General features: G+C 37.0%; 14 protein-coding genes, 2 non-coding genes and 2 pseudogenes across 22 annotated transcripts in view; 10 read left to right on the top strand and 8 right to left on the bottom strand.

The window, feature by feature from the left end:
• Positions 1–17,709: 17,709 nt before the first annotated feature.
• Positions 17,710–17,816, bottom strand: LOC116108697. Its single transcript, XR_004124671.1, has one exon. It is a non-coding gene; the product is annotated as a small nucleolar RNA R71 (small nucleolar RNA).
• Positions 17,817–45,294: 27,478 nt separating this feature from the next.
• Positions 45,295–46,492, top strand: LOC116108607 (organ-specific protein S2-like). 2 transcript variants are annotated; one of them, XM_031394848.1, is made up of 3 exons: positions 45,295–45,399; positions 45,583–46,131; positions 46,162–46,492. In XM_031394848.1, exons 1-3 carry the CDS (start codon positions 45,343–45,345, stop codon positions 46,228–46,230), a joined length of 675 nt encoding a protein of 224 aa, XP_031250708.1. In that variant the 5' UTR covers positions 45,295–45,342; the 3' UTR covers positions 46,231–46,492. The 2 variants fall into 2 exon arrangements, with proteins under 2 accessions (XP_031250708.1, XP_031250707.1); XM_031394847.1 differs by having other exon boundaries at positions 45,583–46,492.
• Positions 46,493–52,061: 5,569 nt separating this feature from the next.
• LOC116108665 lies at positions 52,062–52,933 on the bottom strand (annotated as a pseudogene).
• Positions 52,934–56,602: 3,669 nt separating this feature from the next.
• On the top strand, positions 56,603–57,681 carry LOC116108608 (organ-specific protein P4-like). The gene is made up of 2 exons (XM_031394849.1): positions 56,603–56,690; positions 56,874–57,681. Exons 1-2 carry the CDS (start codon positions 56,637–56,639, stop codon positions 57,420–57,422), a joined length of 603 nt encoding a protein of 200 aa, XP_031250709.1. The 5' UTR covers positions 56,603–56,636; the 3' UTR covers positions 57,423–57,681.
• A 2,239-nt stretch (positions 57,682–59,920) lies between these two features.
• Positions 59,921–62,085, top strand: LOC116108683 (SWI/SNF complex subunit SWI3D-like). The gene is made up of 2 exons (XM_031394924.1): positions 59,921–60,409; positions 61,450–62,085. The coding sequence occupies exons 1-2, from the start codon at positions 59,953–59,955 to the stop codon at positions 62,049–62,051; spliced, it is 1,059 nt and encodes a 352-aa protein (XP_031250784.1). The 5' UTR covers positions 59,921–59,952; the 3' UTR covers positions 62,052–62,085.
• A 2,496-nt stretch (positions 62,086–64,581) lies between these two features.
• On the top strand, positions 64,582–70,925 carry LOC116108619 (SWI/SNF complex subunit SWI3D-like). Of its 2 annotated transcripts, XM_031394861.1 has the most exons (9): positions 64,582–65,070; positions 66,111–66,682; positions 67,052–67,711; positions 67,923–68,089; positions 68,165–68,880; positions 69,332–69,522; positions 69,607–70,030; positions 70,307–70,487; positions 70,806–70,925. In XM_031394861.1, exons 1-7 carry the CDS (start codon positions 64,614–64,616, stop codon positions 69,967–69,969), a joined length of 3,126 nt encoding a protein of 1,041 aa, XP_031250721.1. In that variant the 5' UTR covers positions 64,582–64,613; the 3' UTR covers positions 69,970–70,030; positions 70,307–70,487; positions 70,806–70,925. The 2 variants fall into 2 exon arrangements, with proteins under 2 accessions (XP_031250721.1, XP_031250720.1); XM_031394860.1 differs by lacking the exon at positions 70,806–70,925 and having other exon boundaries at positions 70,307–70,680.
• Positions 70,845–75,799, top strand: LOC116108664 (annotated as a pseudogene).
• Positions 75,800–76,104: 305 nt separating this feature from the next.
• On the top strand, positions 76,105–83,139 carry LOC116108610 (SWI/SNF complex subunit SWI3D-like). Of its 2 annotated transcripts, XM_031394852.1 has the most exons (9): positions 76,105–76,686; positions 77,727–78,298; positions 78,668–79,327; positions 79,539–79,705; positions 79,781–80,496; positions 80,948–81,138; positions 81,223–81,646; positions 81,923–82,103; positions 82,423–83,139. In XM_031394852.1, the coding sequence occupies exons 1-7, from the start codon at positions 76,230–76,232 to the stop codon at positions 81,583–81,585; spliced, it is 3,126 nt and encodes a 1,041-aa protein (XP_031250712.1). In that variant the 5' UTR covers positions 76,105–76,229; the 3' UTR covers positions 81,586–81,646; positions 81,923–82,103; positions 82,423–83,139. The 2 variants fall into 2 exon arrangements, with proteins under 2 accessions (XP_031250712.1, XP_031250711.1); XM_031394851.1 differs by lacking the exon at positions 82,423–83,139 and having other exon boundaries at positions 81,923–82,296.
• A 443-nt stretch (positions 83,140–83,582) lies between these two features.
• Positions 83,583–86,613, bottom strand: LOC116108611 (ras-related protein Rab7). The gene is made up of 7 exons (XM_031394853.1): positions 86,349–86,613; positions 85,988–86,014; positions 85,735–85,834; positions 84,835–84,981; positions 84,640–84,720; positions 84,363–84,508; positions 83,583–83,934 (listed from the first exon to the last, which is right to left on the bottom strand). The coding sequence occupies exons 1-7, from the start codon at positions 86,399–86,401 to the stop codon at positions 83,868–83,870; spliced, it is 621 nt and encodes a 206-aa protein (XP_031250713.1). The 5' UTR covers positions 86,402–86,613; the 3' UTR covers positions 83,583–83,867.
• A 263-nt stretch (positions 86,614–86,876) lies between these two features.
• Positions 86,877–87,745, top strand: LOC116108663 (classical arabinogalactan protein 9-like). The gene is made up of 4 exons (XM_031394907.1): positions 86,877–86,928; positions 87,138–87,169; positions 87,259–87,607; positions 87,693–87,745. The coding sequence occupies exons 1-4, from the start codon at positions 86,877–86,879 to the stop codon at positions 87,743–87,745; spliced, it is 486 nt and encodes a 161-aa protein (XP_031250767.1).
• A 13-nt stretch (positions 87,746–87,758) lies between these two features.
• On the top strand, positions 87,759–90,837 carry LOC116108662 (proline-rich receptor-like protein kinase PERK5). The gene is made up of 9 exons (XM_031394906.1): positions 87,759–88,587; positions 88,686–88,763; positions 88,864–89,394; positions 89,470–89,556; positions 89,652–89,722; positions 89,826–89,902; positions 90,006–90,150; positions 90,270–90,431; positions 90,521–90,837. Exons 1-9 carry the CDS (start codon positions 87,759–87,761, stop codon positions 90,830–90,832), a joined length of 2,292 nt encoding a protein of 763 aa, XP_031250766.1. The 3' UTR covers positions 90,833–90,837.
• Positions 90,838–96,168: 5,331 nt separating this feature from the next.
• On the top strand, positions 96,169–102,736 carry LOC116108612 (coatomer subunit gamma). Its single transcript, XM_031394854.1, is given in 18 exon segments — positions 96,169–96,247; positions 96,645–96,742; positions 96,847–96,897; positions 97,115–97,228; positions 97,341–97,541; positions 97,642–97,743; positions 98,377–98,484; positions 98,596–98,829; positions 99,149–99,403; positions 99,550–99,720; positions 99,806–99,961; positions 100,051–100,101; positions 100,333–100,473; positions 100,552–100,749; positions 100,859–100,990; positions 101,071–101,244; positions 101,648–101,887; positions 102,186–102,736. Coding segments are annotated over 18 exon segments (2,667 nt in total). The 5' UTR covers positions 96,169–96,201; the 3' UTR covers positions 102,381–102,736.
• Positions 102,737–104,066: 1,330 nt separating this feature from the next.
• LOC116108621 (guanine nucleotide-binding protein subunit beta) lies at positions 104,067–109,140 on the bottom strand. Of its 4 annotated transcripts, none has more exons than XM_031394865.1 (7): positions 108,923–109,140; positions 107,990–108,179; positions 107,812–107,906; positions 106,780–107,204; positions 105,809–106,166; positions 105,183–105,296; positions 104,067–104,338 (listed from the first exon to the last, which is right to left on the bottom strand). In XM_031394865.1, exons 2-7 carry the CDS (start codon positions 108,093–108,095, stop codon positions 104,300–104,302), a joined length of 1,137 nt encoding a protein of 378 aa, XP_031250725.1. In that variant the 5' UTR covers positions 108,096–108,179; positions 108,923–109,140; the 3' UTR covers positions 104,067–104,299. The 4 variants fall into 4 exon arrangements, with proteins under 4 accessions (XP_031250725.1, XP_031250728.1, XP_031250726.1 ...); XM_031394868.1 differs by having other exon boundaries at positions 107,990–108,152; XM_031394866.1 differs by lacking the exon at positions 108,923–109,140 and adding an exon at positions 108,525–108,870.
• Positions 109,141–110,347: 1,207 nt separating this feature from the next.
• Positions 110,348–110,419, bottom strand: TRNAE-UUC. Its single transcript has one exon. It is a non-coding gene; the product is annotated as a tRNA-Glu (tRNA).
• A 936-nt stretch (positions 110,420–111,355) lies between these two features.
• LOC116108623 (glucan endo-1,3-beta-glucosidase 7) lies at positions 111,356–115,477 on the bottom strand. Its single transcript, XM_031394869.1, has 7 exons — positions 115,362–115,477; positions 115,000–115,067; positions 114,622–114,917; positions 113,910–114,278; positions 113,070–113,393; positions 112,171–112,474; positions 111,356–111,719 (listed from the first exon to the last, which is right to left on the bottom strand). The coding sequence occupies exons 2-7, from the start codon at positions 115,058–115,060 to the stop codon at positions 111,682–111,684; spliced, it is 1,392 nt and encodes a 463-aa protein (XP_031250729.1). The 5' UTR covers positions 115,061–115,067; positions 115,362–115,477; the 3' UTR covers positions 111,356–111,681.
• A 2,927-nt stretch (positions 115,478–118,404) lies between these two features.
• On the bottom strand, positions 118,405–121,904 carry LOC116108639 (cyclase-associated protein 1). Its single transcript, XM_031394884.1, has 9 exons — positions 121,466–121,904; positions 120,615–120,783; positions 120,462–120,526; positions 119,712–120,030; positions 119,454–119,601; positions 119,262–119,371; positions 119,045–119,100; positions 118,878–118,934; positions 118,405–118,593 (listed from the first exon to the last, which is right to left on the bottom strand). The coding sequence occupies exons 1-9, from the start codon at positions 121,745–121,747 to the stop codon at positions 118,420–118,422; spliced, it is 1,380 nt and encodes a 459-aa protein (XP_031250744.1). The 5' UTR covers positions 121,748–121,904; the 3' UTR covers positions 118,405–118,419.
• A 3,313-nt stretch (positions 121,905–125,217) lies between these two features.
• LOC116108679 (probable receptor-like serine/threonine-protein kinase At4g34500) lies at positions 125,218–128,691 on the bottom strand. The gene is made up of 7 exons (XM_031394921.1): positions 127,974–128,691; positions 127,256–127,360; positions 127,031–127,153; positions 126,513–126,683; positions 126,267–126,396; positions 125,971–126,180; positions 125,218–125,876 (listed from the first exon to the last, which is right to left on the bottom strand). Exons 1-7 carry the CDS (start codon positions 128,519–128,521, stop codon positions 125,757–125,759), a joined length of 1,407 nt encoding a protein of 468 aa, XP_031250781.1. The 5' UTR covers positions 128,522–128,691; the 3' UTR covers positions 125,218–125,756.
• A 9,271-nt stretch (positions 128,692–137,962) lies between these two features.
• The window catches only part of LOC116108674 (BTB/POZ domain-containing protein At1g63850-like), a 3,218-nt gene continuing 61 nt past the window's right edge, over positions 137,963–141,119 (top strand). The window contains exons 1-2 of the mRNA XM_031394913.1: positions 137,963–139,258; positions 140,737–141,119. The exon at positions 140,737–141,119 is cut by the window's right edge and continues 61 nt beyond it. Of these exons, the coding sequence (XP_031250773.1) occupies positions 138,128–139,258; positions 140,737–141,015 (1,410 nt within the window). The 5' untranslated portion in view covers positions 137,963–138,127 and the 3' untranslated portion in view covers positions 141,016–141,119. The remainder of the gene's footprint in view (positions 139,259–140,736) is intronic.

Below are 141,119 nucleotides of genomic sequence, written 5' to 3'. Positions count from 1 at the left end.
TCATGATTGGGGTATTGAAAAACAAGTGTCCTGTATTGCAATTGATAAGCATGCCAATGATGTGGCAATCGTTTACTTAGGGAGAGATTAGCAGATAGGAGTGCACTAATTTTGAATGGCAAATGTTTTCATATGAGATGTACAGCTCATATTATGAATCTGATTGTGAACACGGTCTAAGTGAGTCAGGGATTGCTTAGTCAATTGTAATTCGGTAAGTATGTGAGAAGTTCTCCCGCTGGAGCTGAAGCATTTCAAAGATGTGTCAAAGAAGAACGATAACTTATAAAGGTGGTCTATGTCTTAATGTTGTTACTAGATGGAACTCCACCTTCTCATGTTGGCCGATGCACAGGAAAGCTTTTTAAAGGTTCCAAGATCGACCTTAACTACAATATTGATTTGTTAAATGATATTCCTTTATCTAAGGATTGGGAAAAGCAATGTGTTTGCTAAATTCCAAAAAATTTTTATGAAGCTACGAAAGGATGTTGGGTCCAAATATGTGACTTCTAACACTTATTTTTAGGAGATAGCTGGCATTGTCCTTTCTTTGAATGACTAGGAGAAAGACTCTAATGCGTCCTTAACATCATGTCTAAGAATGAGAGTTAAGTTTGAAAAGTATTATAGGAGCATTGACAAGTCAACCTGATGGTACTAGTTGTAGCAATATTAGATCCTCAGTATAAGTTGCAATAGGTGAAGTGGGGCTACAAAAAATTTATGTCGATGGCATGCAAAAAGCTGAGATGATTATTGATATCTTGAGAGAGTGTTACAAGAACTGGTAAATTATTATGAGCATCTTTCGTCACAATTAGTTGATAGTCAGCTTTCAGTTCCTTTTAACCAATGGGTATTGATCAGTCTACAGCTGATTGTTTTTGTGATGATAGATGAATACACAGACATATTCCTGGTTCCTATACTTCACAGATGCTTAGAGTAAAAAGCCCTAATTTACCTAAGACTTAAACAGAAACCCTAACTTGCAACTGTTTTTAAAAAGAACCCAAATCTAAGCCTAGATGTTCCAGATTCGCAAAAGATCTCTTAACCTAGAGAAACCCTAGGTGCTAGAATGATAACCTAGCTTTGATACCACTTGTTACAACTCAAGAGACCAAATCAAAGAACCAAATGGAAGCAAAATAAACAAGATTCAACAACAGATAACAACAACATATAACCAACAGATATAATCCACAAAATATGAAGCAAATAAAGGATGAAAATAAAAGAGACAGAGATTTATAGTGGTTCGGTAATCTTATAGATTACCTACATCCACTCTCCAGGGCAATAAGTAAGTTTTTATTATGAGAATAAGAGATTCTTACAGAGACACGCTCACCCTTTACACAGTGTACACACCCCTCTGTAAACCCAGATCTCAAACACCTCTCATACACCACACCAATAACCAAGCATTAGATTCGATTTATACAGAAGAACAAAAAATAGAAAACACACCAGCTAAGACCTACCACAACCGTTGATTCCATCAACGCTCTTCGAAAACTCCAGCGCATCCTCATCTTGTAACAAACTTTCTCTCTCTGTTAACCAAGAGAGAAAGTTCGAGAGAAAACACGAAAATGAGCAAAAACCTAATTTGCAATTAGGTTTATTGAAGACTGGAATTTACTGAACTGCCCCTTAGCTTTTAGCAAAAAATGCTTTGACTGCCCATTTCAAACTTTGACTTCCACATGGCATAAATCAATTGCCACCTCACAACAACAACTTATGGATCAATTAAACCTCCCCTCAATAGTCTTTAACATCTTAAAAGAAGTGTAAAACTTCATTCCCATGATCATCCATCATTGCTATAACATTGTAAGTTAATGCAAACAATACATCAACACTTCTAATAACAATCATTCAACACCATTTGGCCTCCAATACTACAAGTGTTACCACAATCAACATCAATACTTTATTTTCTTCAATTAAACATAACAACTCATAAAACATAAATGACAATAACTTCATGTATAATGAATTCAAGGCAATAAATAACATTAATGAGTTCAACTACACTTTCCATCAACTAATTCTATGTCTTAAAGCCTTAATTTAAGGTTTCATTAAAATCTACAAACCCTAGCTAGCATAATCCCTAAAGTCATGGGAGGTTTTTATTTACCTTTTTGAAGAAATTTCCCCACAATTCTTGCTCCCTTGAAGAAAATTAGGCAAATCTTCTTTGATCTCTAGAGAGAGAAAACTTGGATTAGAGAGGTTATGGTGGAATTTGAGAGAAAATGGTGAAAGGTTGAAAAAAAAAAAAAAATGGTTCCTTCTCCTCCCTTGAACGAAATTGATGGATAAAAAATATATTGAATTTTCATTTTCATCTCCCTTCTAATGTGTAATTACATTATTAGCCCAATTATTTTAATTATCTAACTCATAAGTCCTTAATTTCTCATATAAGGGCAATTTAGTCATTTAGCACTAGAGATAATTATTACTTAATTAATGCTATTAAATATAATTAAGCCTACTCATCCTTGACTTTTTGCAATGTTTATCCATAGGTAAAATAACAATTTTGCCCCTAATACCTTTTTATGGATAATTGATTCATACCATTCCAAATAAATTGACTATTTTATCCTTAGTTAGATTTTATGCTTTTTAATATAAAATTAACATCTAAAGGACTATTTTGAGTTGGGAACATGCCTTTGACATCTTGGTTATTACACGTGGTGGCTAATTAGGTGTTGGGAGACTTCAACACAATGGCTAGTCAGGGGCTAGAAAGGTGGAACGCGGTGGCTGGGTCAGTGTACAAGGATGCGATGCAATGACTATTGTGGGGGATTGGGGTGCGCACAATGCGAGTGGAGGTGGTGGGAAATGGTGGCTAGCTTGGGTAGAGAGCAGAGAGATACAATAGAGTTAAATGAGGCTTAAAGTACACATTTTCACAATTTGGGGTTTATTTCTTATTTTAATTAAATTTCATTTACTCTTTTACCCCCTTTCTTTAAAAACTAATGTAAAAGTGGTAACATGCATATGACAAGCGTTGACAACAATATCCAGAACCATAGAGGCTTAATTGATTTAAGGTATACCCCAAGAGGTTTAAAGTAATTATGTCTTGTTTTCCCCCACTTTTAAACTTAATTAGGTTTTTTTTTTTTTTTTTAACCCAATTTTTCCCCAAACTCAAACTTAATAGGTTTTTAGTTTGCACCTTTTACCCAATTTTCTAATTTCAATTTTGAAAGCTTTTTTTCTTCAGATTCAGATTTATCACGTCATGTGATTACTTTTTCCATGGTTTTTAGTTTTATATATTCATCAAACAAACAAATATTTGAATTAAAATTGGGTTTTAATGATTATGAAAATTTATGGCTAGGGTTTTGAAAATTTATGGCCAAGGTTATGAAATTTAGGGTTAGGGTTTATGAAAGATTAAAGGTTAAAAATTAAAACAAAAATATTAAAAATAGTATGAGTGTATTTAGAAATTATAATTTCATTTCTAGTAATTTTATTTAAGGCTAAACTTGTCAAAACAAAAAATATATTTAAAAGTAGGGGATTTTGATCAATTAGGTGGGGGTTCAAAATCACTTTCCTACTGTTTCAAAACTCATAAGAGAATATTTTTGATAATAAGTCTATTTTCTTTCAGTGAATAGGATAAAAAGAAATGTAAATTAATATAATCAAGTAATCAACAAATGATAATTTAAATAATTAAACAATACTAATGGTTTTCACATGGATGAAGACCCAATTGTTGCTTTTACTTGTCCAGTTTAAATTAATTTAGAGCTATATCTTCTCATCTAATCTTTAAATTACGAAATTTATTTAGTTATATAAATTATTCAAAATATTGCAACAAAATCATTTCACAAATAATCATGAAAACTATATTGCAATGACCTGTATTCCAAAATTTTATGTTATTTTTCTAATTTAATTTTGCTTGCCAGTATAAGTAATATCAGTATATTTCCCGTCTGAGGATATCTGTGTGCCATCTTCTTGGAGAAAATTTAGGTGCTAAAGTACTCGAGTCGTTAAGTTGATGATGCCACAACAGAAACCACTGGGTTTATTGAAATTTATTAAGTTTATTTAAAATGAAAAAACTAAAATAAAAGAAAATTTAAATAAAGATATTTTGTGGCTACATTTTGTCATCAACAGAGGTAGTAACACCAAAATAATTCGATATCTTTTTTTGTTTTCTTTTCTGATTGTGGGTATCCGATCCAGTTTACGTACACCTCAACTAATCTTTCGGGACCCTGAAACTATCGGTCGAATAAGAGCTCTAATGATCACTTCTATTAGCAACCATGGGGGTTTAAACTCGGGAGACCATGTTAGATCTCTCTCTTTAGAAACCATTTTAGATTTTTCTCTTACTCTTTTATTATCAAGGAGACTCGAACTTGGGAGATCATATTAGATCATTCTTTGCTCTTTTACCATCAGCCCACCCAATGACTAGTGATGGTTAGTAATTCAATATCTTGACTAAGCTATTCTATTGAAAAATTTTAAATAATTGATTTAATTTTTTTTATTTGAAATAATCTTAACAAATATCAAATTATTAAAATAGTCTAGATTTTCTATATAACATAACATGTGAAATCAACTTATAATTTTTTCTCAGTGTTAAATAACAATAAATCTTTTAATGTTCATCCAACCAGAAAGTGTAAAATTAAACAGCTATGCCAAGTAAAAGTTCAAAATAATGGTAAATCATTGACAACCTTAACAAAATCAGTGAGCTTTATATAGTCGCAAAGAAGATGAGAAAACACGATTTCACGAGATGACTAAAATAATCTACAAAGACTCTATCGACTACAAACTAGTGAAAAACGAAGGTGCATGTATATTCTCAGCATCTCACTATTAAGGGCAGGAAACTGAACATCATCCAGCTTAAAGCTGAGAGTAGTCTGAGTCTGAGTCCCAGCCTCAGCCTTGACGATGCCTCTATTAGCAACAAGTGGGTGTTTCTTGCTTTCTATTCTTCTCAGTGGTTTTTAGAAACCATTCATGTCTATTACCACCTTATGCTTATCATTGTCTTGGCTCATCTCTTTCTTCTTAGGCTTAGCAAGAATATGATCATCCTCAACTTTCTTTTGATGGACAAACTTCAATGATTCGAAATGCTCATCAAGATTGATTTTCCTTCCAACATCAGGTTTCCAAACTGCATTCAAAGCCTGTTTCTTTTCAAGAAGCTCCTTCTCATACTCTTTCAGCGTCAATTTTGTTTCAACAACTCGTTCTTCTTTCTGTTGATTATCTTGCCTGGCTACTTCTAATTTCAGTTCCTGCTTCGGCCTTCGATGATTAATCACCGGCTCTTTCATAGTTCCATGATCTTAAGCAACAGCAAGCTTTGTAGGCTGCTGCATTGTCACTTTCTTCTTTTCAGCTTGTTGCTTCTTGGCACCTGTAGACAATGGAGTTGGAGCCTTTTTGGAAGAACGTTGTCGCCATCTTCATTACTCAATAAGTCGAAACAATTCTGAACTACGAAAGCCATGAGAGTCCTTTAATTGATGTTAAGCAACAAGAAGACTACACAAAAAACTAGCTAAGAACTACTCGGTAGAATTGGACGAAAAAAAGTTTTCGTTTATGAGAAAAGTAAAGAAATCATGTTGGAAGTAGTGTTTATATAGGCTTTGAAAAAGGATCATGAATTGGAGTTCCGTTGTATTGGAATAAGTATAAGAAGCAGGGTTATTTCTTGGTAAAAAGAATACCATGCTGCAATATTCCCTTGACATATCTGAGGATTCGTTTACATGCTGTCCAGTGAGCTTCAGTGGGCTGCTGCAAAAATTGACTGAGCTTATTGACAACAAAAGCTAAGTCTGGCCGAGATAGTGTCAAATATTGAAGTCTACCAATGACACTTCTATACAGTGTAGGTTGTTCAAACACCTTACTATCCTCCTTGCCAAGTCGAAGACCAGTAGCCATGGGAGTGGAACAAGGCTTCGAATCTGCCATTCCTGCCTTAAGAAGAAGATCATGTGCATATTTGGTCTGGGACAGCAGTAAACCAGAATCATTTCTCTTTACCTCAAACCCAGGAAGTAATGCACTGTACCAAGAGTTTTTAGAGCAAATTTGCTATTCAAGTCAGCAACTAAGCTTGATATGAGCTCAGAATCATTCCCTGTTATAAGGATATCATCTACATATACTAACAAATACATTAATTTGAAATCCTTTTTGTAGAAAAACAAACTCACATCTGAAACAGAATTTTCAAAACCCCAACTGATCAAGGCAGATTTGAGTTTATCAAACCAAGCTCTAGGAGCTTGTTTTAGACCATACAAGGCTTTACAAAGTCTGCAAACCTGCTCAAGATGACCCTTGACTGCTGAAGTACCAGAATATCCTTAAAGAGGAAGCATAAAGACAGTTTCAGTTAGTTCCCCATTCAGGAACGCATTATTAACATCCAACTGCTGGATTTCCCAATTTTGGTGCACTGCATAGGATAACATGACTCTGATTGTGGCTGCTTTAACAACCGGAGAAAATGTATCGAACTAGTCTAGACCAGGTGCTTTCAACACACATCCCAACTTGGTGTGCATTAAACTTGCACTTGCATCATACTGTTTCCTTAGCTAAAAAAGATTTTATTTGTTTTTCAGATTAGGAAGTATACTTAAATTGATTTAGAGTATAATCTTCCCATCTAATCTTTAAATAACGATATTTATTTAATTATATTATTTACTAAAAACATTACAACATTTAAATCATTTCACAAATAATCATGATAATTTGTTGCAGTGACCTTTATTCCAAATTTGATGTTAAATTTCTAATTTATTTTTTTTTGTGTGACCGGGGGTGTCCAGAGTAGTTTATGCGTATTCTAAGTAATCCCTTAGGACCTTGAAGTTATCGACTTGCTAGTATAAGTTATATCTGTTTGTTTGTTGAGTTAGGATATCTGTCTACTATCTTCTTTGAAAAATTTAGACTATCACCGTGATGCTATCTCAGATTGTTAAGTTGGTATTGAAAACCACTCTTGTTGACATTTATTAAGTTTATTTTAAGTTAAAAACTAAAATAAAAGAAAATTTAGACAAAGCATAAAAAATTGACCAAAATGAGATACAATACTGGACTAAGATGAAAGGACCAAAAAGTAGCAGACATAGTTTACAGCGGGAAGCATAGACGAGGAACAATTAATTCTTTGATTTTTTTTTTCCAGTGACAAAACGATTGCAATGACAGTAAGAAACTATAGATTGACGAACGAAAAGTTCAAAAGTATTGGCGATGTTGACTCATCACTTGCTGAATTTTGCGGTGATGAAAAGTACAATGGCAAAGAAAACTCTAATGATGTGTTGAGGAGATTCTGGCAATATTTTGTCATCGACAGAGGTAGTAACCCGAAAATAATTCAATATCTTGACTTAGCTATTTTATTGAAAAATTTAATGTTAGTGCTCCGTGGGAACCAGTCTAGATTTTCTTTATAACATAACATGTAAAATCAACTTACAAACTTAGTATTTTGTTCTCAGTGTTACACAGCAATAAATCTCTTTGAGTTCATCCAATTAAAAGTGCAAAATTGAACAGCTATATATGACAAATAAAAGTTCAAAATAATGGTAAACCATATTATTGACAACCCTAACAAAATCAGTGATAGCTTTATATAGTTGCAAAGAAGATGAGAAAACACAAAGTCTCTCTACGTTATAAATTCAACATTATGCATAAAATAATATCTTGAAACAAAAAGGATCTAAAGAAAAACCTCAAATAATCTAGAAAGACTATATCGACTACAAACTAGTGATAAATGAAGTTTCTGCGCATTCTCTGCATCTCGCTTGAGGGCAGGAAACTTAACAGCATCCTGAAAGCTGAAGGTAGTCTCAATCTCAGTCTCATTCTCAGCTTTGACGATGCCTTCATTAGCAGCAAGGTGTTTCTTGGTTTCCGTAAGTATTTTTGTCATATTATGAACTCTGTGTGATGACACATCACTCTATTTATGCACAATCATTTTATGGTTTTCGACACTTGCCCAGAGATTTTCTTTACATATGTTGTGTCTCTATTTGACGTTAGGATCTTACCCATATCTGAGACATGTTAAGTAGTCCATGTACACATGTAATTAGCTCATTTGGTGTATTAGAAAATTCGTTTAGTTTTATAGTGGTCTCAAGAAAATTTGGTGAAAACTTTCCCAAAATGGCTAAACATGAAAAATGCTTGTTGGCTGGTTGTCCCCTTGCATTAGTGCATAAGTTTTTTTATATTCGTCTTCAATAATGCATTTTAGTTTAAGCTTGAAGATACCCTTGGAAGTACTTTGCATATTCTTTGAGGTTTCCCTTGTTTTTGATAGGTTTCATATGCTTTGGTAAGCTTACAAATACCCATGTTAAACCTTGTTTGTTCATGGTTGGAACGTGGTTCCATTGGTGATGCTTGATGAGATTTCAAGCTATTGGAGCTGAAGTGCGTCTTTGATGTTGATCATTGAGAGGAGCTCAAGGTTGTCCAGGAGGTATCTTGGCGTGAAGCTTGCTATGGTAGTTCAAAGTTCAACCAAAGGGTAAAGTTTGAAGTGTTGTGCCAACGGGGAGTGTTCTTGCAACTGACACTTAACTTTGGCTTTATAATTGAACTATAAATGCTTATCATAGTAGATTAGCTTCATTTGAACTTGGTCTCATAGATGTAGACAGGTTGCTGAATCATGCAAAATTGCTTTGTCTGCTTTACATTTTTCCTTGGATGTTTAGTTTATGTTGATGATGAATAAGCCAACCCAAATGCACAAATCAACATGTTTAACCCATTTCGCTTAAGTTTAATCAACTTGGTAAAGTGATAGAACTTTCAGTTTCTCTTCTTCTCAATGGTTTTAAGAAGCCATTGATGTCTATTGCCAACTTATGCTTATCGCTTTAGCTTCATTTTGTTGGCTCATCTCTTTCTTGTTAGGCTTAGCAAGAGCATGATCATCATCAACTTTCTTTTTATACACAAACGTCATTGATTCAAAATCCTTTTCAAGATTGACTTTCCTTTCAACATTAGGTTTCCAAGTTGCATTCAAAGCTTGTTTCTTTTCAAGAAGCTTCTTCTATTGGGAATTTAGAGCAGAATATTTGATTAAAAAGTTGTAACAAAGAAAATAATAGAAAGAAATGCAGAAAATTGAAGCTCACAAATTATTTACTGAACTGAAAGTGTCTATATATATAAGCTTACAACAAAAAACAAATTAGCAAAAAATTACTGAACCACTGCAGCCACTAACGAGATTTTAGCCACAATAACATAGCCTTTATTTGACTAACAGAACTAGAAAAATATAGACCACTACTAACAAACCAAAAGACCAAGTCAAACTTTGAATCATTCTTCAACACTCCCTCGTGATCCAAAGTTGCAAACACCAATATGAAATCTGAAGTAAAAAAACTTCTCTTTTGGCAGAGGCTTGTAAGTATATCTACAAATTGATCATTTGTGTTACAATACTTCAATGTTATCTCCTCATTCGCAACCAAGTCTTAGATGAAATGGAAATGAATATCAATATATGCTTTGTTCTACCATGAAAAGCTGGATTTTTTGTCATGGAGATTGTTGCTTTGTTGTCACATAATATTTTCGTTGCTCCTTCTTGCTTTTGATGAAGTTCTGCTGATATTCTCCTTAATCAAACAGTTTGACAAGCTGTTGAGGTTACTGCAATGTATTCTACTTCTGAAGAAGACAATGATGTTGTGGCTTGCTTCTTTGAGCTCCAAGTAATCACTCATGATCCAAAACTGAAAACATTGGCTGAAATACTCTGCCTATCATCTAACGAACTTGCCCAATTGCTGTCAGTGAACCCACATAATCTGAAATTGGGAACTTTTGAATACCAAATTCCATAATCCATAGTTCTTGCAATGTAACACAAGACTCGCTTTGCTGCTCCAAAATGATGCTTTGAAGGATGTTGTGTAAACCTAGAAATCACACCAACAGAAAATGCAATATCGGGCCAAGTGTGGATTAGATAAATTAAGCCTCCAACTAAACTTTTGAAACTTTTAGCATTAGCCACTTCCACCCCATCTTGAAGCTGTAATTTCTCATTAATGTTCATAGGTGTAGTTGCAGATTTACAATTGAGCACACCAAATTTATTGAGAAGATCCTTGGCATATTTTCTCTGTGAAATAAAATTCAATCTTCCGTTGTTGTACTTTAAGGCCAAGAAAATAATGTAGTAAACTCATATCTGACATTTCAAACTCATTCATCATGTGTGATTTAAACTTAGCCACAAGGGAGTTAAAAGAGCTTGTGTAAATGATATCAGTAACATAAAGACACATGATGATGAAATCATTTTTACCTTTCTTTTTAAAGTAAAGAGTGGGCTCATTCTCACTCCTTGTGAACCCACTTTGCTGAAAATATCTATCAATTTTGCTATACCATGCCCACGAAGCCTGCTTCAATCCATATAATGCCTTTCTCAACTTGTATACCTTTGCCTCTTTGCCTTTAGCTATGAAACCTTCAAGTTCAGCTACATAAACTTTTTCTTGTAAATTTCCATTCAAAAACTTAGCGATTTGAGGTCAAACTGATAAACATGCCAATGTAATTGTGCAGCCAAGGCTAAGACAATTCTCACAGTTTCAAAATGAGCTACTAGAGAAAAAGTCTCTTCAAAATCAATACCATATTGTTGCGCATATCCTTTCGCCACAAGTCGAGCCTTTTGCTTTTGTATACTTCTACTTGCATGATATTTTGTTCTGAATACCACTTCAAGCCAATTGCATTTTTGCCTTCAAGTATGTCCACTATCTCCCATGTTTCATTCTTGTGGATTTCTATCAGCTCTTCCTTCATTGTTCATTGCCATTCTTCCTTTGTTACTGCTTCTTCATAAGTTATAAGATCTTAAACAACAAGAGCAAATTGACAAGATTCATAAATGTCGTTCAAGGATCTAAACTTTCTTGGTGGTGTCTCATCCGAAACTCTTTGGAGGTGAATGTAGAGTTTCGGCTCAAGGTTGTGGATGATGAACTTGGTGACACTGAGGATGATGAACTTGGTGACACAGTAGGTGTTGACTCTTGTCTTTCATATGGAGAGGTCTCACTGGGTATTGGAATTTGTTTTTGCATCTTCTCATCACTTCCACGCCAATCCCAGCTTGCATCTTCATCAAATACTATATCTGTGCTTATTATTATCTTGCCACTGAGAGGGTTATATAACCGCGATATGCTTTGGATTGTGTATAATAACCAACAAAAATACACTTTTCAGATTTTTCATCAAGTTTATGATGAATTTTAGAATTTACTAAAGAATAGGCAATACAACCAAAGACTTTTAAGTGACTTACAGACAACTTTGTACCATGCCAAGCTTCATATAGAGTTTGATTCAAGACAACTCTTATGGGTGAGAGATTCAATAGATAGGCTGCTGTTGCCATAGCTTTAGCCCAAAATCGATTTGAAGCCCCTTTGCTTGTAACAAGCTTTTTTCCACCTCCACAACTATACGATTCTTTTGCTCGGTGACATCGTTTTGCTCTAAAGTGTAAGGAGCTATTAACTCTCCACGAAAACCATTTCCTTTACAAATTGGTTAAATTCTTTGGACAAGAACTCACCACCTCTATCTTTTCCACTTAGAAATTTCAGGCCCTTGATGTTTAGATGTCCGTATTGCATATGCCATAACTTCAAGTCATCTTTTCCACCAACAGCAAGAAGAAAATTCCCACGTTTGAGACTTCTAGTGGGAACATTTTGTTTTGAGTCATGTTAACATTGATAAGTGTTTGCCCTGATTGCTTTATGCTTATCTTTAATAACACATGCACCATCATCAAATGAGATTGAATATCCACCAACCATTAGTTGCCCAACACTTGATAAATTGTATCCCAAACCAAGTACAAACTAAATATTGTGCAATAGTTTTACTTTACCATGGCTAGTTTCAATTGCCATTGTATCTTTCCCTTCAACCTGAATTTCTTTACCATTTCTAAGCTTGACCTGCATCTTCTGTGTCTCATCAAGCTCTTTGAACATAGATTTCATTGTTGTCATGTGATTTGAACAACCGCTATCTACAAACCACACATCACTTGACTCATAGTTAGTATCAAAATAAGCCATAAAAAGCTTACTTTCCTCACCATTCTCTACTACATAATTCACTTGTTGATCTTTGTACCAACAGTCTGCTCTCATATGACCAAATTGATGACATTGAATACCATTCCTGTAGCTTCTTTACTTACCAAAGCTTTTTTGTTCACCAAATGACCTTTGCTGCCAATCAAATTGACTTCTACCTCTTCCGCTTCCATGACCATGACCACGACCACGACCACGACCATGACGATGGAATCCTTTTCCACGACCCCTACTGGTTGAGCTTTCAATTTCTCTAGTTTTGGTGGCTGCCTATTTTACTTGAAATACCTTTTATTCATTCTTTTTAAGTGATCTATTGATTCTTGACTCACGAGCTTGCAAAGATCTCATTAGTTCATCAAATGAAAAAAATTTGACAAATCCCTTGACTCTTCTATTGTGGCAACTGCATGATCAAATTTTGGAGTCAAACTTCTTAATACCTTTGCAACAATTGTTTGATCAGAAATTGTCTCTCCGTAGGATCGCATTTGACTAAATATTGCCGTTGCTCTAAACAAAAAATCTTGCACTGATTCTCCACTTTTCATATACAGGGTTTCAAAGTCACGTAGAAGAGATTATAGTCTCACCATGATTATTTTGAATCACCATGGAACTCCTTCTGCAGATTTGACCAAGCTTGCTTCGATGTAGTTACTACTGCAAGTCTTGAGAAAACACTATCATGGACAGCCTGCTGGATGATTGCTAATGCCTTGGAATTCTTCTTTTTATTGTCCTTCAATCTGATTTCTTATCAAGATCAGCATACCTATTTTCTACCAAGTCCCAAAGATCTTGAGATGTAAGTAGAGTCTTCATTTTGATATTCCAATATTCATAGCCTTTTCCCATAAAGATGGGAATGAGTGGTTTTGCAGTACTGACTGCATTTCCATTGTCAGCCATTATGTTTCTCTTAGGTGTTTTACTCTCACGTGTTTATCTCTCTCCACTCACTTAATGCTCACGACTCTAATACCAAAAATGTTGGGAATTTAGAGTAGAGTATTTAATTAGGAAGTTGCAACAAAGAGATAATAGAAAGAAATGCAGAAAATTGAAGCTCACATATTATTTACTGAATTGAAAGTGCCTATATATATATATATATAGGCTTACAACCAAAAACAAATTGGCAGAAATTTACTCAACCACTACAACCACTAACGGGATTTTAGCCACAATAACATACCCCTTATTTGACTAACAAAACTAGAATAATATGGACCATTAATAACAAACCAAAAGACCAAGTCAAGCTTTGAATAATTCTTTAACACCTTCTCGTACTATTTCAGAGTCAATTTGTTTTCAACAACTTGTTCTTTTGGTTCGCTATTTTGCGTGGCAACTTCAAAGTGTAGATTCCGCTTGGGCCTTCGATGATTGATCACCCATTCTTTCATAGTTCCATGATCTTGAGCAAATGACATGCTCTACGGGCTTATGCATCATCACTTTCTTCTTTGCAGATGGTTGATGTTTCTTTATGTTCTTCTTCATGGCACCTGTAGACAACAGAGTTGGAAACTTTTTGGAAGAGACACCCGTTACGAGTTGTGAAGCAAAATTGTTGCCGCCTTCATTACTTAATAGATCCAAGGAATTTTGAATTATGAAAGCCATGATGATTGCTAATTGTATTATTATATTTGGGTTTAAAGCCATGTTAATTATATTATTATATTTGGGCTTAAGCCCAGTATATACTCTAGGGTATCCTAGTAATTTTTCTGTCCCACATCACCATGTTAGTGGGCTCATCATTCCTATTAAACACTATATATGTGTATTATTTCAGAGATAATAAAATAGACTTTTTTTCACCAAAAATAACTTTAGTATCAGAGCCTCCTCTTGTGCGGTCAGATTGCCAATTTCGATCACCTTCCACTATCGATCTCCTCATATCCGTCTTTGATTTTCTTAAATCAATTCAGATTGCAGGGGCTTGTTTGTAGGGCCGTTTTAAAATTTGTGTCACTTGTTGGTGTTGTTATTTGCTGTTTGGTTATTGTATGGCTAGTTCACATGTGTTCATGGGTTCTATGTGTCTCCCTCTAAGGTTGCCAGACCTATTGATGTTGTCTTTGATTGAATCAATTATGTCAAATGGTATCAAGCCATGAGAAGTTTCTTGAAAGGCTCAAAATGTGGCGTTATATTACTAGTTCGAAGAACCCGAACAAAGAGAGCACGAAATTAATGAAAATTTTTAGGATTGCCTTTAGGACAGGGACAACAAAAACCATCGGATGATTCCCTAGTTCCGTAATACCTCTATACCAAATCTCTATCAGGAATTTGGTAATTATGATCTAACTAAAGATGTTTGGGACTTGTTAGATAGTCGTTATGTTGCTAATGGACTCGTTCACCAGCATTAGGTTAGGAGTGCATTTGTTAGTATCAAACAAGAATCTAGATAGCTAGTTCATGACTATAGTGTTAAAATGTTTTGCTATTGGGATTAGTTGGCTTTGTCTAAACCTATACTTCAGAATCAGGATGATACTCGTCTTGTACTTACACACAGGAACAAATGCGTCTAATTCAGTTTCTCATGGGTCTCCATCCAGACCATGAGAATACTCGTCCTTATTTACTACATCTGCCTCCGCCACCTACCCTTGATACAACTCTTGCTCGTTTGATTTCATAGGAAGCCAGGTTCAGCACCCTAAAAAGACCTCAGACTGATATTGTCATGGCTGTCTCATCTGTCTAATTTCCTATTGTTAATTTCAATAATCCAGGACCTAAACAATTGACCTGTCATTATTTTAAGAAATTTGGTCAATTCCTTTGTGATTGTTCTACTCAACCTAAGGGGTTGACTTGTAATTACTACAAGAAAATCGATTATTTTGTCAATGATTGTCCTACTTGACCACCAAGATCTTCAGGAAACAACTATTAGTGGGGAAATTAGCCCAAATCTCATTAGTCTTAAAATGATGCTTCTCGCTCTACTACTACTACTATTGTAGATTTAAAATCAAACCCTGAACCTTCCATCAACTTTTGTGATCTTAAAAAATTATTGAGTCAGGTTGTTTCTGGTCCATTTGCATCTAGCTCTCCTGCTGCCATGTCTGCCACTCCAGGTAAATTTGCTTGGTTTTTTATACTACTTTATGTTCTTCTTCATGGAACCTGCAGACAATGAAGTTGGAACCTTTTTGGAAGAGACATCCGTAATGAGTTGTCAATCAAAGTTGTTGCCATCTTCATTACTTAATAAATTGAAGGAATTCTGCATTACAAAAGCCATGATGATGAAAGTTGACAAGAGCTTGAATGTTTATATTTTGTTAGTGATTTAAGTGGTTTATTTATGGAAAAATGTGCTTAAAGTGTGGAGTTTGAATTTATTATTTCATAAACACCATTTATGGGATCACAGGTGCATTTTGAGTGTTTTTAGGCTCAAACGGATTTTTCAAGGGAAAAGAATGATGTCAATGGAATTCATGACGAGCAGGAACAAACGGTGCAAGAATCGGAGTTGAAACGACAAAGTTGTGACGCGTCAAAAATACAACGTAAAATCTCGAAATTCTTCAAGATGAGCATGCTCCACTGTTTGGATCATAACTTGAGCTGTGGAAATCAGAATTTGACGATTCTTATGGCGTTGGAAAGCTTATTCAGATAGATATAAATTTTGTGTTGATGACTTTACCAAATTCTGAAGATCACGAATTCCTTGGATAGGAAGAACCATCACCGCGACGACAGTTCTCACCGCCGCAGCAGTGGATCACGGGCTTATATTGTTAATGCATTATCCTAATCCGAATCTGGATGGGCTAAGACATCTACTCTTTTCCTAATTAAGATCAGAACCCTAGGACTATAAAAGGAGGATTTTTGAGAAGTTTTAAAGGTCTTTTAGAGGGAGAAAGAGAAGGACAGCTACGAGTTGGAGATCGGGATTCTTGAAGCTCTCGTTCAACGATTAGAGAAGTGTTTATATTTTTCTTTCTGAACTGAGTTATTGAATAGAATGATGGATTTTGTTATTATATTTATGAACTAACTCTCTTTTCTAGGGCTAAGATGTAGCCCAATTTATGAATATGTATTGACTTAAATTATTGTTAATTCTTATTGAGCTTGTAATTCTCAGTTTTATTATTGTGCATAATGCTTTCAATTCTTAAGGGCCTGAGAATTGAATGATTTTATAGGTTGGGTTGAGATCGAGAGATGAAACCTGATTAGTTTAAGGTAATAAAACCATAGATTGAGCGAACGCTAGAGATAGGTTACCGCGATCTGTGAGGTTCTGGTAAATTCCATAGAACTTAATGATCTCTTAGCTTCTAAATTCAACTTAGAGATATTTTGGGTTGTTGCTTAAGGGTTAATTCGCTAATTGTTCGAGAGAAAGTTAGTGGAATATTAGGGAGTTTGGTCTTTAGAATAAGCTTAATAAGGTTAGCAATAATTGTCAATGCGTAGGATTAAATTGGTGTCAAATCTGTGCCCTAGGTTTAGTTATATTGATCTTTACTTCAAAGTGTTTACAAATTCTGCATTTGTTTAGTTTTTAGTTTATTACTTTTTCATTAAACTCATTCTTAAAATTTTGTTTTATCAAATAGCAATAGAAGAGACTAGTTTGGTACTTAGTAGGTAGTTCCCTTGGGATTCGACACTCGTTTACTCGAGCTTTTTTACTTGCACGATTTCGTATACTTGCAAAAAGCTTGTCAAGTTTTTGGCACTGTTGCCGAGGAACTATTTTGTTTTACCAATATCAATATGAAATATTTAGTTGCTAATTTGATTTGTTTTATTTCTGTTTACTAATTAATTTTTATTTTTGTTTGTTTTGTTTGTAGTTTTCAGCTAGAATCTGGATAGTTTACGTTCAAGAGGTCGAGGTAATTTTAATCCACTAGATTTTGACATCGAGAGAACCGCGAAATAGTTGAGGAAAGAAAAGAGGCAAGCTAACTCTGAAAGATCAATGGCTAACACAGGAATTGTGAATCCCAATATGGGAAATCAAGAGAATGAGACTGAGGATACTTTGGGGGGAAATGCAAATGGTGGAGCAGTAGTGGTTTAGAGAGCATTGAAGGACTACTCTAGTCCTACTATTGATGGGTGCTATTCTAGCATCAGGAGACCACTTGTTCAAGCGAATAATTTTGAGATTAAGCCAGCAGTTATTGGAATGATTTAGCAATCGATCCAATTCGCTAGGTTACCTAATAATGATCCCAACCTGCATATCGCAAATTTTCTGGAGTTATGCGACACATTTAGGCATAATGGAGTATCCGATGGTGCAATTAGGCTAAGGCTTTTTCCATTCTCTCTTCGGGATAAAGCTAAGGCTTGGTTGATTTCGCTGCCATCTGGGAGCATCACGACATGGAATGAGTTGGCTCAAACGTTCCTCACTAAATATTTTCCACCTACCAAGTCTACAAAATTGAGGAGTGAGATCACCAACTTTTACAAACAAGATTCAGAGTCATTGTATGAAGCATGGGAAAGGTATAAGGATCTCTTACGGAGGTGCCCTCACCATGGTATACCAATCTGATTACAAGTGCAAACGTTCTACCAAGGGTTACTACCAACTATTCAAGCTATGATTGACACTGCAAGTGGAGGAGCCTTGAACAATAAAACGCTAGAGGAAGCATACAATCTGATTGAGGTGATTTCGAACAATAATTATATGAGGGCTCTAGAGAGAACTTTAACAAGGAAATCAGCGGGAGTGCATGAAGTTGACAGTTACGCTGCAATAGCTGCTCAACTTTTGAACATCCAGAAGCAATTAGGTAATGTGTTGAAAATAAATGCAATTGAATCTTCTTCTCTAACATGTGACCTTTGTGCAGGAAATCATTCATCGAAGGACTGCCAAGAAGGAAACCCATTTGCTCAACCTGAACAAGCCAATTACGTCAATAATTTCCAAAAGGGGCAAGGGAGTCCATATTCCAATACATACAATCCGGCATGGAGGAAACACCCGAACTTTTCATGGAGCAACAATAATGAGCAAAAGCAAGCTCCTATTTTTCAACCTTAAGAGCAAAAATCTAATTTAGAGAATGTGTTGACCAAGCTCATTAAAGAGACAAGCAAGGGTTTGAGAAGAGTGACGTCTTGGCTCAAAATCAATTGGCCTCTATTGGGAACCTTGAGACTCAAATTTGGCAAATTCACAACATTTTAGCGGGAAGAGCTCAAGGAGTTTTGCTGAGCGATACAGAGAAGAATCCCAAGGAACAAGCGCATGCGATCACCTTGAGGAGTGGTCAAAGTTTGGAAAATTCAAAGGGTGAAAAACAGAGGAAAGAACAAACCCTGCAGAATGAACAGAGGGACGATCGCCACAACGATGAGTATGATGGCCACAGCGAGAGTGAAAATGCAGAAAATTTCGTCAGAAGGAAGGATGATCGCCACGACGAGGACATTGGTCACCGCGGCGACCGTGAAAAGTCCCTTGATTTGTATGTTTTGCAACGAGGAAACAACACAAAAATCTATGTTATGAGCTTATGCTTCAAACTACTCTAGAGGATTTGTTTTTGGTTGTAAGAAGAGTGAAGAGATCATGAACAAGTAGTGTTTATATATAGGGCATGGGCTCTTTCTCAAAAGATGAATAAGATCTCTTTTATTCCCCGACATAGGATTTGCACTTTTATTACTCTTTCCCTTGCATGTCGTTTCCTTAGCTAAAAACGATTTTATTTGTCTTATATATTGTTGATGCTTGATTTTGACAGTAACGACTCACACGTGCAAAGTGCTAAGCAGGCTTAGAAATTACAAGTGGTATGAAAATATGTAGCGAGAGAATAAATAAAAAACTGTTTTTAAAGTGGTTTGGATGCTCAAAAGCGAATCCTACATCTACTGTAGTTGTATTAATAAATGGTTACAATTAGGTCGCGTGCAGCGAGTTGAGTTACAATCTAGAGAGAATATAGAGAGAGAAAGAGAGAATATATGTTGTTTAAGACTAAAGATAAGCCAACCTCGTAAATGAGAGAGGAACCCTCTATTTATAGTTGGAGGATTCAAGGTAATAATCATAAGTCTGGAGTTCGACAGGTGTGGTACAATTCCTAACCCGCTTCCCATTGGTTGTCCGCATGAGAGATATCCTTAAATCGTGTAAGGCTTAGGCAGGTGGATGATTCCTAGCCACTCGCAAGCCCAGCATTCACCTGCTGCACTGATGAAAGCTATACCTCTTCCGTCATTGTGTGACGTGGCAGCGTCTAGGCAGCACAAAGCCCCCCTGAATTCTGATTGGACTTTGCTGACAAGAGTCCACATCAGCCCTGACTTTTTAGGCATAACAGAAGCCCCTCAATTCTTAAGGTTTAAGGATTGAACCTTGAGAGCTTCATGATTATGCCACAACTTGACGTGTCCCGAATGACTCTTGATCGAGCTAATAGACCCGCAAGGAGGTCGCAACATAGGTCTCTAAGAATAACACAAGCGACCTGAGGCGGCCTTCTCCCACAGGTTCAGTGACCTGGGTCAGACCCTACCCAGTGCTATACCAACATGCTTTGAATCTCATCTGTAGCTCACGACCTGAGAATACTTAACACATTTTTATCGAAAGCAAGGAATCACATCGTCTCTAAACCGATACACGGTGAAGAGTGTTTTACTCGAACGACTTCTTCAGATGTTATCTGTTGTGCTTGACAACTAGTTTGGTTAATAAAATAATCTTTATTTTGATAGACGTGTCTGTTGCAAAATAAGTGCCGGCCATGCACATTATATGCAAGTCATGCTGAAACGACATTCTCTTTGAAAGCATTAAATGCGGATGAGGGCTCATTTAATGTGGAGGATGTAACCTTGCCGACGTTTGGTTGCTCCAATGGAGGGAAGTGTTGATTGGCATTCACAAAGTGTGGAGGTTACTTTTTCTTGTGGATTAATGATACATGGTCGCAATCAATGGCAAAAAACGTATCCCGCCTAAGCATCGCTTGCTTAGGGAAACCAATCGTCGTTTTTTCCCTTATAAAACCCCGGGTTCACCTCAAGTTTTGTCATAGAACTCATATTTTCAGAGAGAAAACAAAACTCTCGCGAAATCAGTCCACCCTTCTTCCAGTTGATGCACACTCTCCGTTACGATAGAAAGTTCATTCCCAACAGCCAAGAGGTAAGGAGGATATCTCCTTCGTTTTCTTCTATTATTTTGTTAATTGCTTGACTTTTGCGGCAATGGTGGGTATGAATTGTCTGCAAGCTCGTATGGTGCGTATTTCCGGATAGTGGTGAGAAGAGAGCTTTTTTCTTTATAAAGAGTGAGAACTTAGGACACGAATCCTTGGGGATTCAGCCCCAAGGGTTTTTAAGGTTTTTCTAGAGGTTAAGAAAAGTACATTAGGGTTTCTTTTGCTCTTTCATGTCATCGTACGGATCACTATATGGAGACTGAGTTATCTTTGCATGTCGCCCATTTTTCAGACTTTAGGAGCAATGGATACCTCAACAACCAGAGTAGTCGAGGGGACGAGCTCACAGGCGCCGGCAGCCCCAGTAGGTCTCGTGCAAGATACCTTATCAGTGGCCACTCGGGATGAGATATTGAAAGTGGTTTACCAGTACGTGCTTAGCATGGATGTCCACCAGCATAGGACATATACAGCTCGAAATCCCTTAGAGGGAATGGCTGCAATCTTTAAATGTGGGGCGTTGATACCTTTTCATCCCTTCATTAGATTGATTCTTGACCACTTCGAGTTTGCGCCATTACAATTGATGCCTAATGCATATATGATTGCTATTGCTATGTATATCGTATGTGGCGAAAATGGCCTTGGCGAGCTGACAGCGTCAGAGCTCACATTCGCTTATTATCTGAAGAAGAGCAAGGATGAAGACTCTTTTTACCTCTCGAAGTGATCTACGATCGAGGGAGGAATATTTGGTTACCCCAGTAATGTCGGGGCTTATGAGACCAAATTTTTCTTTCTTGAGTATGATAGTATTTGCCAATTTAGGGAGCCAAGTAGGTTTTCCTTTCCTTCAATTTGCAAATTGTTCCTTTTTCTTCAACTTTTGTTTTAAACGAACTTTTTTATCTCTTTGCAGGAAATAAGACGACTAGATTGACGGCTTTGACAGATTTTAACCAAATTGTGACATTCGGTTATCTACCCAAGCAGACTCATAACCCAAGACTACTTGTGACTACCGCCAACCTAAGAAAGTATGATTTTTTTAATTCGGAAGCATCTCTGGAACCCTTAGTCCATAAGTATCCTCACACTTAGAACCTCTTTCTTCTGTTTGTGGTGACTTTTTCGCTAACATGCTTTCATGGCGCATAGCAACCATGCCTCTCAGGGTTTCAAGGTCGACGACGAGGACTAGGGGGGTTCGTATTTCCCTAGGTCATCTCGACTAAGCCAATTAAGGAGATCCTTGGCGATATCCCCACAGAAGGGATACAGATTGACGCACGAATGCTAACAAAGAGACATGAGAAAGCTTCACGGCCTGCGGCTACTTATGCCGCTAAGTAGAAAACCAAGAAAAGAAAGCAGTTGCTAGTTGAGGAGGAATTGGACTTCGAGCTGGAGGGTTTAGGGGTGCAGCCAGGGGGATCGTGGCCTTACCAGGCTTTTCGCTTAGGGGTGCCCCCGAGGAGTGTTCCAATAACCTCTGTGGCTCCCGAGAACTTGCGTAGAGGAGTGGGGGAGGTCTTGGTTGCCTAAAGGAGAGCGGGCAAACAACGGGTCAATGAGATGCCAGTTCCTCTAGGGTCAGACACGTTTGTGCTGGATTCTATGGGGTAACTCCTGGAGCATCTGTAGCTGGTGGTGTATACCTTGCTAGAGTGCCAATTGACTACGGTATTTGAGGAGTTCATGGCTTCCTAACCTGTGGATCTGGTGCCACTGCACTCCAATTGTAAAGCTGGGTAAAACAGCTTGCTCTTACCAAGGATTTTTTAACTTTTATGATTCTCGGGAAAATGGAAGTTAACTCTTGTTTCTTTTCTTATGCAGTCCCTGCTCGCCTTGCATATGGCCCAACAAAAGATCGATCTGGACTCCGTTGGAGGGTTCCATGAGCTAAGGGAAGAGAATACCAAGATCAAGCAGGACTTCGCGGCTTTAGACGTAAAGGCGAAGGCGATCCATATTCAGGCGAACCAGTATTTGGTAGAGATAAATTCTACCATTCGCACGGTGGACTTCCAGAAGGCTGAGCTTGAGAAGAGAGACGAGGAGAACAAAGAGCTCCAAAGGATAATGGTCAAACTCACCAAAGAGTGTGGCGAGAAAGAGAAGGAGCTATAGGTAAACTTTGAGCGTGCCATGAAGGCGGAGGAAGACAAAGCTTAACTGTGGGAAAATTCTGAGAAGCAGAAGAGAGCTTTGGAAATGGACCTCGAGCTGTCCCAAGGGCAGGTTGCTTCATTAATTGATCAGATGAAGCGAAAAAATCTTGAACTCGAGAGGAAGACCATTGACTGGGCAATACAGGCCATCTACAGCTTGCAACCAAGGAATCCGGGGATGGACCTCTCCAACCTTCTGATTGAATATCAGGACATCTTTACTTCCATGGTCCAGGCTGATGATGCCAAGGAGGAAGTGGGACAAGAGCCTCCTTTAGAGGATGACCAGCCGGAGGCATATGTCCCCAAGGACCTAGCAACTGATTGGATGATCAGCGACCATCCAGGGGATACAGAGGTCACGCCGGCAGAACCTAAAGGCGGGCACCAGTGATCACTCTTTCTGCTTTTGTACAACTTTTCTTTTGACTCTTCCGCTTTCTCTTTTTTTTTTCTTTTTTATTTTTTGCTGCTCACTGTACTTATTTGGATCACATATTTATGAAAGGAGTATTTTCGGCCATTTGTGATAACACTTCTATAATTCGAGCACTTCACAAGACTAATGTTACATATCTGATCAGGAAACTTGTAAAATATCGTAATGAAAATGATCATACATGACACAAATATTTGTTCAAGATAAAGTAGAACGATCTTATTCATAAAGGTTATAAGAAAACTTTCCTAGTAAAAGAAATGGAAAATTAAGAGCAAGTTCAGAATTACTGGTAGTAAGGGCGAAGATGCTCAGCATTCCAAGCTCGCGGTACTTCAGAACCATTAAGCCTCTTGAGGTGGTACGTTCCAGGTCGTATTACCTTATCGATACGGTATAGACCTTCCCAGTTAAGTCCTAGTACCTCCGCACTCGGTTCCCTTGTATCAAGAATAACTTCTTTCAGAACAAGGTCGCCGACCTGAAAGTCTCTTCTCTTGACCTTAGAGTCGAATAACCTTTTTTCATGCTGCTGGTAGGATGCTATCCTTAATCGAGCCTTGTCGCGGTGTTTTTCAACTAGGTCGAGACTTGCATGTAGAAGTGCTTCATTGTCTATTTCATTGAATAGGTCTCTCTGGAGTGAACCAGTCTCTACTTCCACTAGGATCATAGCCTCGCAACTATATGCTAGCGAGAAGGGCGTTTCTGAAGTAGAGGTTCTCGGAGTTGTTCTATATGCCCATAGAACTTCTGGGAGGTCATCGACCCAATTACCATTGGCAGCGCCAAGCTTGGCCTTCAGTGTGTGCTTGATGGTTTTGTTGACAGCTTCATGCTGACCATTGGCTTGCGGTCTTGCAACTAAGGAGAACTTTTTATGGATCCCTAGCTCATTGCAAAACTGTTTGAATTCCTCATTGTCGAACTGCTTCCCGTTATCAAAGATGAGTGTATGAGGAATCCTGTAGTGGCACACTATATTCTTGAAGACAAAGTCTTTGAGCTTCTTGGTAGTGATCATTTCCAAGGGCTTAGCCTCAGCCCATTTGGTGAAGTAATCTACCACAACCACAGTATACTTGACGCCCCCCTTTCTGGTTGGCATAGGCCTAATAAGGTCAATTCCTAACGTGGAGAATGGCCAAGGCTGGTCATTGTCGTCAGCTAGTAGGAAGGAGCTCACGAGATGTTTGCAAACCATTGGTACTTGTCACACTTTTTCACAGAATTGAAGGTGTCTTCCTGAAGTAGAGGCCAATAGTACCCTTGGCGAACAAAATTAAGCAGAATTTTTGCCTCAGTCTTGTCACTGGGCAGAGTCCCATCTCGGAGATACTAAATGATTGGAGTCATCCAAGAGATTAATTCTGTTGTAGCTACGGTTTGCTCAGGTGAGCTAATACTAGGGATCTCTATGTACTGAACTGGAATACTTTTCGATACATCTGAGTCTAGCGATGAGGCTATTCTTGCCAAGGCGTTTGCGATAGAGTTACTGTCTCTCGGAATTTGCTTGATCGTGAAGTGCTTGAAAGGCTCGAGTACGACCTTAGCTTTCTTCGGCTTGCTAATCATGTACTCTTCCTCGGCTTGATATTCTCTCAAGGTCTAATTAACAACTAGCTGGGAATTACTGTGAATACTGATCACGTTTAATCCTATTTCTCTCGCTAATCGTAGACTAGCAAGCAACGCTTCATATTTGGCCTCATTGTTCATAACTTGGAACCCAAATCGAAGAATTCCATGGATGCGAGTCCCCTCGGAACTGAGGAGGAGAAGACCTGCCCTGATTCTTTTCCTGTTCAAGGAACCATCGACATAGAGGCTCCAAGTCAATAAATTCTGAACAGTTTTCTGGATGACTTTGCTGGCTTGCTGCTCGGATTCCCGATTTGGCTGGTACAAGAATTCTAAAATGAAATCAGCAACAGCTTACTCTTTGATGGTTGCTTTTGGTCTATAATGCAGATCGAACTGACTTGATTCCATTGCCCATTTGAGTAACTTACTCGAAGTTTTTGGCTTTTGAAGAACTTGCTTGAGCAAGTAGTTAGTCAGGACATGGATTGTGTGGGCACGGAAATAGGGTTGCAACTTCCTAGACGCGATCAGTAGGGCATAAGCTAATGACTCAATTTCTGGATACCACATCTCAGCGTCCAACAATCGTTTGCTCACGTAACACACTGGCCATTGAACTCTGCCCTTTTCCTGAATAAGAATTGCGCTGACCGTATGCTAAGAGACGGACGGGTACAGGAGTAGAATTTCCTTGGGCAGAGGCTTGGATAGAAGAGGTGACTTTCCGAGGTGTTCTTTTATGCTCTGGAAAACATGTTCACACTCTGGAGTCCACTCGGACTTCTTGTTGGCCTTGAGTATATTAAAAAATGGCAAGCAACAATCTATTGCTCTAGATATGAAGCGACTGAGAGCCGATATTCCCCCATTTAGGCTCTAAACCTGTTTTTGGTTAGTCGAGCTTTTCATATCAAGGAGAGCCTGGATCTTCTCGGGGTTGATTTCGATTCTCCTTTGGTTAACCATACACCCCCAGAAACTTTCTCGAGGATACTCCGAATGAGCATTTAAGAGGATTGAGCTTCATCCTATACCTTAGGAGTACGTCGAACATCTCAGCGAGATGTGTTATGAAGCGACATACGACTTGACCAGTATGTCATCAATATAAACTTCCATCGACTTTCTGATCTACTCGAAAAACAAACGGTTAACTAGCTGCTAGTAAGTTACCCCAATGTTTTTTAGGCCGAAGGGCATGACCTTGTAACAATATAGTCCCCGATCTGTAACGAACGAGGTATGCTCTTTGTCCAACACGTACATTAGGATTTGATTATATCCTGAGTAGGTATCTATAAAACTCAGCAGCTCGTGCTTGGAGGCCTCAACGAGCTGGTAGATCCTTGGCAAGGGAAAACTTTCCTTCGGATAAGCTTTGTTGAGGTCGGTGAAGTCGACATAGGTTCGCCACTTGCCATTGAGCTTCTTTACTAAGACTAGATTGGTAACCTAGCTTAGGTAAAGCGCTTCTCGAATGAACCCATTCAAAAGGAGATTATCTACCTTAGTTTTCAAGGAAACATAGTGTTCAGGGTCCATGACTCTTCTCTGCTGGCGAATCAACTTGACTACACTGTCAATGTTGAGTGCATGACATATGACATTCGGGCTGATCCCGGTCGTGATGTAAAGCTCTTGAGAATGGGAACTATGGGGTTAGAAGGTGTAATGTTTCGTCCCCTATGAGAGGGTTGGCCTTTGTTTAAATAGCAGTTGTAGGATCTTTGAGTCCTAGTAGGACTGGGAGTCCTTTGAAGGTTGAGGATTAGTGAATACGAAGGCTTTTGATTCCCTTACCTTAGTAGGAGAAAGAGTTCGAGTTGATCTAAGATATGGATCTTAGACAAGTTAGGATAGTAATGGATCTCTTCGGTAGAATCCGAATAGTACCGAAATAAGAAGTAGGCAACCTTGGTATCTAAGTAAACCCTAGGTCCAATAAGTGATCTTAGATCAAAGGGCCTAGGCCTAGACAAGTTGATGGTGAGGCCTAAACGAATCGGGGCCTTTGTTGATTGGGCTCAAGCAGTGAGCAGTAGGGTAGGTGTGCTAAGCAGACCTAATATGCAAACTCTGTTGCGAGCCCAATCGGAATTGGGCCATGGCTTCGAGCTTTGTTGAAGGTGTCTTCGTCTTTGGGCCTATTTGGGCCAAGGACATTTTTTGGCCCTAACACACCCATTTATCCTTCCAATGAAACATATTATTCACCAATTTATTCGAACCAACCAAAACACATTTCCTTAACATTTCCAGTAATTAATCTTTAAGGTGATCTATCTTTCAGTTAATATAACATCCCCCTATAATTAAACATTATATGATCTAAACACCCCCTCTAAGGTTTATAAAATAACACAAAAATTTTTGCTGTTAATGAACTATCAGTGAGTTGTTAAAATTTAGGTCGTTATGAGTTATAAAATATTATCAAATTGCCCTCCTACCATTTATTTTAACACCTAAAGTTTTAGGTCAAGGGGATTTCTATTATTTCCAAAACTTTAGGACGATTTTGGTTATTTTATCATACCTCAAGGGGATTAATATCATTAACCCAATCTAAAAGTTAACATTAAGATATTATAAGTTAGAAAATTAACATTGAAACGATAAGTTGGGATCTAGATATTAGAAATAAAGAGGCAAATTAATATTAAAACGACATGTTAGATATAAATATTACTAATTTTTTTTTTAAATCTTGTTGATGCGTGATTTTGACACCAACGAAACGCACGTGTGAAATGTTGAGTTGGCCCCAAAAGATACACGTGAATGGTTTGGAAAAATGAAAGTAAATGCAGTGAGAAAGGAGTTTTAAAGTGGTTCGGATGCTAAGGAAGCAAATCCTACGTCCACTGATGTATGTTTTTATTAATGATAAGGGTCAGGTCGCTTTAGACAACTGACTTTACACTGATGATACAAGGTATCAAAGACTGTCTATTCTAGAGAGAGAGAGAGAGTTTTGTCAAGAGTAAAATGTGCGAATCCCCTTAATGAGAGAGGAGCTCTCATTTTATAGTGGGATGTCTTAAGGTAATGATCACTAAATCTGCAAGTTGGTGGGATGATCCGTGCAAATCCTTCTTTTAGAGCAATTCACGTGATTTGCTGCAGGGATTGGACACGTTGGATCATCACAACTCCTTGCTGGCCTGACGTGCATCCATTACTCTGACGAAGGCAAGCTATGGGTGTCACCATGATCACATGAAGCAGCTGCATCAGAATGGCAATAGGCTCTTCCCAAGGTCTGGCCATTCGCACTTAACTGGGCGCCACGTCAGCCCTATATTCCCAGGCATAACAGAAGTCCCCTAGTTTTTAAGGTTTGAGAATCGAACCTTGGAAACTACAAGTCATGCCACAATTAGATGATTCCTGGAAATTCTGGAAATTCTAGAAATTTTGGAAATTCTGACCTGTCTGAAAGTAGGTCGGGACGACACTTTTTTCGAGAACGACCTCGCATGCTCATTGTTTGCAGGGGACGAACGACCTGATTTCGTCAGACACCACCTGTTGTTCTTTTAATATGGGTCCATTTAATGAAGCAGTGCCTACGCTGACAGGTGTGCCTTGTGCGTGATAAGTGCCAGCCAAATGCATTAAATGCGTTATACACTGACACAGTACGCCTTATCAGGACATTAAATGCGCAGTATGTTGGAACAACACCTCTTACCGAAGCATTAAATGTGGATTTGAAACGTAATTAATGCTCTGAGAAAGAGAGAATGACCGTCGTTTGGGCTTTTCAATGGAAGAGATGAAGGTCTGACTTTATCTAGTCGTGACGCTCACTCTTCCCTGCTGGTGCACGACACGTGGCCGTGATCAACGATGAGAAACCTTTGCCGCCCAAACGTCGTTTCGATTCCGAGAAACCCAAGCGCCGATTCATACGCTATAAAAACCTCGAGTCGTTCTCAGGCAATGTCACCAGAGCCTTTTTTCTTAGAGAGTAAAAGATTTTCGCAAACTTGGAATCTCTGCCTTTCAAACCAGCGTTTTTTCGGCATTCGAAGCGGAAACCATTCTCACACTCCATAAGGTAGGAGCTCCTCCCTGTTTTTGTTTCATTATATTTCTGTGGTTGAATGGCGTCTGTCTTCTGGTAGCCTATCAGAGACGAGATGCTTAGGTCTGGTTTGAGCCATGAATGGCGGCTCGAATCATGCCGTTAGGGTTTCTTTTGGGATTCTGGGAGTTTGTTTCCTCCCACATCATTGTACGAAATAGCATACGGTGGCTAAATGACCCTTCTGCTTGTTGCCTTTGCAGACCGGCAAAATAGACCCCTCAACAACCAGATCTGAGCAGGGAACCGGTTCGTCCCTATAGGGTGCTCCAAATATCCCTATCGAGGTCTTCTCGGTGCTTACCGGGGAAGAGCTTGAGAGGGTAATAAAGCAATACGCTATCGAGGTGGATGCTTTCCTCGACGTGGTGTACTCATCACGGTACCTGCCAAGTGGTCTGGCTGCGGTCTCCGAGGAGATCATCAAGGGTGGGGGACTGATCCCCTTCCACCCTTTTATCAGGTCGCTTTTGGACCACTTCGGGGTTGCGCCGATGTAGTTGACCCCAAACGCGTACGTCATTGTTGTTGCAATGTACATCGCGTGCCAAGAGAACAGACTGGGTGAGCTGTCTGCGATGGAGGTCAGCTGCTCGTATTATTTGAAGAAGAGTAAGGACAAGGACTCTTACTACTTGTCCAGGCGACCTACGATCGCCGATGCGATACACAGCTATCCGAGTAACGCGGGGGCCTATAAAACGAAGTTTTTCTTCTTTCGTTATGATGGCCATTACCGCTTCCAAGATCCGAGTAGGCCTCTTTCTATTTTATTTTATTTTACACTTGAAATGTGCTTTGCTAACGACCTGGTTCCTTTTTGGCAGTTAACAAAATGACCGACCTAGGGCTGCTCTTCAATAGACATAGGATCATGTATTTCGGCTCTTTAATGAGAGAGGAGCTCTCATTTTATAGTGGGATGTCTTGAGGTAATGATCACTGAATCTGCAAGTTAGTGGGATGATCCGTGCAAATCCTTCTTTTAGAGCAATTCACGTGATTTGCTGCAGGGATTGGACACGTGGGATCATCACAACTCCTTGCTGGCCTGACGTGCATCCATTACTCTGATGAAGGCAAGCTATGGGTGTCACCGTGATCACACGAAGCAGCTGCGTCAGAATGGCAGTAGGCTCTTCCCGAGGTCTGGCCTTTCGCACTTAACTGGGCGCCACGTCAGCCCTATGTTCCCAGGCATAACAAATCTAAAAGGGTTAAAAATAATCCCCTTATATAATTAAATAACAAAAATCCCCATATGGTTATAGAAATAACAAAAAATTCTCTGCTATTAAAATAAACAACAAAGGAGTAATTTGATAAATATTTCTTAACCTATGCTATAAATTCTTATGGTACAGTGGTACACTAACGGCTTACTAGCAGTAGGAGGTGTTTTATTATCTTTGAATACGAGGGAGACTTTTGTTATTTAATTAAACCTCAGGGGGGTCAAGAAAACCCATATCTATAATCATCTAATAAACTAGTACTTGGATATCATTTCATATGTATGGATGACTTGGAAAAACTATGTACTTTGAATTCATTAGTGTGCACTTTGCAGATCAACATCAAAAGAGGTAATATTAAGACGATGAAGTGAAAAATTAGCATTTAAAAAATAATTTTGGATATCCTTATACATTGGAAATAAAAAAATAAGTTACTATTCTTGTTAGGTTGGGATTTCCTGATAAATTTCATTAAAAGAGAGAGAGAGAGAGAGAGAGAGAGAATTATGATATATTAGAAATAAAAATACAAACTACTATTGAAACCATAAAGTTGAGATTGAAAAGAAAAAGACTTTTGTTGGAAATAAGGATACAAATTAATATTGAATCCCTAAGTTGGATTTCATATTGCTAATAGATCGGAGATATAAAACGATAAACAATAAAAACATTGAAGCAATAAGTAGAGATTCAGATATTCAAATCAGCGATATCAAATAAAAGAAACTTATCTAACAAAATTTGCATACAAGTTATGCATAAAGAGCAAATCATCACTAAACTGAGTTATTTATGATCTCTAAATTATCAATATTAACTTTTAACGTCAAATAACTTACTGAAATGTTCATCTCTATTAGTCAAATATCCAAAATAAACCTCAAAACAAAAAAAATGTCGTAATTGCATTGTGGTCAAGCATCCTTGTTAGCGACATTGCACTTGTTCTCATACTAAATTTCATTGCAGTTGAGTGAGATTTTCATTTGTCATATCAATTTTACCCCATCAGCAAAACCAAATTGTCACTTTCTTTATAGGGTTCATGACAATTTATTCCTCAAGACTTGGAAAAAGTTTTAAAACACCCAAGGGTTTTGAAAAGCAACAAATGCACCCAAAACTTGATTACTTTACCATATAAAACTAAAATACCCGTTTTTTAGTTATACATTTTTTTTTTTTTTAATATTTCTTCAATTTTTATTATAACCATATAAAATTGATAAAATTAAAATCTGAGACTTTGTTTAGTAAAGACTTATAGTATTCTTTTATCTTATTAACCCTTTTTTCATTTAGGCTAATTTAACTTGGGCTCATTACTCAAGAGTGCTAACTATTTTTTTCTTTGCAATAGCTGCCTTCGTGAAGAAAAACTTTTATTGTGGAGGTGCTTAGCAAAATTAAAAAATGTAGGGGGTTGAAAAAATCATTTTAAATAATAATATTAAAATAAAAAGGCAATTCAGTAATCGGTATAACATACCCACCAATTTATTCTCTCAACCAAACATATTAATATAACACACTCACCAATTTATTTCAACCTAACCAAACAGATTTCCCTAAACATTCCTAGTAATCTTCAAGGTAATATATCTTCCTATTAATATAACATTCCTAGTAATACAACATTCCTTGAACCAAATGCACTCAAAGTGTTAACTATTTTTCCTTCACAATAGGTGCCTTCGTGAAGAAAAACTAAAGTTAAATACATTTTGGTCTTTGAGGTTTGGCCAAAGTTTAAGATCTCGTAAAATTTGATAGAACACTTAGGGTGCATTTTTTTCGTGGAATTCTTTATCATTGAAAATATAAGATTACCACTGAGATAGATTATCTTGAAGATTAATGGGAGAATGTTATACTAATATGTTTAGTTAGATTGGTGAGTATAAATAATTAATATCTTTGGGTGGGAGGAATAAAATATTATCGAGGTATTTTTAATGAATTTCTCTTCCTTGTTAATATTATTATTATTTAAAATATTATTTTGACCCCTTACATTTGAGGATTTAGCTAAAACACCCTAACAACAAAAGTTTAAAATTTAACAAAATACACCTAACCACCCAAGATGACTGCCGCCAACCGCCACTACCGGCCGCCACCGATAGTCATTAGAATAGCACACGACCGACCGGATATAGCTGGTCGTGCACCGATCTCGCCGCTTCCGGACATGGATCTGGCGGGAAAGTCAAATCCGTTCTAGACATTAACGACTTGTGGCCATTACTAGTTGAAAATGGTTAGATCTGTGGCCCTTTACAGCCATGGATCTAGTTGCAAACGGCCAGAATGGATCTGGTCGTTTTCAGCTAGATCCACGACCATCTATCCATTTTTAGCCTTTGATCTAGATCAGCGCATGTTAACCAAAATATCAAGCTTCACTTAAGTAAAAGTTTCAAACTATAGAAAACGTAGTTCACACTTCTTATCATCTACCAACGGCATGCAAGTGGGAAATACAAGTTGCACTACAAGTTGCAAAATAGAGTAAAAGCTGGCCTTATCTTTAACTAACAGCATGCAAGTAGGAATACAAGTTGCAACAACAGAATATAAGTCGGCCTATCACTAAGTAACAACATGCAAGTGGGAATGCAAGTAGCAAAACAGAGTACAAGTTGGCCTGCAAGTGGAGACGCAAGTTGCAGATCAAACACATGGCATTTAGTTAGTTGTTAATGATCAAACGGTGGAGAAGAAAGTTTGCATGTATAAATATTGTAGTAGCTATAGTTCACGTAGAAAAAGAGATGTATTAAGAAATATGAAAAGAGTCTAGCGCACTGTTCTTCTTCTCACAGTTTAATTTTTCAGTCATCTTTTCCTTTCTCTCTCTCTACTGTGTAAAGTTTTTTTTTCATTTGGTATCAGAGCTTCACTTAACACACGTCAATGGCAGATCCAAGTACTCCTCCACCTTCCGGTGTTGTTTCAATTGAGAAGATGACAAACTCCTTCTCATCCACAACTCTGAACAACACTTTGCCCACTATCATCGTAAAGCTAGGAGAAAGGAACTACACATATTGGAAGTCCCAAGTCTTCCCAGTATTAAAAGCTTATGAGTTGGAAAGCTTTGTCACAAGTGAGAAACTGTGTCCCTCTGCTTTTATTCAGTCCTTAACTGATGAATCTAAGAAAGTAATCAATTCTGATCATATCATGTGGAAGAAAATAGATCAATTTCTATTTAGCTGGATAATCTCATCCATATCCAAAACTATGTTTAGGCATGTAGCAAATTGTGAGACAGCATATGATATATGGCACACCTTAGAGATGCATTTCTTAACTGATTCTAAGGCTAGAGTGTTGCACTTAAGAAACCAGTTGCAAACCACTAAGAAAGAAAACTCTAGCATAAACGAATATGTACTGAAGATGAAAGAGATTGCTGGTTTTCTTACTGCTAGTGGAGTAACCATAAATGATGAAGAATTGTTATTGTACATCCTTGATGGCCTTGGCTCTGAATATGATGCCATGGTAGCAACCTTAATGTCAAGGAGTAGTGAAGTATCTCTACAGGAAGCACAATTTTTGTTGCACAAACACGAGATGAGATTGGAAAAAGAACATACAGCCTATATAGGTTTTCATGAAGCTGCTGCTTTTCTGGCAACTAAACAGTCCTTTTCTTCAACTCAAAGCATGCAACTGCAAAATAGTTCAGAACAACCAACACAACATCTCACTCAATCTCTACCTCCAAACCAAAATGAACATAGAAATTCGTATCAAATTGGTCAAAATTTTCAGCATTATAATCCAATTTTCGACAGAGGTAGAGGCAGAGGCAGGAACTTCTATAAGCCAAGATTATTTTGTCAGTTGTATGTGAAAGGTGGTCACATGGCCCTTCAATGTTATCATCGGTTTGACACCAATTTTCAACATAACCAAAATCATAAATCTCACCTTGACTATAGTCAACAATCTGCACAAATGACACCTCCTGCACAAGCCTATTTTGTAAGCACACAGCAGCCAAACTTCAGCTATGGTCCAAATCAGTTTCCTTCTATCTCTTCACCTATACGTCACAATCCAGTGCAGCCTTAAAATTTAGCACAAGCAAATCACTCTCAGTACACCTATTCAACCCTTCATACAGATCAAACATAGTCACCTTATGAATTTCCAGGAGAAACGCAGATGAAAAACCACTCAACTGGAAAATTGACATCTTCAACAGCTACTCCACTCACCGTAGCAGATCCAACTTGGTATATTGATTCAAGAGCGACGCACCATATCACTCCAAACTTACAGAATCTCTCTTTCAAAAATCAGTACAATGGCTCAGAGTCTCTTCAAGTAGGCAATGGTCAATGTCTTGGCATTTCTCACACAGGTTTGACTCTTATTCCTTCTAGCATGAACAAGTCCTTGCAACTTAAAAATATTCTCTGTGTGCCTCAAGTAACAAAAAATCTTCTAAGTATTTCAAAGATTACACATGACAATAATGTGGTTGTTGAATTTCTGCAGATGAATGTGTTGTTAAGGACAAGACATCACAGGTGATTCTACTTAAAGGCCATGTACATAATGGACTCTATCAGCTTGACATTCCAACTGGCGTTCACAAGCAACAGGCTGAGTCCTCTACAGGAACATCTTCTCAACTCTAGATTCCTCAAGTATTTCTTAATACGGCAAACTCCTCCATAAATTCCTCCATCAGTTCAAAGCTTGCTGCATCTGTCACTGCAAATTTGAATAACTCATCTAGCCCTGGTTCTTCATGTCCAAATATTACTACAACAAATAATGAATCTTTACTTTCAACTATTGATAAAGTGGGGACGTTATGGCATAGAAGACTTGGCCATCCTCATTCCTTTGTACTTAATACTCTTGTTACAAATTTAAAAATAAAAGATCATAGCAGAATTAGTTTTTGTGAAGCATGTCAGTATGGGAAACTTCATCAAAATCATTTTCCTTCTTCTGATTCACAAACATATATGCCTTTTGAGCTCGTTTTTGCAGATGTTTGGGGACCTACCCTTGTTACCTCAGCTACTGGTTATAGATATTACTTACTCTTGGTTGATGACTACACACGGTACTCTTGAATTTATCCAATGCAGCTCAAATCTAAAGTTAACAATATAATAAAACAGTTTGTACAACTAGTTACTCAGTAGTTTGACAAGAAAATAAAGACCTTTCAATCGGATTAGGGTAGAGAGTTTCGCCCTTTAGCTGTATACTTTGCACAACAAGGAATACATTTCAGGCATCCATGCCCCCACACACATCAACAAAATGGAAAAATAGAACGCAAACATCGGGATGTGACAGAGATAAGATTAACATTATTGGCCCAAGCCTCCATGCCACTTGAATATTGGTGGTTTGCATTCCACACGGTTGTGTACCTAATTAACAAGTTACCTACGATGGTTCTACATAATCAAACTCCTTTCAAAAACTCCTCCACAAGTCCCCGGACTACCATGCTATTCGGATCTTTGGGTGCCAATGTTTTCCCTTCATTAGACCTTACCAAAAACATAAGTTTTCTTTCCATTCCGAGCAATGTGTTCTCTTGGGGTATAGCTCACATTATAAGGGATAATTGTGTCTTAATACTCATGGCAAGGTCTATACTATTCAAAGTGTAAAGTTTAATGAGGAAGTTTTCCCTTTTGCTCACAATTTTACCCTGAAACCTGCTCCCACCACAACCACAAACTATACGCAGCCTTGGAGACTACCAGTTGTTTTTTCTTCTCGGCAACAACATGTACCAGATTCCTCTCACTTGTCACCATCCTCCACTACATCTACTTACTCAAATTCTGTTACCTCCACAGCACCTATCATTCACACCTCCCCACATCCTCCCTCCGTTCAACTAGAGGTTGACCTTCGGGGTTATCAAACTACAACGCTGTCACCTTCTTTTCCATCATCTCATCAGCCCACTCAAAATGTCCATCCCATGATAACCAAACATAAAGAAAAAGTTCTTCTTAGTTCCATCCTTTCAGAAAATCATACAGAACCTTCCTCTGTTGCAACTGCACTTTAGCACCCTCTTTGGCTCCAAGCCATGAAAGCCGAGTTTGATGCACTCCAAGCGAATCATACGTGGACCTTAGTCCCATATACAGATGAGATGACCTTAGTTGGGAATAAATGGGTTTTTAAAGTCAAGTTAAATGCTGATGGAAGTCTTCAACGGTATAAAGCATGGCTTGTCGCAAAAGGATTTCATCAGGTTCCTGGAGTTGATTACTTTGAGACGTTTTCTCCCGTTGTTAAAGCTTCCACTATTCGAGTTATACTCTCCCTTGCTGTCTATAATGGATGGGAAGTGCAACAAGTTGCATTAACAACGCCTTCCTCAATGGCGACCTCACCGAGTCTGTGTATATGTCTTAACTGGAAGGTTTTGTTGATTCTTCCCAACCATCCTATGTCTGCAAACTTCACAAAGCACTGTATGGGCTAAAGCAAGTACCCCAGTCGTGGTTTGACAAGCTTAAGTCAACCTTGGTTAGTCACGGTTTCACCAATTCTACATCAGACTCCAGCTTATTTTATTATCATCAAGATACTACAGTTGTCTACATACTTGTTTATGTAGATGACATCCTGTTAACTGGTAGTAATGCCTCTTTTATTCAACAAGTTGTCACCTCTTTGGATGAAACTTTTGGTCTTAAAATCCTTGGTCGTGTTCACTACTTTCTTGGCATTTCTGTAGTTCACTCACCTTGTGGTCTTCAACTAAATCAGAAAAAGTATGTTGAAAAAGTTCTCCAACGTTTTGGTATGCAACATTGCAACCGGTGTTCTACTCCCATGGTGCTTGGTTCCAAATTGCAGTTTGATGATGGACCTCATTTTTATCAGCCCTCCTTGTATCGCAGCCTTATTGGTGCTCTCCAATATCTTACAATGACTAGACCAGACATATCCTTTGCTGTTAATAAGCTGAGCCAATTCCTCAGAGCTCCAACAACTACTCATTGGCAAGCCTGTAAGCATGTTCTTCGCTATATTCAAGGCACACTGAATCATGGCCTGACATTTCAAAAAAGTTCTACCTTGCATCTTGAAGGCTATACGGATGCCGACTGGGCAAGTAATTTGTCTGATCGAGAATCTACCAGCGGCTATTGTCTCTTTCTTGGGTCCAATTTAATCCAATGGAGTTCCAAAAAATAGCAGGTAGTAGCTCTTTCTTCCACTGAAGCTGAGTACCGTGCTTTGGCTCAAGCCTCAACTGAAGTAGCTTGGCTTCAAAACCTTTTTCGTGAGCTTCATATTACCATTCCCGGTATTCCTGTTCTCTGGTGTGATAACACCAATGCAGGTGCTCTTGCCGCAAATCTTGTGTTCCACGCACGCACCAAACACATTGAAATCGACGTTCACTTTGTCCGTGAAATGGTTCAGTCTAAACGTTTGATGGTTCAATATGTTGCTTCTCAGTTTCAGGTTGCTGACATCTTGACCAAGCCATTGTCAGGTTCTCGGTTTAAAACTCTTCGTGATGGTTTGCGCCTTGGTGCCGCCTCCTTCCCATTTGAGCTTGAGGGACGATCCTTCACATGTCAAGCCTCAAATTCTGAAGATTCAGCAGCAGAAATAAACAAATCCTAAGAAAGAAAAATCAGTCCAGTTCAGTTTTTCCAGATTGGTTTCTCCCTCAATTTTTTTTTTTGTTCTTAAGTTCAGCTTGAGGGACGATGTTAACCAAAATATCAAGCTTCACTTAAGCAAAAGTTTCAAATTGTAGAAAACGCAGTTCACACTTCTTATCATCTACAAACGACATGCAAGTGGGAAATACAAGTTGCACTACAAGTTGCAAAACGGAGTACAAGGTGGCCTTATCTTTAACTAACAGCATGCAAGTGGGAATACAAGTTGCAACAGTAGAATATAAACCGGCCTATCACTAACTAACAACATGCAAGTGGGAATGCAAGTAGCAAAACAGAGTACAAGTTGGCCTGCAAGTGGAGACGCAAGTTGCAGATCAAACGCATGGCATTTAGTTAGTTGTTAATGATCAAACGGTGAAGAAGAAAGTTTGCATGTATAAATATTATAGTAGCTACTGTTCACATAGAAAAAGAGATGTATTAAGAAATATGAAAAGAGTCTAGCGCACTGTTCTTCTTCTCACAATTTATTTTTTTCAGTCATCTTTTTCTTTCTCTCTCTACTGTGTAAAGTTTTTTTTTACTACGCACAAGCAACCAGATCCGACCGGTTGTGCACCATTCCAACGACTGCCAACGGTGGCCGGCAATTGTCTTGGGTGGCTAAGGTATTTTGGGTATTATCCATGTAAATAGTGAGGGTATTTCTATCTAAAAAAATATTATGAGGTTAAAGAAGTCATTTCGCACATTTGGGCTAATTGTTATTTAGTAGACATATGAGAGCATTTGTGTCCAAAATGTTTATTAATTACGGGTAAAATTGGTATGAACAGTTGATTACCCCTGTAATGGAAAAATAACACCCTCCTAGACGGTAATCTAATTACCCCTATTTTTACCTACAGTAGCCACTATTAGCATTGAAAGTTTACCATAATCTTTCATTACTTGACACTCAAACTTAGTAATTTCTGGAAAATAAGATAGATTACCGGTGTTATCATTTATGCCCCCGAAACAAACGCACCCTTAAGTCTTTATAAGGTAGCAGCTTTTAATTTTTTTCATAAAAGTCTAAAATACCCTTAATCTTTTCTTATGTAAATGAAAATACAAATTAATAGAATCATAAAATAATAATAATAATAAACGGTTTCCCAGTTCTAACTAAAAATTATGGTAAGAACTTAGAACAATTCCATTAATTATAAGAAAATGAAAATTAACAAATTAAGGGTATTTTAGACATTTAGAAAAAAGAATTCAAAAAGCTGAAACTTGATAAGGACCTAAATGTTACTATTTGGATCTTATTAACTTAGGTCATACCTCAGGGACCAAAATGGATTTAACTCATAAAAACTAAGATAGTCACTGGGAAAAGAAATTTATCAAGAATAGCAAAAAGATGATTTTGCAAAACAAGCATATTGATATATAAAGGGACAAAATGAACAAATTAATAGTAGAAGGCAATAATGTTATAAAGTTGTCTACATTTTGCCAAAGCATGTGGTATGGTGATTGTGTGTAGGATCATATTATGATAGAACAATGGAGGATGGGGAAGCCACAAATTGGAGGATGGAGAAGCCACAACCGATGGGTTTCACTTCTCTTCATGATTGAAAATTGCTATCATTTTTCAAGTGGGGCTATAAGAATACAAGACACAGGTCAACTTGTGTTTTTGGCCATTTTGTGGAATAATTAGATTTTTGACAAGCCACAAAGTGCTCTGGCAGGCAAATGTAACTTCAAATATATTGATGTGCTAGCTCATGGCCATTATCTTTTTTTTTTTTTTTTTAATGACCGACAATGTCTAAGTCAGCTTACGCGTATCTCAACTAATCTTTTAGGACCTTAAAACTACCGATTAGGTAGAGCTCCAATGACTACCTCTATTAGCAATCGAGAAGAAATTCAAGTCTATGGCCTATTGAGTAATAAACCTAAGAGTCCCTATCAAACTCCTTGGTCATTTAGATATAGTTACCCATTATCATTATAATTAATTTTCTTCCTTTTCTTTTTCTTCTCAAGGTGAATTTTTTCATGCCTTTAACCATTTAAATAGAAAAATTGTGGTCGAAATTTGTGATCTTTCTATTCATTTGCCTTAATTTTATATCACCGACAGTAGCTTTTGTTCAATGAAATCACTAACCACTATTACTATTCTTGTGGAGATGATTAAATGATAAAAGGCAAATTAGGGCCCTGTTTGTTTATAAACTTATTTCCTCTTTCTTTTAATTTTTTTTTTTTTTTTTTTTTCAAGCTGTGATGATTGTTTGTAATGAATTTTCTGTTTTTAATTTTCCAAAACAGAGAATTTACAAGGAAGGAGAGATAACAATTAAAAACAATTAATTTTTGTNAAGTAAATCAGAAAGAGAAGAGATTGTATATATATAGAACAAAGAACTGGAGTGTTTCATGGAATTAAGAAAAAAGTTACCTTCACGCTAATATCCATATATATTAGGTTGGTGTCGGCATTAATTTCACTATTATTAACCAAAGACAAATTAGAAAAGAAACATGTGCGAATGGATAATTAATGTAGAGACAAAGAAGAAGGTGTGAATGAGTTTAATATACGCTAGAATATATCATTTTCCAAAATCTTTAAAATTATTTATATATTAGATAATGATAGCTACATGGTTTGGTGTTCTTTATGATCTTTAATTTGCATTATTGATGTCTGCCACTCTCAGTTTTTTTCAGCCTCAATAATGAAGAGATCACCAATTAAACTCGTTTTTATCATGCATGTTTCAATTAATGTTTACATGTTCTTTTTATTGTAGTCTAATTTTAACCAGATAGTATTTGAATCCATTTGCTATTTGAGCTGAGAAAACTTTCATGCAAATTCTGAAGGTAAAATCTCTATGTTCAACCATCAATAGATGATTTGATGGTAAAAGAGTAAAAGAGGATCTAACATAATCTCCCAAATTCGAGTTCCCTTGATAGTAAAAGAGTAAGAGGAGGATGTAGTATGGTCTCCCAAGTTCAAGTTCTTGGGATGGTAAAAGAACAAGGGGAGGATCTAATATATGGTCTTCCGAGTTCGATTCCCCACGACCCCTAATAGGGGTGGCATTGGAGCTCTTACTCGATCGATAGTTCTAGGGTCTTGGAGGATTAGTTGTGGTGCACGCAAGCTGGTTCTGACACCCCCGGTCATAGAACAAAAAATCTATATTCTTTAATTCATTCATGGCTAGCTAGATGAGAGACAGGGAGAGACAGAGAGACCATTAAGTTCATCAGACAGTATGATCCAAAGTTGATTATCCAAAGTTCTTAACTGTGGCAATTTCTTTATTTATTATTGATTTGGGGGCTTAAAAAGAGTTTGGATGGGGCTTAAATAACACCACTCATAATTAGAACAACAAGTTTTGATGATTATCACAACCTTCCCATTAGGGTTTGATAACCTTAGGATTCGTAGGTTTTTTTTTTTTTTTTTTTTTTTTTTTGGGTAACCAGGGTGTCCGGGTCAGCTTGCATACACCTCAACTAATCCTCCCGGCCCATTAAACACTCTACAAGCCCAAAAGACTAAGTAAGTCACAATATGATAGGTGGCACCAAAGTTTGAACCTAAAAACTTAAGGAAATGAGCAAACCTCCTTGACCACCAAGCCAATCCCTTGGGTTTAGGATCTGTAATTCTATGTGCCTAATTGTTATCCCTACGTGAGAGAGCTTAAGACATCTTAATTTGTTTACCATCCTGTAACTAAACATGAGGATATTTCATCAATACCACATAATGTATTTTACATCGGCATCATCATGAGGTGGATAAACACTCGTTTAAAATGAAACTTCGTCTAAGGATCTTAAAAATCCTCGTAAAATATTTATTTACTTAAAGTCGAAATGGTAGAAGAATTCTTTTTGTTTTAATATGAATTTAGTCTCGTATGCTTGCTTTCAACATGCCCCTTGACTTCCGTGACCTTGAGAAATAGGCAGGCTCTAATGTGGGTCTGGATATCTCAAATACCTTAAAAAAGAAAAAAAAATGTGCCCCTTGACAATGAACCAAGAATTAAAGATGTAAAAATTAATAAAAGATCGACCAAGATTATAAAGTAAAGACCCGTAATTAATGAATCGATATTTCATTAAGGACATGGTAAGAATGAAATTAATATGCTAGAAAACAGAAGAATTAATTAACTATATTTTCATCACTCAAAAGATACCCCATTAAACATAAAACAAAGTTCATAAATATAATATTTGAATAACAAATGTATAATAATATCGAGAAAAAATAAGTGGAAGCATGAGTTTCATATGCCTTCACAGCCCCGACCCTATTGCAGTCAGATATTCAGGGAAAAATAGAAATAAACAAATAATTAACTCTTCATATGGGGTAAGTCGTCTCAGTCGATGATCTTCTTTACAAGATCATATATTGTCCATGGAGTTAAAATTATTGGATTTCAAATTGAATTAATTAACATGCTTTCATATCATCTTTAACACATGCTTAATTATTTTTACCGCTCTAATCACCTGCATGAAACAGAACTGGAGTGTTTCATGCAGTCAAGAAAAATTAAGTTACCTTCACGCTAATATCCATATATATTAGGTTGGTGTCGGCATTAATTTCACTATTATTAAACCAAAGACAAATTAAAAAAGAAACATGTGCGAATGGATAATTAATGTAGAGACAAAGAAGAAGGGGTGAATGAGTTTAATATACGCTAGAATATTTTATTTTTCCAAATCTTTAAAATAATTTATATATTAGATAGTGGTAGCTAGCATGGTTTGGTGTTCTTTATGATCTTTAATTTGCACTATTGATGTCTGCCACTAACAGTTTTTTTCAGCCTCAATAATGAAGAGATCACCAATTAAACTCGTTTTTATCATGAATGTTTCAATTAATGTTTACATGTTCTTTTATTGACCATATAGTATTTGAATCCATTTGGTATTTGAGCTGAGAAAACTTTCATGCAAATTCTGAAGGTAAAATCTCTACGTTCTTTAATTCATTCATGGTTAGCTAGATCAGAGAGAGAGAGAGAGAGACCATTAAGTTCATCACACAGTATGATCCAAAGTTCTTTAAGTGTAGCAATTTATTTATTTATTATTGATTTTGGGTTTTAGAAAGTTTGAATGGGGTTTAAATAACACCACTCATAATTAAAACAAGTTTTGATGATTATCACAACCTTCCAATTAGGGTTTGACAATACTAGGATCTGTATTTTTTTTTTTTTTTTTTTTTTAGTAATTAGAGAATCCGAATCAGTTTGCGTGCACCTCAACTAATCATTACGGTCCATTAAATACCCTACAAATACAAAGGATCAGGTAAGTCACAATGTGGTGACACCAAGGTTTTAACTTTAAATCTAGAAACTCAAGGAATTGAGCAAACCTCTTTAACCGCCAGACCACTCCCTTGGGGTTAGGATTCGTAGTTCTATGTGCCCAATTGTTATCCCTACGTGAGAAAGCGTACGACATCTTAATTTGTTCTGCATATTTAAGTTTGTGGAAGGCCAAAATGTTTACTGTAATGAGCTACATGAGATACAAAGAGTGCTATCCTATAACTAAACATGAAGATATTTCATCAACACCACATATTATATTTTACATCGACATCATCACAAGGTGGATGAACACTCATTTAAAATGAAACTTCGTCTAAGGATCTTAAGAATCTTCATAAAATATTTATTTACTTAAAGTCCCACACCGACTAGGCATGCTCAAGTCTACTGTTTTATAAGAGGAGGTAATCCTCCCATTCAACAAGGCCTTATTGGGTGAGAAGTCAAGCCCACCTCAAATTCTATCATGGTATCAGAGCCATAGACAAACGTCTTTGGTTCAATTTTCTCGGATTTTTCTTCTTTTTCTTTAAGAATTTGTAGCTCAATTTCTGCAATTGGTAAACATGGAAGCTGGATCCAGTAGCTTGACCGCTTCAAGAACTCCACCTACTCTACCTACAATCTTTGTAAAACTTCTTGATAGGAACTACTCATTTTGGCGTTCACAAATTCTTCCAGCCTTAATTTCACATGGTCTTGATGGATATTTCACTGGGGAAAAAGAATGTCCTCCGATGTTCATAATAGAGTCCGACGAGGAATCTGGCAAATTGGTCAAGAAAGGAAACCCTAGCTACTACAATTGGAAGAAAATTGATCAATTCTTGGTAAGTTGGTTCTTATCTTCACTTTCAGAGTCCATGTTCCGTCATGTAGCTAAGTGTGGCACTTCATATGAAATATGGAACACTCTTGAACTTCATTTCAATCACTATCTAGAGCTAGAACTTTACACTTGTGAAACTTATTACAAACCACTAAGAAGAACGCACTTAGTATTAGTGAATATGTCTTGACCATGAAAGGTTTGGGTGATGAATTGATTGCCAGTGGAGTGTCAATTAGTGATGAAGAGTTATTGTTGTACATTTTAGATGGGTTAGGTCCTGAAGATGACGCTATAGTGGCTTCATTGACTACCAATAGTAATAACATGACCTTGCAAGAAGCACAATTCTTCTTACATAAACATGAAATGCGACTTGAAAGACAAAATAGTGTTCTGAATATGTTTCCTGATCAACTAGCCTCTGCTTTGGTAGCCTCTAAACAGAACTCTAGTAATGGCAGCTCTGATTCTAATTCTGGACTGAGTTATCATAATTCTGGTTTAAGCTCTGATACCATGAAGAGAAAAGAATTACAGCAAAAGAATCTTGAGAAAAGAGGAGAAAGAAACGGTTAAGAGAGAAAACAAATTCAGATCTGGAAATTTTTTTTTTTTTTTTTGCTTAAAGACGAAAGCTACAGTACAAAGACACATATATACTGCTTTCTTTAGGAAAACGCAGCGTATTGGAAAAGTTCTTTCTAACCCTATTCTACTCACATATGACACTCTGGTCCTTAGACCTTTATACACAATAAAATGGGAGAAGAATTCTATTTGTTTTAATATGAATTTAGTCTAGCATGCTTGCTTTCAACATGCCCCTTGATTTCTATGACCTTGAAGAATAGATAGGATCCAATGTGGATTTGGATATCTCATATACCTAAAAAAAAATATGCCCCTTGACAATGAACCAAGAATTAAAGATGTAAAAGTTAATACAAGATCGACCAATAAGATTATAAAACAAAGACCCATAATTAATTAATCGATCTTTCATTATGGACATGGTAAGAATGAAATTAATATGCTAGAAAACGGAAGATACCCCATTAAACATAAAAGAAAGTTCATAAATATAATATTTGAATGACAAAATATATAATGATATCAAGATAAAATAAGTGGCATCATGAGTTTCATATGCTTTCACAGCCCCGACCCTGATAGAGTAAAAGATCCAGGGAAAAGCAGAAATGAACAAATAATTAACTCTTGATGTAGGGTAGGTTGTCTCAGACGATAATCTTCTTTACAAGATCATGGTCCATGGAGTTTGAAATTATTGGATTGCAAATTGTATTAATTAATTACATGCTTTCATATCATCTTTAACACGTGCTTAATTATTTTACGGCTCTAATCACCTGCATGAGATTCGAGAATTTATTTTTCTATAAATAGCGAGAAAAATAAGGCTTCCATGCAAAATCATACAAAGTTTTATCTAATACACTTGGTTTAATGGGAAACATGAAAGCTTCATCACATGCTCTCTGCATACTCTCCTTACTTCTCTTGGTAAGCATTTCTTTCTACAAAGAGAAAGATTAACACAGGGTTCAATATCGATCCTTTTTTCATATATGTTTTTGAAGCTTTTCATATAGCTTACGTAGAACATTTTTATTTTGGAAATAAATTAAGAATTTTCAATCAATAATCTTCAGTTTTTTATGGGAATAATTTTCTTTTCTTGTGCAGTTTGCTAGCTCTATTTATGGAAGGAAAGATATGGGAGAATACTGGAGAGATGTCGTGAAAGATCAATCTGTGGAAATCAGTCTGATCAGTGCAGATCCTGCCAGGTCTCTCTCTAATGAGAAACCTGAAAGCCATGCATTCGACATTGAGCTGAGTCCTGATGTTTCAATTTACCACGACGATATCAAGCCAACCAAAGAAAAAATCTTTGTTAAGAATTTTGAACCGAGACCTGATGTTTCAATTTACCACAACGATATGAAACTAACCAAAGAAAATTCTTTTGTAAAAGATTTTGAGCCAAGACCTGATGTTTCAATTTACCACAATAATATCAAACCTGAACAAAAATCTTTCATTAATGATTTTGAATCAAAACCTGATGTTTCTATTTATCATAATGATATTAAACCAACAACCAAAGAGAAACTCTTTATTAAGTATTTCGAACCAAGGCCGGACGTTTCAATCTATGACAACGGTGTTAAAGCAACTGGAAAAAAATTCTCTCTTAGAGATATCGAGTCGAGTCCTGATGCTACAATTTATGTTGATTCAAGTCCTGATGCTACAATTTATGTTGATTCAAGTCCTGATGCTACAATTTATGTCGATTCAAGTCCTGATGCTACAATCTACCACGAGTGAATGAACCATGCAGATGCTAGGTAGAGCCCCGTATTAGTATAATGCTCATAACTAGAAGATTGATCAGTTTGGTTTTCTAGGGCATGCAATAATTGAGCATGTAATGTGTTGTTTATGGAAGTTAAAATGGGCTCAGCGTGTATAATTAAGCTATGTAATGTGTTGGTTTTCTATATGAAGTGCAGGAAGAAGTTCAGCCTGTGAGCATTGTAAGATATGATCATTAAATAAAGTCCTGCCAAGTTAATTCTTCTTTAAATAATTCAAATGAAGTTTATTAAATTCTACCAAGTTTTCTATATTCTGCATTTAATTAAGAAACTAGAATTCAGAAATAAAATGGTGGCAATAAGAAGCTGATGACAGCATAAACAGCTTTCCTATGCATTCCAGAAATTGGAGACCCCCACTTTCATCATGTAACCAGAGCTGCAACAAACTCAATATCCTGCAACCGGTATTCATCTTTCCCACCATCCTACTCTGCCTCACCACTGCTTTGATCAACCTGGTAACGCGATCAAATGAATCTCAGCATGATAGAAAATTTTCCAACAGCCGGGGAACTCCCTCTGGCTTCTCAAATGCCCACAAAAGTCTGTCTAGAATCAAGTTCATGGTCAGCATAAAATGAATATCATTTTTCCCACCAAAAGAAAATAATGAATTTCCTTTTATATGTATGTCTATACAAGAATTTCAAATATTTCTATAAAATTTTGAGAACTAGGAAGGAATAAAAAGATTTTCTTCTCACCTGATTATAAGAAAACGTTTTGGATGCTGACTTATTTATATATATTTCTCGCCACCGCCCGAAACCCCTGTTAAATTACTTGAACTTTACCTAAGGAAATAGGAAAATGGATTGAACCAATCTTTAGTATTTCAAACCTTAATAAATTCAATTAAATATATAGTTCCGACTTAAATAAGGGGAATCATTCAACCTTGTTCAAAGTGTCAAAAGCAGCCAAGCTTGGAAGTCTTTTGTAAATAAAAGACTAAATGGAGTATATCTTGGAAATCTTTAACACCAAATAGCCATGTTGCCTGGCTTCTGTTATCTTTTGGTTGCTCCACTTCCAGCCATCTTTACTGAGAAATGTATTTATGTAATACCCCCAATTTCTTTTTTTTCTTTTTTTTTTCTTTTTTTTTTTTTTTTTTTTTGTATGGAGTTTTATTAAATTTTATTTTGTGATTCTGGGGGGAAGTGTAAGAATTTGAAAGCTTCAAAGGAGTATAGTGTAATAGCAGAAAACAAGTGGGGACTAACTTGATATTTTACAGACACTTTGATGAACAGTGACCATTCAAAGAAAGAAAAACAGAGAAGAAGAAGGAAAACAGAGGAAAAAGAGAGAAGAAAAGAGAGAAAGCAGAAGAAAAGAAAGAAGGGAGAGAAAGATGAAATCGAGAATAGAGAGAGAGAGGAGAGAAGAGGGCGGCGAAGGTGGCTGGAAAAGTGGTCGTTGGCAAGCAAAACTCTGGCGATCAGAGAGTGGATCAAGCATATGGGAGGTGAGTAAAGCTTAAAATTTCTCTCTTTGATGAGTTTTAGTTAATTGGATTTGTGTTGGTTATAATTGAGTGTAATGACATGAGATCACACTAAAATGGAAAGATTGAGTTCAATAATGTTATGTGGATAGAACACATGTTTCCTAAACAAAATTTGGTTAAAGATGTAATTTTGATATAAGGGTTCACTATACAAAAATTTGACCATCTAGAATTCCGAAAATTGTTTGTATGTTTTGGGGTTTTTTTTTTAAGTTGAATATCAGATATGTTGTTTTATACTTCTTGAGGAGTGTTTGAAAATTCATTTCACTCAAAAACTTGAAGAATTGAATTTTATATGGATTTTTTAAGTTGTCCTGTGAATTCTGGAATTTTTATTTTCTGCCAAACATTTATTTTTGGAAAATGATTTGATGTATCTATTCTTAACCAAATTGAGTGATTTTAAATTTTGGTGAATCCTATATGTGTCTAGTTTAATTCTAGAGAGTTTCGTGAAGTTTTGATTAAAGGCTAAATTGTTATGAATTTTACAAGTCAGTAACCTTAATTCTGGAAACAGTTGGCAAATTTGAATGAGTTGAAAGAAAATTGTGTTTTAAACAGTTAGGCTCCGTTTGGTTCACTTTTTTACACTTTTTAGAAAAAAAATTTGAAAAAAGTTAAAAAAAGTTGAATTGGGCAGGTATTACGATGTAGGATTTGAAAAATCAATAAAAATACCCCCTATGTTTATTTATTTACTAAACACCCCTATAATAAAACATTAAAAGTTAACAAAAATACCCCCAACCCACCTATTAAATACGGACAGCCGACCACCACCGCTGGAGGGTGCCCGGAGTCACCGTATCGATGCATGACCGGCTGGATCTTGCCGGTAGTGCACCGATATGGCATTTTTCGGCCAGAGCCACGGTGGATCTAGCAAGCAAAGGCCAGATCTACGGCTAGATATGGCCATTGACGGCTAGATCTGACCGCATTTGCTCGTCAACGATGGCCAAAGATACGGCAGTCGTTGATGGTCAACGACGACCATATGTTGGCAGTCGTTGACGACTGGCTACGGCCAAAGATCTAATCGTCAACAGCTAGATCTTTGGCCTTAGATCTGGCCTTTTCCGGCCAGATCCACCATGGATCTAGCCGAAAAAGGCTAGATCGGTGCACTTCCGGCCAGATTCAGCCGATAGTGCGCCATTATACCAGATTCCTGCCATCTTCCGGCAGTGGTGGCTAGAATCTGGTAAATGTGGGTTGCTGGGGTGTTTTTGCAATTTCTAAAAAAATATATTTAGGGGTATTTAATTAAATTAACAAATTTAGGGGGTTTAAAAAAAGTTGAATAATATTGTGAGTTTTTACAATTTTACTGTTTAACTTTATTGGGAATACTAATAATAGTATTCCCAAGAGTGAGCCAAACGAAGCCTTATTTATTCTAAAATGACTTGAGAAAATTTGGGAACTTATGTGTCTCTAGAATGCCCTATTAAAATAATGGCTTAAAATGATTAATAGAATTTTTATGAAAAATCCGAGAGTGACCTATGTTCAGTTATGAGACAATTTTGTTAAAGAAGAAGTTAGGTTGATCCTTTGGTGTGTGAAGTGTCCAATGATTTTAATATTGAGATGTTACCTGTGGGGGACTTACGTATGTAGGATTTATTGGATTTTGTATATAGGGAGGCAAGCAGGGAAATTGTTAGAGGATTTCAATCTTTTTCAGCTCAAGGGTCAAGCTCCAAAATGGTGAGTGGAAAAAAATCTAAAACCCTAACTTTCATTTCAATAAAAGTTATCTCTAAATGCTTATTTTACTTGTTTATTGTTTAGATTGCCTAAGGTGTTTGATTTCCTTATAGAAATTAGCTTTATTGTAATGTTATTGTTGGAAATTGTTGATTGACATGAGAAATATGGAATTTTGATACTTTTGGGCAATAGTTTGAAAAAAAAAAACGAAAATGGGTTGAAATTGTTAGATTTGAAAACATTTGAGAACTTGCATTTACATTTATACATTACATGAGATGTTTTGAAATTATTATATGCTTATGAGAAAAATGTTTTAAGAATAAATATGAGATGTTAGTGGTTTTCAAACCACTCTACGTAGTACCCATCCCTCTCATGATATTGATTTGATTCTACGCATGTGTATGATTTGATATTGCCAACCCAAATGGGTCGAAGGCTTGAGCAAGGCAGATATCGCTACACATGATTTGATATTGCCGGCCTAAGTGGGTCAAAGGCCCAAGCGAGGCAGATATCGTTACCCAGGATTCAATATTGCCGGCCCAAGTGGGTCGAAGGCCCGAGCGAGACAGATATCGCTACACAGGATATGATTGTGCCGACTCGAGTGATGTTTGGTTTCACTGGGTCGAAGGCTTGAGCGGTGACCGATTCTGCCTAGTGGGATGGATTTAGTGGTTCAACCCGCATGATGTTAGATCATGCCGGGTTGGACGGATTTACCCCTAGTACTAGTTGGGTGAGAGTTTTCAAATGTGATTGAGAGAGATGGTTTGGATATATATATGTATATCATTTATTTAAAATCGAAATTTATAAATGAAAATGTTATCTGTATATGAAATGTTTTTAGAAATGATATTTTTAGAGAAACATGAATATTGATTTGTTTACCATAATAGTTTTCAGAAAGAAATTTTGCAATGAGAGACTTCAACTTTTGTTATGACTTATATTATAAAATGTGTTTATGGAAATGAAATTTTATAAGCATGAATGTTTTATTGTATATTAAAATGTTTTATTGCATACTAACCCATTCCCCACTCACTAAGCATTTCTAGCTCACCCTTCGTTTTCAAATGTTTGTTCTTCCCCCTTACCAGGTCAAGAAGGAGATCGTGTAGAGGAGTGAATCTCACTCAAGGTTGGGCTACACAACTTTATTTCATCATATATTTCATAGCTGTGTTTTATTTTCCGTTACAAAGTTTATGTTTCTTCATCATGTATTTATTTCATGTTCTGGATTGTTAAAGATATGGAAAAATCTGATACCATACATTTCATTTTGTAAAAAATTAAATTTTATTTGTTTATTAGCAAATGATCTTATATTTACTTGTGAGAAAAAAAAAAAAATGTTTATAAATGTTTTAGCTAGAAGAATTTTATGATATTTTAATTCATAAACAGGTTCCATAGTTTTCCTACATTGCACGTATCAGTCATCCAAGTCTCATGGGTGCTCTCGGAGCCTATGGGATAGAGAGGGTCGGGATGGGTCATGTCAATTTACTTGAAGACAACGATAAAATATGATCATGTAGAGGAATTAAACGCAAAAATTTTGTTCCTTTTCTTCTTTTGAACTCTTTTGTGTTATTTGAAGCTTTCTAAACCATTTTTAAAATGCAGAGACCTTTCTGTCATGATGTTGGTGAGTGTTATGCTTAAAAAAGTAGGGTTGACGTCGAGCCTTGTCAACATAGGCGATCAGAGCTTAGGTACGTAGGTTTTACAACCATTCAGAAGAAGTCACGTTGCATGCTGACGTAAGCAGCATGCTCCTTCCAGTGCAATGGGTATGCGCCAGATTAGCGAAAGGCTAGGAATGGTCCACATGTCCAATCCCTATAGAAGTCTAGGAAATCACTCGAGCAGGCGAGCAACGGGACACAAAGAAGGATTTGCACGGCAATCTAACCCACTCACAGATTCAGTAATCATTACCTTAATTCATCCCACTATAAATAGAGAGCTCCTCTCTCGTTTGTCAGATTACCTAATTTTTCTCTGAAATAGCTTACTCTCTCTCTCTCTCTCTCTCTCTCTCTCTCTCTCTCTCTTGTATTCACTTGTATTCTCCAAGCTATAAATCAGCTCGCTGAACGCGACTTGATTTTATATATTAATACAATATCAGTAAACGTAGGATTCGCTTATTTAAACATCCGAACCACTTTAAACATTGTTCTTCATCTCTTACCCAATTGAATACCCCCATATACACGTGTGACTTCTGAGTCCGCTCAACATTTCTCACATGCAATTAGTTGGTGTCAAAATCAAGCATCAACTGTGGGAATCAAACCTGATTATTGTTCTCTGTTGTTAAAAGAGTTCACAGTTAGAGGACGTGGCTCCAATTTCAGTCCAGAATATAAAACTTATGCAATAGTATTTTGATGATTGCTGAGCATTGATATTGTGATAAGATGGTGTTAGTGCTAAAAAGATTAATTATTGTAAAATTAAAGAAATTAAAATAGAAAAGCATACATAATTCTGCCACTTCGTTATGAAATTGAAAAGGGTTCTTAACAGTAAGTACTATTTATTAGATAGCAAGGTCGACCCATATACAGCGACATTATTCCATTCCACACTGGAGATGCACAACAGTACTAAACAGCATTTATTTGCAGAAACTTAGATAGGCACGTACAACACACGCAAGCAAGCAGCATAACATTAATTTAGATATTACTAATGGAGGAAGAAACTGGAACAAATATGAGATTATCTGGTTGGAAGAAATGGCAAACATGGGAGCTCCCTGGCTCGATCCCAAGCACACGAAACGACGCGTGATCGCGGCTCCACTTAGAGGTATCCATGTGGCAAACTGCAATAGCTTCCACTCTATCTCCATTGTCACCAACCAGTGAAACTCTGAATACCTTGTTCTCAGTCTCTTGGCTAGGCAGTAAAAACTGCATAAGGGTAAGGCTGGTGTGACATGCTACCATCTTGGGAGCAAATATCTGTCGGGGACTTCCAGGATAGTGTAATTCTGGAATTCAGTTGTCGATTTTGTGAGGCGTCTAGTTGTTTACAAATTTAAATTCAGTCCCCAAACGGAAAGCACTTCGGGCGAAATCGACATGGATTCTAAGGATGTTGGACAGAGTTTTATTTCTCTTCAATAGGATGGTTTTTCGCATTGCTTAGTGTATGTTCCATGGCTCTGGCTTGAGTTGAGTCTTTTGGAAAGGAGAAGTGTTTTAGAAGGATGGAAGCTGTTCCAGTGAAAATGGAATTGAATCAGCTTTTTCTCATGCAACAAACGAGGAAAACATCTGAAAGTTCTTCCCGGAAATAGATGGGCATAGTGTTCCCTTTTTTAAGATCTTCATGGTGAAGAACACCATAGATGAAGGATCCATGTGGGATGACTGATGAGCATGAACTGATGATGGGCATCATGGTTATGGCCTATTAATTCTTCCGACTGCGAGAGTATATCAGTCATCTCCTTGGCACAACTTCTGTAAGCACTCTGTGAAACAGTTTACCCATTCTAGCATAAACTTGGATGAATGATCAGCAATACATTTCTAATATTTAAAAAAAAAAAAAAAAAAATCAAGATTTTGAGTTTCATACTTATAACACGCCAATTCCTACAGATTGAAGATTAATTACCATAAAAAGAAGACACAGGAAGACGTTCCAACTGCAATCCTGAACATCTTCATCCTATTCCTTGCTTTAGTTAACAAGTAAATCAGAAAGAGAAGAGATTGCATATATATGGAACAAAGGACTGAAGTGTTTTATTCAGTCAAGAAAAAGTTACCTTCACGCTAATCTTATTCTTTGCTTGTTATCAAATCAAAGGCCAGCTTTAATTACTTAATTTGCATGTGGAACATAAGAAAACTAGTGAAAAAATGTCAGGGTGGAAATCTGATTTTAAATTGATTTATTCCCTAGAGATTACAGGATCTATACATATATATTAGTTGCTGTCGGCATTAATTTCAATATTATTAACCAGAGATATTGAAAAAAGAAACATGTAAGGTATTTAATGGACTCATGGATTAATTGAGATATAATAAATTGTGCACTATGAAAAAGGAAAATTGAGATACATGTAAATTGTTCGCTCCGAAAAAGGAAAAATAAAGTACGAACGGATAATTAATGCAGAGACAAAGAAGGGGTCCATGAGTTTAATATACGCTAGAATATGTCATTTTCCAAAATCTTTGAAATTATTGATATATTAGATTGTGGTAGCTTGCATGGTTTGGTGTTCTTTATGATCTTTAATTTGCATTATTGAATATTGATGTCGGTTACTCACAGATTTTTTCAGCCTCAATAATGAAGAGACCACCAATTCAATTAATGTTTACATTTTCTTTTTATTGTAGTCTAATTTTAACCATATAGTATTTGAATCCATTTGGTATTTGAGCTGAGAAAACTTTCATGCTAATTCTAACGTAAAATCTCTATACTCTTTAATTCATTCATGGCTAGCTAGATCAATCAAAGTTCTTAACTGTAGTAATTTATTTATTTATTATTGATTTTGAGGCTTAGAAAAAGTTTGGATGGAGCTTAAATAACACCGTTAAGTATTTTTGCCAAACACATACATTTTTTACCACACTATTTTGTTTAAGCACAATCATTTTCTTAGTTCACATGTTATGACATTCAAAATTGATGTGTACCTTTCCCTTATACTGTTTTCATCGCATAATGTGTGGCAACATTAGATTCTGATGTGCGAACAGTAGTCTAGTCAGGTTTTTTATACACATTTCATGTTTTCATTCATTGCTAGGATACTTTTCCAGGCCCGAGATATCTTTAATTTGCATTATTGATATCTGCCACTCACTTTTCCAGGCCTGAGATATCTTCAACTTGCATTATTGATGTCGGCTACTCACAGATTTTTTTCAGCCTGAATAATGAAGAGATCACCAATTAAACTCGGTTTTATCATGCATGTTTCAATTAATGTTTACATGTTCTTTTATTGTAGTCTAATTTTAACCATATAGTATTTTAATCCATTTGGTATTTGAGCTGAGAAAACTTTCATGCAAATTCTAAGGTAAAATCTCTATGTTATATAATTCATTCATGGCTAGCTAGATGAGAGAGAGAGAGAGAGAGAGAGACCATTAAGTTCATCACACAGTATGATCCAAAGTTGATTATCCAAAGTTCTTAATTGTAGCCATTTATTTATTTATTATCGATTTTGGGGCCTAAATAACACCACTCATAATTAAAAAACAGGTTTGGACGATTATCACAACCTTCCAATTAGGGTTTGATAACCCTAGGATCTATATTTATTTATTTTGTAACCAAAGTATTCGTGTCAACTTACACGCATCTCAATTAATCTCTGAAGTCCATTGAACGCCATTATCAAATAAACCACAATGTCGTAGCTAGGTAGTACTAAGGTTTAAACCTATAAACTCAAAGAAGAGAACAAACTTCCTTAGTCGCCAGGCCAACCCCTTAGGGTTAGGATCCGCAGTTCTATGTACCCAATTGCCATCCCTACTTGAGAGAGCGTAAGACATCTTAATTTGTTCTGCATATTCTAAATGAAATAGAGACAGTAGCGAGAACAAAACAATAATAAAGTGAATCACAGATAATAAACATAGAGAAAATAACACGCGCGATTTACCATAGTTCATCCAATATGGACTACGTCTAGCCAAGTCAATATTATTGCAATATTTCCTTACCTCTCTCTCGTTTACAATGAATGAATTATTCTATGATTTGCTATGACACTCATAACAAGAGAAAAATATATTTATAAAATAGGTTTAAGTGACAAAACCTAGATTTACAAGGATTCCTATTCCTAAGCTCAATCTAATAAGGAATTAATAACTTAAAGAAATCTTACAGCGATTATACATGGAAAAGGCCCAAACCCCTGCCCGCTCACTGGGGAATGGGGCCTCCACCCACTGACCAGACAGCGGGACCCCCGAATGTATCTGCATAACCCATTAATGCTGAAGTAGTCCACAACTCTAACATATATAAATTTGAGGGAGGCCAAAATGTTTACTATAATGAGCTACATGAGATACAAAGAGACGCCATTTAGTTCATCACACCACAGAACGATCCAATGTTTACTACCCTATAATTAAATACCACATAATATAGTTTACATCGCCAGCATCACCAGGTGGATGAGCACTCGTTTAAAATGAGATTTCTTCCAATGATCTCAAGAATATTCTTCATTAATATTTATTTATTTATTTAAAGTCGAAATGGTAGAAGAATTATTTTTGTTTTACTATTAATTTAGTCTAGTACACTTGCTTTCAACATGCCCCTTAACAATGAACCAAGAATCAAAGATGTAAAAGTTAATACAAGAGAGACCAATAAGATTATGAAATAAGGACCCATAATTAATGAATGGATCTTTCATTAAGGACATGGGAAGAATGAAATTCATATGCTAGAAAACAGAAGAATTAATTAACTATATGTTCATCACCATTTTCAACAACCTTTTACATAGTTCGTAAAATAATATTTGAATATCAAATATATAATAATATCCAGAAAAAATAAGTGGCATCATGAGTTTCATATCCCTTCACAGCCCCGACCCCATTGCACTAAAATATCAAGGGAAAAGTAAAAATGAACAAATAATTTAAGTCTTCATATAGTGTAACTTGTCTCAGTCGATGATGACTGGGTCCATGGAGTTGAAATTATTGGATTTCAAATTGTATTATTGAACAGGCTTTCATATCATCTTTAACACGTAGGCCCTTAATTATTTTATGTTCTAATCACCGACATGAAACAATATCAATAATGATTTACCCACAATTCAATCTTACAAACTTTTTTTCACAAACTCGTGTAGCATCTCGCAATTAGTCAGTTTTTAATTATGACACGACCAATTGCAAACTATTACATCAGAGTTATGAGAGAAAATTTGTGAGATTAAATTGTAAATGTAATATTGTCGAAACAACATGCATGCATGAGATTCGAGATTTTTTATCTATAAATAGCGAGAAAAATAAGGCTTCCATGCAAAATCATACAAGTTTTATCTAAGACACTTGGTTTAATTAATGGGAAACATGAAAGCTTCATATGCTCTCTGCATACTCTCCTTGCTTCTCTTGGTAAGCATTTCTTTCTACGAAGAGAAAGATTAACACAGGGTTCAATATCGATCCTTTTTTCATATATGTTTTTGAAGCTTTTCATATAGCTTACGTAGAACATTTTTATTTTGGAAATAAATTAAGAATTTTCAATCAATAATCTTCAGTTTTTTATGGGAATAATTTTCTTTTCTTGTGCAGTTTGCTAGCTCTATTGATGGAAGGAAAGATATGGGAGAATACTGGAGAGATGTCGTGAAAGATCAATCTGTATCAGAATCTGTGGAAATCAGTCTGGTCACTGCAGATCCTACCAGGTCTCTCTCTAATGAGAAACCTGACCGTCATGCCTTCGACATTAAGCTGAGTCCCGATACTACAATTTACCACAATGAAATCAAACCAACCAAAGAAAATTTTTTTGTCAAAGATTTTGAGCCAAGACCTGATACTACTATTTACCACAATAATATCAAACCTGAACAAAAATATTTCATTAAGGATTTTGAATCAAAACCTGATATTTTGATTTATCATAATGATATTAAACCAACCAAAGAGAAACTCTTTATTAAGCATTTCGAACCAAGGCCGGATGTTTCAATCTATGACAACGGTGTTAAAGCAACTGGAAAAAAATTCTCTCTTAGAGCTATCGAGTCGAGTCCTGATACAATTTATGTTGATTCAAGTCCTGATACTACAATTTATGTCGATTCAAGTCCTGATAGTACAATCTACCACAAGTGAATGAACTATGCAGATGCTAGGTAGAGCCCCGTATTAGTATAATGCTCATAACTAGAAGACTGATCAGTTTGGTTTTCTAGGGTTTGCAATAATTGAGCATGTAATGTGTTGTTTATGGAAGTTGAAATGGGCTCAGCGTGTATAAATAAGCTATGTAATGTGTTGGTTTATTCTATGAATTGCAGGAAGAAGTTCAGCCTGTGAGCATTGTAAAATATGATCATTAAATGAAGTCCTGCCAAGTTAATTGTTCTTTAAATTCAAATCAAGTTCGTTAATTTCTACCAAGTTTTCTATATTCTACATTTAAGAAACTAGAATTCAGAAATAAAATGGTGACAATAAGAAGCTGATGACAGCACAAACAGCTTTTCCATGCATTCCTGAAATTGGAGACCCCCACTTTCATCATGTAACCAGAGCTGCAACAAACTCAAGCTCCTCCAACTGGTAATATTCATCTTCCACATGCACCATCCTCCTCTGCCTCACCAGTGCTTTGATCAACCTGGTAACATGATCAAATGAATCTCAGCATGATAGAAAATTTTCCAACAGCTGGGGAACTCCCTCTGGCTTCTCAAATGCCCACAAAAGTCTGTCTAGAATCATAAGTTCATGGTTGATCAGCATAAAATGAATATCATTTGTCCATGAGTGTGTTGAGTGAGTTGGCTGCCTTTTACTTTTTTGCAGAAATGTTTTTTTACTTATGCAGGCTGTTTGTTCTTGGCAACATAGCCAAGACGAATTGCAGGTCATTATGGAGGGTTTTGTATGTATTGGGGAATTATGAGTAGCTGGGGTTTTTTTACTGCTGATAAAGGAAAAGTCTACAGGTTCTCTGTGTTTTTAGTGGTGTATAGAAATCTTAATAGGGTGTTTTTGCTGCCTATGTATAGGGCCTAGTTGTGCTGTTCCCAGGGACCTTTCTTTTTGGTTCCTTGAGGCTGTGCTGGTTGATGGTTATGGGGTGTATATGTTTTGTTTTCTTTTGCTTGCTGCAGTTCTTGGGCATGTCCAAGGCCCGGCTTAAGAGGGATTTCCCTTTTGTAGATTATATTATTCATTCTTTATAATATTACCATTTACCCAAAAAAAAAAAAAAAAAAAAATTTCCTTTCATATGTATGTCTATACAAGAATTTCAAATATTTCTATAAAAATTTTGAGAACTAGAAAGAAAAAAAAAAAAGATTTTCTTCTCAAGCTTGGAAATCTTTTGTAAATAAAATACTAAATGAAGTATCTGGGAAATCTTAACACCAAATAGGCCATGTTGCCTGGCTTCTGTTATCTTTTGGTGGCTCCACTTCCAGCCATCTTTACTGAGGAACTGTATTTACCTGGAGAAAACGATAAAAGATGATCATGAGAACAACCAAGAAGATGAGTTCCTGTTTATTAAGCTAATTTAATTGTTGTTTTTATTACAATAATATTATATGCACTAACCATTTTGTACTAATTCAAGTAATAACATTGAAAATTTGAAATTTTTTTTTGGGAGGAATTTCAAATTTTCAATATTAGTACTTGGATTAGTACAAATAGTTAGTGCACATAGTATTGCCCTTTTTATTAAGTCGTTGCTCTTCTGATAATCTTGAAATCTAATGATATGTTGGAACGTTAGATAAGAAGTTTTAAAGCTCACCAAGTTTTTGACCTTGGTTTCAAAACTTGGATAGATCAGCCTAGCCGACCAGGAATCGGTCCATAATCTGATCTACTAAATGACTAAAACCCGTTTTAGCATTGACCGTATTGATCTGGGGTTAAGTTGGCAGGAACAATATCGAACCGTGGTTCAACCTCTAGGTCAGGGAATTGATGGCTAAACCAGGTTACTAAATTGTAATTTCAAATTTTCAATTTCAAATAACATCACATTGACATTAGCACTTTATTAATTATTAAAATTTAAAAAAAAAAAAATTATATCATGTTGAGGTCAGCATGATATCACTAGTCTGACCCGAGGATCGGCTCCTTGATCAAGTTAAGACCCGGTTCGAATATAAAAACAAATGTTTTGACTTTAATGAATGCCTTCTAAATTCAACTCAACTTTTTGGCCCATCAACCCATATAATTTTGGAAACAACCTTAAATTGAGTTGAGTAACTTTATATACTCTAAATCTCTAATTTAATTCTTTGCACCTGATAATTGTTGCCTCAATCCAATAACTAAATCCACTTCAACTGGAAATCAGTAAATGCAAATCATCAAAAAAAAAAAAAATAACCGTCCAATTTAATTTCGACGGTGTAGATTTACTCTCCAATGAAACCCATCTACATAAATTGTAGACCGCCGATACACGGAAACATAAAGAGAAAATTTATATTTCCAGATTCAATTTATATCTTCCAGGTGTCTGACATTCCGTATATCCAATAAAACGCTTTCCTTTTTCGTGGAAGAAACGGTTTTTGTGCGTGCCAATAACAATCAAATAAATGTGCTAGAGCAGAGAGACAATTCCACTCTGAACCAAAAACCTTGAAACGAACCAAATCGTATAATGGAAGAGAAGCGCCGGGAAGCCGGGAGTCTGCCGGCGGCTACGAGCTCAGCCGGTGTCGGGGTCGAGTCACCGGCGTCAGAACCAGCTTCGTCGCGGCGCCGAGCGGGAGGGCAGAAAAGGAAAGCCACGGCGCTCTCAGCAGGCAACACTTCATCAACGCCGTCGAAACGAATCACTCGCGACAAGAACTCAAATTCTCATACCCCGATCTACAACCACAACGGACCATTGACGAGAGCTCGCCAGGGCCCTAGCAGTCTCAGTGCATCGGCCGGAGGAACGGCTTTGGCTGGCGGAAAGCTCGAAGGGGCACGTGATGACTTGAAGCTGGAGGTGGTTGAGGAACTGAACAAAGAGAGTCAACAGTGGGAGGCTTTGGAGGCGAAAATCGAGGCGGATTTTGAGGCGATTAGATCTCGTGATAGTAATGTTCATGTGGTGCCTACACATTGTGGTGAGTTTTTCTGTTTTTGTTTTTAATTTTTACTTTGATTGTAAAACCTAAACTTTTGTGTGTTCTGAGAGCTAAGTTGAGCTAAATTTGATATTTTGTTTTTGTTACTGAAAAAAAAAATTGTGTAAATTAATAGTTCTAAGCTTGCAAAACTTTACATTCTGTTTGGTATCTAAGCTGAGCTAGATTTTGTTGGGTTCTGTTTGTATGAATGTTAGATTTTGCATTTTCTCAGGAATTTAGTATATTTCTATTTGGTTGCCAAGGAAATAAATTGTGGATGGTTGGCATTTTTTGTTTTTTTGGCCACTCAGTAGATTTTTTCTTTCATTTTATTGGTTTCAAAATGGGGAATGAGTTCCAAAGTTGAGGTTTTTATAGTTGTCTTTGGTTTCTTTTGGTTTACATGATCATTCTAGATTGGATATTTTGACGGGAAACTTCCTTTCTTTTTTCCTTTGCTGTCTGAGAAATAAGTTGAGACAGAGGTCACAGTCTTGAAAATTTTTGCTGCCTTAATACATGTACCTCTACTGAGCTGAATTGCTAAACTGTATTTTGGTTTGGGTTAAACGTCTCAGGTAGGAGATTTTTAGTTTTATACTTTCAATATTGTTTCTTTCATGGAACCAAAATTTTGATTGTATTCAGTCCAATGTTGATTACTGGCATTTATGGCTGTGAAAATATGGAATGAGAATGAGATTTTGAATTTTGTAATGTATTGGATTTATAAAATGTATAAATAGCCAAATACCTCTATGTGTGGCAGATAAGCAAGTTTGTTTTTTCTGGTTCAAAACAATCTTATCTTCCCCACCCTATGGTTCATGGCCATAGGTTGGGGAACATTGATGTCCACTTTTATCATTGGATGCAAACTTGGTTTGGGATGAACTACCCTGATTGAAGCTCGTTCCTCTTAATTACCTCGAATAATTAAGTAAAAGAAAATGAAGATTTTGATTTTTCTTTTGTGTGTGACAATGAAAGCTTTGTTTTCAATTTTGACTCTTATCACCAGCACATGCTGCCTGCAGGTTGGTTTTCATGGACAAGAATTCATCCTCTCGAGGAGCAAGGATTGCCTTCTTTTTTCAATGGGAAGTCCCAGAACCGAACTCCTGATATGTATATGGAGATTCGGAATTGGATTATGAAGAAGTTCCATGCAAATCCAAACATTCAAATTGAATTGAAAGATTTGTCAGAACTGGAAGTTGGATGTGTGGATGATAAGCAGGAGGTGCTGGAGTTCTTGGACTACTGGGGCTTAGTCAATTTCCATCCATTCCCACCCGAATCCACTGCCACAAATGCTGATGGTGATAGGGTGGCAAATGCTGATGTTGACATGGCGGCTAATATTGACGATGGTGGAGCAGCAAAAAAGGATTCCTTGCTTGAAAATTTATATCACTTTGATGAAATTCAATTATGTCCTCGTGTTGCTCCAAAGCCTAAGGTAATATCTCCCGCTGCCCCATCTGGGTTGTTTCTAGAGTCTGCAATTGCTGAAGAGTTGGTGAAGCCTGAGGGGCCAGGTGTTGAGTACCATTGCAACTCTTGTTCGGCTGATTGCTCTCGTAAGCGCTATCATTGCCAAAAGCAGGTTGTTTTTTTCCCCCCTTATGGCTTATGAGCTCTGAAATTTATTACTTTGCTATTTATGCCTGTAGTTTTTATTATTATTATTATTATCCTNTCATCATGGATCTTATTACCAAGTTGAAGAAGAGTTTTGCCATGAAGGATTTAGGTTCCCTAAATTACTTCCTCGGCATTCAAGTTGTTAGAAATCAGCCTGGACTCTACCTCTCTCAGTCAAAATACATTACAGATGTGCTCCATCGAGCAAACATGGCAGGAGCTAAACCCTGTTCCACACCCTTAGCTGCAGGTACAAAACTGTCCCGAAATGATGGTGATCCAATTCAAGACATTACCGCTTACAGACAAGTGGTTGGTGCTCTTCAATATTGCACTCTCACCAGACCTGAACTTGCCTGTGTGGTCAACCAACTTTGTCAATTTATGCATGCACCTACCTCCCTACATTGGTCTGCAGCTAAGTGTGTACTGAGATATCTCAAAGGGACACTTCATCACAGCCTCTACTTCACCAAAGGTCCATTACAACTTCAAGCATTTAGTGACTCCGACTAGGCAGGTGATGTCATGGATCGTCGATCTATAACTGGCTATGCCGTGTTTCTTGGTCCCTGCTTGATTTCATGGAGTGCCAAAAAGCAACCAGTTGTCTCCAAGTCCAGTACAGAAACAGAATACAGAGCCATGGCCTTTGCCACTGCAGAGTTATCTTGGCTTCGAATGGTCCTTTCTGATTTACACGTTTCACTCTCTGCTCCCCCTATTCTTTGGTGTGATAACATTGGAGCTTTGTCACTTGCTACTAATCCAGTGTTTCACGCCAGAACTAAGCATATTGAAGTTGATTATCACTTCATATGTGAGAAGGTTGCTCAAAAAGATTTAATTCTTCGATATATGTCCACCTATGTTCAGTTGGCTGACATATTCACCAAGGGCCTCACCTCTTCCCGCTTCATTTATCTTCGAGACAAGCTTTCAGTTCGTCCACTCCCTATCAGCTTGAAGGGGGATGTTAAGGATAAATATGGCATTCAAATTCAAACGTGTGACAGAGAGGATGAGTCAGATTAATAGGATCAATCTGTTACAATAGATTCTAGTTTGTTCACCTTGTTATTATCTGTATTTGAATTGTAGAGATAAGACTTTGTACGCATTTCTTATCTCATGTAACCGTAGTTTGTTATCATGTAACTCTATATATATGAATCAATACAACAGCAGTAGCATAAAAGCTGCATTCTCATATTTACGTCTCTTTCTTAAATCTTATATGTCCAAGGGCCGGCTTAAGAGGGATTTCCCTTTTGTAGATTATATTATTCATTCTTTATAATATTACCATTTACCCAAAAAAAAAAAAAAATTTCCTTCATATGTCATGCTATACAAGAATTTCAAATATTTCTATAAAAATTTGAGAACTAGAAAAAAAAAAATAAGATTTTCTTCTCAAGCTTGGAAATCTTTTGTAATAAAAATACTAAGAGTATCTGGTAATCTTAACACCAAATAGGCCATGTTGCACTGGCTTCTTTATCTTTGGTGGCTCCACTTCCAGCCATCTTTACTGAGGCAACTGTATTTACCGGAAAACGATAAAAGATGGTCATGAGAACAACCAAGAATGAGTTCCTGTTTATTAAGCTAATTTAAAACTTGTTTTTTTTAATTAAGTTTGTTTTGCTCTTTCTGATAATTCTTTGAAATCTGAAATGATATGTTTGGAAACGTTATATAGAAGTTTTAAAGCTCACCAGTTTTGACTTGGTTTCAAAAACTTGGATAGATCAGCCTAGGCCGACCAGGAAATCGATTCTACTGATTACTTAAATGACTAAAACCCGATTTAGCATTAACCTATGATCTGGGTTAAGTCCGACAGGAACAATATCAAACGTGTTCAACCTCTAGCTAGGTTATGAATAATGGCTATAAACGTTCTAAATTGCAACTTTCCAAATAACATTACATGACAGTTAGCATTTATATTAATTATTCAAAATTTAAAATTTAGTACATGTTGAGGTCAGCATGATATCCTAGTCTGACTCGAGGATGGCGGTCGCTTGATCAAGTTAAGACCGGTCCGAATATAAAAACAAAGTTTTGACATTTAATGAATGCTTCTAAATTCAACTCAACTTTGCCATCAACCCATATAATTTTGGAAACAACCTTAAATTGAGTTGAGTAACTTTATTACTCTAATCTCTAATTTAATTCTTGCACTGATAATTGTTGCCTAATCCAATAACTAAATCCACTTACTGGAATCAGTAAATGCACATAACATCAAAAAAAAAAAAAATAACCGTCCAATTATTTCGACGGTGATATTTACTTCCAGTGAAACCCCGTCTACATAAATTGTAGACCGCCGATACACGGAAACATAAAGAGAAATTTAGATTTCCAGATTCAATTATAATCTTCAGCTGTCCTGACATTCCGTATATCCAATAAAACGCTTTCCTTTTTCGTGGAAGAAACGGTTTTTGTGCGTGCCAATAACAATCAAATAAATGTGCTAGAGCAGAGAGACAATTCCACTCTGAACCAAAAACCTTGAAACGAACCAAATCGTATAATGGAAGAGAAGCGCCGGGAAGCCGGGAGTCTGCCGGCGGCTACGAGCTCAGCCGGTGTCGGGGTCGAGTCACCGGCGTCAGAACCAGCTTCGTCGCGGCGCCGAGCGGGAGGGCAGAAAAGGAAAGCCACGGCGCTCTCAGCAGGCAACACTTCATCAACGCCGTCGAAACGAATCACTCGCGACAAGAACTCAAATTCTCATACCCCGATCTACAACCACAACGGACCATTGACGAGAGCTCGCCAGGGCCCTAGCAGTCTCAGTGCATCGGCCGGAGGAACGGCTTTGGCTGGCGGAAAGCTCGAAGGGGCACGTGATGACTTGAAGCTGGAGGTGGTTGAGGAACTGAACAAAGAGAGTCAACAGTGGGAGGCTTTGGAGGCGAAAATCGAGGCGGATTTTGAGGCGATTAGATCTCGTGATAGTAATGTTCATGTGGTGCCTACACATTGTGGTGAGTTTTTCTGTTTTTGTTTTTAATTTTTACTTTGATTGTAAAACCTAAACTTTTGTGTGTTCTGAGAGCTAAGTTGAGCTAAATTTGATATTTTGTTTTTGTTACTGAAAAAAAAAATTGTGTAAATTAATAGTTCTAAGCTTGCAAAACTTTACATTCTGTTTGGTATCTAAGCTGAGCTAGATTTTGTTGGGTTCTGTTTGTATGAATGTTAGATTTTGCATTTTCTCAGGAATTTAGTATATTTCTATTTGGTTGCCAAGGAAATAAATTGTGGATGGTTGGCATTTTTTGTTTTTTTGGCCACTCAGTAGATTTTTTCTTTCATTTTATTGGTTTCAAAATGGGGAATGAGTTCCAAAGTTGAGGTTTTTATAGTTGTCTTTGGTTTCTTTTGGTTTACATGATCATTCTAGATTGGATATTTTGACGGGAAACTTCCTTTCTTTTTTCCTTTGCTGTCTGAGAAATAAGTTGAGACAGAGGTCACAGTCTTGAAAATTTTTGCTGCCTTAATACATGTACCTCTACTGAGCTGAATTGCTAAACTGTATTTTGGTTTGGGTTAAACGTCTCAGGTAGGAGATTTTTAGTTTTATACTTTCAATATTGTTTCTTTCATGGAACCAAAATTTTGATTGTATTCAGTCCAATGTTGATTACTGGCATTTATGGCTGTGAAAATATGGAATGAGAATGAGATTTTGAATTTTGTAATGTATTGGATTTATAAAATGTATAAATAGCCAAATACCTCTATGTGTGGCAGATAAGCAAGTTTGTTTTTTCTGGTTCAAAACAATCTTATCTTCCCCACCCTATGGTTCATGGCCATAGGTTGGGGAACATTGATGTCCACTTTTATCATTGGATGCAAACTTGGTTTGGGATGAACTACCCTGATTGAAGCTCGTTCCTCTTAATTACCTCGAATAATTAAGTAAAAGAAAATGAAGATTTTGATTTTTCTTTTGTGTGTGACAATGAAAGCTTTGTTTTCAATTTTGACTCTTATCACCAGCACATGCTGCCTGCAGGTTGGTTTTCATGGACAAGAATTCATCCTCTCGAGGAGCAAGGATTGCCTTCTTTTTTCAATGGGAAGTCCCAGAACCGAACTCCTGATATGTATATGGAGATTCGGAATTGGATTATGAAGAAGTTCCATGCAAATCCAAACATTCAAATTGAATTGAAAGATTTGTCAGAACTGGAAGTTGGATGTGTGGATGATAAGCAGGAGGTGCTGGAGTTCTTGGACTACTGGGGCTTAGTCAATTTCCATCCATTCCCACCCGAATCCACTGCCACAAATGCTGATGGTGATAGGGTGGCAAATGCTGATGTTGACATGGCGGCTAATATTGACGATGGTGGAGCAGCAAAAAAGGATTCCTTGCTTGAAAATTTATATCACTTTGATGAAATTCAATTATGTCCTCGTGTTGCTCCAAAGCCTAAGGTAATATCTCCCGCTGCCCCATCTGGGTTGTTTCTAGAGTCTGCAATTGCTGAAGAGTTGGTGAAGCCTGAGGGGCCAGGTGTTGAGTACCATTGCAACTCTTGTTCGGCTGATTGCTCTCGTAAGCGCTATCATTGCCAAAAGCAGGTTGTTTTTTTCCCCCCTTATGGCTTATGAGCTCTGAAATTTATTACTTTGCTATTTATGCCTGTAGTTTTTATTATTATTATTATTATTATCCTTAATTATCAATTATTTGATATCTGGTCTTCAGTCTGGGTGGTCATGCTTCATCATCTCGATTCAATATTTACGTGGTGTAATGCCTTGAATCCAGTAGTTAAATGAAATAATGCGGTCACTCATGAGTACTTCATAAAATTGATTGTCATGTCATGTCATGGTCATTAAACCATGTTTTCAGTAATATTTGATTAATATTTGGTTTTTTCTTTTCCTTTTTCTGATTTCTCTATAATGCTTCTTCTATCCCCTGATTATGTTCATAATTCACAGGCAGATTTTGATCTATGCACTGATTGCTTCAATAATGGGAAGTTTGGCTCTGGCATGTCATCATCGGATTTTATTCTTATGGTGCCTGCTGAAGCTGCTGGTTTGAGTGGTGGGAAGTGGACAGATCAGGAGACCCTTCTCCTCCTCGAAGCATTGGAACTTTATAGAGAAAACTGGAATGAGATTGCAGAACATGTTGCCACTAAAACAAAAGCTCAATGTATATTGCACTTTGTTCAAATGCCGATTGAGGATGTATTTTTTGATCATGATGATAGTGTAGATGCCAAATCTAAAGAAACTTCAGATCCTACTGCAACCAATGACGATACATCTACCCCTAAAGATGTTCCTGAAACATCAGAAAGTAAGACAGGTGCAAATGAGGGTCAGACCCAAACTTCACCTATGGAAACTTCAAAATCAGAAGATGCAAATGCTACGAATATATGTCAGGAAACTTCAAAACCTGAAGATGAAAATAAAGTTAAAGTTGGTGAGGAAATGTTAAAATCTGAAGACACCAATGAAGTGAAAGTTCCGGAGACTGGTGAAAACATTGCATTGAAGGCTCTTAGGGAAGCATTTGAAGCTGTTGGTTATCATCCGCCTGAAAGCCCACATTCCTTTGCTGAAGTTGGAAACCCTGTCATGGCATTGGTAAATATACAATTTTCTTGTAATTTTATCAGTGATGGAAATTTAATAACTTTCCTTGTTCTTGTGTATGACTAAATGGGTATGACGTAAAAAAAATTTGTTGTTAATGTTTGCAAAAGATATGCCTGAAGCTTTATCTTGTGAGGAGAAAATAGTTTACTTGCTTATTTGCATTAATAAGTTACATTCTGTATTTTGCTCTCTTCCACAGGTGGCATTCTTGTCACTGTTGGTGGGGCCTGACGATGCTACTGCATCAACTCGTGGTTCTTTGAAATCCATATCTGGCAATTCTCCTGCCATTCAGTTGGCTGCAAGGCACTGCTTTGTTTTGGAAGATCCCCCAGGTGACAAGAAGGAACCAACTCAGTCTGAGAGGTATGTAAATTTATAAGGAGCAATAGTTATGTGGCAGTTTTCGAGTTTTTTCTGATGTCAATAAGAGATTTGCAGTGTTGCTAAAATTGCCGATCTGGACACTCAAAAAGATGATTACCTGGAAGACAGAAAGAACAAAGAGGATAACACTACCACAATGCTGGATGAAAGAGATTTGCCAAATGATCATGACAGCAAGATAACTGAAGAGTCTGTTCCAGAAGAAAAGAGAACATCACCCTCTTCCAATGATAAACCGACAGAGGAATTAAATGCTGTAAAAGAAACAGGCAACAAAGTTATTCCTGAAAGAGTTGAACCTAGTGATTTGAATCAATTAAGCAATCAAGAATTGCCCAAAGAAAATCAACCAAGCATTGAGGAGGAATCCAATGATTTATCATCCAAGGTTGCTCCAAGCTCTGTGAAAGAGTCTGGTGAGGGTAATTCAGTTGGAGAGCCTTCTTCGTCGGTAGAGGTAGCCAAGGATGTTGAATTGTCTTCTGATGCTCATCCATCGGAAAGGAGTGAGGCTGGTCAGCCAGCTATATCAAATTCAGATGTAGTTCCATCTCAACCTTCAAAGGCAACAAAGGATATTGATACGGTTTCTAATTCTCTTCCACGGGAGATTATTGAACCCGAGCAACCAGTTGCATCAAGTTCCAAAGCAGAGGCCTCTCAAACTTTGGAAGCACCGAAGGATGTGGATATGGTGTCTAATTCACTGCCTTTGGAATCGAATGAGCCTCAACAGACAGATTCAATTATTGAAAATGGAACAACTGCAGGTCTTTTTATGCCTCTTTTTGTCTCTCCTCTCTAAAACCATCGTATTTGATTGGGAAACTGAAGTCCCAAGAAGCTAGCGATTGTTAACAATATCAAGCATGAGCTTGGGGAACTCTTAGAAAAAAAAAAGGGTCAAATATTATAATAAATGCAAAAATCAGGGAGGAAATCAATGCATATGTTGAATGATTATAAGCATATAATATCTTTCAGAAATATTCACAGAATGCATTATGAATGTGAAAATAATTTGAGTGATCTGATAAACCATGTGTGATAAATTTAACAAGTAAATGATGTCTCAATTAGTGTATCAGGATAGTTTGTCATTATGTTTTGTGCTCCAGCTATGCTAAGGTGAATAGGAGTCTTGTTCAATTGGAAGTTGTGGACTTCTGGATGCATTCTGATTTCTGATTGTTATCTCTTTAAATTTTCCATTTTTTGCAGGTGAGGATCAAACAAAAGATGTTAAAGAAGAGAAGCATGACCATAGAGAGGCAAAAGATGAACATAATATTGATAAAATAAAGCATGCAGCAGTTACTGCACTCTCTGCTGCAGCAGTGAAGGCAAAACTTCTTGCTAATCAGGAAGAGGATCATATTCGACAACTTGCTACATCATTGATAGAAAAGCAGGTAATCTTATAGCCAAGTGGGCTCTCTATGTTGTCTATCTGCTGACTTGAGTTTTGACTTCTTGGAAGCTTACATTTGTTGCAGTTACAAAAGTTAGAAGCCAAGTTAGCTTTCTTTAATGAGATGGATAATGTGACTGTGAGGGTTAGAGAGCAATTGGAGAGATCAAGACAGAGGCTTTACCAGGAACGAGCTCAAATAATTGCAGCTCGACTTGGCTCTTCCAGACCAATTCCAACATCGATGCCTGCCAACAGAATGCCACCGAACTTTGCTAACTCTGTTGCAAGACCTCCTATGAGCATGACTTCCACACGGCCACCAATGTCAAGACCCATGGGGACTATAGGTCCTACCCCTTCTAACTCATTTGTCTCAACAACAGCAACTGGAAGTTCAGTTCGGCCTTCAAATCAGGACAAATTTTCTTCTCTTGGAATGAAATAGTCTCATGTCGTATAAATCGTGAATACAGTTTTATCCAGCAATCCCCCTGCTAGTTTTCCAAGTGAGTAACTATTACTTTCTTTGTCAATCATATTATAAAACTTGGCAAATCAAATTTTGGAGTGTTTCATTGATAATTAGGAAGCTTTTAGCCTGTTGAGTTAAACCTCATTATATATATCCAAGATTGTGACTGTTTATATGACCTTATAAATCAGAATATTTTCCACTTGAAGTTTCTGATTAAAAAATATTGCATTTATCAAGTTCTTATCACTATCCAGAATTCAGTTGTGATTATTTAGCTTAATGTATTTTTCATCTTTAATCCAACCAGTTCTTGGAAAGTCTTCAAGTTTGCACATTACAACTCAGGTGGTGGAATCAAATTTTTTCTAGTGATATGAAGAGCCAAAGTTTGGATATGGAAATTCACTTCCCATCTCACTCTTGGCATCATATTGGGAGGGAGAAGCTGGTTTTTTGGCATCTTCCCATGTTGAGCGACAATTGTTGGGGTAATACCCGCGTTAAAACTTAGAAACTTGCATATTAGGTTTTTGTTGATGTTTGTATCTTTGGAAGGCCAAAGTCTAACTTATGATATATTTAACTAGTGTAAGTTTGAGCAAGGTTTGTACCTTTAGTAGCTTTACCCTAATAATTATGATCTATGGTTCTCAGGTGTAAATATGTAGATGTTAGATTTAACATAGGTGCTTTGATGTTAGATAATGCTCATTCTGCTGTTTAAGTGGTTTCAACGTAATTTGTTGTGAGTGCTTTTTAACTTTTTTGATTTGGGATTAACATTTGACATTTTCTTTATGAAGCAGTGCATAAAAATGTTTGCAGTCCTTAGGAAGTGATGAACCATGGTGTCTGTCTCTGCATTCACTACTACTGTGAATGAAGATTCTACATTCGAAGTCAGGTCCAATCACCATTGATATGCTGTTTCCTTTTCTAATCTTGGAAATTGACTTTCCGAATCTAGCACATCTGGAAAGTGGAAACTCGGCCTGCATATGTTCTGGATCAGATTTCTTGATAAACCAAAGACTAGGATGACTCCCATGTCTAGAATCGAGTTATAAGGATGATTCCCATTTCCCATACGTCTATAACTGAGTTATACGTTCTGGATTCGATTTGGATGATTCCCATGTCTAGAATTGAGTTGCCAACTTGATTGTAGTTGGCATGAGAAACTTTTATGTATGTTATTATGTACCACCAGTGCTTTAAGACCTGGCTTGGCCTGGCCAGTTGAATTAGCTCAATCGAGACTTCGAGTGGCGAAGCCTTCATCGGATTGGGTTACAAATTTTCCTATTCATTAAAAACTTTAGAAATTAGGATATCAATCCATGAACAATTAAAGGCTTTTGAAAAGGAATGGTCAGTGAGTACAATGGTGGCAACGGCATCAATTTTTGGTAAGTGAGTACAATGGTGGCAACAACATCAATTTTTGGTAAGAGATTCGATCGGAACTCGTAAAACAATGTCGTTTGAAAAAGCTTTTTGTTGCCAACGATTGGGGAGGTGAACGGGAGAGGGGTGAGATGGGTTGGGGATTGTTGTCATCGAAACAAACCCCTATTTATTGATGCCAACGGTGGTGTTTGAGGTGTTTTTGTAGATTTTAAACCTATAGAGATTTACATGTATTTTTGTTATATTTCAAACTTTTGAACACCAATTTAACATGTCAAACTGCTTAAACCAGTCAACTCGAAACTCGACCACTTTGTCCGATTTCACCTACATACACGTTCTAATCGTCCGTCCAGATCTTTAACACTTAATTGTAATGAGCCTGCCTTTTCAAAAGAGATAGAAATCCATACTTCATGTCTCTTACCTCCCTGATCATCCTTTTCAACATCTAAACTATTTCACCTACTCTAGAAAATACGTGTTGTGTTCAACGTATTGTGGCAGTAAAGAATAATTCTCAAATTAACTTTCATTCAGGCATAATAATTCAACATCTTGATACTGAAACAAATAACTAAAATCATTCAGATAAAATCATGAATAATAAACAAAGGTCATAACGTCCAGCCCAACGAGAACAAGAATATAACACTTTGAAAGCAGTACCTCCAAGAAGGCATTAAACAACTAAATCCGACAAACACGAATGGACCAATTCGTTTCACACAAAAGACTAATGTACAGTGTAGACTTAAACAGACAGACCCATAAGTAGGTTAAACAAGAGGAAATGATTTGTAATACTGCTAAAATATATTATTATTGCTGCTTTGGCAAAAAATGGGGCAATACTTCTAGCAATCGCATCCGGTAGACCTCTGCTGGCTGGTGCTTCCAACGTCAATGGTGTCCGGCAAGTATCTTCAAACAAAAAGGTATTTGACAAGCACAGGAGCCAAAAACAGGGACATTAGTATCATTTTGCAAAAGAATGGAAACACAAGTTAAAACAAATTTAGGCTGCAAGTCATCAATATGGCATTATAATTATATTATCCTCAAAACTAGTGCAATCAACATTCTCACTTGATAAATGAAATAGATCAAAATATACAAGAAAATAAAATCAAACATGGAGAATTGAAAATAGATCTGAAATATTATACTTGCTATTTAGCCTGTAGTTTTATTATTATTATTATTTTATCCTTAATTATCAATTATTGATATCTGGTCTTCAGTCTGGGTGGTCATGCTTCATCATCTCGATTCAATATTTACATGGTGTAATGCCTTGAATCCAGTAGTTAAATGAAATAATGCGGTCACTCATGAGTACTTCATAAAATTGAGTCATGTCATGTCATGGTCATTAAACCATGTTTTCAGTAATATTTGATAATATTTGGTTTTTTCTTTCCTTTTCTGATTTCTCTATAATGCTTCTTCTATCCCTGATTATGTTCATAATTCACAGGCAGATTTTGATCTATGCACTGATTGCTTCAATAATGGGAAGTTTGGCTCCGGCATGTCTCATCGATTTATTTCTTATGGTGCCTGCTGAAGCTGCTGGGTGAGTGGTGGGAAGTGGACAGATAGGAGACCCTTCTCCTCCTCGAAGCATTGGAACTTTATAGAGAAAACTGGAATGAGATTGCAGAACATGTTGCCACTAAAACAAAAGCTCAATGTATATTGCACTTTGTTCAAATGCCGATTGAGGATGTATTTTTGATCATGATGAGATGTGTAGATGCCAAATCTAAAGAAACTCAGATCCTACTGCAACCAATGAGATACATCTACCCCTAAAGATGTTCCTGAAACATCAGAAAGTAAGACAGGTGCAAATGAGGGTCAGACCCAAACTTCACCTATGGAAACTTCAAAATCAGAAGATGCAAATGCTACGAATATATGTCAGGAAACTTCAAAACCTGAAGATGAAAATAAAGTTAAAGTTGGTGAGGAAATGTTAAAATCTGAAGACACCAATGAAGTGAAAGTTCCGGAGACTGGTGAAAACATTGCATTGAAGGCTCTTAGGGAAGCATTTGAAGCTGTTGGTTATCATCAGCCTGAAAGCCCACATTCCTTTGCTGAAGTTGGAAACCCTGTCCTGGCATGGTAAATATACAATTTTCTTGTAATTTATCCGTGATGGAAATTAATAACTTTCCTTGTCTTGTGTATGACTAAATGGGTATGACGTAAAAAAATATTGTTGTTAATGTTTGCAAAGATATGCCTGAAGCTTTATCTTGTGAGGAGAAAAAGTTTATTGCTTATTTGCATTAATAAGTTACATTCTGTATTGCTCTCTTCCACAGGTGGCATTCTTGTCACTGTTGGTGGGGCCTGACGATGCTACTGCATCAAATCGTGGTTCTTTGAAATCCATATCTGGCAATTCTCCTGCCATCAGTTGGCTGCAAGGCACTGCTTTGTTTTGGAAGATCCCAGGTGACAAGAAGGAACCAACTCAGTCTGAGAGGTATGTAAATTTATATGGAGCTTAGTTATGTGGCATTTTCGAGTTTTTTCTGATGTCAATAAGAGATTTGCAGTGTTGCTAAAAATGCCGATCAGGACACTCAAAAAGATGATAGTGGAAGACAGAAAGAACAAAGAGGATAACACTACCACAATGCTGGATGAAAGAGATTTGCCAATGATCATGACAGCAAGATAACTGAAGAGTCTGTTCCAGAAGAAAAGAGAACATCACCCTCTTCCAATGATAAACCGACAGAGAATTAAATGCTGTAAAAGAAACAGGCAACAAAGTTATTCCTGAAAGAGTTGAACCTAGTGATTTGAATCAATTAAGCAATCAAGAATTGCCCAAAGAAAATCAACCAGCATTGAGGAGGAATCCAATGATTATCATCCAAGGTGTGCTCAAGCTCTGTGAAAGAGTCTGGTGAGGGTAATTCAGTTGGAGAGCTTCTTCATCGGTAGAGGTAGCCAAGGATGTTGAATTGTCTTCTGATGCTCATCCATCGGAAAGGAGTGAGGCTGGTCAGCCAGCATATCAAATTCAGATGTAGTTCCATCTCAACCTTCAAAGGCAACAAAGGATATTGATACGGTTTCTAATTCTCTTCCACGGGAGATTATGAACCCGAGCAACCAGTTGCATCAAGTTCCAAAGCAGAGGCTCTCAAACTTTGGAAGCCACGAAGGATGTGGATATGGTGGTCTAATTCACTGCCTTTGAATCGAATGAGCCTCAACAGACAGATTCAATTACTGAAAATGGAACAACTGCAGGTCTTTTTATGCCTCTTTTTCTCTCCTCTCTAAAACCATCGTATTGATTGGGAAACTGAAGTCCCAAGAAGCATCGATTGTTAACAATATCAAGCATGAGCTTGGGAACTCTTAGAAAAAAAAAGGGTCAAATATTATAATAAATGCAAAAATAGGGAGGAAATCAATGCATATGTTGAATGATTATAAGCATATAATATCTTTCAGAAATATCACAGAATGCATTATGAATGTGAAAAAATTTGAGTGATCTGATAAACCATGTGTGATAAATTTAACAAGTAAATGATGTCTCAATTAGTGTATCAGGATAGTTTGTCATTATGTTTTGTGCTCCAGCTATGCTAAGGTGAATAGGAGCTTGTTCAATTGGGAGTTGTGGACTTCTGGATGCATTCTGATTTCTGATTGTTCTCTTAAATTTTCCATTTTTTGCAGGTGAGGATCAAACAAAAGATGTTAAAGAAGAGAGCATGACCATAGAGAGGCAAAAGATGAACATAATATTGATAAATAAAGCATGCAGCAGTTACTGCACTCTCTGCTGCAGCAGTGAAGGCAAAACTTCTTGCTAATCAGAGAGGATCATATTCGACAACTTGCTACATCATTGATAGAAAAGCAGGTAATTTATAGCCAAGTGGGCTCTCTATGTTGTCTATCTGCTGACTTGAGTTTTGACTTCTTGGAAGCTTACATTTGTTGCAGTGTACAAAAGTTAGAAGCCAAGGTAGCTTTCTTTAATGAGATGGATAATGTGACTGTGAGGGTTAGAGAGCAATTGGAGAGATCAAGACAGAGGCTTTACCAGGAACGAGCTCAAATAATTGCAGCTCGACTTGGCTCTTCCAGACCAATTCCAACATCGATGCCTGCCAACAGAATGCCACCGAACTTTGCTAACTCTGTTGCAAGACCTCCTATGAGCATGACTTCCACACGGCCACCAATGTCAAGACCCATGGGGACTGTAGGTCCTACCCCTTCTAAACATTTGTCTCAACAACAGCAACTGGAAGTTCAGTTCGGCCTTCAAATCAGGACAAATTTTCTTCTCTTGGAATGAAATAGTCTCATGTCGTATAAATCGTGAATACAGTTTTATCCAGCAATCCCCTGATAGTTTTCCAAGTGAGTAACTATTGCTTTCTTTGTCAATCATATTATAAAAACTTGCTGATAATTGTTGCCTCAATCCAATAACTAAATCCACTTCAACTGGAAATCAGTAAATGCAAATAATCAAAAAAAAAAAAAATAACCGTCCAATTTAATTTCGACGGTGTAGATTTACTCTCCAGTGAAACCCGTCTACATAAATTGTAGACCGCCGATACACGGAAACATAAAGAGAAAATTTATATTTCCAGATTCAATTTATATCTTCCAGGTGTCTGACATTCCGTATATCCAATAAAACGCTTTCCTTTTTCGTGGAAGAAACGGTTTTTGTGCGTGCCAATAACAATCAAATAAATGTGCTAGAGCAGAGAGGCAATTCCACTCTGAACCAAAAACCTTGAAACGAACCAAATCGTATAATGGAAGAGAAGCGCCGGGAAGCCGGGAGTCTGCCGGCGGCTACGAGCTCAGCCGGTGTCGGGGTCGAGTCACCGGCGTCAGAACCAGCTTCGTCGCGGCGCCGAGCGGGAGGGCAGAAAAGGAAAGCCACGGCGCTCTCAGCAGGCAACACTTCATCAACGCCGTCGAAACGAATCACTCGCGACAAGAACTCAAATTCTCATACCCCGATCTACAACCACAACGGACCATTGACGAGAGCTCGCCAGGGCCCTAGCAGTCTCAGTGCATCGGCCGGAGGAACGGCTTTGGCTGGCGGAAAGCTCGAAGGGGCACGTGATGACTTGAAGCTGGAGGTGGTTGAGGAACTGAACAAAGAGAGTCAACAGTGGGAGGCTTTGGAGGCGAAAATCGAGGCGGATTTTGAGGCGATTAGATCTCGTGATAGTAATGTTCATGTGGTGCCTACACATTGTGGTGAGTTTTTCTGTTTTTGTTTTTAATTTTTACTTTGATTGTAAAACCTAAACTTTTGTGTGTTCTGAGAGCTAAGTTGAGCTAAATTTGATATTTTGTTTTTGTTACTGAAAAAAAAAATTGTGTAAATTAATAGTTCTAAGCTTGCAAAACTTTACATTCTGTTTGGTATCTAAGCTGAGCTAGATTTTGTTGGGTTCTGTTTGTATGAATGTTAGATTTTGCATTTTCTCAGGAATTTAGTATATTTCTATTTGGTTGCCAAGGAAATAAATTGTGGATGGTTGGCATTTTTTGTTTTTTTGGCCACTCAGTAGATTTTTTCTTTCATTTTATTGGTTTCAAAATGGGGAATGAGTTCCAAAGTTGAGGTTTTTATAGTTGTCTTTGGTTTCTTTTGGTTTACATGATCATTCTAGATTGGATATTTTGACGGGAAACTTCCTTTCTTTTTTCCTTTGCTGTCTGAGAAATAAGTTGAGACAGAGGTCACAGTCTTGAAAATTTTTGCTGCCTTAATACATGTACCTCTACTGAGCTGAATTGCTAAACTGTATTTTGGTTTGGGTTAAACGTCTCAGGTAGGAGATTTTTAGTTTTATACTTTCAATATTGTTTCTTTCATGGAACCAAAATTTTGATTGTATTCAGTCCAATGTTGATTACTGGCATTTATGGCTGTGAAAATATGGAATGAGAATGAGATTTTGAATTTTGTAATGTATTGGATTTATAAAATGTATAAATAGCCAAATACCTCTATGTGTGGCAGATAAGCAAGTTTGTTTTTTCTGGTTCAAAACAATCTTATCTTCCCCACCCTATGGTTCATGGCCATAGGTTGGGGAACATTGATGTCCACTTTTATCATTGGATGCAAACTTGGTTTGGGATGAACTACCCTGATTGAAGCTCGTTCCTCTTAATTACCTCGAATAATTAAGTAAAAGAAAATGAAGATTTTGATTTTTCTTTTGTGTGTGACAATGAAAGCTTTGTTTTCAATTTTGACTCTTATCACCAGCACATGCTGCCTGCAGGTTGGTTTTCATGGACAAGAATTCATCCTCTCGAGGAGCAAGGATTGCCTTCTTTTTTCAATGGGAAGTCCCAGAACCGAACTCCTGATATGTATATGGAGATTCGGAATTGGATTATGAAGAAGTTCCATGCAAATCCAAACATTCAAATTGAATTGAAAGATTTGTCAGAACTGGAAGTTGGATGTGTGGATGATAAGCAGGAGGTGCTGGAGTTCTTGGACTACTGGGGCTTAGTCAATTTCCATCCATTCCCACCCGAATCCACTGCCACAAATGCTGATGGTGATAGGGTGGCAAATGCTGATGTTGACATGGCGGCTAATATTGACGATGGTGGAGCAGCAAAAAAGGATTCCTTGCTTGAAAATTTATATCACTTTGATGAAATTCAATTATGTCCTCGTGTTGCTCCAAAGCCTAAGGTAATATCTCCCGCTGCCCCATCTGGGTTGTTTCTAGAGTCTGCAATTGCTGAAGAGTTGGTGAAGCCTGAGGGGCCAGGTGTTGAGTACCATTGCAACTCTTGTTCGGCTGATTGCTCTCGTAAGCGCTATCATTGCCAAAAGCAGGTTGTTTTTTTCCCCCCTTATGGCTTATGAGCTCTGAAATTTATTACTTTGCTATTTATGCCTGTAGTTTTTATTATTATTATTATTATTATCCTTAATTATCAATTATTTGATATCTGGTCTTCAGTCTGGGTGGTCATGCTTCATCATCTCGATTCAATATTTACGTGGTGTAATGCCTTGAATCCAGTAGTTAAATGAAATAATGCGGTCACTCATGAGTACTTCATAAAATTGATTGTCATGTCATGTCATGGTCATTAAACCATGTTTTCAGTAATATTTGATTAATATTTGGTTTTTTCTTTTCCTTTTTCTGATTTCTCTATAATGCTTCTTCTATCCCCTGATTATGTTCATAATTCACAGGCAGATTTTGATCTATGCACTGATTGCTTCAATAATGGGAAGTTTGGCTCTGGCATGTCATCATCGGATTTTATTCTTATGGTGCCTGCTGAAGCTGCTGGTTTGAGTGGTGGGAAGTGGACAGATCAGGAGACCCTTCTCCTCCTCGAAGCATTGGAACTTTATAGAGAAAACTGGAATGAGATTGCAGAACATGTTGCCACTAAAACAAAAGCTCAATGTATATTGCACTTTGTTCAAATGCCGATTGAGGATGTATTTTTTGATCATGATGATAGTGTAGATGCCAAATCTAAAGAAACTTCAGATCCTACTGCAACCAATGACGATACATCTACCCCTAAAGATGTTCCTGAAACATCAGAAAGTAAGACAGGTGCAAATGAGGGTCAGACCCAAACTTCACCTATGGAAACTTCAAAATCAGAAGATGCAAATGCTACGAATATATGTCAGGAAACTTCAAAACCTGAAGATGAAAATAAAGTTAAAGTTGGTGAGGAAATGTTAAAATCTGAAGACACCAATGAAGTGAAAGTTCCGGAGACTGGTGAAAACATTGCATTGAAGGCTCTTAGGGAAGCATTTGAAGCTGTTGGTTATCATCCGCCTGAAAGCCCACATTCCTTTGCTGAAGTTGGAAACCCTGTCATGGCATTGGTAAATATACAATTTTCTTGTAATTTTATCAGTGATGGAAATTTAATAACTTTCCTTGTTCTTGTGTATGACTAAATGGGTATGACGTAAAAAAAATTTGTTGTTAATGTTTGCAAAAGATATGCCTGAAGCTTTATCTTGTGAGGAGAAAATAGTTTACTTGCTTATTTGCATTAATAAGTTACATTCTGTATTTTGCTCTCTTCCACAGGTGGCATTCTTGTCACTGTTGGTGGGGCCTGACGATGCTACTGCATCAACTCGTGGTTCTTTGAAATCCATATCTGGCAATTCTCCTGCCATTCAGTTGGCTGCAAGGCACTGCTTTGTTTTGGAAGATCCCCCAGGTGACAAGAAGGAACCAACTCAGTCTGAGAGGTATGTAAATTTATAAGGAGCAATAGTTATGTGGCAGTTTTCGAGTTTTTTCTGATGTCAATAAGAGATTTGCAGTGTTGCTAAAATTGCCGATCTGGACACTCAAAAAGATGATTACCTGGAAGACAGAAAGAACAAAGAGGATAACACTACCACAATGCTGGATGAAAGAGATTTGCCAAATGATCATGACAGCAAGATAACTGAAGAGTCTGTTCCAGAAGAAAAGAGAACATCACCCTCTTCCAATGATAAACCGACAGAGGAATTAAATGCTGTAAAAGAAACAGGCAACAAAGTTATTCCTGAAAGAGTTGAACCTAGTGATTTGAATCAATTAAGCAATCAAGAATTGCCCAAAGAAAATCAACCAAGCATTGAGGAGGAATCCAATGATTTATCATCCAAGGTTGCTCCAAGCTCTGTGAAAGAGTCTGGTGAGGGTAATTCAGTTGGAGAGCCTTCTTCGTCGGTAGAGGTAGCCAAGGATGTTGAATTGTCTTCTGATGCTCATCCATCGGAAAGGAGTGAGGCTGGTCAGCCAGCTATATCAAATTCAGATGTAGTTCCATCTCAACCTTCAAAGGCAACAAAGGATATTGATACGGTTTCTAATTCTCTTCCACGGGAGATTATTGAACCCGAGCAACCAGTTGCATCAAGTTCCAAAGCAGAGGCCTCTCAAACTTTGGAAGCACCGAAGGATGTGGATATGGTGTCTAATTCACTGCCTTTGGAATCGAATGAGCCTCAACAGACAGATTCAATTATTGAAAATGGAACAACTGCAGGTCTTTTTATGCCTCTTTTTGTCTCTCCTCTCTAAAACCATCGTATTTGATTGGGAAACTGAAGTCCCAAGAAGCTAGCGATTGTTAACAATATCAAGCATGAGCTTGGGGAACTCTTAGAAAAAAAAAAGGGTCAAATATTATAATAAATGCAAAAATCAGGGAGGAAATCAATGCATATGTTGAATGATTATAAGCATATAATATCTTTCAGAAATATTCACAGAATGCATTATGAATGTGAAAATAATTTGAGTGATCTGATAAACCATGTGTGATAAATTTAACAAGTAAATGATGTCTCAATTAGTGTATCAGGATAGTTTGTCATTATGTTTTGTGCTCCAGCTATGCTAAGGTGAATAGGAGTCTTGTTCAATTGGAAGTTGTGGACTTCTGGATGCATTCTGATTTCTGATTGTTATCTCTTTAAATTTTCCATTTTTTGCAGGTGAGGATCAAACAAAAGATGTTAAAGAAGAGAAGCATGACCATAGAGAGGCAAAAGATGAACATAATATTGATAAAATAAAGCATGCAGCAGTTACTGCACTCTCTGCTGCAGCAGTGAAGGCAAAACTTCTTGCTAATCAGGAAGAGGATCATATTCGACAACTTGCTACATCATTGATAGAAAAGCAGGTAATCTTATAGCCAAGTGGGCTCTCTATGTTGTCTATCTGCTGACTTGAGTTTTGACTTCTTGGAAGCTTACATTTGTTGCAGTTACAAAAGTTAGAAGCCAAGTTAGCTTTCTTTAATGAGATGGATAATGTGACTGTGAGGGTTAGAGAGCAATTGGAGAGATCAAGACAGAGGCTTTACCAGGAACGAGCTCAAATAATTGCAGCTCGACTTGGCTCTTCCAGACCAATTCCAACATCGATGCCTGCCAACAGAATGCCACCGAACTTTGCTAACTCTGTTGCAAGACCTCCTATGAGCATGACTTCCACACGGCCACCAATGTCAAGACCCATGGGGACTATAGGTCCTACCCCTTCTAACTCATTTGTCTCAACAACAGCAACTGGAAGTTCAGTTCGGCCTTCAAATCAGGACAAATTTTCTTCTCTTGGAATGAAATAGTCTCATGTCGTATAAATCGTGAATACAGTTTTATCCAGCAATCCCCCTGCTAGTTTTCCAAGTGAGTAACTATTACTTTCTTTGTCAATCATATTATAAAACTTGGCAAATCAAATTTTGGAGTGTTTCATTGATAATTAGGAAGCTTTTAGCCTGTTGAGTTAAACCTCATTATATATATCCAAGATTGTGACTGTTTATATGACCTTATAAATCAGAATATTTTCCACTTGAAGTTTCTGATTAAAAAATATTGCATTTATCAAGTTCTTATCACTATCCAGAATTCAGTTGTGATTATTTAGCTTAATGTATTTTTCATCTTTAATCCAACCAGTTCTTGGAAAGTCTTCAAGTTTGCACATTACAACTCAGGTGGTGGAATCAAATTTTTTCTAGTGATATGAAGAGCCAAAGTTTGGATATGGAAATTCACTTCCCATCTCACTCTTGGCATCATATTGGGAGGGAGAAGCTGGTTTTTTGGCATCTTCCCATGTTGAGCGACAATTGTTGGGGTAATACCCGCGTTAAAACTTAGAAACTTGCATATTAGGTTTTTGTTGATGTTTGTATCTTTGGAAGGCCAAAGTCTAACTTATGATATATTTAACTAGTGTAAGTTTGAGCAAGGTTTGTACCTTTAGTAGCTTTACCCTAATAATTATGATCTATGGTTCTCAGGTGTAAATATGTAGATGTTAGATTTAACATAGGTGCTTTGATGTTAGATAATGCTCATTCTGCTGTTGTATATGGTTTCAACGTAATTTGTTGTGAGTGCTTTTTAACTTTTTTGATTTGGGATTAACATTTGACATTTTCCTTATGAAGCAGTGCATAAAAATGTTTGCAGTCCTTAGGAAGTGATGAACCATGGTGTCTGTCTCTGCATTCACTACTACTGTGAATGAAGATTCTACATTCGAAGTCAGGTCCAATCACCATTGATATGCTTTTTCCTTTTCTAATCTTGGAAATTGACTTTCCGAATCTAGCACATCTGGAAAGTGGAAACTCGGCCTGCATATGTTCTGGATCAGATTTCTTGATAAACGAAAGACTAGGATGATTCCCATATCTAGAATCGAGTTATAAGGATGATTCCCATTTCCCATACGTCTATAATTGAGTTATTCGTTCTGGATTCGATTTGGATGATTCCCATGTCTCTTGATTGTAGTTGGCATGAGAAACTTTATGTATGTTATTATGTACCACCAGTGTTTTAAGACCTGGCTTGGCCTGGCCGCTTGAATTAGCTCAATCGAGACTTAGAGTGGTGGAGCCTTCATCGGATTGGGTTACAAATTTTCCTATTCATTAAAAACCTCAAAAATTAGGATATCAATCAAACAATTAAAGGTTGGAATGTTAAAGCTTTTGAAGAGGAATGTTTAGTGAGTACAATGGTGGCAACGGCGTCAATTTTTGGTAAGAAATTCGATCGGAAATCGTAAAACAATGTTATCTGAAAAAGCTTTTTGTTGCCAACGATTGGATAGGCGAATGGGAGAGTGGTGAGATGGGTTGGGGATTGTTGTTGTCATCGAAAATAGACCCCTATTTGTTAATGCCAACGGTGGTGTTTGGGGTGTTTTTGTAAGATTTTAGACCTGTAGGAATTTACATGTATTTTTGTTATATTTCAAAGTTTTGGACGCCAATTTAACCCCTCAAACCGCTTAAACCAGTCAACTCGAGACTCGACCACTTTGTCCGATTTCACCCAGATTGGATTTTAAAACATTGCTACATGCAGGTTCTAACCGTCCGTCCAGATCTTTAACACTAAATTGTAATGAGCCTGCCTTTTCAAAAGAGATAGAAATCCATACTTCATGTCTCTTACCTCCCTGATCATCCTTTTCAACATCTAAACTATTTCACCTCCCCTAGAAAATACGTGTTGTGTTCAACGTATTGTTGCAGTAAAGAATAATTCTCAAATTAACTTTCATTCAGGCATAATAATTCAACATCTTGATACTGAAACAAATAACTAAAATCATTCACATAAAATCATGAATAATAAACAAAGGTAATAACATCCAGCCCAACGAGAACAAGAATATAACGCTTTGAAAGCAGTACCTCCAAGAAGGCATTAAACAACTAAATCCGACAAACACGAATGGACCAATTCGTTTCACACAAAAGACTAATGTACAGTGTAGAATTAAACAGACAGACCCATAAGTAGGTTAAACAAGAGGAAATGATCTGTAATACTGCTAAAATATATTATTATTGCTGCTTTGGCAAAAAATGGGGCAATACTTCTAGCAATCGCATCCGGTAGACCTCTGCTGGCTGGTGCTTCCAACGTCAATGGTGTCCGGCAAGTATCTTCAAACAAAAAGGTATTTGACAAGCACAGGAGCCAAAAACAGGGACATTAGTATCATTTTGCAAAAGAATGGAAACACAAGTTAAAACAAATTTAGGCTGCAAGTCATCAATATGGCATTATAATTATATTATCCTCAAAACTAGTGCAATCAACATTCTCACTTGATAAATGAAATAGATCAAAATATACAAGAAAATAAAATCAAACATGGAGAATTGAAAATAACTGAGTTAAAAAATAAATGGTAAGAATATTTTACTTCTTTTCTACTGCTAAACATAACTAAAACAGGAAGAATCCAAATGAATGGGTGTGTGGTGTGTGTTAGAATAATTAATGTTATACTCCATCACATATAAGAAACAGATAAAAAAAAAAATCAGAGCTTTTATGTAGATAGAAATGGTTCATCTTTTTAACTTACATTTCTTCCTCCTCCCCACTCTTCAGGGCATTCTTAGCTATGCACTGGAAAGCTTCTTCCACATTAAGTCCTTCCTTAGCAGAGGTTTCAAAATATGGGATATTTCCTTTGGAGGCACACCAAGCTCGAGCCTTCTTCTCTGAGACCTGGAAAATTCACGAAATGTAGCATGTTGACTTAAAACTTGATAATCCAGCTTAGTATGATAAGTATTTGTAGGTGCACAAGTGTGCATGAGAGAGAGAGTATATGATAATTGATAATGGAAAATACATACCACTCTACTGTTTCCACCATCCACATCAATCTTATTTCCTAGAACAACAAATGGGAAATTCTCTGGATCTGAAGGACTTGCCTGCAAGAGGTTTCTCAAATTAATTATCAAAAACGCAAATTCTCTATTACTTAAATAAATTTAGTAGTATTTGGTCACTTTTCATAAAAAATTACAAAAGCACAGAAGAAATACCTGAATAAGGAATTCTTCTCTCCAGTTATTCAGGTTGTCAAACGATTTCATTGAATTTACATCATAAACAAGTACACAGCAATCAGCACCACGATAGAAAGCAACACCTAGGCTTTGGAATCTTTCCTGACCAGCAGTATCCCAGATCTGAGGAAAAAGAACACTGTCACTAATCCTTTTGGCAAAGAAAAACTCAAAACTTAAAAAGAAATCAAAACTTTACAACCTAATTGTAACAATCAGTGTTAGCTAAACAAGTTTAGATGGTACGCACACTTAACCAGAAAAAAATTAATCACATTTTCATCAAATTAAACATTCAGGTTCTTTCTACCAAAAAACACCAAGTGAACGTGAAAGACTCCACAAGCTTTTAACCAATCATAATCCTAAGAGATCTTTTAAAAAAATCCCAAATACTTGTCAATAGAATTTTATGTATTGTATACATGAAAGAAAGAGGGTCTGCTCTTTAAGATTGCCCCAAAGAACAGTGATCTAACAGCTGCTAGTTCATTCCAACTCCAATCCATGAATGTTAAGCACTAACAGCTTGAAATTTTTTGCATGAAGCAAGACAGAAAACTAGCCCACCATTAATCGTACAACTGCAAACCAGAGATACATCCAAACAGATTTTTTTCTTTTTTTATTTCATTTTACCTTATTTTGTCTTTTTATTTAGAAAGATTTGATCCTACATCCATCTAGGCTACTGTCCACATTCCACCTCTACACTTACAATGAAAGCACATCAAACCAAGAGTGAATCAAAGCAATCCAACCGAAATTAACGAAAACAAACATTGAAACACCTAGACTCCAGCAACATAAAAATAATTAGGACAAGTAGCTCAGTACCCATCCGACCCGAACAAAAAAACTCAGGACATCACCAACCTGTAATGTGAAAAGCCTATCTTCAAACTGAACTTCCTTTGTCAGAAAATCAGCTCCAATAGTAGCCTTGTATTGATTGCTAAACTTCTTATTTACATATCTTAAAACAAAAAGTCAAGTCAAACACCACCACGGAAATCAATGAAAGAATTGTCCTCACATTAACAATAATCTCATTCATTTAAAATAAAAAAAAGAAAAATACCACTCAATCAATCAATTAATTCAAAAATATGAGCTAAAAAAAGGATACTGGTTCATCAACGAGGTCTTGCCAACCCTGTAAGATACAAATTAAAACAAATTACGTCAATCAATCGCGTTAATACAGCACTAAACAAAAGAACCTTCATAATTAAAGCTCTAAAGTGTTGATTAATTATAGATAAACTAACCTAAATCACAATTCAGTCCGAATTATGATTAAAAACCAAAAAAAATAATCGGATCATACCCCGGAAATCTAAGATCTCGAAGATCCGTCTAATCTGTACGGAAACCCTAAAACTGAAATAAAAAGAAGAACGAAACCAAACCTAAACTAAACTGCAGATAAACTCGTACAAAACAAGCAATTAAACAAGACGAATTCACGAATTAACAAATCAACTGACCCGCTGTCACCGAGGATGATGACCTTCAGGAGAGTTCTTCTACGGGACGGCATCGTTTCAACAGGGATCAATGGATCTGCGAAGAGCGCGAGGGAGGGCGGGATGGATGGAGGGAGGGAGTTGCGAGTGTGGTTTAAAACGACGGTCTCGAGTGTCGTAGAGAGGTTTTTTCGAAGAGGTTTACAAAGGTGGTCGGACTTTTCTAGTTAAAACTTTTCTGCTCACTCGTGGGAAAGCTGTAGTGACCTGTAATTTGGCTTCGACTCAAATTAGTTTTAATTATATTTTGGGCAATGTTCCCGTGACAGCTGTTGGTGTCTATTCTTTACGTGAAAGTCAAATGCCATTATTCCTATTTTGATTGGGCTATTAGTCTTACCCAATAAGAGAAACCGTCCTAGCAGGAGAGAATCGACATTTATTCGGCTATTTTGAAGCACTACGTCAAGAAATGTCTTTTTTTTTTTCTTTATTGGCGCCATTAATAGGCAAATTAAACAACCAGATCAATCAAAACCAACCAACAAAATGGAAGGTTTTAGTAAACACAAGGTTAAGGCAAAATCTGATGATAAGTTTGGTACATCAAACCATAATTTTGTAGTTTTTGGTCAAAAACTTAAATTAATTTTGAAAAACATCGTCGTTACACACATAAATGGTGTGAGCTGAGCCAGAGGAATTTCCCCTACTTTGTAGGAGGTTATTACTGATTCTGGCAAAGCACACAGGCTCTCACGTTGTAAATTCTTAAACTACTTTCTTTTTTGTTTCTTCCCGTTTTGACAGTTCTTGCTACCATCTCTCGCTCTCTCTCTCTGGTATGTAACTGATTAATTGTATTCTCTGTGGGTTTGTTTCAAGTTGTTTTTGTTTATGTTAATGTTAATGTTGGTTGTGTTTTAATTAGGGACATCATTTGGCGGAGCGGTGTGGGGTTTCTCCGGCGTCTTTGGGGAGTAATTATCTTATAATCATGAGTGCTAACGGCGGTTCGCAGACTCCTCCATCTTCATCACAATCACCGCCACCAAATTCTGGGTCACCACCTCCGTCATCTCCACCTCCGTCATCATCATCATCACCACCTCCATCATCACCACCTCTATCGTCGCCACCTCCTTCGAAGTCGTCCCCACCACCACCTTCTTCTCCACCTCCATCTTCATCATCATCTCCACCTCCATCGTCGCCACCACCACCTTCTTCATCATCATCATCATCTCCACCTCCNATCTCTCGCTCTCTCTCTCTGGTATGTAACTGATTAATTGTATTCTCTGTGGGTTTGTTTCAAGTTGTTTTTGTTTATGTTAATGTTAATGTTGGTTGTGTTTTAATTAGGGACATCATTTGGCGGAGCGGTGTGGGGTTTCTCCGGCGTCTTTGGAGAGTAATTATCTTATAATCATGAGTGCTAACGGCGGTTCGCAGACTCCTCCATCTTCATCACAATCACCGCCACCAAATTCTGGGTCACCACCTCCGTCATCTCCACCTCCGTCATCATCATCATCACCACCTCCATCATCACCACCTCTATCGTCGCCACCTCCTTCGAAGTCGTCCCCACCACCACCTTCTTCTCCACCTCCATCTTCATCATCATCTCCACCTCCATCGTCGCCACCACCACCTTCTTCATCATCATCATCATCTCCACCACCACCTTCTTCATCATCATCATCATCTCCACCTCCACCTCCATCATCTTCATCATCCTCGCCGCCACCGCCACCAGTATCATCATCATCACCACCTCCATCACCGCCAAAATCATCTTCGCCACCTCCATCCTCTCCGCCGCCGTCCTCTTCACAATCCTCGCCCCCACCGAATAATTCAAATTCAAACTCTCCACCAAGTAATAACCCACCTCCATCACCACCTACAAATTCCAACAGCAACTCCTCACCACCTACCAATAACAACAACAACAATAACAGCACAAAGAATAACAATACTAGCAGTGGCAGCAACAACCAATGGCGCTCACCACCACCACCTCCATCATCGTCCAAGTCACCGCCGTCCAGTAATTCGTCAGGAAGGCTGGTGCCTCCAAGTCAGACATCATCAAATACACCATCCTCATCATCCACCAGTTCCAGTAGCAGTGGCTCCAACGTGTCCATTCCTCTTGTGGGGGCGATTGCGGCTGGAGCTGGTTTGTTGCTCGTTATCGCATTACTTTTGTTCATTGCATGCAGGAGAAAGAAGAATCACCATAACGGCAAAGGTACCTAATTCAAGCGTGCACACACATGCGGAGTAATTGAATTGTAATTTCTAATAATTAATGGAAGCGAGTTCTAAATTGCTGATGTTTATATGCAGGTAGTGACTATTATTCTAATGCTACTTCGCCCTCGCCCTATCGACAGCATGCCCATTGGCAGAATTCGCAAGTTCATGGTACATATATACAAACTGTTCTGCATGGATCTTTATTTCAATTCTCACAAAACTGAAAAACTAAGAAGCTACAAAATTATTGCTCGTGGTTAATGTGCAGGTGGAGGAACTGATCAATATTACAACAGTCCTCACAATCAACATCGTAACAGTTTGCCGCACAATAAAATTCTACCTCCACCTCCACCTCCTTTTGGAGGCCATCCAACGCCACCTCACGGTGGACCGACAAGCACTGACATAAGTAACTCTAGCTACTCAGGGTCACATGGACCTCTAGCGCCGCCCCCACCCCCACCTCCAGCCATGTCTCTAGGGTCAAATCAAAGCAGCTTCACTTATGAAGAGTTAGCAGCTGCAACCGACGGGTTCTCTCAGGCTAACCTATTAGGTCAAGGTGGGTTTGGATATGTGTACAAGGGGACATTGCCCAATGGCAAAGAAGTGGCCGTGAAGAGCCTGAAATCCGGTAGTGGACAAGGTGAACGTGAATTTAAGGCTGAGGTTGAGATCATTAGCCGTGTTCATCATCGCCACCTTGTTTCTCTTGTGGGATATTGCATTGCAAGTGGTCAAAGGATGCTCGTTTATGAATTTCTTCCCAATAACACCCTTGAGTTCCACCTTCACGGTAATCCTTAATTACCTTTCCCACATTAGTGCCGTTAATATTAACATTTACCAATATCATCGTTGATTTTGATAGGAAAGGGAAGCCCAACTATGGATTGGCCTACCAGGCTTAAAATTGCGTTGGGATCAGCTAAAGGGCTTGCATATTTGCATGAAGATTGTAAGTATTCTGTACAATTAAGCTTTGTTCTCTCCTCTATTGCAGCCACAAATACACACAGATCAGTAATTAAAATGTTTGGTTCATGCACGCAGGCCACCCTCGCATTATCCACCGAGACATCAAGAGTTCAAACATTTTGCTTGATTGCACTGGTGAAGCTAAGGTATAAATATAACCGTTAATAGTTTATTTGTTTAGCTTGTTTCAACCTACCAATGACTATATGATGTTAATGTAAATTTCAATTATGGTTAATACTGGACCAGGTCGCTGATTTTGGCTTGGCTAAGTTGACTACAGACAACCACACTCATGTGTCCACTCGTGTCATGGGAACATTTGGGTAACAAGCTAAATGCCTCTTGTAAATTCTACATGAAGGAAAATTATAAGAAGAAATGAATTTTACAATCTTCCTAGCTAACAATAGGCCAAATAAATTGCAGGTATTTGGCGCCTGAGTATGCTTCAAGTGGCAAGCTCACTGACAAATCTGATGTTTTCTCCTTTGGCGTTATGCTTTTGGAACTAATAACTGGACGACGCCCTGTTGATCCATCTGGGGCTATGGAAGACAGCTTAGTAGACTGGGTGCGAACCCTCCCTTTTTACAAACAAAAACTTTGCTTATTTCTGATAATTTTGTTCTTTAATCTAAACAAATATAAGAAAAATATGTTCAACTGTGCTTTGGTTATATATGTGAACAGGCTCGACCTTTATGTATGCGTTCTCTTGAAGATGGAAACTTTAATGAGTTAGCAGATCCTTATCTGGAGAGGAACTATCCCGTCCATGAGATGGCACGCATGGTTGCATCTGCCGCTGCTTCCATTAGACATTCTGCGAGGAGAAGACCCAAAATGAGCCAGGTAACATAACACCAAATATTATCAATTCAAAATAAAGTGAGATTAAACAATAGTTGTCATGCTATAACAACATGTATGATGATGAACAGATTGTGCGTGCCCTAGAAGGTGACGTTGCTTTGGAAGACTTGCACAATGGTATAAAACCGCAAGCTTCATTTCTGGGCTCTTCGGGTGTTGGCAGCATCAGTTCTAGATCTTCTGACTATGACAACACGTACACTGACGACTTGAAGAGGTTGAAGAAGGTCGCCGCAACGGATCAGAGTGGTCAATTCAATAATAGCAGCGACTATGGAGCAACAAGCGAGTACGGACTCGACCCTTCCTCCTCAAGCAGCGAATATGGACCTGGAAGCCGGGGCCGGAGTCCTCAAGTAAAGACTAGAATGGGATATTGAAAAAGAAAAAAAGAAAAAAAACTGTTACTATGAAACGTACGATTAGGTGAAATTGACTGTAATTGTGTAGGTCTGACCTCCATGGAAATGGCCCAAAAATGCAGATTTAAAAGGGAAGTTTGGTGAAGGCGCAAAGTGTACGTAAAACTTGATTGCTGTGTTGTGAATGATGAGTACTAATTTTGAAATGGGGATTTGAATTCATTCTTTTATGTAGATTTTTTTTGTATATTGCTAGACCTAGATAGTTACTACGACTGATTTACTGACAGATTAATTCATTGTTTTAGCCTATTTCTTTTCCCTTGCATGTTACATAATATTTTAATTTTATATTAATATTACATGTATAAATGAAAATAACTAATAATTGAGTTAGGTGATTCAAGTTCGAACTCAGATTTTGACTTGGTTGTAATCGAATCAAGCTCAAGTAGAGTTCAAGCGGATCATATATCTATTGAGCTTGACCAGCTTCGACTATTCCAACTGAGTCGAGCTCGAGCTTTTCAATACTTGGTTTGGCTCAACTCGATTGTACTACTAAATGCCAGTAATTAGGAAATTTGCCTGACCCAACCGATTGAATCAAGACCCAAGGCCTTCACCAGATCAAGTAATAGATTTTTCTATTCATTCAAAATTCTAAAAATTAGGACATCAATCCATGAACAATTGAATGCTAAAATGTTAGAGTTTTTGAAGAGGAATGACCAATGAGTGGAATGGTGGTGACGAAGGTGATTTCCAATGAGCAAATCTACCGAAAATTACAAAAATAAGTCGCCGAAAAAAGCCCAATGTTGCCGGCAATTGGGGAGGCTAATAGGGGAGGAGTGAGATGGGTTTTGATTAGGAGGCTGAAGGAAGTGTTTTCGTGGTGACGGAGAGTGTTGTTGTTGCCGGAAACAGACCCTATTTATCGATGCCGACAATGGTGCTTATGTAACATTCAAACATAGAAGGACTTATATGAATATGTAAGGGTATTTTTGTTGGATTTCAAACCTTTAGACATCGGTTTGACTCACCGGTTAAATTGCTCGGCCCGATAACCTATGCAGGTTACTGCACAGGTCGAGTTTTAGAACATTGTTAAATGCTACTACATTGATTATTCAAATTGAACCATTTATAATTTTAATAAACATGATGAAATTAATATTAATCCAATTCTAAAAGAAAAACTTATAAAGATTCCCCTGATATTAATTCAGGAAAAATACCATGATATTTCCTCGTTGAGCTCGAATTCTTGTAGATCCTAATTCCAGCGTCTCTTTTTGTTCTTTTAAATTGTTAGATAAAATTTTACGAAACAATAGAAAAAAGAAAATCATATCAATAAAACAAAAGGGCAGTTAAGTAATTCACTCTCCTTTATAGGCACTTCATTAATGACGTGGCGCTTTCCCATTAGTCAGATCCTCTCAACAGCAAATACCTACACACTCTTCAAACACACTCTATTCTCACCCCATCGTCTTTCTAAATCCCCTTTAAACTTCCTGGCTTAAAGGCACTTGCCTAACACAAACAGACTACACCGAGCCTGAGCGAGCCTCGTCTTCCTTAAAATTTCACTGCTACGTTGCCCAACTCAAACAGAGAGACAGAGGTTCTAGATTTATATACGGATCTCAAGAGGATTTAATCACTCGATTCAGCCATGGCTCAGCCTCTCGTGAAGAAAGATGACGATCGTGACGACGAAGGTACCTGACGCCTTTTCAATTTTGTTTCGTTTCGTTTCTTCAATTCAATTTTGTTTGATTTACAAATCTCAGGCTATTAGTGCTAGATCAGCTGTAGGTTTTAGATCTGTGTAGATTCGCTCGTTTTAGGTGTATTTGTGGATCCAGTATTGAGATTGTACAGTGTCACTTCAATTGATTTGGATTTTTTTAAATTGATCTGATTAGGTAACGGTTTTGTAGTTGTAAATTGCAATGTGGATTGTTAATTAATTGTAATTATGGTTAATTTTACCTGATCTGAAGGAAAATGTCTGGTGATTTGGATCTGGTGGCTGTATAACTATTATTATTGTTTAACTTATTGTTGTCAAGAAATTGAATCGTGCTTATATGTGTAATTGCTGTTATTAACCAGCGGAGTACTCTCCATTTTTGGGAATTGAGAAGGGTGCGGTTCTGCAAGAAGCTAGAGTTTTCAATGACCCTCAGCTTGATCCTAGAAGATGCTCTCAGGTTTTGTAGTCACTCAAATCTTATTTTTGTATTTGCATTTGCATTTGCGTGCATTCGTTTAATAGCCATATTTTGTGTTGACGCATTTATATTTTTCAGGTCATCACAAAGCTTCTCTATTTACTGAACCAAGGAGAAACATTCAATAAGGTAACTTCAAGTCTATGGTTATATTATTTGAATTATTGGTTACAACAAGAATGACTCGATCTATGGCTATTTAGTACTTTATGATATGATATGATGAATCCTTCTTGGATGGTTTGATTTTGCATTAGATGAGTAGTGAAACTGTTGTTTTATACTACAATGATCCACTTCTGAATGATGTCTGCTTGCTCTAAATTTGTAGATCGAAGCCACAGAAGTTTTCTTTTCTGTGACAAAGCTTTTCCAATCCAGAGATATAGGCCTAAGGAGAATGGTCTATTTGATGATAAAGGAGCTATCTCCGTCCGCTGATGAGGTTATATGCCCTTGTTGAATTTTCTTTTTCATTTGTTATATCTCCGTCCGCTGATGAGGTTATATGCCCTTGTTGAATTTTCTTTTTCATTTGTTATAATCTTGTTCTTTTCACTTGTGCAAATATGGATACTGATGATCAATTTATTTATTTATTTATTTATTTTAAAGGTTATTATTGTGACTAGCTCCCTTATGAAGGACATGAATAGCAAGACGGATATGTATCGGGCAAATGCTATACGTGTGCTTTGCCGCATAACAGATGGAACCCTTCTAACCCAGATTGAACGGTATTTGAAACAAGCAATTGTTGACAAGAACCCAGTAGTTGCTAGTGCAGCCTTAGTCAGTGGAATCCACTTACTCCAGGTACTGTCAAATTATTTGTAGTAGATGAAGATCGCGTTTGGATATTCTAGTTGAAAATCATGCTAATTTGCATGATAATCCAACTGTTGATATTTTACAGACAAATCCAGAGATTGTGAAAAGATGGAGTAATGAGGTTCAGGAAGCTGTGCAATCAAGGGCAGCCCTTGTACAGTTTCATGCTTTGGCTTTGCTGCATCAGGTATGCTGGATTCCTAGTTTCATTAGTGTCCTTCACTCACCACCTCCCTTTAGGATTTGAAATTTATTGTTAGATTAAACCCAATCTATCATTTCATCGGATAGGGTATTTGTAGAATAAAATTTTAAAACTAACTAAAACACCCCGATTTGGGGTGTTTTCTAAACCCCTCAAAAATACACTACACTGGTTCTTGAGGGTTTTTGAGCCAGTCAAAACCAGTGCATAAAAAATCTGGCAAGTAATGGTTTTAGAACACCTCAAAACCAGTCTAATTAAAAGCTTCTCAAAACCAATAAAAAAAAAAAAAAAACTCCAAAGCAGAAGGGTTTTGAATGCACGAACAAGAACACATCTCAATTCAAATGTGTCCCTCAATGGTGACAGATTTATTGAGTGGATTTAGCGTGTAAGTAGTAGTTGTGTTGATCACCATAATGATATTTAACAAAGGATTCCAAGAATCCATATTAATTCTATTTGTTGGTATGAGTCCTGCCAATTTATATATCAGAAATCTTTTGTAGAAACACAATAACCAAAGACTGATCTTCTCTTGATCCAATATAAAAATTATATGGTGCATAATTTGAAACAAATTTTATGTTCCGTTAATAAAAAAGAAATAGTCTAGAATATCATAGTGCTACTAGGCTTGCAAACGAGCTATAGCTTGACTCGAGTGGAGCCGAGTTCAAGCCTAATAATACTTGATTCGAGTAACTTGTAAGCTTACTCGAACTGGACATATTATATAATATTTTAATTTTATATTAATATTACATATATAAATGAAAATAACTAATAATTGAGTTAGGTGATTCAAGTTCAAACTCGATTTTGACTTGGTTGTAATCGAATCAAGCTCAAGTAGAGCTCGAGCCGATCATATATCTATTGAGCTTGACCAACTTCGACTATTCCAGCCGAGCCGAGCTCGAGCTTATCAATACTTGGTTTGGCTCGGCTCAATTGCAACCCTAAATGCCAGTGATTAGGAAACTGGCCTAACTCGACCGATTGAATCGGGACCCAAGGCCTTCATCGGGTCGAGTTACAGATTTTTCTATTCATTCAAAACCCTAAAAATTAGGATATCAATCCATGAACAATTGAATGTTGAAATATTAGGGCTTTTGAAGAAGAATGACCAGTGAGTGGAATGGTGGCGACAGAGATGATTTTTGATGAGTGAATCAACCGGAAACCGCAAAAATAAGTCGCCGGAAAAGCCCAATGTTGCCGGCGATTTGGGAGGCTAATAAGGGAGGGGTAATTTAGGTTTTGGTTAGGAGGCTGAGGGAAGTGTTTTCCTGGTGATGGGGAGTGTTGTTGTTACGGGAAACATACCCTATTTGCCGATGTCAATAGTGGTGTTTGTGTAAGATTTCAAACCTATAAAGACTTATATGAATATATAAGGGTATTTTTGTTGGATTTCAAATCATTAAACACTAGTTTGACTCACCGATCAAACTGGTTAAACCGCTCGACCTAGGATCGGTAGCCTAGGCAGGTCACTGCACGGGTCGGGTTTTAAAAATTGCTAAATGCTACTACATTGATTATTCAAAATGAACTATTTATAATTTTAATAAACATGATGAAATTAATATTAATCCAATTCTAAAAGAAAAACTTATAAAGATTCAGCTGATATTAATTCAGGAAAAATACCATGATATTTCCTCGTTGAGCTCGAATTCTTGTAGATCCTAATTCCAACGTCTCTTTTTGTTCTTTTAAATTGTTAGATAAAATTTTACGAAACAATAGAAAAAAGAAAATTATATTAATAAAACAAAAGGGCAGTTAAGTAATTCACTCTCCTTCATAAGTACTTCATGAATGACGTGGCGCTTTCCCATTAGTCAGATCCTCTCAACAGCAAATACCTACACACTCTTCAAACACACTCTATTCTCACCCCATCGTCTTTCTAAATCCCTTTTAAACTTCCTGGCTTAAAGGCACTTGCCTAACGCAAACAGACTACACCGAGCCTGAGCGAGCCTCGTCTTCCTTAAAATTTCACTGCTACGTTGCCCAACTCAAACAGAGAGACAGAGCTTCTAGATTTATATACAGATCTCAAGAGGATTTAATCACTCGATTCAGCCATGGCTCAGCCTCTCGTGAAGAAAGATGACGATCGTGACGACGAAGGTACCTGAAGCCTTTTCAATTTCGTTTCGTTTCATTTCTTCAATTCAATTTTGTTTGATTTACAAATCTCTGGCTATTAGTGCTAGATCAGCTGTAGGTTTTAGATCTGTGTAGATTCGCTCGTTTTAGGCGTATTTGTGGATCCAGTATTGAGATTGTACAGTGTCACTTCAATTGATTTGGATTTTTTTAAATTGATCTGATTAGGTAACGGTTTTGCAGTTGTAAATTGCAATGTGGATTGTTAATTAATTGTAATTACGGTTAATTTTACCTGATCTGAAGGAAAATGTCTGGTGATTTGGATCTGGTGGCTGTATAACTATTATTATTGTTTAACTTATTGTTGTCAAGAAATTGAATTGTGCTTATATGTGTAATTGCTGTTATTAACCAGCGGAGTACTCTCCATTTTTGGGAATTGAGAAGGGTGCGGTTCTGCAAGAAGCTAGAGTTTTCAATGACCCTCAGCTTGATCCTAGAAGATGCTCTCAGGTTTTGTAGTCACTCAATCTTATTTTTGTATTTGTATTTGCATGTGCATTTGCGTGCATTTGTTTAATAGCCATATTTTGTGTTGACACATTTATATTTTTCAGGTCATCACAAAGCTTCTCTATTTACTGAACCAAGGAGAAACATTCAATAAGGTAACTTCAATTCTATGGTTATATTATTCGAATTATTGGTTACAACAAGAATGATTCCATCCATGGCTATTTAGTACGTTATGATATGATATGATATGATATGATATGATGAATCCTTCTTGGATGGTTTGATTTTGCATTAGATGAGTAGTGAAACTGTTGTTTTATACTACAATGATCCACTTCTGAATGATGTCTGCTTGCTCTAAATTTGTAGATCGAAGCCACAGAAGTTTTCTTTTCTGTGACAAAGCTTTTTCAATCAAGAGATATAGGCTTGAGGAGAATGGTGTTTTTGATTATAAAGGAGCTATCTCCGTCCGCTGATGAGGTTATATGCCCTTGTTGAATTTTCTTTTTCATTTGTTATAATCTTGTTCTTGTCACTTGTGCAAATATGGATACTGATGATCAATTTATTTATTTATTTATTTATTTTAAAGGTTATTATTGTGACTAGCTCCCTTATGAAGGACATGAATAGCAAGACGGATATGTATCGGGCAAATGCTATACGTGTGCTTTGCCGCATAACAGATGGAACCCTTCTAACCCAGATTGAACGGTATTTGAAACAAGCAATTGTTGACAAGAACCCAGTAGTTGCTAGTGCAGCCTTAGTCAGTGGAATCCACTTACTCCAGGTACTGTCAAATTATTTGTAGTAGATGAAGATCGCGTTTGGATATTCTAGTTGAAAATCATGCTAATTTGCATGATAATCCAACTGTTGATATTTTACAGACAAATCCAGAGATTGTGAAAAGATGGAGTAATGAGGTTCAGGAAGCTGTGCAATCAAGGGCAGCCCTTGTACAGTTTCATGCTTTGGCTTTGCTGCATCAGGTATGCTGGATTCCTAGTTTCATTAGTGTCCTTCACTCACCACCTCCCTTTAGGATTTGAAATTTATTGTTAGATTAAACCCAATCTATCATTTCATCTTATCTAGTTTCCTTCAATAATTGATGCTTGAATATAATGAATATGTTAAATTGTGATTTTTTTTTTTTTTTTTTGTGCTTGTCCATACTAGACCATGTATTACTATTGGGTTTGGTTGATGATGTAAATATTGGTCTCCAATATCATTGTATATATTTTAACCAATGATTTTTTCCTCCAAACTCATTTTTTACCAGAGATGTTTCTTTTTTCTAATTTTTTTAAATAAGATTTTTGATCCATAATCTTTTCAGTTGCTTCAAATGACTTAATACCTGCTAGTGGTCCATTGAGTATCATTTTATGCAAATTTCAGTTTCTCAGACAATATTCAAGTGGCTAAGATGTTAGGATTATTGTTACTTTTACAATGATTCCATGCATGCCTATGCCATGTTATGTTTTAATCTTTTGAGTATATTTGATTGTTCCCTTTAGGCTTGCATGTAAGCTTTTGTTACTATACTGTTGACATTAAATTTGTGTTGAGATTGTTTGCAGAACTGAATTGGTTAATGAATGTCAAACTTGCAGATAAGACAGAATGATCGACTTGCTGTTAGCAAGTTGGTTACCAGTTTGACTAGGGGAACTGTTCGGTCTCCTCTGGCACAATGTCTCTTGATACGTTACACTACTCAGGTATATTTCTGCTGTTGGATCACATATAATTTGCAGTTGGTACTTATTTTTATTTTACCTATTTAATTTTTTTGCAATCATCATTATGAAGTAATTATTACAACTTTGCAGGTAATTCGTGAGTCTGCGACTAACACTCAAGCAGGAGACCGCCCTTTTTACGATTTTCTTGAGAGTTGTCTGCGCCATAAGGCAGAGATGGTGATTTTTGAGGCTGCCAGAGCAATCACTGAGCTCAATGGTGTGACAAGCCGAGAACTGACTCCAGCAATTACTGTGCTTCAGCTCTTTTTGAGTTCTTCCAAGCCTGTTTAGAGATTTGCTGCTGTTCGCACTTTGAACAAGGTTGACTGATTTCCTTTGTACTATTATAGATTGTATATATCCAACTACTGATAGTTAGAAATTATGGTGATTTAGTTTGTTTTTGATGAAAAGTTAATCTAGGAAAGAAGGTAGGATTGATCCTTTTTTTTCTTTTCTTTTTTTTTTTTCTGAAAAGTTTAGAAATATGGAATTCTTGTAAGTTAAATCATTACATTGACATATATGTGAAAGGAACTTCATTATTTTCTTTTGGATTTTCTCAATTTTGTAGCTCCTATTACCTTTGGTGGGGAAATGGTTTTCATTTTATGCTGACCATGAACTTGAACTTTTGCAGGTGGCAATGACACATCCAATGGCTGTCACTAACTGCAACATTGATATGGAGAGATTAATATCTGACCAGAACAGAAGTATTGCAACACTTGCTATTACCACACTTCTGAAGACTGGAAATGAATCAAGTGTGGACCGATTGATGAAGCAGATAACTAATTTCATGTCTGATATTGCTGATGAGTTTAAGATTGTTGTGGTGGAAGCCATAAGATCATTATGCTTAAAGTTCCCGCTGAAATACAGAGCTCTGTAAGTTAGTTACGTTGTGTTATTTCACAAATATCTAGTTATTGGTATATTCATCTTTCTTTTTGGATATTTTGTTTGTTTTCATAAATGTAATGTATCTATTGACATTCATAGATTGAGCTAAATTCTGTCTGCCATTTGTTATTTTAGGATGAACTTTTGAGCAACATTCTTAGGGAAGAAGGTGGATTTGAGTACAAAAAGGCAATTGTAGATTCAATTGTGATCCTGATCAGAGATATTCCCAAAGCAAAAGAAAGTGGGCTGCTTCACCTTTGCGAGTTCATTGAAGATTGTGAATTTACTTATCTTTCTACACAGGTGGCATTTTCCTCCAATTTTTCTGTATTTTCATTGAGCTATTCTCGATTGTCTTCTAACTGTTATTTCAATCACATTTTGGCAGATACTACATTTTCTAGGAATTGAAGGCCCCAAAACTTCAGATGCCAGCAAATATATTCGATACATTTATAATCGTGTACATCTTGAGAATGCAACTGTTCGTGCTGCTGCTGTTAGCACATTGGCTAAGTTTGGTGCTATGGTTGATTCATTGAAGGTATCTCTCGTTGTCTCTCTCAACTATGAGATCTAGGTGACATTGTTTTTTACTGACTTAAGTTGGAATTCTGTTACACTGTGTTGCAGCCTCGCATTTTTGTTCTGTTGAGACGCTGTCTCTATGACAGTGATGACGAGGTGAGTTTCTGTTTCTTGAATCAAGTTCTTAATTTTCTTGGTCTATCTCTTATGTGTGTATATTACTTTGGCAGGTAATGTTCTATATACTCTGCTAATATGTTTATAAAATTTTTATATAAAAAGAAATGTAATTTTTTTTTTTTTTTTTTTTTAAAACTCTCACAACTTTGCTGTCTTCTAAAAGTGTTTAATTGCTTTAAGAGGCTCTATATTCTGCCATGTTTGCAGGTTCGTGATAGGGCAACACTTTACTTGAATACGCTTGGGGGTGATGGTGCAGTTGTTGAAACTGATAAAGATGTGAAGGAATTCCTTTTTGGGTCATTGGACATCCCTCTTAACAACCTTGAGACAAGTTTGAAAAACTATGTAAGTTTTCTTTAGTTCCTATATGCAATTTGTGCTGTTCATTAATGTCAACATCTCATATGTTTATCATGAATGTAGGAGCCATCGGAAGAACCTTTTGATCTTGATGCTGTGCCCAAGGAAGTTAAGTCACAGCCACTTGCCGAAAAGAAAGCCCCGGGTAAAAAGCCAACTGGTCTTGGTGCTCCTCCAAGTGGCCCTACATCAACTGTTGATGCTTATGAGAAACTGCTTTCTTCAATTCCCGAGTTCTCTGAATTTGGAAAGCTTTTCAAGGTTCTGTGGCCAGATTTTCCTTTTCACTTCATGCATTATCTTACTGTTTATTTTGATATACTTCTATTGGGAAAGTATTAATGTGTTGTTCTTTATATATGTGAACCAGTCCTCAGCCCCTGTTGAGCTAACTGAAGCAGAAACAGAATATGCAGTTAATGTTGTCAAGCACATTTTTGATAGGCATGTTGTGTTTCAGTACAACTGCACTAATACAATTCCAGAACAATTACTGGAAAATGTAAGGACCAATCTTTAGAAAACAGTGGTTTCTTTCTGTCTTGGAATTGTCTTCACAATATAATTCTTTGTCTACTACAGGTCTCTGTAATTGTGGATGCTTCTGAAGCTGAGGAGTTTTCTGAAGTAGCAACAAAACCCTTAAGATCTCTACCTTATGATTCACCTGGACAAACTTTTGTTGCATTTGAGAAGCCAGAGGGAGTCCCAGCAGTTGGAAAATTTTCTAACATGCTTAGATTTATTGTTAAAGAGGTGAAAGTTCTGTCCTTATCACTGAAGATGTGTTGCTTATACTCTCACAGCTTTTTTTTTTTTCATGGAGTAGCTTCTCTAGAGTTAATCAGAACATTGTTATCTACAAGTGTTATCCTTTTCATTTGGGCTCATTGATTGCATGTCAAAAATGAAATTTGGTTCTAGGTATTATACCAATTAGTGACTTTTGCTTTCTTTGAAGAATCTCATATTCAGTCTTGCATGCTAGATTGTACTAGCACCATGAATGTAGTGTTACCATTATGGTCTCCAAGGTAAAATCACGTGCAACTTCAAAACAGTGTTCGAAAAGAGTCATACTACTGCTAGGTATAAACTATCAAGCAAACAAAATATTTTAGAAGCTTTCATTTATTAATTGTTTAGGTGATGTTACCAGGTTGATCCGAGCACTGGTGAGGCATTGGATGATGGTATGGAAGATGATTACCAGTTGGAGGACCTTGAGGTTGTTGCAGCTGATTACATGATGAAAGTGCCCGTCGCCAATTTCAGGAATGCATGGGAAAGCATTGGTCCAGATTTTGAGCGTGTCGATGAATATGGCCTTGGCCCAAGGGAAAGCCTGACTGAAGCTGTTAGTGCTGTCATCAGCCTTCTCGGCATGCAGCCCTGTGAGGTCAGTTTATTCTTACAAATATCTACTTGCCAGGATATTAGCTAAGGAAATCACTTTGAAGCTCATTTTATTAGAGTTCGGCCCAAAAAAAAGTGAAACCTTAGTTTTTTTTTTTTTTTGATAAAAGAGATTGGGGTGATAGATATTTGCTCACTTCTTTATATCGTGTTGCCATCACATAAAATGCAAGAATCCATTTCCATTTAATAATGAATTTTACATATCTATCATCTGTTGCTGTGATTTCCATGAAGCTGATATCATGCTACTTTCCTTTTTCTTTGTCGGTGTTCTCCAGGGCACGGAGGTTGTACCAAACAACTCAAGGTCACACACGTGTCTATTATCCGGTGTTTTCATTGGCAACGTAAAGGTGCTCGTGCGGTTGCAATTTGGAGTTGATGGTCCAAAGGACATTGCAATGAAACTAGCAGTTAGATCCGAGGATGAAAACGTCAGTGATATGATTCACGAGATTGTAGCCAGCGGCTAAAATTGATCTAGTATTTGAGCCCTAAGTTTTTCTTCCTTGGAGATGAAATGAGAGGCAGATGGCTGCAAAAAGACCAAAGCTTGTTTAAGATGAATTGCTCGTCCTGGACTGGGATTTGGTCGTGCTAGAGGGAATATCATTTGCGTCAGTTATCTGTTTACAGGATAATAATATTCTTTGTATCATGAGCCAAATTCATAGGAGTTCTTTTTTTTTTTTTTTGGCCCCTCTTTTTTAGAGCTCTAAAGCGGGATTAAATATAGATGCCATCAAGCCTGCTTCATTTTACTCCTGCTCATATACGCAATATGATTTTTGAGGCCTTGCAGTGTTATTAAGCAGTGTGAATTTTGAAATGCTTTCTGGTTCTGGTATAAAATTTGAACTTACATTTGAACAATTCGACAGTGCAAGTCAGTGATAAATCATTCAACATTGGCATGACTCTCTCATTAATCTACTTAAATTGTGACATGAAGAAGATGAGTAATAGTCATACACTGCACTGTTATTTTTTATTTAGGTATATGAGGCATTCATACCCACATTAGAGTCCGTCTAATTTTCAGGGTTACGGAATATTCTATAAACTCAATAGACTAAGGTGATTGCACAAATATGACAAGTAGTTTTCCACGGAATGCTCTATAAGCTCAATGGGTAAGGTGATTGCACAAATATGACAAGTAGTTCTCCAGTGACACAAATGCAAGACCCTCTTTGTATATAGTTAATCTCAATAGTGTTTTAAAACCTGGCTTGGCTCGGTTGGTTCAACCAGGACTCGGGGCCTTCACCAGGTCGAGTTACAAATTTTCTTATTCATTGAAAACCCTAAAGTTAAGACATCAATCCGTGAACAATTGAAAGTTAGAATGTTAGGGCTTTTGAAGAGAAATAATCGATGAGTGCAATGATGGCGATGATAGTAATTCTCGACAAGTGAATTGATCGAAAATCACAAAACTATGTTGTCAAAAAATGCCCACTGTTATTGACAACTAGGGAGACGAACGAGGAAAATGTGAGATAAGTTTTAGTCAAGAGACTAAGGGAAGTGTTTTCGTGGTGATGAAAAGTGTTGTCGTTGCCAAAAATAATCCCCTATTTGCCCATGCCAACGGTGGTGTTTAAGGTGTTTTTGCAATATTTCAAACCTTTGTACACTAGTTTCATTCGCTGATCAAACCAATTCAACTGGTCAACCCGAGACCCGACCACTTTGCAAGGTTTCACCCCGAGTTGTGTTTTAAAACAATGTCAATGGTTAAAGGGTTCATCATCCGATCACAAGGGGAAAGATCACTACCCCCTTATTTTGTAGTATTATTTGTATTAGATCTATTTTACAAGAAGCTTAAATATGAAAGAAGGAAAATAATACAGCCACCAACGATAGTACACCGAATTTATGCACCAAATGACGTAGCAAAATCCTGACCGTTTATTAATTTTAACTTAATATTAATCAACGATCAGGATTTTGCCACATCATTCAGTGCATAAATTCGGTACACTACTTCAGTGACTGTAGCATTACTCATGAAAGAAAGAAATTGCCAAATAGAACTCTAAAATCGAAAGCAGCCATTAGTAGTAAGCAGTACAACTGAAGAATATTTAACCATGCAGATAAAACCAGGGAATAGTGGCTTCTGCTCATCAAAGTTTTCAAGCAATAATTCCTTCTTTTTCTTTTTCTTTTACTCACCTAATTAAAATGCCAGTTCTTCACAGGAGGATTACAAGAAAGCAAAGGGTACATCTTTGATCATGATAAGCAATAGTGCAGATTACAATTACTCAAACCACATTAACTATCTAAAAGTACAAATGAATCTATCCAGGAAGTAAGATGCAGTAAATTGCACTGAGAACCAGAACCTAAGTCGACAGAAAACTCACAAGCCTTGAACTCCTCAAGGGAGTACTCTCCTATGCCCACCAAAAGCCCAAATCTGAGATAAAAACAAGAAAAATAAGAATCAAATTCAAGATTCAGCAAACACAGTAAACTTCTAACTATCACATACAGGAAATGCACGGCGAAAGTGGGTATATAACCAGAAGTAACAGAAAAATTGAAAACCATAGAGAATATGAGTTGAGTACAGTAGCACACCAAAAGTTGACAGCTATGACATTATGATATAGCACACACTTAATTCAACTTGAATGCTGAACATTAGACGCTCATGAAAGTGAAACCTGTGCCCAGACCAATCCTTTCCACACAAGATTTCATTAACATTTCAATAACAATTACGCTTGCAGGGCCATTTTGCACACCATATGACATAGCATGTTTATGATTGCATAAAAAATTTGGTAACATATGCTCTTGTAACTGATTATCAATACACCATTAAGTTGTATTCTTCTATTGAAAATTTCGTCTTCTTGAATATGAAAATCTATTTTAAATGGAAATGTTCCACCATTTAAGACAAATAGATGTCGAACACACGTAAAATGAATGCTCTTCAATTTGAATAATTCCCATATGCAGACAATGAATGTCGAACCACACGTAGAATGAATGCTCTTCAATTTGTATAATTCCCATATGCAGACAATGAACATCATGGTACAAATAAAATACTATTTTACGGAGGGTCAATTTTATAACTCATCATTATTTCCTTATCTGCAAAAATCTCTATAAATCAGTTCATTTTTCTTTCTTCACTGGCATCAATTTATCTGAAATTAAACCAAAAAAGATTCTGAAAGTGGTACTGCCTCTCATAATCACATGGCATTAAAATGAGACAACAGGGGCAAGTTTAAATGCAGACTGACCTTTAGGTTTGTATCCCAACTTCCTGTACACAAGGCACTTCCATCAGCTGACAAACCCAAACAGCTGATCCTGCCCTCGTGTGAGTTCTGGAGAGTTCCCAAGTTCAAAACAACCTGTCAAGAAACAAGCAAGTCATCAAGGCCAATAAATTCTCTATAACGCCCCACCTAAACTTTTCCAATTCTTATACGCACACATGCTGACACTAACAGGAAAACAGCAGACAGTTATTGAAATTGGGTTCACAAGATCAAGTTAACACTCAAACAAGAACACCTATCCACATATAAAGCATTCACTAAATATATCCCTTTTCCATTGGAAAAAGGCTATATTAGCTGGCTCTAAACCCTAATATAATGCATTTGTGGGTGCAACACAATGGCCTTCACTCAAGGTGGGGGAACTAGCCACCTCTACATAATCTCATTCTCAAAGTACTTTTTAAACATCTACTCTTAAAAAACATGCCATACATCAATGAAAATGTACAGCCAAGCGATTTAGACAGCAGCAACAAATCCAAACCCACAAATAAAGAGAAATGAAACTACAAAGCTTTATTTTAGATATCAACTGATAGCACAAAAGATTCTGAACAAACAGAACAAAATGATTTACATACCTCTGCTAATAAAGTGTCCCATACATAGCAATCACCATTTGAATATCCAGCAAAAAGAAGTCTTCCAGATATAGAGAAAGAAATGGAGATCACATGTGGGACCTCATTATCAGTATGCTGCTGGTGATAGACTTGGAGTTGGTGACCAGTCCTGACATCAAATAACCTGCAAGTTCCATCATCTGAACCAGTTGCAAATCTATGACCATCTGGAAAGAACTTCACAGTGTTAACATCTCCTTCATGCCCATGAAACGTACGCACTGCTCGACTTGCAACTCGGGTATCCCATAATCGGGCAGTAGCATCACAGGAACCAGATACAAACAATCTTGAGTTTGTGCGATTAATTGAAACACTGAAAGAATTGGAGGAAAAGGAAAGGGATAAATGGTAAAGTAGAATTGAAATATAATATCTCTAAACTTATACATCAATTACTGTTCCATCTATATCACACAAATTGCTGTCATAATTGAAATGTCTACAAAAACATAAACAAGAGATTCAAAGCAGTTTAATAAACAATGAAGCAAATTTCCAATACAATTAAAAGGTGCTTAGCCATAGGTTGCCATTGTAAGATTTGAATAAAAAGTATAAAACAATAAAATTCCATATATAGCATAAATGAGCTTAAACTGCTGGGAGCCAGAAGCTCCCTCAACAATTTGATTGTTGCAGTTACATTAGTATAGAAGCATTACTTTAATGAAAAACTGTTGAATTCCTACAGACCCATGAATTATGATATTGAAGTACACAAAATTCCCGTCTATGCTGACCTAACGAAACCCAATATCAAGTGACTCCTAATATCATTCACAAAATCAACAAGATATTCAATTGCTAGATAAGATGTCTTGACTTTGTAGAGCTACTAGACAAAGGAATTAAGGAAAAAATGTTTCCTTCAACAGAGCACATTGTCAACAATATTAAACCTGCTAAATGAGAATCAAATAAAATACCTTAGTACATCAGCAGTGTGTCCAGACTGAAATTCTCCTCCAAAAACAGAAGTTCTTAAGCCTGTAGTAATATCCCACAAAACACATGTTTGATCACCAGAACTAGTAATTAGGTGAGTGTCCTCATCTGGAACATACTGACAGCAAGACACATAACCCCTATGCCCACTAAGGATTCGTGATACTGGCAAATGCCCGTCCTTGTCAGTCGGTGAATTCAGATTGAAAATGGAGCAACTGCTATCAAGACCACCACAGGCAACAGATTGACCAGTTGGAGAGAAGGCACACGTCATTACCCACGCACAAGGGAGTTTTATGGCATGAGTTTTCTGACTAGTAAGAGCATTCCACACTATTAATCGTCCATCTTGAGATGCACTGACAATACGATTCCTATCAGGAGTCCAATCCAGTGAATATACCTGCAAATTCCATAAAGGAAAATTTTATTTGAACTCACCATAAAGTAGGATAAAATAAGTAATTCAAAACTGTCATAGACTTTAGCAACTTTCTTATCCTACAGCCTCAAAGTTTAATTTCTTACATATCATTGCTTTCTTTCTGCACATCAAAAAATTCATGCCATACACTCCGCTGAGATATATAAAATTTTTCCATTTGCTTAACTGTTAGGACTCTTTAACATTCTATTTTAGCCACCAGCCATGAGAAACTAAAGGTAATTTTTTTCCTTTTATATTCAGTCTACACTCAACACTCCATCGTCTATTAGCACTAAGCTACCCATAAATCATAACTTATGGTTCTTCGTAACTAAGCAAAGGTTTCAGCACTAAGCACAACACTCAAAAAACACGATCTAAAACAAAAATCCATTAAAATTCAGCAATCTTTGCTATTCTTAACCCACTTTAAACCATTAAAACATCCTCACTCCATTCCATAATTTCCAAACCAATCAGATAAAAACTCACAAACACAATCTAAATAAAAAACATAAAAAACAAAATTGCATGTATTCTAGTCTAAAAACATGAGTATTTCACTCTCATAAATAAAAATCACCTTTCCAGTGTGACCCTGCAAGGTCCTACAACAAACCAGATCCGTAGGACCAAAGCTGACCGGAGTTTCACCACGCGCCATCGCAAACCCAGCCACTGTAATAAAAATTCAATTCAGATCTAAATACAAGCAAAAACAAAAACAAAACAAAATAAAAACAAAAAAAACAAAATCTTACCGTCTGTATCGAGCAACTGCTGGCGCTTCTGCTTCAACTGTTCTTTGAGATTGTTGGTCAATTCAACGGCCGCAGCATGGCGCTCTTTCAACTCCGAAACCGACATGTCGTCGTTGCCAATCCTTCGATCAAATTGATGAGCTTAACATGTCTGATTTGAGCCCTAGAGTACCATTTCAAGTTCACTATACTGTAAAAATGAAATGTTTAATAAAAAAAATTTCTATATTAAAGTTAATTTATTGAAATCATAGTCAGATTTTTTAAGGATATCTTCAATTAAAGACAGAACAAAGTTAAAGCTAAGTGTTGAGTTGATGTGTTTAAGGTAATGTGAAGTTTAGAATTGATGGATTGGTGTAATAATAAGAAGGAGTGGGAGAGGGAGAGAGAAAGAGAGGTCAAGTTAGAGATGGTTGTTGCAGAGAGAAAGTGAGGTAAGGGTAAAGGTAAGGGTAAGGTAAAGTGGTAAGAGTCTTTAGACTTTATTATTTGGCTGTCGCCGCCGGCCCCATCTTTTTCTTACGTGTCATACCTTGTGGCTGCTGCTCCTCCTCCTCCACAATTTTTATGTTGCTGGGCAGGTATTGTTACCGGTACTCCTCCTTCTCCGTAATTAAATATATTATATATTGAATTAGATCAACGATCAAAGTTCAAACAACTAACCCTACAAAAAAATAAAATAAATAAAAATAAATGGTGGGAAAGTTAGTTCATCATTGAATTTGTGGATTTGTTTATGAATATGGAAAGGGTTGACGTAAAGCCTGTGAGACTGTGGAGATGGGGTTGACATGACAGGGTCAGGGAAGAAGAGAAAGGAAGAACAGGTCAGAGTGGACGGGGTTTGGTATCTGATTTCTACCCTAAAGCATACACAGATTGGATTATAAAATTGAGTATTATAATTGAACGAATTTCAAATCTTACCCACTTCAACTAACCAAAATCTGGAGTTGGAGGTTTGATTGGATGCTGGAAAAATATATTGGGAGTTTGACAAGCATCAAAATGAGCAATAAACTAATGGGGAAAGGAGGTTCAGGGAGTAGGAATACGCCATTGCCGCCAAATGAAATTGTAAACTTTGCAGCAGTGGGTTGAGAATATATGCTTGAAGAACCCCAACCCCGCTGCAAATTATTCAGTGAAAAGGGGAAGACAGCTGTATGATCAGAGATAGAACACAAAATTTAAAAATTATATAAAAATTCTACTTTAGAAAAGACAGTTAAATAATCAGAGATAGAGCACCAGATTATATATAATTTTATTTTAGGGAAGACGGTTAAATAATCGAGATGGATATGTGAAAAAATTACATTTTCTTCTAACTAAGGTATTAGGGTTAATTTACGCTTACCCGACTAATGGTCGAAGAGAAAATTATATTGTTTGTTACAATTAAAGATAGAGCACAAAACTATAATCTAAATCAAAAGAAGATTGGTTTTACGAGCCCAATTGAATGCGAATGAAGCTAATTATAAGCCTCACTCTTATAATGTAACAAACAATCTTAATTTCTATCTCGTGTTTTTATATGTATAAAACAAAAGAAGATTGGTTTCAGAAGCCCAATTAAATGCTGATTACCAGCCTCACTCTTCTGATGTAACAAACAATGTTAATTTCTATCTCGTATTTTAATATGTATAAAACAAAAGAAGATTGGTTCCACAAGCCCAATTAAATGCAAATAGAGTTGATTACCAGTCCAACTCCTAACTCCTCTAATGTAACAAACAATGTTAACTTCTATCTCGTGTTTTGATATATTTAAAACAAAAGAAGAGCGATTCCACAAGCTCAATTAAATGCGAATGGAGCTGATTACGAACTCCGCTCTCCTAATGTAACAAACAATGTTAATATCTATCTCGTGTTTTGATATGTATAAAACAAAAGAAGATTGGTCTCACAAGCTTAATTGAATGCGAATGGAGCTAATCACAAGCCCCACTCCTCTAATTATAACAAACAATATTAATTTCTATCTCGTGTTTGGGTATTTATAAAAAAGACATGTTAAATCTTTGATATTTTTATGAGTACACATTTTATATATTTATTTATTTAGAATTACCCATTCTACACCCTTAAACTTATAGTTTTATTTTTTTATTTTTTTATTTTGAGTACACTTTATAAATTTTTTATTTATTTTAAGTATAAATAAAAGTTTGATTTATTTATTTTTAGAACATTTGATAAATTTAAAATTTTGATTTATTGGTATTTATTAATCTTGAATACATTTTATAAAAACTTTTTTACTTTTTTAGTACATTTTTATAAAAATTTCTTTTTCGATTAAATGAAAATTATGTTAAATATTAAAAAAGAAAACAAAAATTCCGTTGCCGGGAATCGAACCCGGGTCTCCTGGGTGAAAGCCAGATATCCTAACCGCTGGACGACAACGGATTGTTGCTGAAGTTTACAATACATAATGACTTTAACCGCAACAACTTATGTGAAATTACAACAAAGTCGGTCACTAGCAAATCAATTCCAAGTTTCTTCTATCAAAATGTTCCTACTTGAAAGAATTTGACAGAATAGGGCACCAAACAGTAAGCTCAATGCAGCAACAAGGTGGTGACTTCATAAGGGTAAAGAAATAAACTACTAATACAAGGCCAACAACAATGGAGAAAAAACATATTGAAGTGGAGATGGGAAAGAGTTAAAGCTTCTAAGGAAAGTTAAAACTTTTAAGGAAAGTAATAATTGTACGTCACAACTCAATCTCACAACCTTCTCTTTCTCTTACAACCCCAACTCAACGTCAGCTCACACCACACCCCAAACTTTAACGTCGTTTCTTAGAGATAAATAGCCGTTTCTTAGGGTCGAATGACCACTCCTTTATAAAGGAACAGATGTTCCTTATGAAAAAAATAGTTAAGAAACAGTCATTCCTTTCATAAAGAATGGGCATTTCACGTAACAGTGTCAACCCAATTGACACGTAGAGGTTGTAAGAGAAGTATGTGAGATTGGATTTGTGGGCGTAACATTATTCCAACGAAAGATATATTAGAGAGAGATATTGACAAGGAATGGAAAAGATTAAAGGAAAATTTCTTGTAATAAGGCTCATGAACAAGAAGAAATAATGGGTTGATTTGATGGCAATGTCTTTGAGGACCTCAACACCCTTCCAAACTTTAACTATTTGGAAGAGGACCAAGATCACTCCCAAAGCATCCTCAACTATTTACACGTGTGAAAGACAGTTCTACACATGTGAACATGTCAGATGAAATATAGAAAAGAGAAATATATCCGTTGGAAGTTCCACTATGCAGAAGATCTGCTGTAGAGAGCATATAATTAAAATGCCTACAAAGATCAAGATTCTTATAAAATCACATGAATTTAATTGAAGATTATTAAAACATGGAACTAAAAATATACAACAAAAGGATTTATTCCCATCACCAAAGTTTCTCTCCACATAACTACACTTTATCCCCCACAAATTCCCACATCAACTTTCTGCAATCTACCCTTAAATAAAACAGAGACTGAGAGTTACACTAACACATACTTATATCAAAGCAAGAAGGCTTTACAATTAAACCTATAAATACCAACCACAAGATACACCACAACCCTTTATTTTACTTTGCAAGTTGTTTATTATATTATATCAAACCAGGGAAATTCTTCATCTGGAACTTTCAGGTACTCCCACCAGGATAGGTGCAACCACTGTAACCTGCAATAAAAAAAGCATTGATTTAAAAGACAATCAAGACAGATTATAGAAGGGTTCCTGTCAAAAGGCAATAATATAAAAAGCTAAAGGTTATGGCAGTTTAAGTCTATGGCTGTGGGGACAATAAACTTATGAAGAGAAGATGACTCCAATAATCAAAAGATGGTAGGCTTTTTTAGAGCTAATCATACACAGTGGGGGTGGGGACGATAATCCTGTAGAGACTGAGAGAGTATTAAATTTTTTCTGTAAAGTTTCTATTTTTTTCACTCATTTCACATACCCTCTTGTCCCCACTATTTAAGATGACTCTTTCTTGTTCCCACTTCTAGAATAATAATTGCTCATTCATGCTCTATTGGCTATATATGAACAATTGTATGGCTAACTTTCAGTATTTAACAACTATAACAAAAGCTGAAGATGTAACTTAAGGTTGAAAAAAACTTACTAGGATTTTGGGATGTGAGTGTAGCCGTTTGTGAGAAATCACAGTTCCATGGCTTTTTCTCAGATTTCTGGTAGTAAAGATTCATGGCATAAGCAGCATGCGATGCTACAGTGTTTGGTTCGAAACAAACACCTCCTGGTTGAATAGCACTACAATCAATGCCATGGCCACAGGCATAGTCTAGACTCGCCTGCAACTGAGCATCAGGGACACCAGCCTTGGGCATACACCAACCTGTTGATGTTGGTTTTGGTTTTGGTGATGGAGTCACTGGAGTTTTTGGAGTTGCTGGAGTGGATGGAGTCTAATGACAAGAGAAAATATATTAGCAACCACTTGCAAGAAATCAAACAAAGAAAGCAAGTATAATGTAAAATTTCCAATTTTTCTTTTAGCAAATTTGATTAGCTACGACTCCATCATTTTTTTTTTTGTTACCGGGGGTGTCCGGGTCAGCTTACGCGCACCTCGACTAGTCCCCCAACCCTGAACAAGGCTTCCGAAACAGGGCAAACCCTGCAGTCTGTGGTCAACAATATTAGCATCCATTCTTATGATTTGAACCTGAGACTACAGGGGGAGCAAACCCTTTGGCCCCAAGCCTTTACCACATGGCCAACCCATTGTTGGTTGCTACAACTCCATCATTTCTTTCCAGGTTCAAAATAGACAAATAAAAAGTAAAAAAAAAAAAAAACTTCTGCTTTACATTGCCACCCCTGTAAAGTAGCTTCAGACTAAATTATGTCATGCTGCACTGGTTATGAGGATTTTGGAATTTTCCTTCAATAATTGAATGGAAACTCAAACTCTTTTCATTTCACCACACTTTTCCTAACTAAAACATTTCATACTAGTCTCAGCCAGAGAACAAAAAAAAAAAAAAAAAAAAAAGTTACCTGGCTACTCTTGGAAAGACCAGCATCATATGTTACTGTAAGATCTGGTTTGAAGAGGCCGAATGCACGTTCAGAGGAAGGGCCAGGTTTCAAGTCCTCATCATAAAGAGCAAAGATATAAGTATCCACAGATTTTCCAGGCATCAATGGAGTCCCAACCATTGATCTAAGGTGAGAAATCAAGTTCCCATTATAAGCCTTAGCATTCTCAACACTCGGTCCAGCCTCATTGGGGTCTCCGCGGTAAGGCCATCCTGTTTCAGCAACCACAATCTCAACATCCTTGAACCCCATTGCATTCAAAGCAGAGTGTACAGCATCAACCTGCATATATAAATTAGAAATAAAATTCAGTCAATTCACCAAAACTTTGCATCGTGAAAAAGGATGGTCATATTTGGTGGTCCCTGGTTCAACATTCACAATCAATTAGCCAAACTTTTTTCTTTTTCCACAATATAATTCGGATATGTCCAATAACAATGGACTTATCTGTGATTATTTGAATGGCCAACCTGTCAACAACCACAATCAGTCACATCAATCTACTTCACTCCTCCAGTGCCCCCAATAATTTCATGGAAAAAAGGCAAGTAATATTTAACAACTGAAGCAAGAAACTACAATGAAATTCCCGTTGAAGTATGAAAGCATATGGAAATTAAATAAGACATATGCGTCAACGGTGGACTGGGTCAATGAATGTCTTTGACTCACCGTCCATCGCACGTAATATTTAACGTCTTTCCCAAGTTTGTCTTTACTCTTTACGATGTACAGGAGCGTATGTATAATTTTTCTGAATATATTTTCATCCGTGAAAGTATGTTTTGAACTCACCTGAGCATCAAACATGTTCATGTACTTGATCCCGGTGCCAGCGTCAACCCGACCGGCGTTGGGTTGGAACAGGCAGAACGCAAGAGTTTCGGGTCTGGGGTCGCTCTGGTACGCAAAGAAGGGATATGGGTTGATGGTAAAAGGGGATCCATTGTCCTTTAGAAACTGCAACAATCCCTTCATCGGGCCTTGGAGACTCGGGTTGAACAACCCGGAAGATGGCGGGTCGGACTGAGTCAACACGGACATTGCATGCACAGTAGAGACCTTAATTTTGCCGCCGAGTGAGGCCGAGTTGAGGGCGTTTTGGACGTTTTGCATCGCTGGGAGGAGCTGGTTGATGAGGTTTTGGTCATTGGAGATCATTACCTGACAGAGATTATCACAGAGATTCACATTAAATTAAGTTCACCAGAAAATAAACAAAAATATTTGTCGCCATTTTTGGTTTTCAAAAATCATTTTCGTTTCCGGAAAAATATTTTGGAATCTCGAGAATACGTCATAAACCGATCATGAGCATAAAACTTTCACTTTCTTTAAGCTAGTTATTGCTTTAACACATTCCATCACGATCAAAAGATTCGCAATTTTGTAATGGGATTATTTCCATTCTCTCTAAAAGTTATCTTATCTTGCACTTCTCTGTTTTCTCTTTGCCAAGAATTCATAAAAGTACAAGAACCAAAAAGGTTTTTGCCAGAGTCCTGACCTCATTTCCGACGTTGATTAGAACGATTTTGCTAGCGGGGTAGAAAGGCAATACATTTGTTCTGACCCACTGAGCAGCGGCGTTAGGATCAGAAGCCAAAGCTGGAATATCTCCATTAGAAGCACCGATAACGATACCGATTCCGGTATTAGCCAGTGCTTTAATAATAGCTGGATCTGCTCCGTAAAGCCTCACTTTCTGTATGGACGTAGATTGTAGAAGCTTCGCCGTAGCTTCCGGTGCCGGCAGATTATCAGCCACTTGCCCATAATTCACTCCAATAAACGACTGGGAACCTACACAAAAACAACAATTAAAACAAATCAGAACACAAAAATCAAAGACTCCGAGCTGAAAGCACAGAGTAATTAAGCTTACTCGAAAAGCGAAGAGCTTGGAGAAGAAGAAGAGAGAAGAAGAAGAAAGTGAAAGCGGCCATGGGAGATGTAAGTGAAAGTTCTGTAGGAGACAAGAGAAGTTGATAAGGAAGTGAAGCGATTAAATATTGAGTGTGAAAGTGTGAACACAGAGAGAGAGAGAGAGAGAGAGAGAGACTGTAACGGTAAAGAGTTCTCCGCAGTGGCAGTTTCTTACGAAATTCAACTTCAACTACCTTATATGAGTAATGACTTTTGAGCTGGATGGATTAAAAAATGGGACCCTATAGTCTTTTCACATTTCCACAACGTGGTGGAAAATTATGAAAGCAAAAGGGTAAAATGGGNGCGGCCATGGGAGATGTAAGTGAAAGTTCTGTAGGAGACAAGAGAAGTTGATAAGGAAGTGAAGCGATTAAATATTGAGTGTGAAAGTGTGAACACAGAGAGAGAGAGACTGTAACGGTAAAGAGTTCTCCGCAGTGGCAGTTTCTTACAAAATTCAACTTCAACTACCTTATATGAGTAATGACTTTTGAGCTGGATGGATTAAAAAATGGGACCCTATAGTCTTTTCACATTTCCACAACGTGGTGGAAAATTATGAAAGCAAAAGGGTAAAATAGGAATAGACTCAAATTGCAAAATCGTGGCATTCAAGCTAACATAGATTTTGGATTATGACCTCTAGGGTGGAGAAGTGTTATTTTGAAACTTGATGGGTGGTAAAGTGTCGTTTTGCCAAAGCTTAGGTGGGAATATGTTGTTCTCCCTTTTTTTTCTTTGTTTTTGTTGACCCTGTGTCGGGTCAATTTGGAGGTATCTCACGTCGTCAATTAATCTCTCATACTACAAAGTTGGTAGTCAGTAACTGTTCTTATTAACTCAAGAGTCTTAGTTGATTAAGGATGGTCATTTCTCCCACGTGGCTGTGTATCATTGGGACAGAAGTCGCGAGCTGGTATAATAACCTAAGCCACTAAGCAGCTTCAGAGAATTTAATGGCATCACCAACCCCGTGTGGAAACAAGAATAATTGGTTGCACCAATTCAAAAAGTGAGCTCCAAATTGGGTTCAGTCTCACCTGAATCGTTCAATAGCATTAATTTTTTTATTATTCATTTTTCTATAATTCGATGTCGTTTTGGAAAATCAAGCTCGAAACTGAAGACCCAGTTTATAGATAATAAGATAAGGTATATCTCTTTTTTATTTTTTATTGAACTCCCTCCAAGACCATAAGGTCGTTTCTTTTTATTTTTTTGTTAGTCCGTCAATAAATCATTTTTTATTTTACCGTCATTGAATACCTTATAAAACCAATGAACCGATACTCTTCTTTTGTTAGCCAACAAATTCAACGAACCAAAATGATCCTATTTTGATTTAATCCAAAGTTTGGTGCATGGCAAAAGGGTGAAAGGACAAGCAGTAGGGCAAAAGGGTGACAATAATGTTTGTGCCCCACGTCCAACTGTCCATGTGATCACCACTTTTCCCTAAGGCAAAAACATGTTTTCCAACAGTACGAAACCTTATCGTCACCAAACTTTTTACTTACACGCAGCGCCAAGCAAAAACTATCAATAGAATAAGCTACTTTCTCAGGCAGAAAATCTCTTTTCCAAGAGCCCAAAAGAGAATAAAGGTTAAAAAGATTACGATGGCAATAGGTAAGGTATCTTCACCTTGAAGCCTAAAGAGCTCAACATCCTTGAACCCCATTGCATTCAAAGCAGAGTGTACAGCATCAACCTGCATATATAAATTAGAAAAAATTCAGTCACTTCACCAAAACTTGCATCGTGAAAAAGGATGGTCATATTGGTGGTCCCTGGCTCAACATTCACAACAATTAGCCAAACTTTTTTCTTTTTCCAAATATAATTCGGATATGTCCAATAACAATGGACTTATCTGTGATTATTTGAATGGCCAACCTGTCAACAACCACAATCGTCACATCAATCTACTTCACTCCTCCAGTGGCCCCAATATTTCATGGAAAAAAGGCAAGTAATATTTACAACTGAAAGCAAGAAACTACAATGAAATTCCCGTTGAAGTATGAAAGCATATGGAAATTAAATAAACATATGCGTCAACGGTGGACTGGGTCAATGAATGTCTTTGACTCACCGTCCATCGCACGATATTTAACGTCTTTCCCAAGTTTGTCTTTACTCTTTACGATGTACAGGAGCGTATAGTATAATTTTTCTGAATATATTTTCATCCGTGAAAGTATGTTTGAACTCACCTGAGCATCAAACATGTCATGTACTTGATCCCGGTGCCAGCGTCAACCCGACCGCGTTGGGTTGGAACAGGCAGAACGCAAGAGTTTCGGGTCTGGGTCGCTCTGGTACGCAAAGAAGGGATATGGGTTGATGGTAAAAGGGGATCCATTGTCCTTTAGAACTGCAACAATCCCTTCATCGGGCCTTGGAGACTCGGGTTGAACAACCCGGAAGATGGCGGGTCGGACTGAGTCAACACGGACATTGCATGCACAGTAGAGCCTAATTTTGCCGCCGAGTGAGGCCCCATCATTTTTTTTTTTTTTTTTTTGGTTACCGGGGATGTCCGGGCCAGCTTACGCGCATCTCGACTAGTCTCCTAACCCTGAACAAGGCTTCCGAAACAGGGCAAACCCTGCAGTCTGTGGTCAACAATATTAGCAACCATTCTTATGATTTGAACCTGAGACTACAGGGGGAGCAAACCCCTTGGCCCCAAGTCTTTACCACTTGGCCATTGTTGGTTGCTACAACTCCATCATTTCTTTCCAGGTTTCAAAATAGACAAATAAAAATTGAAAAAAAAAAACCTTCTGCTTTACATTGCCACCCCTCTAAAGTAGCTTCAGACTAAATTATGTCATGCTGCACTGGTTATGAGGATTTTGGAATTTTCCTTCAATAATTGACTGGAAACTCTTTTCATTTCACCACACTTTTCCTAACTAAAACATTTCATACTAGTCTCAGCCAGAGAAAAAAAAAAAAAAAAAAAAAAAAAAGTTACCTGGCTACTCTTGGAAAGACCAGCATCATATGTTACTGTAAGATCTGGTTTGAAGAGGCCGAATGCACGTTCAGAGGAAGGGCCAGGTTTCAAGTCCTCATCATAAAGAGCAAAGATATAAGTATCCACAGATTTTCCAGGCATCAATGGAGTCCCAACCATTGATCTAAGGTGAGAAATCAAGTTCCCATTATAAGCCTTAGCATTCTCAACACTCGGTCCAGCCTCATTGGNTAAATCAGCATATGACAATTTTATTAAAGGTCACAATAGCAACTCAATCGATATGTTTTGAAGAAAACAGCCAATCTGATCAGGCCTTTAGTAGATTTAGTATAATATTGCATCTACAAAAGTAAAACATTTTTATATAGGAATGGATGATTGTTAAGATTATATTTTAACAGCAAGGCAGAAACTTACCCAATCATCTTCAGGCTTAGCACCAGGAATCATAACATTGATTTCACTTGACTTGGCTGTTGTTATAGATGTCCGCAAAGAATCTTTGTTTAAATATATCTGGCAACCTGACGTGTTGTCCACTGAAATTGTTGGAGCTGAACCCTATGATAAGCACAAAATAAATAGACACAACTCTCAAATCAACCAATGACCCCCATGAACTTGGCATCAATTTCTCAGTCAAACAATGATTCTCAAGAGTATATATGATTAGCAAACATTAAAAAGGCAAGCACATATTCGAGAAACTTGAGAGAAAAACTTATCGAAATTCAATCGGACTTCACTTTTTTACCTTTTTTTTTTTTTTTTCTGTGACCGGATGATTTAAAATCACCAATTTCTGTATATACTTACATCAAATTTAAGAGGAAAAGAACATATACCTGACATTGCACCTCAACACCATTGCAATTTACAATCTCACAAGCAGCTACAACATCCTATTTATCCAGACCAATAACATAGAATTAGACACAACGTTGCAAAGTAATGCTTCCATAAATCAGAAACATTATTGATTCGAAATACTGTCTAAATATTTCAAACTCACAGTAAATACAACTCCCATCTTGGTGCATTTGTCAATTGTAATATTGTTGACTTTTCCTGCACATTTTAGAATGATAATAAGTCGGTTGTAGCTTTCTGAATAGGCACACACAAGGTGAAAATTCAGCAATGATCAGTAGGATTAGTAAAGAACTATATAATATACATGTAATTACACATTGCAAGAAAAATCCAGCAAATTATTTAATAATAATTACCTTGAATCTGCAAAACAGAGTCTTTGCATCCAAAAACGTACACAGACTGTTTTGCATCACAGTCATCAATTACTAAGTTCTTTCTCCCAATTTGATTTTCAACAACCCACCTGTGACAAAAGCACAATAGTTACATACTAGCATCAACTTCATATGTAAAAGCAAGCCATAGTATATATTATGCATACTCACTTACGACCCATTTGAAGCTCTAGTTTGGGAGGTCCTACTTTAGAGAACGAAGGTGAAGAAGTGCGAACTTCTTTTTCACCAGCAGCAACAACACCAGTTCTATCTCCACGATTTTTGGTCTTCATATCATCAGTGACCTTTTTCAGGCCTAGGAAGAAATTAAATTAGATTATTGTTCAGCTGCTTAATATATCAATATACAACAAAGAGAAAAGTAGGGAGGAGGGGGGAGAGAGAGAGAAAGAGATAGAGAACTACCTGCAGTGACAGGCTTTGAACTAATTTCTTGAAAAACAGCAGCCATCCCTTCTTTGGGGCGTGATGAAGATGCCTGAGAAGACTCAGAACTGAAGAGAGAGGCCGGTGGAGGAGGAGGAGGAGCAGGGGCACCAGGTGGTGGAGCCCTTGTTGGAGCTTTTGGTGGAGCAGAAGCCACTGTTTTGCCTGTAGCACTCCACACTGGGCCCAAAGGATATTGACTCTTAACATATTCCCTCAAACCAGGCAAATACAACTCCTTCACAGCTTTGGCCCACTCAACATGATTTGGGTCTTTAGTTTTGTACTCTACAAGAATCTGAATATCATGACGCAAAATGTCAACACCAAATAAATGAAACTATTTTGCTAACAAAATTACCATATAACTGCAAATGGATAATGTGCAAGGAAAACCATAGGTTAAACTAGAATAAGAAATTACCATGAAGCGATGGAAGTAGCAAACAGAAAGGCCAAAATAAATTTGGGCCATTACTAAATCAAAACAACTCCACAAGGTTCCTTTCCTTTATATTTATTTTCTTAATAACAAATATATTAAATTCAAAGTAATGCGCATGGAAATATCAGCACATACATATGCTAGTATAATAATTGAAAAAGAGTTTGGAAAGGAAGTTTCATAAATCAGCATCCTTGTACACTTCTAAAGCAGTTCCCCATGCTTTTATACTCTACTAGAAAGTAAAAGAAATCATGTATGCCAACAGGCAGTATAGATTGTACCTTGTTGTTGTAAAATTCAGCCATTTGCCAACTTTCTTCCACATGAGCAATAGGCATGCTCATACCTTAAACAGTAAGCAAATTAAAGTCAAACAGCAGAAAATTACTTGGCTTGATATCAAAATATGAAAATAGTCGAGAAATGTGTCTTACCACAGTCTTTGCCTGTATAAGCAATCCATGCTAAAGCTGAGAGACTATCAGCAGCAGTCTTTATGTGATTAAAGAAATCAGACCGCCTCCCTTCTGTCATTTTATTTGCTTTCATAACCACTTCGTTCAATGGTTTAAGAAATTCAGCCAATCCCGCAAGGTCAGGTTTCTATAACATCATAACAGAATCCATTCAAAATCATGACTCACTCTGATTATCAATTACCAGAAATAAGTCATTAAAAATGAATGTCAGACATATACCCTAAAGCCGATTCTTTATCCCAGTACTTAATCCAGTCTTCTACTCTATTACTAAAACATTTTGTCAGAAGTTCTCTATTGTGATACAAAATTTACAAAATGAAAACCCTTGACACCCAAAAGATAACAGTAACCGTGTGAAAAGACATCTGAAAACTATTTTTTTTTTTCAATTTTAACTACACTGCAAATTTTTCATAACGCATTGGTTACTCCCTTTTCGGCTTCCAAGCAAGAACTTAACCTTATCAAGACACATTTTACAGTGAAATCAACCCTATCAAGCTAGATTATCCATTTGCTACAAGGCCAACTTACATCAGTATCTAGAAAGTAAACTAAGAATGACAAATTAACAATTTCAATTCAAACCCACAAAACTCAAGCTAAGTATAGGAACAAAGTTCCCTGGAAGATCGAATTTCCAATGTTCGAATCATGCAGTCACTGTTCAATCCAAAATTCCAAAAATTTCACAAATTAAAAGTGAAATGCATCAAAATCTAATCAACTTAAAAAATAAATCAAATCCGAACTAATAACATTTACGGTATACAATCCGTTAGCGTTACTCAAATTACGAAAACCTGAGTTTGTTTAATCTTCATAAGAAGCTCCTTCTGCACAGTAAAAGCTTCTTCAAGAATCTTTGTGGCATCAAGAACCTGACCTCCGATTTTCTCGGCAGCAGTTGAAACCCTACCGAAATACTGTCGCATCATATCATCAAACGCCACAATCGATGGATCCACCGCCACGTCAGCACCGCCATCGCCACCACCAATCTCAACACCACCACGTGACGACAGCGACAAGCCCTCTACCCTGGCCACCGCCGCTTCCAGCCGTGCTATCAGCTTCTCCTCCATGACCTCAAAGCCCAAGCCCAAGCTCTCAACTCTATCTATAACAGATCTGATGATGTGTGTGTTAGTGGCTGTTTATTTATGCGGAGAAGAGAAATGAGAATGTTTTGTTGTGTTTCCTTTACGCCGAAAGTGAAAAGAAAGGAGTGGATTTTATGTTGGCGCGGATTTGGGTAAAGAGATGGTGAGTTTAAGTGAGTGTGACGTCGGGACACGTGTCGGATGGAGCGACGCTCTTGGCTGTTCTTGCGCTGTGAGACACCCATTAACTGAACAGAATAAGTAGAAATTTTAATGAACGTGTAAGATTGTAATTGAACTAGTTGGGCCCATGATTAGGGAGGACAGGAGCCGTTGATTTTTCTTCTTGACGTTCTCTGTCATTCGCATGATCATCATTCATCACTTCAGCACTATCTTGTTGATAATACGTACGTGCTCAAGGGTAGGGGTGCAGTCGATCCCGAATAGCTCACGACTCATGACGAACTCAGGCTCGACTTGTTGAAAATCGAGTAGTTCACGAGTTCGAGCTCATCTTCAAGCTTGTGAAAAATATTGAGCTTTTCGTGCTCGATTTGAACTGCTCGCGAACTTCTACAAAAGTCGAGACGTCATTCGAGTAGGAGAGCTCGTGAGATCGATCGATTTGTTTCAGCTCGCATATTCAGATTTGCCCTAAAATCTAAAACAAAAACATTCGACCGTAAAATCCCTAAAACATAAACATTTTCCCTTCAACCGTATTTCACCTCCGCCAAATCACACCGCAAGATCTGAGACGCCACCGTTGTCCAGCCTTCATTCAGCTACTACCGTCCAGTGACCAGCCTTCATTTACCCTTCAACTTTATTTCACCTGCACGTCGTAAAATCCCTAAAACAGAGACATTTTCCCTTCAACCTTATCTCACCTCAGCCTTCATTTACCCTACACCAGCTTTGAATATTTCTCATTGATATTTTTATTTATTCACATTGTTGTTTTAGAAATCTATTTGGTAGCCAAATGGAAAATGAAATATCTTCGGCTACTGGTCTTGTTGTTCATGCAAGAAAAGAGAAGCTTCGTGGGTCAGATGGATGCAAGAAAGAGAAGCTACTGCTCTTGTTTGTGTAGCATGTGTAACTGCTACTGCAGAAGAAGACATGTGATAGATAGGGTGCTCTTTTGTTTCCCATGGACTTAATTCCATATGCTTAATGTTTGCTTCTATTTTGTGTTTTCCTTTTAATGTTGTTTTTGGATAAGGATTGTTAAATTTACAGCTTGGATGTTGTTTTTGGGATGAAGGATTGTTGAATTTAGAGCTTATGTTTTGCTTTGAATGTTGTTTTTGGGATGAAGGTTTCTTTGGGATCAAGTGGTTGGCTCATTTTCCTAGTTTGAATTCTGGGATTTTGGTGAAATTGATTAAATTGAAGTTGAATTTTTTTTTTATTTGTTGATTTGCAGTGTAAGTGTATGATAATTTGTCTGAGTTAAACAAAAGAGAGAGGCTTTTTGTTCCTACGTTATTATTTAATCGAGCTCAGCTTGGCTCAGCTAATAAGCGTTCGAGCCGAGCTCGAGCTAGTAATTTTATGAAATGAGCCGAGCTCGAGCTCATGAGCTCTGACTCGATGAACTGAAGCTCAAACCGCACTCCAATAGTAACGAGCCGAGCTCGAGCCAGTCATTACTCGACTCGGCTCCGCTCGAATGTACCACTACTCAAGGGTGCTCAACAAAGGCCCAATTTAGATGTCCTAATTATTTAAGTACTTCTTAAGTTTCTGTTTCAAAGGTGACAGTGAAATAATGGATCTTATTTATGTTCCTCTAAAGCAATCCATTACAGGTATCATAGGCTTCTTTTGATAATTGGCATGAGGTAAGTTTGTCTCATTGGGGATTTTTTATCTAGTTAACCATGTGCAAGGAAAAGATACAATAGTCCTATGATGGTGAGAACTAAAATGATGCATTTAGGGGTGTGCAAACCGAGGTTTCGGTTCTGGTTCCGGCTTCGATTCCTATCTAGAGCCGACCCTCAAGAGTAAGTTTCGGTTCAAGAAATCAGGAATCGACTGATTCTAATTCTAGTTTCGGTTTCCACCCCTGCAGGAACCAATCGGAACCAAGATATGGGTATGAATAGGAACTGAATGTAATTTNGCCCAATTTAGATGTCCTAATTATTTAAGTACTTCTTAAGTTTCTGTTTCAAAGGTGACAGTGAAATAATGGATCTTATTTATGTTCCTCTAAAGCAATCCATTACGGGTATCATAGGCTTCTTTTGATAATTGGCATGAGGTAAGTTTGTCTCATTGGGGATTTTTTATCTAGTTAACCATGTGCAAGGAAAAGACACAATAGTCCTATGATGGTGAGATCTAAAATGATACATTTAGGGGTGTGTAAACCGAGGTTTTGGTTCCGGTTCCGGCTCCGATTCCTATCTAGAACCAACCCTCAAGGGTAAGTTTTAGTTCAAGAAATCAGGAATCGACTGATTCTGATAGTAGTTTCGATTCCACCCTTGCAAGAACCAATCGGAACCAAGATCTGGGTAGGAATAGGAATTGAATGTAATTTTTGTAAATTGTGAGGGTATATTATAATTTTTTTAGGTTTATTTGTCATTTTTTAAAAGGTATGGGGGTAACTAGAGTAAACCTGAGTAACCAAAACCGAAACCTATGTTTCAAGTTCTGTTTCCTAGCTTCTAGGAGCCGAGACCAACCAATTCCAGTTAGGTTCCAAATCCAAAGAACCGGCCAATTCTGGTTCTAGTTTCAATGAATTTGGGCAAGTACCGAACCCGCCCACCCTACATCCCAATAATTTCAATGCCACATTTAATTTGTTTATAATATCCAAAATTAATGCACATAACTCATTAAATCCGATGAAAAATCAAGTTTAAAAGAATTTCCACCAAACCTTATAATCGTTGTAATTGTTTATGAGGAAACTTAAAACACAAACCTTATAAGAACCAAATCATGTGAAAAATCATTCGACTAACCTCTTGTGAACGATCTTTCCAATTTACACTAAAACCCAAAACAGAAACTTTGAATTCACCCCTATATAAAAATGTATCATTCCATTCATAGTCATGAAATGAAATGAAGAAACATGATGCTACCAACTGAACGTGAAAGCACATGCTGAGCCAGGAAGATGGGCACTAAGCTATCATGAAGGTGACCCAGTGATGAGTACAACATTAGAAGTCTTCTGTAAATTGCCAGTGAAGCACACACTAAACATTGTAGGCCACAAGCAACGAACTCAACTCATTGAATTAGTTGTAGCGACATCAGCTGCTACGCCTCGTTGCAACAGCGATTGATCGCTTGCTTGCTTTTTTTTTTTTTTTTTTTTTTTTGATATCCAGGGGTGTCCCGGCCAGTTTACGCACACTTCAACTAGTTCCCTAAAGCCCTAAAGTTAACGGTCAGGTAAGCCTCCAGTAACAATCCTTTATTAGTAGTCGTGGGGATTCGAACTCAAGACCTCTTGAGTAATACAACTAAGAGTCCCAAGCGAACCGTCAAACTATCTAAAGATAGTTATCGCTTGCTTGCTTGCTACTGCAGTTTTCTACAACAAACAGCTGATGTAACCATAACAGTCTGTGAAAGTAACAGCATTATCATGTTTGGTTAAACCAGCTCAGAAATTTCGGTTTGGTGGTAACTGAATTCTGAAGTATTTCCTTATCTTCTTCTTGCTTCGGAAATTAGCTAAAAACTCGACTACGGGATAGTGCAGGAATAACGTATGTATAAACAAGCAGCAAGCAAGCAGAAGGGTAAACTTTCACACACTGAAATTGAAGTGAATATTTACAAGGCTTGTTCCAATGTAAAATGCCGCGATATATTGACAAAAGGTAACAGAAAATTGGATAAGGAAGTAAAGTAATTAAAATACTATATGCACATCAAAGGCTGTATGATTTTTTCTTCGTAAATTAGGTGGAAAAAATTATTCTACCATGCCTTAGCCTGACAACAATCATCTCCATCTTTGCCTATCAATATCACCACCTCCTGCATGCTTCGGTGGCTGTTGAACTTTGATGGGCACGGTTTCATGCGAAGGAGTAGGATCTTTCTCTCGTGGTGATCGGTGTTCCTGCAGAACACAAAAACAAATTACCAATTGAAACAGACATGTTCATTAGTATGAACAAGACTGATACCTAAAGACTCTGATAAACATGACTTACAGCACGAAAAGGGAATTCGTCTCCATCAAGCATATGAACGATTTGTCCCATCTTTGGTCGCTTATGCGCATCCAAATCTATACAACGGAGACAAACAAGCAATGCCTTTTTTAGAACTCTTGCAGATGGCTGAACTTCAATAAGAGGATCCACAAGCTCTTCTCCACGGCGGCTTGCAACCATTCCTTTGAACCAGTCAACCAAGTTCATCTAAAATCAAAACATCAACAATAAACAGAATTATAAATGTGACCAGCTGTTTTATAAAGATGCAGAATTGCAAATTGTTTTTTCACCTCCCCAGCTGGTCTTGAATAATCGATTGGGCTCCTTCCTGTAATCATTTCCATGAGTAAAACTCCGAAGCTATACACATCACTCCCCTCATTAAGCATGCCTGTGCTTGCATACTCAGGAGAGACATATCTGCAGCCAAATGATGGTAACTAATATAATGCTAAAGTGTAAATATAAATGATTATTGCTACAGTTTGAATAATTCAATATAGAAAACTGATTTAAGAATCTGAGAAAGAACAAACCCAAATGTTCCCATTACTCGTGTAGTAACATAGCTAGCCTCAGATCCCAAGAGCTTGGCCAATCCAAAATCTGATACTTTTGGGTTCCAGCTCCTATCCAGAAGAATGTTGCTAGATTTCACGTCACGGTGAACAACTTTCGGTTCTAAACCTTCGTGCAAATAGGCAAGCCTGTAAAAGATAACAACCATACAGGTTTATCAATGAAAAGGCAATATCAAGATGCAAGAGAAACTATTAAACACACACAACATGCAGAAGATTAGAACAAAAAATGGACCTTTTTACTTAAAAAGAGAAGCTCAGTAAGTAAATTATCATAAACCAGTCAAATGATAAACTGAATAGCGTTAGAATATGAATGCAATTTTACAAGCCAATGATGGTTTACGAGAATTAAAACATTCTCCTCTTTGTTCCAAGGTATGCGCAGCCCTGACCAAGAAGGATACATTTCTGAACAAGATCAGTAACATTAAGGATCATCAAATGAAAACCAGAAACCGGAAACGCCTTACCCTTTTGCTGTCCCAATGGCAATCTTCATTCGAATATCCCATGTGAGAGGGCTAACAGAACCGACATCACCATGCAGCCATTGCTCCAAATTGCCATTGTTGATATATTCATATACAAGCATCCTAAAGAACCAGAAGTTCTCATAGACAAAATCAAAACGAAAGTTGAAGAATTTCTCTTTCTAATTACATTTAGATGAAACGAAAATGCGTCGGAAAGTATACCTTTGAGTTCCTTCCGCACAATATCCAATTAAACACACCAAGTTCTTATGCCTAACTTTTCCAATGGCTTCAACTTCCACCTTGAACTCCTTTTCTGCCTGCCCTCTACCGAAAAAAAAAAAAAAAGAATTACCACCATTTACATTAGCGCTCCTTTAACTTGTTAAAAGCACGATTCCTGATTTGATCTCATATTGGTGGGAGATTTTTCTTTTTCAAAAGCAAAAATTAAATAAATAATTTTTATAAAAGGAAAAAAAAAAAGTTAAAGAAAGTAAGAGAGAATCATAATAGTTTAAATATTAAAGAGGAGATGATCAAAAGTAAATTAAAGAACAAAAGTAACCATTTTTACTTTTCCTAGTACTCCGCCACATAGTTTGTTCTTCTATTACACCGACACATCACACTTAAACGTCAAAACATGTTCCTGAATCGAAAGCTCGAAAAACTTTATTTTTTAAAAAAAAAACAAGACAGAATCTAATTTTTAATGCTGTAACTTGCCGCATAACTCGGATCTGACATGCAAAAATTCATTAATTAAGGAAGAATTCAACTACTGTTATTATGACCAAAGATGTTTCTAATGATATAAAGAATTTAAAAAAAAAGGAAAAAACTTCTAGTTTTGAGGTAAATTAATGTTTTTTTATCACCAGAAAAAAATTTCGGAAACAAGTTTTCCTTGGAAACAAACAGAATTAATTGAACGTACTTGTTGTTGAGAAGATTCTTGACAGCCACCACAGACCCGTCTTGTAAAACGCCTCTGTAAACAATACCATAGCCACCTTCACCGATCACATTCTCCTCCGCGAATCCACGGGTCGCAATCTCCAGCTCCCGGAGGGTATACCACCGGCCCCAACCAATGTCCACCGACACGTCACTAGTCTTAGCTGACACGTCATCGCTGTCTTCTTCTTCACTTATAATCTTCTTCGCCCCCACTTCAACGGCAACAACAATCTCACCCTCTTTTCCAACTTTACCCTCGTGTTTTTCGCTGTATCTGTTACGACCCAGATCTTTGATCTCCATGATCTCTTTGGACACCAATGGGATTAAACCTGAGCTGTGTTTGACTCTCATTTTCCGCTTTCTCGAGTTCTTGGCGAAGCAGAAACATAAACAGATTAACAAAGAAAGTAAAGCCGTGCATGTTAAGAGAATTACAACGAATACGTAGAGTTTGAGGCCGAGAAAGGGTGTTTTTGAGCTCAGTTTTTCCTGGAAAGAGTTGCTGTCGCCGGAAACTGACATTGTTTCCGGCTACGTGAAACTTTCTCGGGAAATTTAATAATCAGATTGCGTTTGGTTGATGGGAAAAAAATTTGAGATGACTTTAAAGCGTCAAAACAAAAGTGGAGAAATGGAGGGCTTTGATGCTTTAAGAAAGAAAAGGGAAGACAGACAGAGTAAAAAGGCTTCAACGTCTCAACGGATACAAAGCAAAAGGCAACAAAAGAGTGAAGAAGACGAAGAAAGTGTTTGGAACTCTTTGGGTTGGCTTTTGGATTTAATTACAGAAATGCCACTGTTTAATATACTAATTAATTATATGGATGCTAATTATATTCATAAATGACAGCTGTTCTACTACAAGAAGTCTACAAATATGTATTGTCAAAGAATTAACTATATATTATTGCCACAACTAAATTATGGAATAATTAATAATAAATTATACAATCTCATTATCTTAGTTTTTTTTTTTTTAAATCATCATATAATTTTACCGAGCATTGCTTTGCGAATCCGAGTTTAAAACCAGAGTTTTTATCGAACCCTACAATACAAGTTTTAGGAAACAGAAAAGAATGGCATTTGACATCTTTTGTGCAAATTCGAGTTCAAAATTAGAGCTTATATGAAACAAAGCATTTAGTTTCATAGTCATGACCAGACTTTAACCTAAATGTCACTGAGACTCTCGTTAGACTTAAACCAACCATATAATCTTTTGGAAGCGATGTATAATGACGTTTGTTAATGTAGGTCTCCATAAAATGACTCATACAACGGTCGTCTGTATCTCCCAACAATCCTAAACCTTCAAAATGCAAAAACCATTATGATAGATTTGAGAAAGTAGCAATCTCTTGGTCATTAAGTTCCTTAATTTTGGAACAAAGATTCCGAACGAAGAGTTAAATCTAACCCATCTAATTTGGGGGTTGGTTTGCAAGAATTACAAGTTTCAACAACAACCAAAATATTTTCATGTGACGGTGGCCAATGACAATGAGCCCTTACTTACTTAGCCCACAATTAATCCACAGATTTGAACAACCTCAACAGTCAACAGCCAGTTTGAACGTGAATATCTAATGTAACCTTACACCTAATTAATTTAAACCTAAGTCAAAATGCTTTGTTTAATCAACATTAAATTTGATAGCTACCATACTATGATTATCTATACACTCATTTTTCAACTCTTTACTTTAGTATATTTTTTAGTAGGTACAAATTACCCAATTGAGAAACTGAAAATTATTGTTTGTCTATCCATTAATACAAGATTTTAATGTGTCATTAATTATGGTCTAAATCAGCCACCATGTGAATCATGTTAAAGCTTCATTAATTTTATTGATATTAACCAAAGATAGTTTAATTAATTAATATCTACTTTATTCAACTACCTAGTAACTTTATTGGAGTAAAATTCAAGCTAAAACCCAAAACACCTACTTATAGACGTAATGAATTTGACCCACCCCTCAACAAAAATCTTATCATTTATATATATATGAAACGTATGATATCAATAATTTCTCTAGTAGTAAAGTGAACCATAAATTTAGGTTAGTTTCATTTATTCTCGCTCGCAAAAGCTAAAACACATCATCATCGCCCCAAATAAATGTTGGGTTTGGTAGATGAGCATGAGTAAAGGGTAGAATCGAAATTGAAATCGACCTCATTAAGGTCTGGTTCTGAAATATTGGAATTGAGAATTCTCGGGTTCTGTTCCGGTTCTTGCAATGTTGGGAACTGGGAATAGGAACCGAGGTCCGAGTACCCGGATAGGAACTGAGACTGAATTATAATTTTTATAAATCGTTGGGGGTGTATTTGTCTTTTTTGAGGGGTGTATTTGTTCTTTAAAAAATAAGGGGGTAATTGCAATTAACCCAGGTACCCAGAACTGAAATCGAAATCAGAACCTATGTTTCAAGTTCTAGTTCCAGATTTCTAGAAACCAGGACTGGCCGGTTCCGGTTCCGGTTCAGTTCCAAACCTTAGGAACCATTCGATTCCGGTTCTTTCAAAAAATGCAGGATACTCAGAACTTATCACCCTTATGTAGAACTCACTCTCAAAAGTTAGCTCAAGGGATGAGAGAGCTCAATCACATATATACACTATAACAGTCAACCCAATTGGCGACGTAGGACAAATACAACTTCTAACATGTAAATTTCAAACAAGATTTAGAAACTATAGAATAACTTTTAAAATTATCAATACTTACCTGAGGTTTTATGATTTCTAAATTAACCTTATAAATTAGAGTTATAAGACATCAACCCGCCGTAAGTCAGTGAACCATCAACACTTACGCTCTTCAATGAATATTTACTAAATTGCTTTTTTTTTTTTTTTTTTTTTTAATTTAATTGTTATAACATCTAAAACTTAACGGCGAATAAATTTATGTCATTTTAGAAACCTTGTAGAAATTTTAGTTATTCAATCAAATTTTTGTTTTACTATCATTAATCTATAAATTATAAACCTGTAAATGCTAATCCTACACAAAAATGATAAGATAAAATAAAAGCAATACGCGTAGGTTGGTCCGGACATCCTCGGATAAAAAAAAAAATAAAAGCAATGTGGTCCGAGATGTCACACTCTCATAATACGGTATAAGGTATAAGATGTAAAGACGTTTCGTAAATTGGTTGTGTTACTTGTGTACTTGTGTAGTTGTGCTAAGTTAATGAGTAAAGGCCCCGCATTAAGGCGATGTAAGGTCTTTATTGTAAATTCAATAGAAGTGGACTGGGGACGATTTGTTTTGGTGTTTGTCCAAGAAGACATAAAGGAAGTAGGGTAGGGCCATCAGCCATGGGGGTGTATTAATGATAAAGTGAAAGTTTCGTGAAATTTTTTTTTTTTTTTTGAGAATTTGAAAAATGAAACAAGCGCCATTGCATCGACCATTCCCCATGAGCCTAATAATAAAACCATGGGGGAGCCTGTTCTCTTGTCAGCATTCAATTGCTTCCACCAATACGACATTTACATTATTACCAGAAAATGGGGTCAAGGCTAATGCATCTTCTAACACTCTCCTTCAAGTTTGATGTATAAGATTGGGGTCTAAACCCGTATAAATAAAGGTGTTCATAACTGTTCGGTTAACCGTTTTTTTTAATTGAACTGATTTTTCAGTTTAGAAATTTTTCTGAATCGAAACTGAACCAGTTAAGAGAAAAATTGGTTGATTAGTTAGTAAATACCGATTAACCGGTTTTTCCTTTAATTTATTTTTGATTTTGTTTAATTTTGTTTTTAACTTCCATATAAATATTCTCCCTACCTTACTTGGTCTGAATCTCACACTAAATTCTAAATTTTGTGTTTGTGTATTAAAAAAAAAAATGCGTAAAGGGTGAAGACTGAAGAGTAAAGAGAAATAGATTTGGGGATTTAGGGTTTTTAATTTTAAAGTGAAAACCGGTTTTTAAAACCGATTCTGGTTAACCGGCTTTATAAATTCTTTAAACCAAGAACCAAATTGAAAATTCGGTTTATGTATTTTCTTAAACCGAAATCGAATCGGTTTTTCAAATAACCAAAAAACCAGTTCGATTAGGTTTTTTCTATATTTTTTTGAACACCCCTACATATAAACATGGCTTTAATACTATGATAAACAGGTTTAGATAAAACCCACGCATAAAAGTTAGCTTAAAGAACTCATGTACAAAATCTAACTCAAATGAGGAAGGAGCCCAATTACATATATACACCACATGACAAACATATCAAGGCCAATACATCTTTTAAGACTCTCTCTCATGTTCGGTGTCCAGGGCTAGGGTATAAACTCAAACAAACATAATTTTGATATCATGATAAACGAGCTTGGGTAGAACTTACTCACAAAAGCTAATTAAAGGGAGGAGGGAACCGAACCACATATATACACAATAACAATCCGCTAACTTGATAATATATGATAAATACAACTTCTAACAATATTAATGGGTGCGTTTGGTTTATTATTTTAGATAGGATTTTAGGAATAATATTGATAGTTGGATAGGTGAGTATTACGAGATAAAATTTAAAAATTTATGAAAAAGCCCCTAGGTTTGCTAATTTAATTAAACACCCTAATATATAAAATGACAAAAACACCCCCACCACCTGCAGTGCCAGATTCTGGCCACCACCATCGGAATCTGGCCGAAAAATCGCGTTACGACACAGACCGGTCGGATCTGTGTCGTAACGCGCCATTATGGCCTTTTCCGGCCAGATCCACCACAGATCTGGCCGGAAAAAGCCAGATCCATAGCCTCCCGTGGCCGCGACGGCCGGAAAAGGCCAGATCCATGGTGGATCTGACCGGAAAAAGGTCAGATCGCTGAACTTTCGGTCATTTCTGGTCGGCAGGTAGGCCGTGGTATATATTCCGGCTACCACTGACGGTGGTTGCCGGAATCTGGCAAGTATGGGTCGCAGGGGTGTTTTTACAAATTTTTAAACTTTTTTCAGGGGGTATTTAATGAAATTAAAACCTTATGGGGTCTAAAAGTAATTAAAAGAATAGGGTAATATTTCTAGAATAATGTGTCAAACATTATTTAAAGAATAGAATTGAAAATATGGGTAAAAATAATAAGCCAAACATACCATATTTCCAAGATTATAAGTTATTATCAATAAAGATTTTTAATATTTATGTGTTAAGTAAAATGATAATTAATCTAGTTACATTAGTTACATTACATTAATGGGTTGTTGAAACTATAAAGGAACTTCATTCATATATAGCCCAACGGTAAAGGCAAACCAATGAGGTTATACGTGGTTTCAACTCACAATCCCAGATTCGATTCTCCATTGAACACAAAGATAATATATTTGTATATAATTTACATAAGGAATCGTGATAATAAATTGATGTGGAATAACTTTTTCTAAAGATTAATCGAAGTAAGTGTAAGTTGGTCTGAATATTTCCATTAAAAAAAAAAAAAAAAACTATAAAAGAATAATAAATATTATTTTGGATGGGATTGTTGTTGGTTTAACGTTAATTTGGGACCCACGAAGTCAACAATTAAACATTCAATTAGCCATAAATTAGGGAGATATCAATGGGAATGCAACACCCTGAGAGTTGAGTGGGGACTTTGTGCTTACAATTATTATTCTCAACTTATTTAATTATTTTATAATATTTGTGACATGTCAAAATCAGAATTAAATTTTCATCATTCTAATTTGATTCCGTTGTTCCCTTGTACCCTACACCAATCTTATGCCAAACGTTTTTATGTTTATGACTTTTCAGTCACGTCATTTTTTTTAAAGTGATTTTTAAAATCCAATTAAGGAATTGAGGAAAAATTAGTGTAAATAAAAACTCTAATTAAGTTTAAAATTCAGAAAAAAATTGTGTAAACGAAAATTCTAATTGAGTTTGAAATTGAAGAAAAAGGGTACAAACAAAAACCCTTAGTTAGACATGACTATTTCTGGTATTAAATGAAGTTTAAAGAGATTATTATTATTATTATTATTTTAATATAACAAAGGTGTATTTATAATTTATCAATAGAAATACTGATCAATTTGATAAGAGCTAAAAATCATTCCGTTTTTTAGCAGTGCTATTTAAGCCCTATTTTAATTAAAATTTATTAAATAAAATATAATTCCAAGTACACTCACACCATTTGGTTCATTATTCTGATACTTTTTAGAATAATATTTTGAAAAAAGTTAAATTGAGTGAGTATTACGATGTAGGATTTAAAAATTAATAAAAATACCTCATATGTTTGTTTATTTACTAAACACTCCTATAATAAAATATTAAAAGTTAATAAAAACACCCCCAACTCACCCATTAAATACGGACAGTCGGCCACCACCGCCGGACGGTGGTCAGAGTTACTGTATTGGCGCATGACCGGTTGGATCTTGCTGGTCGTGCGCCGATATGGTCTTTTCTAGCTAGATCCATGGTGGATCTGGCCGTATTTGGTCGTCAACGATGGCCAAAGATATGGTCGTCGTTGATGGATGGCCAGATCTTTGGTTGTAGCTCTGATATTTTTTGACCAGATCAACCGTGGATCTGGCCGAAAAAGGCTAGATCGACGCACTACTGGCCATATTCAACTAGTAGTGTGCCATTATACCAAATTCTGGCCAGCTTCCAATAATGGTGACCGGAATCTGGTAAATGCAGGTTGCTGAGGTGTTTTTATAATTTCTAAAAAAAATATTTGGGGTATTTAGTTAAAATAACAAATTTAGGGAAGTTTAAAAGAAATTGAATAATATCGAATAATATTTTAAGAATAAGTCAATTTTACTGTTTAACTTTATTGAGAATATAACAAACGAAGCTGTTTTTCCACTATTATTCTTCTCCTATACTGTTCTCTTATAATTTATTTAATGAAATTTTATTTAATTTGGGGCTTATAAAGAGTTTTGGTACGACCTCAAATAACTAGAAGCGCCCCAGCAGCGCATAAATGGCTTTGTTGAGAGATAAGCCCATTAAATTTCTCAACTGAACTCTAAAATTAAGAGACCCGCCCATCAATATAAATGGATCGACCCAAGAGCCCGAGTGAGAGTAAAATGGGGATAAAATGCTGACATTTTCCAATAAGGAGCGTAGTTCGTACGCACCCTGCATAATTACCCGTGCAATTGGGGCTTGTCTAAATAAGCCATGAGGATGAGGTCATAATGTAGACAGATGTCAGATTCCATGTCAAATTCTTTAATCTTATCCGCTTTAATTCGTCTCTAAAAAAATAATATTAAATTTTGTTAATACCAATCTCTAATCACCGACTTATCCCTTCCATGAAAATATCAAATATCTCCCCTCACTCGGAGCATAGGTTAAATTTTTTTTTTTTTTTTTTTTTCCTCTAATAATCGAGTGTTTGAACTAGTTTATGAATAATTTAACAAATCTTTAAAATCTATTAGATATCATACAAACCCAAAAATCTCAGGGCATGTTTGGTTTAGTATTCTATTAATTGTTTTAATTATATTTTTAAAATACGTGTTTGACACCTTATTCAGGGAATTAAATTTTGAAAATTAAATTCATGACTAATCTGATTTAGGCGCGTTGTAGTTCGCTTTTTTTTCCCCCTTCTTTCTTCTATTCTCTCCTTCTTCTTTAGTTTATCTATGACTTCCACCTTCATATACCATAGCTTTCACCTTCTTCTTCAAAGATCAGAACTATCGGCTGCCACCCTCTTCCACATTTCTTCTTCAAAAATTACAACATAAACCACCACTCTCTTCCACGTTACAACCACCATAACACCCTTTTCCACCTGCATTCAAAAACACCACCCAAAAACATATTTTTCCACCGCTTAAGACTCAAGAAACACCACAATCTTTTGGTTTCCTTCGACAAACTAAGGCCAACAGGTACAACCAAGATCACCCCCTCTCCGCCCACAAAAAATTCTATTAATAAATCCTTTATAAAAAAAATTACCAAACAATTTTTCTACAACTTATTCAACTATAATATACTATTCTAAATACTTTACCAAACATCAAATCATATTCTCATAATAATAACTCAACTAAATACTCTACCAAATACATTTTTTTCAAATTCTATTCTCGAATAATAATCCAACTCAACTTTATAATAATATTTCAAAAATACTACTCAAAATAACTGAAAGTCACAATGTTATTAGGTAAGTGATTCTAAGATTTGAACCTAAAAACTCAAAAAAAAAAGAGTAAACCTGTTCGACCGTCAGACCAATCCCTTGGGATTGTATAGGTAAAATCTAATTCATCAAACACATAAAGAAACAAAAAGCTAAATAAATGGAAGAGTTAACAGGCAGTCATTCGTATAACATAAAATTATTTACATATTATCCACCGTAGAACATATTGTAGTACAGTTCTATATTCTAATCTTGCTGATTTTTCTCTTAAAGAATGTGTTAAATATAGCTAAAGCAATTAAAAAGAATACTTTAGATCCAATTTATAAGGAAAAATACCTAAAATTAAAAAGAATAAAAATACTAAACGTACTAAGTAATGCAAATAAAATTCAGATTCAAGTGTTTGTAGTATGTACACATGTATATAATTAAATTTATCTCAAGAGGTTAATTCTAATTCAAAAACAAGGTCTAATTCAGAATTTAACACTACTCTTTTTCAACTTTCAAAATTGTATTATGGGGGAACGATTTACACCCACCCAAAGTTTGCTGTAAAGACAAAGTGGTACCCAAAAGGTTTAGTAATGACAAACAACCACTTTCCGTCATGTTCTGTTAGGAATTTTCATCTGCTAAAAGAAAAAAATGGTGAAAAGATTATAATACCCTTAACATCTTCTTCTTCTTGGCATCACACATTAGCAACCTCTGCTACTAGTGTTTTGGCCACTTTTTTTGGCCATTTTCCACCCAAAACCTCCTCCATCCACCCTCCTGGCCCTCCCTCACTGAACCCACCTAATCTCGACACCGGTGCACTCATTAATCGCAAAAATGAGGCCACCGTTATTCCTTGTGACTACCCATATTTGAGGTCGAATTTTGGTCGATATTCACATCGAAAATCCACCATTCGAATCCCAACCATTCCCTCTTCAAAACCCAACATGCCATCGCTCCTCCCCACTTGTCGTTTGTTGTCTAATACTCAGTGTTTGCCCGCCCTCCAACTGTTTGTGAAAATTTCCCAACCAAACCAACATACTACCACTCCTTTGTTGATGATCTTAGGCTCTTTTGGAGTTTGTTGTTGAAAATATTGTTGTTGAAGTGTTGTTTGCTTGTGTGGGTTGTGTTTTTTGGTCGCCGTCACTCCTCAAGCCTCCCATCTTCGACATTTTCTAGCACACACAAACAACGTGCTCGACAAAAGGTCGTAGTCACCGATCTCCATTCCTAATGTGCACCAACAAGGGCCAGTGTCACTGTTTACCATCGAACTTCGCAGAAAAATGATAAATCTGATCAAAAATCAATCGATGAGGCAAGAGGGTTGTGCAAATGGGCTTGGGGTGAGAATGGATACGGAGAAAAAGATTTAAAATTTAAAAATTTTGTGACCGTAGATGAAATTACTATATTATCTTTTAGCAGACAGAAATCTCTAACAGAATATAACAGAAAATATCTATTTGTCATTTCTAAACCTTTCGATATCCATTTGTCTTTATGGCAAACTTTGGGTAGGTGGAAGTTCTTCGGCTTTTTGTTAATTCCAAGTTTAGGGTTGATCTAAGGGGGAATGAAAAACCCGGCCCGGCCCGGCCCTAATTGGGAGCATATGTTAAATCTAATTCATAAACAGGGTTATTACTATTAATTAATCAAGATTAAATAATATATATATAAAAAAAAAAAGAGTATTGGATAAGCACTGAATTGTAAGATAAAAGTGAAAGCGCCAGTCCGTAAATACCTGCCCATCTAGCGTCTTCAGCAACTTCTTTAGACGCCCAGCGGCCACATAGATTCACCTACTCGCTTGTTGGTATAGCCACGTGTCCTCTGCAAATCCTCTACTCAATAATAAAACCGTACCCATTCCCTTCCCCGGTTTTTTCGTTTGCCACCCACAACATCGATTCAATCCTAACAAATGATCCCGACAAACACCAAAAAACGAAAGCGCGTGCCTTACCACACTACCTCCACGCGCCACGCTGTCGACACGACCCGTTCGGAATCCACTATGAAACTCCGACGTATCAAATCCATTTCCTCATTCAACGACGACTCCACCGCCGACGTCATCCTCCGCCTGTACGTGGATTCGTCTTCCCCTTTCGTCGCCGAATCCTCCGCCGAAGACGAGGTCCAGATCTATCTCCACTCCGACGTCCTCCGCCGCTCCAAATACTTCGCCGCTTTCCTCTCCGATCGCTGGCAAAACTCTAGTCCTAACAACAATGACATTGTCTCCGATAGCGACAAGAAAGTCATCCGTCTCAATTTTGGCGTGTCAAGTACCAAGCCAAGCTCAATCTCCGATCACGAGACAGTCATGCAGCTTCTTTACACAGACGATTTCTCTTCGGTTATAAACAGTGTCACCGTAGCTCTCGATTTACTCCTGGTCGCTTTACAATTACTCTTCGAAGATTGTGTAAAAGCGTGCATTAAATTTATCGAAGCAGTACCGTGGACCGAAGAGGAAGAAAAGAGAGTTATCGAGATAATTCCTTTATTACGGGAAGAAGAATCCAGAGAACTCTTATCTAGGGTTTATTCGCACGATGATTCGTGCGAAGAAATGCTTCACGGACTTATTACGTCAGCAATTCACAACCATCCAAACATGGCCTTCGTGAAGGCGTTTGTGGCGAAGCTGCTGAGGGAGTTCGCTTCGAGGGAGTCGGCGAGACGTGTTTTAGAGAGGGCGTTTGAGGAGAGTTTGAAGGTGGTGAAAGAGAGTTTGGAGGAGTACTCGAGTCCCGATTTTAGAGGGGATACGAATGAGACGGAGGCAATACAGAGGTTGAATTTGCATACGGCGATGACGAATGGGCGGCATTTGGTGTGGTTGGTGGAGAGGATGATAGAGTTGAGAGTGGCGGATAGTGCAGTGAAAGAGTGGAGCGAGCAGGCGGAGTTCACAGCGGATTTGCAGCGGGCGTTTCGGGATGATGCGTGGAGGAACATTGTCCCTGGTTTGCCATCTGTTGTGATGAGGTGTACTTGTAAGCTTGCCAATGGGATCGCTGGGGGCACCATTTTGGCTGCTAGACAGGTATGGATTTGAGACTTTTGCAGAGTTTTATTCTAGATTGACATTTAATCAAACAGTTGCTTGGTGGAAAGTAATATAGATTTATATCTAGTGTTATTTGGTGATTTATCTTTCTATGCCTGCTTTATATAGTTAATCCTATGTTATGGAATTTGGACTGAAATTTTTTCCAATTTGATTTTGTATAAAATGGTATAATGTTTCACGTTGATGACTTATGTTATGGCACTATTGGTTAAAATTTGAATTTGCAAATGCTACTGTTGGATATTATTTCTGAGATTTGTCAGTCTTTTTTTTTCCCCTTAACATTCCCTACTTCTGTAGTATTAGCGTTTGTTTATTTTTTGAAGATCTATCCATGATTATCTGTAAGTTTTAAAATTGCATGGTAAAGCCAGGTTTAGCTGTTAATTTATGAAGTTGGAAGTCCCCATGGAGGGTAGTGTTAGTTTTACATGAAATCGTTGGTCTCTCTTTTCTTGTCTCCCTGGTTTCAACCATCTTCTTTGCATTTTCTGGTTCTTTTGAGGGACTTGAGTTGCGTTCAACAAATCTAAGTTACTGTCCATGTATGATTATATTGTTTACATGGATGCTTGCTTGAAGATTTATGGTGGTGGCTGTTAAGACATTTTATTTTTTCTTTTCGGAAGAAAATCTCCTTTCACTCGTGTCTTGTCATGACAACTCCGTATGCAGTGAATGCAAGGTCCTGCTTTCCCCTGATGATATCTTTGCCATCTTTTTGACTTGGATAGAATATATATATATATATATATATATATATATATATTTGATCAGCATAGTGGGAGGATTTTCTTGATGGGTCTTAGGGTGTTGTGCCTATGGTTTAAGTTGGATGATCGGCATATCAATTCTTCATCCATCATTAGATGTGACATTTACATGTAAAAAGTTATTCATTATAATAGGAGGTTATATGCTTAACTCAGGAAAAATTATTCATCAAAGGAGTAGTTTACATGGCAGCTATTGTCTGTGATTGATGGTTTCTGAACTGTGTTTAGAGGAACGAGGAAAAGGCTATGATATAATGAAGGAAGATCAGAAAAATTAGAAGAGGCTTTCAAGAAGCTATTTCCGCACATCAACTGTGGGAGACTTTCTAATTAATCTCATATTCACTTTCACAAGTCCAACCATCCATTTTTAGTTTCTCATAAGAACCATTATTATTGATTGGAAAAATGTTTGGGACATCCCCGATTTTAATATTTGGAAGTTTTCTCATGGCTACGGAGGTTTAACAAAGTTCTGACTTCAGTTGGAGACCTTAGTTTCTTGCTATCCTTGTTATTAGATAAATTTTTTTTGCCTCGACCAACTCCTATTGCGTTGTTTTAAAGTCTTCTGTGTAACTGCTAGTTGACTTTGAAGAAATGAGATCTTGGTTGTTTAATGTCATGTCAAAGGGTTTAAATAAACTAAGAAACTGTATTTTTTTCATGTTCCAGGTTAGGATGAAGCTTGTAAAAGATTGGCTTCCTGTTCTAATTGTTTGCAAAGACAATGTGTCGCCTTTGGTGCCCAGTCAGAAAGTACTCTACCTGGAGCTTGAAGAAACATTCCTTAGAATCATATCCACTCTTCCCATGTCAGATGCGCAAGAGTTGTTGCAACAGTGCCTCAGCTTCTCCACCAAAAATGTCGAAGATTGTCCTCACTTAATCACAGCCTTCAACACCTGGTTCCGCCGAGCAACTCGGCCCTCACTAACAGATGACCGTAGTTAGAATTAGATGCATTCTTTCTGCAGCCTTTGTTTTAGAGGTATAGTTTTTCACTGTCTTATATTGTGTATAAACAATGGTATTTGACTGTATATAATAAGAATACC

Source organism: Pistacia vera, unplaced genomic scaffold (assembly GCF_008641045.1).
Source record: "Pistacia vera cultivar Batoury unplaced genomic scaffold, PisVer_v2 Contig567, whole genome shotgun sequence".
Lineage (NCBI taxonomy): Eukaryota > Viridiplantae > Streptophyta > Magnoliopsida > Sapindales > Anacardiaceae > Pistacia > Pistacia vera.
Note: the sequence above shows the minus strand (reverse complement) of the source record. Positions and strands in the feature narration are given on the sequence as shown.

What these genes read in the sequence shown, in the direction of transcription:
- LOC116108607 (XM_031394847.1), top strand. Translation starts at nt 45,343, where the DNA reads ATGGGAAACATGAAAGCTTCATCACATGCTCTCTGCATACTCTCCTTA. An exon ending in TACTCTCCTTACTTCTCTTG is followed by an intron (nt 45,400 to 45,582) that starts GTAAGCATTTCT and finishes TTTCTTGTGCAG; the next exon opens with TTTGCTAGCTCTATTTATGG.
- LOC116108608 (XM_031394849.1), top strand. Translation starts at nt 56,637, where the DNA reads ATGGGAAACATGAAAGCTTCATATGCTCTCTGCATACTCTCCTTGCTT. An exon ending in TACTCTCCTTGCTTCTCTTG is followed by an intron (nt 56,691 to 56,873) that starts GTAAGCATTTCT and finishes TTTCTTGTGCAG; the next exon opens with TTTGCTAGCTCTATTGATGG.
- LOC116108683 (XM_031394924.1), top strand. Translation starts at nt 59,953, where the DNA reads ATGGAAGAGAAGCGCCGGGAAGCCGGGAGTCTGCCGGCGGCTACGAGC. An exon ending in TGTGGTGCCTACACATTGTG is followed by an intron (nt 60,410 to 61,449) that starts GTGAGTTTTTCT and finishes TGCTGCCTGCAG; the next exon opens with GTTGGTTTTCATGGACAAGA.
- LOC116108619 (XM_031394861.1), top strand. Translation starts at nt 64,614, where the DNA reads ATGGAAGAGAAGCGCCGGGAAGCCGGGAGTCTGCCGGCGGCTACGAGC. An exon ending in TGTGGTGCCTACACATTGTG is followed by an intron (nt 65,071 to 66,110) that starts GTGAGTTTTTCT and finishes TGCTGCCTGCAG; the next exon opens with GTTGGTTTTCATGGACAAGA. An exon ending in GAAACCCTGTCATGGCATTG is followed by an intron (nt 67,712 to 67,922) that starts GTAAATATACAA and finishes TCTCTTCCACAG; the next exon opens with GTGGCATTCTTGTCACTGTT.
- LOC116108610 (XM_031394852.1), top strand. Translation starts at nt 76,230, where the DNA reads ATGGAAGAGAAGCGCCGGGAAGCCGGGAGTCTGCCGGCGGCTACGAGC. An exon ending in GAACCAACTCAGTCTGAGAG is followed by an intron (nt 79,706 to 79,780) that starts GTATGTAAATTT and finishes AGAGATTTGCAG; the next exon opens with TGTTGCTAAAATTGCCGATC. An exon ending in TGAAAATGGAACAACTGCAG is followed by an intron (nt 80,497 to 80,947) that starts GTCTTTTTATGC and finishes CATTTTTTGCAG; the next exon opens with GTGAGGATCAAACAAAAGAT.
- LOC116108611 (XM_031394853.1), bottom strand. Translation starts at nt 86,401, where the DNA reads ATGCCGTCCCGTAGAAGAACTCTCCTGAAGGTCATCATCCTCGGTGAC. An exon ending in ATCATCCTCGGTGACAGCGG is followed by an intron (nt 86,015 to 86,348) that starts GTCAGTTGATTT and finishes TGTATCTTACAG; the next exon opens with GGTTGGCAAGACCTCGTTGA. An exon ending in GAGAAGAATTCCTTATTCAG is followed by an intron (nt 84,721 to 84,834) that starts GTATTTCTTCTG and finishes AACCTCTTGCAG; the next exon opens with GCAAGTCCTTCAGATCCAGA.
- LOC116108662 (XM_031394906.1), top strand. Translation starts at nt 87,759, where the DNA reads ATGAGTGCTAACGGCGGTTCGCAGACTCCTCCATCTTCATCACAATCA. An exon ending in GCAGAATTCGCAAGTTCATG is followed by an intron (nt 88,764 to 88,863) that starts GTACATATATAC and finishes GTTAATGTGCAG; the next exon opens with GTGGAGGAACTGATCAATAT. An exon ending in AAGACAGCTTAGTAGACTGG is followed by an intron (nt 90,151 to 90,269) that starts GTGCGAACCCTC and finishes ATATGTGAACAG; the next exon opens with GCTCGACCTTTATGTATGCG.
- LOC116108621 (XM_031394865.1), bottom strand. Translation starts at nt 108,095, where the DNA reads ATGTCGGTTTCGGAGTTGAAAGAGCGCCATGCTGCGGCCGTTGAATTG. An exon ending in GCAGTTGCTCGATACAGACG is followed by an intron (nt 107,907 to 107,989) that starts GTAAGATTTTGT and finishes TTTTTATTACAG; the next exon opens with TGGCTGGGTTTGCGATGGCG. An exon ending in GTTGGGATACAAACCTAAAG is followed by an intron (nt 104,339 to 105,182) that starts GTCAGTCTGCAT and finishes TTTTTATCTCAG; the next exon opens with ATTTGGGCTTTTGGTGGGCA.
- LOC116108623 (XM_031394869.1), bottom strand. Translation starts at nt 115,060, where the DNA reads ATGGCCGCTTTCACTTTCTTCTTCTTCTCTCTTCTTCTTCTCCAAGCT. An exon ending in CCAAGCTCTTCGCTTTTCGA is followed by an intron (nt 114,918 to 114,999) that starts GTAAGCTTAATT and finishes GTTTTTGTGTAG; the next exon opens with GTTCCCAGTCGTTTATTGGA. An exon ending in GTCTTTCCAAGAGTAGCCAG is followed by an intron (nt 112,475 to 113,069) that starts GTAACTTTTTTT and finishes TCTTGTCATTAG; the next exon opens with ACTCCATCCACTCCAGCAAC.
- LOC116108639 (XM_031394884.1), bottom strand. Translation starts at nt 121,747, where the DNA reads ATGGAGGAGAAGCTGATAGCACGGCTGGAAGCGGCGGTGGCCAGGGTA. An exon ending in CTGAATTTTACAACAACAAG is followed by an intron (nt 120,031 to 120,461) that starts GTACAATCTATA and finishes CATGATATTCAG; the next exon opens with ATTCTTGTAGAGTACAAAAC. An exon ending in CTCTGTTTTGCAGATTCAAG is followed by an intron (nt 119,101 to 119,261) that starts GTAATTATTATT and finishes TAAAATGTGCAG; the next exon opens with GAAAAGTCAACAATATTACA.
- LOC116108679 (XM_031394921.1), bottom strand. Translation starts at nt 128,521, where the DNA reads ATGTCAGTTTCCGGCGACAGCAACTCTTTCCAGGAAAAACTGAGCTCA. An exon ending in AAGAATCTTCTCAACAACAA is followed by an intron (nt 127,361 to 127,973) that starts GTACGTTCAATT and finishes TTTTTTCGGTAG; the next exon opens with AGGGCAGGCAGAAAAGGAGT. An exon ending in ACGAATTCCCTTTTCGTGCT is followed by an intron (nt 125,877 to 125,970) that starts GTAAGTCATGTT and finishes TGTGTTCTGCAG; the next exon opens with GAACACCGATCACCACGAGA.